The sequence below is a fragment of the Peromyscus californicus genome, unplaced genomic scaffold (assembly GCF_007827085.1).
Source record: "Peromyscus californicus insignis strain IS unplaced genomic scaffold, ASM782708v3 Scaffold_4__1_contigs__length_199733344, whole genome shotgun sequence".
Classification (NCBI taxonomy): domain Eukaryota; kingdom Metazoa; phylum Chordata; class Mammalia; order Rodentia; family Cricetidae; genus Peromyscus; species Peromyscus californicus.
Genome location: NW_026294562.1, coordinates 131355589 through 131499767, shown reverse-complemented (window position 1 = coordinate 131499767; position 144179 = coordinate 131355589). Strand labels below are relative to the sequence as shown.

Below are 144179 nucleotides of genomic sequence, written 5' to 3'. Positions count from 1 at the left end.
CTCTCCCAGAAACTAGATGTCACCCCCTATGGGGTGGGCTATCAGAGAACCAATGGAAACAACTTTAAAACCATAAAGGAGGTTGAATAAAAAGACGAAATGTTAACATTTTCATCATTCATATTCCACATTTTTACAAATTATAATCAGCGTGTGTTGTTTTCAAACTTGATTTTCTGTCAATAGACAATATATATTGTTATGTGTTTGGCATAGGATGAGAAATAGTTAGACTTGGGCCTCTGACCTCTCTCAGGCCTTCTAGAAGAAAGTGGGAAGCATCAGTCCCTCTTGAAGATGCTCATAATCTTTCCTGTGAGATGATATTTTCTATTCATATGTCGGCATGCTGCACATACGCCGAATTCTAGTAGGTATGAGTACTTCAGTGGCTCAAAGACGATAGGGAAAATTAAGATGACATAGAACTTTAGATAGTGTGTCTAAAGTCACGGCACCTGCGTAAATCAGAAGACAATTAATGGAAGTTGGTTCTTTTCTTCTACTATGTGGGTCCCAGGGATTGAACTCAGCTTGTCAAGCAAATGCCTTACCCACTGAGCCATCTCACCAGCCCACAGAAACTTAAGATCATTGGGGAACTTCCATAAAAATATACTTCCCAATGAATTTTAATTCTCCAATTTATTTAACTTTTAGTGGTCTGACTATATTTTGATCTGCTGAATTGTCTAGTGTATTCAAATTCTTCACCATTGTCCTTAGCCTTCTATAATGAATTCTGAAGCAGAAATTCCATCTGTCACTTTAGAGGATACAGTGTCTCATCTCCGAATTGAAATCAAGTTCAGCAGCAGAAGTACCACTTCATCATCAGCAACGTGGAAAGCCGCAAATCAGTTAAACTCCCCTTGCATGCAGAAGAACCTGGGGCTTGCACCTATGATGGTTTTACAGAAAGGGGTGCTGGTATGTGGTTCTCAGCAAGGGCTTGGGGGTCAGGTTCGCTGGGAGCCAGTGACACCGTCTGTTTTTGTCATCTCCGTGACGCGGGCCTGCTCTTCATCTGTCTCCCCTCACTGCCACTGCCACACCAACACTGCGATATTCCTTGTTACCCTATTTAAATCTAAGAAGAAAACCCCATGCAGGTTTCTGAAGAGCTGCATGTGGCTAAGGAAGCCTTGGGTTGGAATGTGGCCCTGTAATCCCCTCACAGGGTGGAGAGGAGGCCAATCCAGAGAGGGTTCCAAATGCCACCAATGCCCCTTCCAGCTAGATTTTGCATTTCGTTCTCTTGCTTTAAAAATCTCTACTGGCTACGCATCTGAGAAGGCTTAAGAACATAATGTATTCCATATAAGGTTCCCAGTAATTTATGCTCACTAAATTGGCAACATCGGAGGAATTTTTTTTCATTGACTACCACGGAAGATTATTAAAGGCGGTCTTGCGCAAGTCAAGACTGCTTGAACAGCCAAACTATTCACATAAGGAAATTGCCTTGCATCTTAGATTTTTTTAAATGAAAATCATTTTTAACTTTAGAATTTATAAATTGATAATGTCATTTCTTTTTAACAATTGTCCCTTCCTACACAACCCTCCTCTACATACACTAGCTCAGGGATGTACTTTATCTTTCCCAGAGTAAATACGAGAAAATCTTCTCTCTATAACTCACTCTATTTCTGTATTTTTTTTTCAATTTCAGATTTATACCAAGATAATAGCTCAGTGCCCTGCAATGCTTGCTTTCTGACAGGTAAATATTAACTATTTGTTCTCAGCTTTGCCTTTCTCAGCAAGAGATAGAATTAGTGCCAGCTACTTCGTTGTTTTGTCTTCGGATGAAAAACAGATTGGATCTATATGTGCAAGGTCAAACCTATGCTTGTGAAGTAGGAACTGGACTCCATTATTTAAACAGGAAATCCCAAACACTTAGGTATTTAGTGTTTATACTCAATGATTAATGCATTTTTTAAATTTCCTTCCTGATTTTTTTGCATCCAGTAAATATAGTCAAAGATTGAAGAATATTATTTGTAATTATTCAGTAACCAAGTTATGGATCTTTCTTCCCTGATGTTTATGAGGGCTCCTTGCATTGAGAATACCAAACAGACAAATTTGTGGGAAAAAAATTGTTTGGATTCCTAGTAGTAGGCATTTGTGTGAGAGCAGTTTTCTCCAAGCTGGTAGGAAAAAAAAATTGTACCAGCTACAGTGCTTACCAGCTTTGTGTGACTATAAAAAAAAATACCTGAGATAATCAACTTATAAACAGAAAAGGCTAATTGGGTTCACAATTTTGAAGGTTCTGGTCTATCAGTGGAAGGCAGTACACCAGAGTGGAAGTGTATTGGCAGAACATATCCCAAGGCTGGGAAGGAAGATACCTGGAAGAAGGATTGAGGCCAGCATTCCCCTTGGGGGTGGTCTGCTAAATCTCATCTCTTAAAGGTTCTGCTACTGAAACAGGATACGTTATATTGAGGGACTTCGGAGGACAGTTAAGATACAACAACAGGAAGTTCATAACAGAATCATAAAAGTAAAGCCAGCTTATGTTACATAGCCTGGGCAGAGCAGCCAGAACACAAGAGAGTTGAAACATGATTTGCTGGGTGGGTATCTGTGTCATCTACTTTCACCTGAATCCCTTGGAACAGGCTGTGTAGACCCACAGTGTAATGTTGACAGCCAAAGTTTGATTCTGTTGTAGGAGAGCTTGTAAGTCTCACACTTTTGCCTGTTGAGTCATGTGATAGTGGCTAGGTATTTGTATATTTTCTCAATTGTCCAAATACCCAGATACAGGCAAGAGAGATGATTATTAGGGCTAACACAGCCTTTTTGACTCAAAGCAAACAAAAGCCAGAAACTTCTTTATTGAAAATTTCAACTATTCCCTAGAGCTGTGAACACCAGAAGGCATACTATCCAAAAATGTGTTCTTTGCTCGCAAAGCTCTTTGCGATTTTAATTCTTAAAAGATAATGCATGTGAGAAACAGGGCGGTGTAATGAATTTTTAAAGGAAGAATGTGTCTAGAGAAGAATAAAAAGATGACTTGCCACTAAGCCAGTGGGAATTTGAAACTACTCCAAGCCAGCCAGTCAGTAGAGTAGCTAAAACATAAGGTAGAATTCAGAGGGAGCTGATCATGTTTTGCTTTAATTGAATGCTTTTCTCCATGCTTGTTTCTGAGCTCTAATTGATGCCTGTGTTGGAAAATGTTAACACAGCACAGTGTTATAAAAGGAAGGCATTAAAGCCTCCTAGGTGCATGAATGTTCTCCTGTATGGATCTTGCCCTCTGCCTAAGATACTGGCCGTTAAGATATTAGCTCTTAAGAGTCCAGGTTACTGCCATTTTCTAGGTCATTCAAAGTTATAAGGAAGCTATCTTGCAAAAAGAAAAAAGATGTCATCTTCACTCACTCTTTAGATCAGTTAAGAAAGTACCTTCAGAGTTGCCAGTGCTATACATGAAGTGAAAGATATGCACGCAAAGGTCAGGTTTTAGTTCTTTGAGATGTTTACAATGGCTCTGAGTTATAGAAAGACCAGTGTGGGGAACATGGCTGGGCACTAACATCAAGCAACAAATAAGAAAGCATTGATTGGAAGCCTCTTGAACAGTGTTTTTTACACTTGAGTTTCTTGAAAGTGAGTATCTAAGGTCAAGGTTGAGTGCATAGTTCAATATCTACACCCATACTCTTCCATTCCACCATGCTGGCCCTACCATAAATAATAAACCATTTGACAATGACTGTTTTATGCACTCATAATTAGACATCCCAAATGACAAGCACAAAAAGATATTCAGATGCTCCCACCATCATTACGTAAATTAAAAATCTATCTTCTTCAACATGCATCATTCATTCATTCAGAATATACTGAGCTTTAATTATGAGCCTGGCCCAGTGCCAAGGAGCCGGGAACATAAGTGAAATCAGCCAGACTCCCAGCCTCCAAGGAGCTTCCAGCCCTGAGGGAGAGACTCAACGAGAACTAACCAAAACAGTGTGCTTTTTTATCTGTTCTGGTGGAGGCCCAGGCTCTGAAGAGGAAGCCAAAGGTACCAACACGGTTGGCACCTGCACAAAGTTTGCAGTACATTCTGGCAGTGTTGTTTTTGGATACCGCTCCTCCCGTGCTACCCTCCTCTGCTGCTTCTCCAACTGTGTCGAGTTTGGTGTGTTCTTCTCCCTGCCTTAATCCCGCCTATCAACGTCCAGGACACAAAGAGCTGAACTGATCCTATCTAAATTTGACTCAACTAGAAACTTCAGCTCCTAGGCTACCATGTTAATTCTCCCTCCCCCCCCCCCCCCCCCCCGCCCCGCACATAAATGACAGAGAGAAGAGAAGACACACTGTGATTTAGAACTGTGTGGAAAGTTGTCCTTTCTTTACACACATTCCAGGGATCTAAGGAACAATGATTTTGATCATCCCCCCAGAGGAAACAGAAGATGGCTGGTTCCTGCCTTTGCTCTGTACTTCCCAGCAGCGGGACTCTCTCTGGCATCCTTGTCTTTGGTCTGCCCCTTCCACTCACAACTTCTGAGTCCCGACTCAAAACCACCTCTACCATGTAGCTTTCTTCCTACAGATAGTTGTCCCTGGCAAAAGGAACTTCTCTTCCAAGTTTCTAAAGTTCTTGACATTAGTTATCAGAGTGCATGTGTTCTTGTCTCTCTTGCGTCACGATGGACATCTCTTACCTATTCAATAAATACATGAATGTATAAGTGAGCGTGTTCTCGTGAAAAGCAGTAAGATAACCACTCTTTCTCTGCTACTAGACTCTCACCCTCTTGGCCTCAGTCACATTTCACATCCCTTCCCAGTGTCCAAACTCAGGGTAGACTTGAGGTACCAGTAGACTTGGCTTTAATATTTTCCTGAGGCATCCTGACCTTGACTCGCCGTTCAGTGAATGAGTAATACATACAGGGATGGCTCTTTCCTACAACTTGAAGCTTTGAATGCTGACTTGTTTTGTATAATAACTAGATACCCCGAGTTTTCTTTCACAATAGCTTTATAAACAAAATCTTAAGATGGATGGTGTACTAGTGTTGTTCAGGAACCAAATTTGATTCTGAATCACTCACCTTCTTCATCCAGGTTATCCCTCATGTTCGGTTGAACATGTCCGTTCAGTTTGCTTCCAGTGCCATCATTGATCAGCCAAACAGGTCAATTAGAGGAGGCTGGAGTTGTCCCAAATTGTTGAACTAAGGTTTAAAATTTTGGTTGGTACCTCAGAATGTAGAACCAGCTTGGGGCTGACTCTCCAGTGGACAAAGTATTGGCTGCCTAGCTTTTTTTTTTTTTTTTTTTTTTTTTTTTTTTTTTTTTTTTTTTTTTTTTTTTTTTGGCATCCATGTACATCCTGTTCCCCAAGAATCCTTTCTCAAGCAAAGACTATCTCTGCAATAGCATCCTACCCATGAAGAACAAGCAAAGATTCTTCTTGCAGAAAAAAAAAATGATCCCGACCAGATCGTAATACAAAAAGAAATAAAACCAAAAACCTCCTAAATGTTTATGAAGATCTGTGCAGGTGGGATTATACCTAAGGTGAAAAAGATATTTTCACTTCTTAAAAAAGTCAAGAAACTATGAAGATGGAATTATAGAACAGAAATAAAAACAAAAAAATGTTGTTGCAAGTAGGCATTCACTAACTTAATAAAAATGGCAAATTTTTGTAATACTTATTTTACCAACAGAAACTTCATAGTCACATGACTTTGGTACAACCCTTGCCTCTCCCATTGACTTTGAGAATGTCACTTTACCCTTCTGAATGTCTCTTTCTATATATACTATATGGAAATAACATAATTCATTGTGTCATATGCTTCTGAAAAAGATAAATTAAAAAGAGCACTGAATGAAATTACAACATATATTTTCCTCATACACCCAAAAGTTTCTTCAGAGAAAAGCCAACAAATGATGCTTACGGCCTTGATCATAAAGATTGTGAGATATAGCTAAAATCAACCTCAAACTGTCTACTTGCTTGCAATTTTGGTCCTCCTAAAACTACTATGAGCAGATAATGGAGGTAGATTAAGAGCAAGATGTGGGAAGAAGCACTCTACTACTTGTTCCTCCATCAGCAGACAGGAACTAGTAACGTAGATGGACAGTTCCATGGCCCACTCCAAGAGCACTCATGTGGTCCCATGCAGGATGTGACAGTTAGGACAATTATTATTCTCTTCGTATTTCCTTCAGCATCATGTCCATCATCACTGGGCACATGGTATGGTATACCACATGTTCTGGTATTGTGGATCACATTGCTTTAATGTCTTCCAGCCTGTATTAATTGGCCATGAGTAACGCACTGCATAGTTGCCCATATCACAGTTATTCTTTTTTCTTCCCCCACTCTCTTACAAATGTTAAAGTTCATCTGATGTGTTTTCACAAAGGAACTGTCATCCTAGACTTCTTGCAAAACATTACAACCCCTAGTTCATCTCTAAAATATGAAAAAGAATGGGGTCATAGTGGCCAAACCTTGGGAACAATAGGCTGTGCCATGGAAGGGTCTCCAATGCCCATCTGTCTATTTACTTTACAGTTGAGCAGTCAAGATACCAAAGACCTTGCTAGGCTCTTGGCAGCTTAGCATATATCTCTAGATATGGGTACGACTCTGTCCCCAAAGAGACACATCCCATAGCATCTAAGAGAACTGAATTCTCTCCTGAACCAGCCTGAGACTAAAGTTGGCTGCTGGCAGTACCTGGGATAAGCTTCATCCTAGCTGGTTTAGCTTGATAAAGGATTGTTTACCTTCCTGTGGTCATTTTCCTAACAACAATGATAATAGAAATCAGGAGAAAGAGAAAGAAGAGAGAGGGGCAACTTAGGACTTGTGGTTGTTGTGGGGCTTTGAATAAATAATGCATTTGGGCTGGAGATGCAGCTTAATGGTAGAGTGCTTGACTTGCATGCATGAAGACCTGAGTTCAATTCCTAGTACTGAGGGTTGGAGAAAAATCATTTGGGGTTGTGGTGGTAGCTCAGGTGACAGAGTACTTGCCTAGCAATTACAAAGTCTTGGGTTTGAGTCCTCTCTAAGCCAGTGCACCATGAAGAATCAGGTTTAGTGGTGCATGCATGTAATCCGAGGCCTCAAGAGGTAGAAGCAAAGGAGGTCAGAAATTCAAGGTTACCATCAGTTACATAGTAAGTTTGAAGTCAGCCTGGGCTACTTTCAACTCTATCTCACACAAAACGAAAAGGGACAGGGGGGAGAGAAAGAGAAGGCAGGAAAAGGAGAAAAGGAATGAGCCAACAGAGGGAAGGTGCTTAGTGGCACAGGGCTCAGAACTCTGTGCAGATCTCCTCCTTTCTGTTTTCTTGTATGTCTTCCCAATGGACTCTTTGCATTTTGGGGCAATGGTTTTTATCATGAAGGTTGCACTGTGAATAATACTGTGAAAACTGCTGCAGCCAAGTCTGGAGACGTGAATGTCAAAACTGCAAGGATATGGGTTCTATCAGGATCGGTGGCAGGGGCAGACACAGACCAGAGCAGTGAAATCAGAGCAGGTGGCAAAACCTCTCTAGCTTGGCTGCTGTTCCTTCAGCGGGTTTCTTGGAGCTGCCTGACTTACGGAGCCCTGCCGAGAGTGTTTTGCCTGGGTCCTTGAGGTGCTCTGGAGCCCTTTCTCCCTTGAGTGCCTTCCTGCACTTGCAAGGAAACCCAGAAAGGCACTTGCAGACCTGCCGGGTCTTGAGGATGCTGAGGAAGTGCAAATCAAATGTTCTTGGACTCCCTGCAGAAGGGAGGACCTGTGTTGTTTCCAGGTGGTTTCTCACCAAAATTCACCCTTCACCACAGCTCCCAGGTAAGCCCAACACCAGAGCCGGAGTCGCCCAGTCTTGCAGGCCTTCCAAACATTTCCAACTCTACCTTACCCAGTTCTTCTCCTCTGGAGTCTGGAGTGGTGGTGACAACCAGCTCACTCCACCTCCAGAACACACAGGAAGATACAAAGGTAGATACAAAGAAAGCTTGCCCCTATGTGGGCAGGAGGAGACATGGGGGGTTGCACAGCACATCGATGCTCTCTAAGAGGTACACCCTCACTCTGAGGGATGCCTTCAAGAGCAATGGACCTGTAGTTTCTGGAGAAGACAAATGAAGGGCCCCCAGCAAAGAGAGGTCAGATGGAGATCCACACACTGGCCTGTGGAAGGGGGCCCAAATCTGCCATGGCTCTCATACTCCCCCCCCCCCCCGTAGCAGTTCCAATCTTGCCCCCTGAATACTTCCAAGACAGAGGCCCTTCCCCCACACCTAACCAGGTACTTGAAGTCCAGTACCTGGGCTGGAAAGTTTGTGTGGGGGTAAGACTGAAGATGATTGAGCCGGTTTGCACCCTACCAACTCCTTTGATTGGCCCAACCGCACCTTGAACACTCTCGCAGGAGGAGTTCCCAGGGCCCACTTGTTTCCTTTTCCTTGGAGCCTACTAAAATTGGCTCCGAGAACCCTGCTGAGGCAATAAGGTGGACAGATGTACCTGCAACTCTGAGGCCAGTGAACCAAAGGCTACCCCAAAGCTGGGGTAGGACTCTGATTGTCAGTCAAGAGAAGGGGAAAAAATCTAAGATGTGCTTTGTACCCAGAAAACTCTACACTGCAAAGGGTAGGGGGAGTCGTGAAGGAAAGGAAGGATTGGTCCTTCCCATCAGAGGGCAGCCAGAGAAGACAAGTGTGAGGTAGACGGTGAAGGGTGAGGAAGGGCAGGGGTGGGAGGAGGGGCACGCTGAGGTTGAGAATCAAGATGGCCAGTCACTCCCGCAAGTGGAGTCTGGGAGGTGGACCCAGAGGGGAAAACGGGGGAGGGCACTGAATGAAGCAAACAATTCAACTCTCGGAGGTGGTGACGAGGGGTGTCTCTGGCCCCTAACCATGTGGCAGCCAACCTTATTTCCTGGGGCCACCAGACGACAGAAAGGGCAGGACGGTGTGGCGCTCTGAAGCAGATAGCTCCGGAGTTCAAATTGAACGGAGAAGCGAAGGCAAAAGCCTAGGCGATGTGGAACTCCTGCCAAAATAATAATTTACCTCTCTGTCTGTCGTTCCACATCTCGCGTCTGCCACTTCTGTAGTTCTGCTTTGGACCCTAGTTCAAGAGGGACTGCCACCCTCCCGAAGGTTCCTGGAGTATCAGCAAGAGCAGGGATACTCGTTGCTCAGCATGATTTCTCCTGGGACCAGCTTCTGGGTTTTCCATACTGGGTCTGCCCTGTGGGGCAGCTCTCCTGGAGTGTGGCCTGCGACTCAGGCAGGTGCACAGGCAGCCTCAGGCTGCAAACACAACTTTTTTTTTTTTTTTTTTTTGAAAGGCATTGCTGTCCCCTGAAAGGTGTTATAACAGCAATTCAATTACAGTAAATGGCGCGCATCGTCCGCACAGCTGGGAAGTCGGTAACTAACTGCGACTGAATCCAGCTAGACAGCCACCCACCCCCAAACCCTTCTCCTGATTCCCCCGGTTCTGCCCTTTATTCCCCACTCGATTGCAAACTCAGCTAGGCCATAGGTTAACTAACCCCAAAGCGCTTAGTCTATCTGGACAAAGCACGCTGAGAAATTAGCACGAAGTCCTCAAAACTGGACGTGGAATCAGAAAGATCTCCAAAATTTTCCCCCATTTTCTTCCTTGCCTCCGAGGGGCAAAAGAACATTTAGTCTCCTCTGTGGCAAAGTTGCCCAGGGCAAAGCTGCTCTGAACTCACTCACCTGACGATTTGTGTGAACTTAAATGATGGAGCCTCCTATCGGGAAATGGTGTCCTCTACCCAGCCAGCATGGTCTGCAGGGGGCTAAGGAAGGGCCCGGTTGGCTCCTGCTATGTTTCCAAATCTAGATTCACCGCAGATCACAGACACCCTGGACACTTGCAAGAGTCAAGGCTCTCTCATGGTAAATTTTAAGCAACTTCCATGAACCGAGTATCAACAAAAACCGAAGCAGGATGGGGGGGGTACTGGGTGGGGGGAGAGAAGACTGGAGGAGGAAGAGACCCGCTCCTGTCAGCCACAGCAAGCTTTTGAATAAAAGGTAAAATTAGCAATGTTTCCTTTGAAGTTGAAATGAAGATAGCTTGGAAGAAGATTTTCTTTAGTAGGTGCCAGATCCACCCACCCACCCACCAAAAAATTAAGTAAATGAATACATAAACAAATAAATAATAAATGAACAAGAAGAAAGGTGTTGCCTGGAGTTTTTGGCTTATTTACACTTTCTTGTTTTAAAACAACATTTTAGGAATGCCACGATGGTCACTCGGGGGTCCTAGCATGTTGTCCCCATTCAGCCGCGGGACAATCCACTGCCTGCGGTGGTGGCAGAGGCTTTCCTGAGCCAGGCGTGATGGAGCTTCAACTGGTTTGGAGATACCCTCTTTTCAACCAACAGCCCGCCAAGGATTTCAGTGTTTGCCTTTGGGGAGGGCACTGGTTTGGGTGAGGCCAGGCCGAGGCTGTCGTCTGTGGAGCCTCCGCCTCCGGCGCCCTTTACTTAGTTCTCGAGCAGTCTCGCGTCCTGCTGTGGGCTGTGCCTTTCTCTGGCCGCCAGCTTACTGAGTGAGAGGGTGAGCAGGACGCGCTTAGGGTCTCTTGATTCGGAGCCACAGGACAGAGCAAGGCCAAGGCCAAGCCTGAGAGTTTGAGTCCCCAGTAGTCCTGGAGTGCGGAGCTTTGCTCCGCCTTCGTTCTACCCACAAGGCAACCAGGGAGCCCAGGTCTGCGCACCAGGAGAGGCGTTTGGGTTCCTTTCGGCTTTGTTTGCTTTAAAATCTAGCTACAGTTTTGTTTCATCCTAAGCTCAGAGAAGCCTCTGACCTACGCTGTGTCCGATTCTTCTCTAAGTTCCTGTTTGTTGTTTGTCTATTCAATATTTTTTTAAAAGAGAGACTGAAACAGTGGGGACAGGGTTACCCTGAGCTGGTGATGGTTAAAAAAAAAAAAAAAAAAAAAAAAGATTTGTTAACTATCATGAGAGGTCGCCCGCTGCCTGTGATCCGGGGTTGCTGCCTTGGAGGGTCTTTGCCCCGGGAGAGCTTGGTTGTGAAGTTGCCGAAGGGACATCCCGCGCCAGTCCTTGACAAGGTCCAAGTTGCATGGGTCTCATTCCTAGCCGTGGGGAGAGCAGTCCTGTTTCGTGAACAAAGTGGGTAGCCTACCAGATCTCTGCATTAAGGTGTTTTGTTGTTATTAAGAAGAGTTTTGAAGGAGAGTCGGGCCAGCTCCAAACACTGCAGAAGTTGCCTCCGATACCTCCTCATAACTCATAGAATCTCTCCTGCCTGTTTCAGAAGACCTCTGGGGCTCTGGGCCGGCTTACGGCTGCAGAACCCTATGCAAATTCCCTCTGGAACTCGGTGTCTTCCCTAGCTGGGAGGCGACACAGACCGGGAGCGGTCAGAAAGCCCCCTTTCCTGCTCTCCGCATTTCTTCATTCTGCATGCTCATTTTCTCTCTCAAGCACTCACCCAGGACTCCAGAAGTCCCTTCAAATTCAGGGCCCCAAATCCTTCTTTCAAAGCCTAGTTGGATGCCTCCATCTTTCCCAGCGGGGGGAGAGGGGGCTGGGAGCCTTATGGGTGACCCTCCTCAGTACTACACACCTCCCCGATTTCTTAGGGTCTCTGTTCAAGTGTTTTACTGATGTTCGCGAGCTTCTCTCAATCCCTCTACTGAGGATTTGATGACCCGAGTACGGGGAGCAGCAGCTCCCACAGATATCCGACCTCTACCTTCAAATTTTGCAGAACAGGAAGTTCCGTGGCTCTAGTGGGCAACTTGAGTGCCGTTGGTGGGCACTGGATGTGGATTGAGGGCGAGGAACCGAGTTCCCTTCTGCTTAGCCCACAGGGCCTGATCAGCTTGTCAGTTACCCCGAATAGTTTAGCCTCTGCACCCCAACCCTAGGGTGTCTGCTTTGGCCAGGACAAAATTCAAATCTTAAAAGTGAATCTAGGAACCCGATCAGAGCAATCCTCCACTTTTCCTTTTTTTTTTTTTTTTTTTTTTTTTTTTTTTTTTTTTTTTGCCCACCTATGAAACATTTACATTATTAATGGCTTAAGTCTGTAGTTTAAAAAGCAAGAGACCTTTATTATCGGGGTATTCCCTTAAACACTTCTCAACACTTAATATATGCACTGTAGGGGCACACTCAGAAATCTCACTTCTGATAGTCTTGATTTGGGGGTTGAGAAGACAATTCTAATTCAAACCATTTCCAAAAAATAGCCGCTTGTCCCCCCCCCCAGAGAGCCAGACAAAGTTCAAACAGTCAAAGCAATGTTGAATCAGTTCCTTTTTCTGCCCCTAAAGTTTGTCCAATCATATATGATGCTTTTTCCCCCACTCTGGTTCTCATTTTTTGCTTCTTGGCTTTTGTTTTTGTTCCCAAGGCAATGTCTCTCTGCTCCCCAGACTGTCTCCCCAGCCCTTTTGCTTCTCGTTTCAGAGTTTCTTAGATTATTCTGTTCTCCCATAAGTCATCTCATCAGATTCTCTTATAGTTGTCCCTCTGGTGGACCACTCACAGGGACAATTGATTTATCTGAACCAGGAAGAACTGATAGCTTGGGGAGAAGGGGTAAAATTCAAGTGAGCATTTACTCCCTGAAAAAAAAAAAAAAAAAAAGAGACAGCCAGACGCATCTTTTAGGGATTGAAGGGGTGTGTGTGTGTGTGTGTGTGTGTGTGTGTGTGTGTGTGTGTGTGTGTGTGCCTGTGTTAAGGGGAGAAATCATCCCACTGTGGGGAAAGGAGAAGCAAGCCTGAGCATTTAGGAGCTAATCATTGATTATGAAAACCAAAGTTCCTGTGAGCTTCCTTTGCTTGCTAGAAATGAACCATCAGCTCTCTCTAGCGCTCTCTCTCTCTCTCTCTCTCTCTCTCTCTCTCTCTCTCTCTCTCTCTCTCTCTCTCTCTCATTGGAAATAAGAACCTAAATTCTTTTGACTAAAAGGAAGTTCTGAGGCCAGGATGCAGTCTTGTCCTTCTTTTCTGACGACTCTGTCATCCACAGGATCACAGTCATGTCAGGATATCTGTCTAGAAAAAGAGAGGGGGGTGGGGAAGGGAGGAGGAGAACGCTAGTGAGAGAAACCCTACAGCCATGGCCATCTTTGCATCAAAATTTTCCAGACCTCTATTTTTGATTGTGATCCCACTGATCTGAGTTTGAAATGCGAGCGCAGCGAAGCCCCTAAGCCTCCAATCCTGTGAAATTTTCAAAAGATCTCTAGAAGCAATCTCAGGCTGCCTGACCCCTGACAGGCACCGATCTCTTTATTCCTCCGGCTGCCAGCACTTCATTTGTTGGAATATCTTTCAGATTTGCACCTCCAGATGACAAACCTGAGTGTTTATTATGTGAACATGAATCGGAAATCTCCAAGCCCGCACAAAAGCACCATCTTAAACATAATATTTAATTTCTCAGCCTAAGTGCCAGCTTCTTTATTTGCTTTTCATTAGCTTAAATATTTTTCCAGGTCTCCCCATGTGTCACTTTGATATTTAGATGATTCTCTTTTTTTAATCATCATTTTCCCCTTAAAAAAAAAATCTTCTGTCTCCAGTGCCTGCCTTACTCATACCACATCATAGTGCTGCGGTCAGCCAGGACACACAGCCTGACTTCTAGCCCTGGGAAGGGAGCTACATCTCCAAGCACGGTGGGGGCCACCTCCACACCAGGAAAAAAAAAAAAAAAAGCAAGTTTGTTTTTTAACCAACAGTCAGTGCTGGTTGTGGACCTCCATTTCATTCCACTTTATTTTCCTCATGGCCTTTTTAGATTCCTTTTATTATTATTTAAAACAAAACCTCAGGTGGCTTGAGAAGTGCTGGGAAAACCTTCCTCGTTCCAAGCTTGCCCAGCTTGGTGCCAATGCCTCCCTGAGTGTGTTGAGTTTAAAATTTCTGTCCAAATCCATGACTCCTGCCCTGGGCATTCATTCCTGCCCTGCTATTCTTTGGGGCTAGAGGGCACTGGAGGGGAAAGAAGATGGGCATATTTCCTGAGATAGAACGGCTGTATTTAAATGCCCTCTGCCAAATAAATATTCCACCCACAAGGCATTGAGGTAGAGACACTGGCCACCTTTGTCCTAGTCTCAGCCTCTGACAGGAGTTTTAGAGACCAACAGGTCACCCTGGGGAATGAGTAGAGACGAGATGGAGGTGCAGCCGCACTGGTACAGACCCTAGGGATGAATCACGAATGTGAAGCTGCCCCAGGTCCAGAGAAGGTGGGCTGTCACCCCTTCTCCGTGTTTGGATGCGTGTTGCTATGATTAACTTATTAAACCCCCTCGTAATTATTTTAATTTGACTGGAAAAAAATACTTTGGGCAGAGACAGGACGTGTTTGTATTTATCTCCCCCCACACCACACTCACCCATAAAACCTGTGTTAAAACAAATGTTACTTTCCTCTCTCTGTACATAGGCCCTCCCTTTTTGAAATAGACCAGAGGAACTGCCATTAGATCGAATGGCAAGTCTTTATGGAAAGTGTTTTGCATAATTACATACCAAAGCCAGAACAGTCACCTCCACATTTTATGGGTCACAAACCATCAACAATTGCCACATTATTGTCCACGAAACCTTAGTCCCTTCATTGATGGAGCGGACGCCACTGCCTAATCTAGAACGGGAGAGGATGGGGATTTCTTCTAATAAGAACCCAAGAAGATTGTGTCCTCAGTGACGCCGTGTTTACATATAGTTATAAAGTTCAGAGAAGTGATGGGGGAGGAAAGGAAATCAAACTAGGCCTGATTGAGTACGTGCATCCGTCTAATATAGATAGTGCATCCAAAGAAGCGGCTGACTACCTCTTCCCTTTCAGTTTCGACCCTTTTTCTACCTTTGTGATGCTGTAATTAAGATATTCTTATTTAGACAGACGGCTTCTCTGGTAACTGAATAATATTAGCCCCTTTGATGTCAAACTTTTGACAGTTATCACACCAGCACTGGGCAATTTAGCACAAATGCCCTCCTTAAAAAAAGAAAGAAAGAAAAGAAAAGGATAGAAACCCCCAACGTCTTTGAAGAAATCTAATAAGTGTGATCCTTATCACCAAATTATTTAAATCGCCACCGACAGGCCGCGCAGCTATGAATTACATTCGGTTATACATAATAAAGCTGAATTTGGGTTTTAGTTCATTGATGGGGTACTGGGGTGGAAGACTCCTAACTACATCTCCCCTCGTCTGAATCCCTAAGTAGTTACTCAGAGCAGGAGAAAGCTCTCAAGATTTACCGAGTCAGGGTAGAGATGCGGCAGGGATCGAAGCTAGCCGGGCAGAGCCCAGTGCCCTTTCCCCAGCTCTGGGGAGTGGGGCAGGACCAGGCACCCAGTCTCGTGATGAAATGTCGTTGTTGCTTTCCTAGCTTGGTCGCCAAATTTGAGATTTGCCAGATGGCGGGATTATCTTCGCGTCTGTTATAGAGTGTGTGTGTGTGTGTGCGCGTGTGCGTGTGCGTGTGCGTGTGCGTGTGTGTGTGTGTGTGTGTGTGTGTGTACCCGGGTGCGGAGTAGAGAATAGAGAGTGAAGACAGGGAAGTCCAGAGACTGCTCTGGCTCCTTTAAAATGCTCGCTTGTTCTCCCTTAACCGGCTCTGGGGCTTGTTCTCCCTTAACCGGCTCTGGGCCCTGCCACTGGCTGGACCCTCACCCGAGCCTTTGGCAGCTCCGAACCGCCTTGCCGCCGCAGGAACAAACACCACCAACGCCACCCGGGTCCCTCGGACTCCCTGCCCGAGTCTTGGGACCTGAAGCCTAGAGCCCAGATGCAAAGAGCAAAGCATTAGGGGGTGGGGTATGAACGAGCCTGGGGGAAAGAAAAGTGGATGGTAGCGGAGCTGTTAGGACGGGTAGCAAAGAGGGCGGGTTGGGAGGGGTGGGACTGGGACGTTTGACACCTGGAAGGCATTGTCCTTGCCAGAGACACCTGTCAATCTCCGCTCAGGGGTCCTGGGGCCGGGGGCGGGGAGGCTGCCTTTCTCCTTGGTGATGTCATCTCGGAGTCTCTTCCCTGAGGAGGGTGGGAATGGCTCCGAGGGGCGCAGAGCCCAGAGGTCTGAGAGAAGCGTGGGGGAGGAAAAGAGAAAATAAACAGAAGTAGCTCTCGCGGCTGGCAATTTACATGGAAATCAATAATCCAACTTTAATGTTATTTTTAATCTTGCCTGACCGTCTCGCCTTTTCACTGGGGGAGGAGGGATAGGGTTACAGCAGCCCATCCTTCAACCCACACAATCGCTGGGGAAGTCTTGTTATCTGGAATCCCGACGTAACCGACCCTTCCCCCCAGATCCACCCCCCCCCTTCTTTTTCTGCCGGTTGTTCCAAACGCAGCCTTCAGGCTTGAGAAGGAAACACTTGGGGATGAGTTTTGAAAGTCTTCCGATACTGCACAGGGTGAAGGGGGAGTTAATTAACGCCAGGCTTGCTCAGCGAGTGGGAGAGGGGGCCTCGGCGTGGGTGGGCGGGCCAGGTCGAACGCAGAGGTGCGCGCCGTGCGGGAGGCGCGGGATCTGGAGGCCCGGGCTAGCAGGCCTTTGCTAGCAGGAGGTGATCGGAGATGGCTCGGGCAGGGGACGCTGAGATGCCCCCAAGGAGTCTCCCGGTTAATCCTGGGGAATTCTGATCTCCCACCTACTGAGCCCCCACTCCCAACCCACCGTGTGCTACAGAACTCTCATTCTTTTCGGCCGGAGCTAATTAGCAGCCTGCCAGCGGCCTGATTTATGGAAACGCTCGGGCGGGCGGAGACGCACCGCTAGCGGAGCTCTGGCTGCCTCCGGGCGGAGCGGAGGAGGAGTCTCCACCGACCTCCTCCGACGAATTTCCCTCCTCCCTGCCGGGGGAAAAAAATGGAAGTTGCAGCTTCGCTGCTTCGACCTGCCTGGTCCAGGATCCTCCCCTCGCACTGGCTACCTTAGGTTAGGGCACAGGGATGGCTAGGCTCCTGGGAGGAAGACGCGGACTGTGGCCCAGCAACAGCCCCTTGCAAGTGTTAGGGTCGCTAGGTTCCAGCTCCAACTGCCCGGAAGGGTGGACTAAAAGCAGATAGAGCCGGAGCCTTCCGAGCCTGGGTTGAACCTCCGTCCGATATCCCCAGTGAGGGGACATCAGATCTGAAGGCTCTGGAGTCTTGCAGGAAGATCAAATCAGATCTCCAGGCAGGAAAGGGATATTGGTGTCCGCAGAGGGACAGACCCAAAAGCTCGGGTGTCTGTCTGGATCCTCTGAAAGGTGTGATACTTTCCACTTTCTAGCTGTTTCTTTTAAGTGTCGTCCTCCAATGAGATCCTCTCTTCGGTCCAAGCGAGTGTCCAGAGAAAGACTATTACTAGAACCACTTAGGCAGGCGGTTACCCGAAGGCACAGCTCAGTCTTCCGGGGATGTTGCGGGCGACCCAGGAGAAAGGGGGCACGTAGTTCTCTCCTTTCTCCGTGGACCCCAGTAATGAGTGAGGGTAGAAAGGAAAGTGATGGCGAAGGACAGAGAGGAATCTAAGCATGGACCTGTTGCTGGCACTCAGGCAGCCCTTCTGCTCTTTCTCCAAGATGAACCCGAGGGACAAGATCGAGAGAATATGTGTGCCCCCGAAGCGTTTGGAGGGGAAAAAGACAAGCAGACCCAGAGGCCGGAAGCTGGGGCAGCCCCTCTGGCTCAGGGCGAAACTAGAACCCCGGGCAACACAGGTGGGAAGCATGGACAGGGGATAGGGTAGAAGTCGGTGGCGGGAAGACAGCCTCCATCCCTTAAGCTCCTTTCTCTCTCAGCCCAGCACCCCAGGCCTTGCTGTGGCTGATATGGAAGTTGTGGGGAACTGATGTCTCTAAGAGCTCACATAAACTTTAAGTTGAAACACCACATCGTTTTGCCTTTTTCAGAAGTCATAATCGGGAACCTTCACCGATCCCCTCAAACCTGCAGACACCTGTCATATCCTACCTGTATGCCCTTACCGCCCCCCTTTTTCTTGTGAAGATCAGCCAGTGTCATAGAGAACACTATGTGTCCCCCCCCCCCGAGGTCGAGAAAATTTAGTTACACACACACACTCACAGAGAGATAGAGATAATAAATGATAGATAGATAGATAGATAGATAGATAGATAGATAGATAGACAGATAGATAGGAAACAGACACAGAGAGAGATAGAGAAAGCAGGAAAAAAACAAATAAAAACAAAAACAAACAAACCAACAAAAACCCACAACCACCATTTCTAAAGGAAGTCTTCCAAACCCTGATGGACAGTGGAGCTGGATGGGAGCTCTCCCTTATAATGTGACATTCTGTCCCTTGAGTGTTGGCCTCTCTGAATTACCCACTGTCCTAAGGCCTGTCATCTGCCAGTCCTGGACACACTACAGTAGCCCAAATCCACGACTGGTATACACATACAAGTGGGGACACAAGCTGACCAAATGTCCCCCTTTGGATCTTTGTGGTGCTCGGAACCCCCCCCCCCCCCACACACACACACAAACACTCCATTGCCATTCTCCAGACCAAAGCCTCACTGATCCGGGTTGCTGACAGGCCAATTTGCGGCACAGCAAATGCTGGGGGTTAGGTACCCAAATAACATTCCCCATTTGTCTTTTTCAAAGTTGATTTATAGCAATCGACAGGTTAAAGGCTCATCTGACTTCATTATTTTTAAAAGCTGTCCATTTCACAACTGTCACCTTTCATCACTTAGCACAAATAAATACTTGAAGAAATGAATTGGAAGAGACTTTCAGATCATGTTTATAATTCTTGGTCGTCCGTTAACATTCCTAATGACCTGACCCTCTGAGTTTCTGTAGACTTCTAAACTCGGTTTAAAAATCCCACCATTTCCACTTTAAAACTTCAAGAAAATTGGGTGAGATGGGGGCTGGAAGAAGCTTGCAACCGGGTAAGGAGAAAGTTTCCTGGCAGCCCTAAAGGCTACCTACAGTATGGAAGGGCAAGGAAGAAGGGGTGCCTCATGAGTCAGGGGACCCAGCAGAACCAGAAGCTGAAAAGAGGGCCTCAGACCAAGAGGATAAATTCTGCTTGCATGTTGGTCCTCCAAGCCCTGCAGCAAAACCACGGTGACACTCCCTTAATATAGAAATGCTGCTCCGAGAGAATACCGCCATTATTATTTCTATCATAGTTTCCAAAGGGGTCTAGGTGAGTAAGGAACATTTTCTCTCCCTTTAACTTGGAGCTTATGAGCCTGAGCCCCGGGAAATGCAAGAGCGACATGGAAACAAAAAGGCGTGCATTGAAATCCATGCAATAAATCGAAATCGTTTCTTCAATTTTGCTGCCATTTATTCGGTGTTCAGACTCTCTCTCCCTCCCTTCCTCTCTCTCTCTCTCTCTCTCTCTCTCTCTCTCTCTCTCTCTCTCTCTCTCTCTCTCTCTCTCTCTCCCCTCACCAATGAGGCTGCAAAAAAAATGACGAAAGAAGAAGAGAGGGAAAGAAAATGTACAAAAACAAAAACAAAACAAAAAGAGAGAGAGAGAGAAGGGAAGAAAATGGCAATAAATAGAAAAAGGAAATCCGGAGCGGGGAGAGCTAGTTTGGGAGACAAAATGGGGTGCATCAGATACCCCCTTTCTTCTTCATATTCCTCTCCTCTACCTTCGTCTTTCTTCTTCTTTTGATGGGTGGGGTGGGGTGGGGTGGGTGGAGGAATGGGGGTGTGAGACTGAGGCCAAAGAAGTAAAGAAAGCAGGGTGGAAGCGGGTGAGTTTTAGGCGACCAGCAGCAATTGGGGAGGTCCCTCTGCAGCATCCCCGACCTGCTCGAGTCCCACCAAGAGTTGGAACTTTGCAGATTCCTGGAAAGACTCAACACAGAGCATGCTCCGGCCTTGGCGAGGTTGCCCACCCTGTTGCCACCACCTTGCCCCGAGTAGTGACCTCGGGTCTTCTCTTACCCTTGTAGGCCACTAGGCCTAGGAGGGTCTGAGCACCTTTGGACTCTGCATCAAAAGTTTAGGAACTCTGCGTTCACTTCGCTCGGGACTGCGGCTTTCCAGAGTGAACGCTCGGCTGCGGAAACCCGGGCGCTGTGCAGTGCCCTGGAGCGCCACCTCGCTTCGGAAACTGGAATCACGCGGCCAAGCCTTCCACTCTCCCGCAGCCTAACTTGATTTTCACCCGTTCTTTTTTTCCTTTATTAACATCTCTAAAGAAGCCGCAACGTTTAGGCCTCCTTCCCCACTGCCACCCCCCCCCCCAAAATCATCTGTGACCCACATAGCTCAAAGTAACTGCACAATGGAAGAAAAACACAGAAGCATAATTTCACTCAACAAGGGTAGTCACCTAAGCTGTAAAGCTGCTTTCAGAGAAAAGATAAAATGAATGAGACATGTTGTCAGGAGGCCACCAGTTCGGGCTGCGGTGTGTTTAGAGTCGTTCAGCTGTGGCCAATGCAAATGTCTCCCATGAAGCTGGTGCCTATGAAGTTATAACCTCCCAATTATGATTTCCCCAGAAATCCATTCATTCTGACCCCTGGGGTATCAGAGAGACTTTGCCAGGCCAGTGGCTGCCCCATTGGAGCCTGGTTCCTCTCCATTTTCAGTCTTACAAAAAAAAAAAAAGTCACCAAATGCAGTCCTCAGCATGCCCACCTTTCAACCAACGAAGTAGCAACTGCCAGAAATTATGAATTACACAACATTATTTTCTTCCAGTGTGCAACTGGCTGTTTGTCTCCTTTTCAACCAGTTGGTCAGTTAGGGTGTTTATCCACCCTTAAATATACCCACTGGATTAGACTATAAAATATATAGAAAGTTAACTCACTGATACGCTATGGTGAGTCTTTGTTTCATTTTCTTTCCATCCCAGAACCAAGTGTGATAAGAAACAATGTACTTTTACACTTTGAACATAGTTTTGAATGTGGAGCATCTTGCTTATGGCCCAGTGAAGAGCTGTGTGGTTCATTTGTTTTGAAAAGGACATGGTACTTCCACCTAACATAATGTTTACTTATTGGTTCAAGCCCTCTCTACGTTTCTCTCTCTCTCTCTCTCTCTCTCTCTCTCTCTCTCTCTCTCTCTCTCTCTCTCTCAGAATGTGTGTGTGTGTGTGTGTGTGTGTGTGTGTGTGTTTAGAGTGTTCAACAGATTAGATGGGTAAAATGATGTCTATCCTGGGGACAGTGGGTGGAGGAAGAGTATGAGGAAGGAGGAGGTGCTGGCACCTAAGCCCCTGTATTTTTTTTTTTTCTGCCTGAGCAAATCAAACTTAGAGAGCCTCTTATGAAACTTTGCACTTCTCGGAGTTGGTAGGGTGGTCCCTGGGCAGCCAAGCAGGAGATGGAGTGAGGGAGTGCTCTGCCTCCCTGCTCCACATGGCAGATTAGAAGGCTCTCAGGGCTCCTGCTCAGAAATTATAGGGCTGCGCCAGGAAAATAGCCAGTTTAGTTTTCTGGCCAGCTTGTCCCTTTTCCACGAGGTTAAAACAGGTTCCTGAGAGACCATACTAGAGAGAGGTCTCAGATTCCTAGCAAGACTTAAGGAGCGTCCCTCAAGGGGCCAGCTGCAGAGGGGTGGCCAGGTTCTTGGGAGTTCCTGGCTTTGAGGTGAGAATGCTAACTTGTGGAGAAGATGGCTGCTGACAGATTCTGGGAGCTAAGTGGCAACTCCAGAGAGGGCCCTAGCATCCACTGAGGGGTGGCAATGAAGAGCAAAGACACAACCAGAAGGGAGGGAGTCACAGAGAAGAAGGCACTTCAAGCCACAGGCCTCCAATTTGGAGGGGGTTCTAAATTGGAGACTTCCACTTTTGTCTCCTGTTCTCTCCATTTCTTTCTCTTCCATCCCCCCCTCATATTTTCTGAGACACCACACACACACACACACACACAGAGAGAGAGAGAGAGAGAGAGAGAGAGAGAGAGAGAGAGAGAGAGAGAGAGAGAGAGAGAGAGAGCGCATAAAGCCTGAGGATGAAAAAATTCTTTTCTTGCTATTACCCTTCTTACCGCAAGATGCGGTGCAAGAGTTAGTGTTACAACTATGCCACAATGTTTCACCAACGACCCAAAACATGCAGCCAGAGGGTGTTGCTAATGACTCCTGGATTAGAGTGAGCCTGCCACTGGGAGAAGGAGGTGGGGGGGGGGGGGAGAACTACACAGGAAAGGGACATTTTTCATTAAAGAACTGGGTGGGGGCGAATCAGGTCTAATAATCTCATCAGTATTGCAGATTTCAAGGTTCTCTCTGTTTAAACGTGTGAGCTAGAGAGAATCCAGTATCCTTTTAAGCACCACTTTTTTTTTGCCGTATTAATAACAGTTATGTTTACAGTTACGTGAAGAGCTCTCCTTTGGGAAGGATCAAACATTAGAAATCGCTTAATACTAGATTCAAGGCTACTCCAATACTCGGGCCTTTTGAAGGCTGTGGGGGCCTGGACATCGTTAACCCAGGGGTCTATGCAACGCAGGGCGGGTAAAGGAAACTCAAGGCTCGCTCCCCTATTAGGGCACACAAATGGACAAACGGTTGTGATGAAGTGGTGGGAACCAGGATGACCCATCCAGGCTATGGAGCAGCTCACAGGTGCAGCAGCCAACGGTTGCCTGCTTAGCCTGCGCTAGATCTTGGCGAAATGTCCCACCGGCCTCAGAAATCCCCTATGCCCTCCCTTGGGGCCATCTATTTAGGGGTGCATGAGATTTCGAGGTTCCTACCGTGGCCCAGGCTGGTCCCACCGCCCTGCAGTCTGCTTCTGCACCCCGAGACACACGAGGAGGGCATCCCCTGGGCTGCGGCCCTTTGAACCAGGGAGCCCTTGGCTCCCGGACGGACGCGCGGAGCTCGCCGGAGGCCCGGCCGCGGAGCGGAGTGTGGGTGGCGGGTGGGGGTTGAAGGGGAGTGGGGGAGGCGGGAGGGGACAGAGGGGCGGAGGCAGGAGCGGGGCGTTAAGCCTGGAAGCTTGGCTGTTTACCCAAATGATTTTCTTTTCAGGCCGGAGACGCCAATGAGACAAGATCAAACTGCCCTCCAAGCAGTGCGTGTGGGGCGGTGGGAGTGTGTGTGTGTCCCCTTTGCAAGAGGGGCTTTGTGAATGGGGGCTCCAGCACTCTGGCTTGGAGGAATGAGAGGCGACCCGGCCACCAGCGCCTCCTCCCGGGAGCTGGGAAAAGCCTGGTGTGTAGCGTGCCTCATGGCAGGGAAGGGCAGCCTAGGCGCGCGGTAGGTAGTCCAAAGAGACTGAGCAAAGAGAACTACAGCCCGCACGCTCTAGAGAGCTAAGGCCTAAGGCCGGAAGTTCTTAAAGATCTGGACAGGAGACTCGTGGTCATGTGAGAGTATAGGGGCATAATACAAATCCCATCCTTCTTCCAACCCGTTGATTTTCGATCCATCTAAAGCCTACATCCAGCTCCTTGGGCCACTGGTTTCTTCCTGACTGTCTCCAGATCTATTGCCTGAAAATTAGGGCAAGGTTTTAGCGATTAAGTTACAACGCAGACTGTGACGTGCATGACCAGCCCTAAGCCTGGGTTCTTTGCACCACAAAATGGTTAAAGATCAATAGGGCAAAGATTGACTGGACCAACAAAATTTGTGATTTTTAAAGGAACCTAGACCCAAGAATATCCATTAACTGGGCAAAAAGTAAGAAAGAGGGGAGAGGGGAGGAGCGTGTGAACTGGGTTAAGTTTGAGCCATAGCTCAGATGGTGACTGTCCTCCTGGATGTGGCTCCTGCAGCTGCCCCGGGAGCCACATGGGCTGAAATGTCGTTCGAAATAATAATGGCATTATATATGTGACAATAAAAAGAATGTTAAGACAGAGTTGTATTTGTTGAGGTCGAACTGTAATTAAAATCTGGTAACACAGACGTTGTGCCTATGTTTTCTATTTCCCATAGTTCATTCTCCAGTAGGGCCCACTGCAAGCTTACCGAAGGGACAGTCAAGAAAGCAAGATCGTTCCAGTGTTTCTAAGGTCTCAGTCTCTATTACTCCTTCTCTCTCACGGTCTTTGCTACTGGTCCTTTGGATGATGGAGGCTAGACTGGAAGCTAGGTTCTGGTTCTTCTTACGCAGGAACTCTACAAGAGTAGCATTTCCACCCCCACTCTCTTTTGAACAGACATTCCATTGCCCCATTCCCCAAAAGTTCTTATTTAACCAAAACTCTCCTTCCCTGGGGCTGACCCAAGGAGGGCACACTGAGGACCTGCTGAGCCTTGCTTCAGGCTCCTGGGCTCTCCACTGTGGTGGCCCAAGTCTGCACCCACATCCTGGGGAAGAGTCTGAATGTCTCCACCTTCCTTCCAGAATGTCTCAGTTGGAGTGTGGTGAGTCTAGGACTGAAGGACCAGGGCAGCTGATGGCCCCTCTTCCCCAAGACAGATTAAAGACAGGCCTGAAGACCTCCCTGAATGGTGGCTGGTCTGTAATGAATGCCCGTGAGTGGAGGTTGCTTACAAAGGAATGTAGATGTGCTTAATTTGGGAATGAGGGGCAGCTACCCTTATTGAGAGAGTATGTGGCCATCACTGCCCTTATCCAGGGTAGTTTTTAGATGTGACAACAAATGGTCCTGGGGAAAAAAAAAAAAAAAAAAAAAAAGGCCTTGAAGCAAGGACACATGACTAGGGGGTCAAGGTTCCTGTGCCTGACATACTGCCCAACACAGGGTAGCAGGGTGCTGTGAGGCTTCGAAGAAGATCCAGACCCAAGGGATGTCCACCTGCAATCCCAATTCCCTGCTGACAGTTGTGGCTCCTGTGGTTCCAAGCCTCTGTCCTGGAAGTCTGAAAGGCGGAGCTGTATCCTTGTTTCTTCTTCGTGCTGGAATCCTGAGAGGGAAGACTGGTGAGGGCCGCTCGGCGTCCATGTGTGGGCAGGTGGCAACTGCTAGTCACCCAAAGGCCAGGTCCACATCCCGGGTTGCTCCAAGCTAGGTGAGCTTACCTTGAGTGTTCAGGGGACCCTTGACTGAGTACCAGGGAGAGAGCGTGACCCTCCAGAGAGGGGCCTCCAGTGTTCACCTCTTGGTCCGTGCCCAAGCAAGGGCCCAGAGACAAGGGGCTAGGGCAAGACACAAGGCACTGTCCAGGCTGCCCCTTGCCACACACAGGTCTTTACAGGCCCCCACCCTGTTGGGCTTCTCTAGCCTCCAGCCACAGAAGCACACCAGAGAGAGTTTTATGCTACTCTCCCATCCCCCTAAAGCTGAAGGCCGAGACTAGCTGGTAACCCGGTGCTGGTGGCATGCCCCCTGAGTGTGAGTGTGGAAAACACCAGGCGCTGCGCTGTCTGGAGACAAAAGACCTGAGCTGGCTGGCTCCAGCAGGCCCAGACGCTGCGTCTTTCGCACCCGCCTCCACCTTTGCAGAGGCAGCAGGAGCAGGTGGAAGCAGGGGCGCTAAGGAGCACAGAACTTTTATTGATTCCCTAATTGAACACCTCCGAGACCGCGGGCAAAGGCAGGGCCAGGCATCTGTTTCAGAAAAATAAAGTCTGCCCCCGGCACCCAGCCATCCGTCCTCCTATAAAGGGCTGCTGGTTTTTCCCCCCTACATGTCTCATAGCAAATCACCTGGCAGCTAGGAAATGTTCGCCCCCGATATCGACCTGCAGGCGTTACTTCTTTCCCTAAAAACGGTTCTTGTCTTCTCTTCCTCTACTAGCCCCCAGGGAGAATTCACTGGCTTTAGCATTAAGGAGTGGGGAAAAAAATCTTTACAGTCTCTCTAGGTGTAAGATGCTGTAAGAATTGGGGAAGGCTGCTGGCGTTCCACACCTCTTTCTCTTCCTGCTGCACCTGGAAAGCCAGCTCTGAGAAGAAGAAATAGTCTTTTCCTGCAGTCTGTCATTCTGCTACCACAAATAACCCGGTGTGAGAAATACCCTAGGCTTGAGAATATTGATAGATGATAGTAGCGATATTCACAATCGATCCTTTAATAGGCAGACGTCATAAATCATGTTCAATGCCCTGACAGAACGCTACTTCACTTAATAATATAATTAAGATTAAAACTCCAGAGGTATTGAAGCAGCAGCTATTGATAGCTGCAAAAAAAAAAATGCATTCTGGATACTACAACGGGATGCAATAGGATTTGGGGGAAATATAGCCTCTTTCCAAAAGATGGAGTCTTACCAGTGTTCCATCCGTGAGTTTCTGTGGCCTTGATTACCAACCCCCACCCCCAACCTCTCTCTCTCTGCACCAGCCATAACGACTAAGGGTAGGTCTGAAAGAGTCAGTTTGCTTTCTAGCCTTCAATATGGAATTTAAAGAATTCTCATGAGACCTAAGAAACATTTTGTTGTTGTTGTTGTTTCTTTCAATACACTTAAATCCCTCAATAAAGTTTTCCAAATTGCACAGAGAGGACAGCGCATGCGTGTACACCAGGCAGCTCCAGCCTTGCACCAGAGCCTGTGCCCTTTGCAGACTGCTCCACAGTCAAAACCATGGGCCTCAGGATAGATAGCAAGGTCCTGAAAAGTGTCATGACGTGGCAGGCTCCTATCCCTTGGTGAGAGTCTGCCATCTGCATCATGGGTACAGTTGATTGATAAGTGCAGCTTGAAATGATTCTAAAGAGTGGAATATTAATCAGATCAATCAAAGCTGACAAATGAGAAATATCTGATAGTTAGTAGCAATTTACAACTTTGTTATTAGTTAAGAATCACCTGCCTTGTAAGAGTAATTAATAACACAGAGATGAGCCATTTGGAAATCCCCCTGCTATTATTCTCATTTCCCTCTGTCTCTTAAGGAAGGAAAGAGAAAGGAACAAAATGAGTGATCAGCAGAAACAGGAAAAAAACGCTGCCTTTGTGGGCAGAACAAAACTGGAAAATAAAAAAGAAAGAGGGGGGAGGAGATTAACCCCATGGGAAGCTATCAGGAAATAAAGAAAAATACCTAGGGAGGGCTAATAAACGGGAAAATAAATTCTGTAACCATACACCATGAGCTGGCTAAAGGTTGAGTTTCAAATGGCCCAGAAATGCCATCGAAATGGACAGTGCTGCTGAAGTGTAACTCCACAGCCTAACTCAGCCTCGAATTCCGGGCAGAGCTCAGTGCATTGTCTGTGTTGTTGTCCTTAACAATGTATTTCTTTACAGCCAGGAGCAGACATGTGCAGGCTCTTTCCCAAATTCCATCCCTGGAGACCCAAACAGGCTTTTTCATGTGTCTAGTATCAGCTCTTTTTAGGTCCTAGACAATCTTCCCGACCTCAACACACACACACACACACTCATTTTACATTGATTATTGGATGGTTTCAGCCCCACCAAAACCACATTCCAAAATAAAGACTTGTTGAAAAACTATAAATCTTTTCAGCGCTGTAGTTTGGGAAACCGTTTCAATCAACAGACTGGCTGTTAAAAAAAAAAAAAAAAATCTCAAGAAATTCCCAGCTTTCTGCACACAGAAGGAGGAACCTACTACTTTGTTGAATTTTTTTTATTTGTTAGATGAGGTAATTTTTCAGATTCAGGTTCTTTGTTTTGGTTTGTTTGTTTGTTTTGTTTGTTTAGAGGAGAGGAAAGAAAAATAACTTCAACTTTGGAAAACTTTGTCCCGTCATGATTATAAGCTCTGGTTTTGCCTCACTAAGTCCAGGCTGGGTCAACAAAAAGGGAGTTAGAAATTGAGATTTATTGGCCTCTAAATGAAAAGATTCATTTTGATATAAGAGGTTAACTCTGAGTTCCTTTCGCTGTGACTGGCTTCGGCAAATGGCTCTGTGGAGTCAGCTTCAAAGCAGTTCAGAGATGCTTTCTAAAGACACACACACACACACACACACCACACACACACACACCACACACACACACACACGGAGGAGACCCATAAGCATACTCATTCAGTTCAACCAGAGGCATCTATCTCTTCCTTTGTCATTTCCACTGTCCCTGTAAACCTCTAGCTTCTCTCCAGGTAGCTAGGTTCACCTCCACCCCCACTGCTTTGTATCTTCTGCTTTTCCTAGAAATTATTGAAAGAATAAGGGGAGGTGGGAAAAGTAGAAGAGGGGAAAATGAACTAATTCAGATAAACTGGAAGATGTTTATAAACAATGTGCATGGAGAAGAAAGACGGGACTGTGAAGGGGAGGCTCCGGGATAAAAATAGGTAAATTGGTTGGTAACCGATGAAATGGGTTTTCAGGAAATGCAGTTGATGGGGGGGGGGGGAGAAGGAGGAGAGAGAGAGAGAGAGAGAGAGAGAGAGAGGAGAGAGAGAGAGAGAATATGAATATGAATCTATCAGTAATACTAAGCTTAGAGAAAACAGCAAACAGCAGCCTGAATCCGAGCAGACTATGGAGATGCTAATGAGAGGAAATTAACCCTTCGGGTTGGGTCCCTGACATGGGCCCTCCACTGAATGTCTGACCCAGAGGCTGCCAGCAGCTTCTCTCTGCACCAGGGAAATGAGATAATCACTGAAACCCACCAGCCTTGGTACAAACTAGCTCCGAGCTACTGATATGGACAGCAGAGAGCAACTAGCAGCTCCTTGCAAAGAAAAGGAAAACAAATACGTGGCTACCAGTTCCGCAGTCAGGAGCAGACAGCAAACCTGGCTATCTTCTAGCTCAGAGCCTCTCTAGGACGGAAAGGGCTGAAAAGCCAAGGTAATGAGAGATCTCTTGGTCCTTTTTTGCTCTAGTTTACCACCAAAGAACCCAGAGACCTGGGCCTCAGTGAGGACATATAAAAGACAAGTGGATTTTATGTCTAGGAACACTGCCACTGGGCCAGAGAATTTCTTTCTGGCCAGAAGGGAATGCAATGGGTCCAGGGCCGTGTTGGTGAAGAGAGCCGGTGAAGAAAAAAGACACAGAACCAAACTGAAATTTAAGAGAGAAATTCTTAAAAGTGGTTCCCTGTTTCACACACACACACACACACACACAACACACACACACACACACACACACACACACATGGAGATGGGGTTATTAGACGAATAACTAAACACATTTCTACTTCTTTAATAGGCTAAGAGGGGTTGGAATCCTGGGCCTCTGACTATCTTCACCTCCCTGTTCATTCTCTCCCTCTCTCCCTCCTTCCCTCCCTCCCCCTTTTTCTACATCGTCACCATATCCCAGAAGTTCCTGATGGAGAAGAGTTGGCCGGCTAAGCCAGGGACAACTCCTGATTGGAGGCAAGGAGGTCGTGTTTCCAAGTAGAGACATCAGCAAACCGCGATCTTAGTGACAGTGACAGCGCAAAATTGTGTTTAATGTTGGAAGGGGGGAAAGGGGAAATATAAAATTAGCACAGAGAAAATGTTTCCCAGACCTTCTAGCAATTAGGGAGTCTACTGGAGGGGGGAGCTGTGGCCTGCCAGGCTAATGCCCTAGGTCTAAGCAAAGGCCCCACCTTCCATGGAGTCTTCCCTCCCTAGGAAAAAAAGGAACACTTCTGAAGGCCATTAAGGACACTCTACTCTGCCCAGTCATTTCACTTGGTTTTGAACCTTTTTGGAGAGAAAGGGATGTTCTAGACATCTCATCCTGGAGGAGGTAACAGTTCAGTCACTGGCTGGCTTGTCTTGAAGCCAAGGGGCTTTTTAATTAGTGGCGAGGCTGGTGAAGGGGGCAGGGGGTGTTTGAGCCTCGGGGAGCAATAGGGAGAAGAATGCTAAGAGGAAAGCAATTTAATATACATACATACATATATATGTATGTATACACACACACAACACACACACACACACACACACACACACACACACACCAGCACCTTTCTTTTCAGAACTTGCTATCCGCCTGCCTCTGCAGCCACCTATGGGGCCATGGAAACCCCATAACCTCCCCTCTTTGTCCTTTGGGCTGGACAGGCATACCTCTATCCTCATGATCAGGGCCAAGGGCAAAGAGACTACCAACAGCCTAAGGGGCTGCCCCCACCCCGAGGAGGCAGCTGGGGAGAAGGAAGTGGAGGCACTCTGACAGAAGCCGGAGTTTCTGCTCAGTGTAGGTGATTACTCATGAACTGTTTTGAGAAGAGAGAAAGGGAGAGAACAAGGAAGAACTAAGAGAGACCCTCCCTTTGCCTTGGTTGTCAAGAATAAATTCTGCCTGTGTCAGGAAACCAATGTTCTATGGTGGATCTTACAGAGTTTCCCTTCTTGGTGTCAGGCTGGGGGGGGGGGGAGAAAGTAATGAATGGAAAAATTCATTTGCAAATAGTACAAATTAACAAGTGAATTTATTAAGAAGAACCTAAAACAGGCAGGTGAAATCAGGAGACAAGAACCTGCTGTGCAGACAGGCACACGGGGGGTGGGGTGGGGTGGGGTGGGGTGGGGTGGGGTGGAGTGAGGTGGACTCCTGAGTGTTGCAGGAGAATTCAGAGGAAAAACTGGGGGACGGACAGAGCAACTGCCATTCCTTACGCAGTACTAGCTCCTTTTATATATAAAGGAGGGGGGCAGCTAGCCCGGGAGGTTGTAGTTTTATATTTGTATTTTAGCAACAAGTATCAAAAGATCTAAACTAATTGATTGCTGAGTTCCTTGGCCCTCCTCCAAACAGCAATATAGATTTAATTGTATGTTGCTTAAAACTCCATTTCTTGAACAGTGTAAAACATGTAATAAAAGCCACAAGCCGTATCGAAGATTCCCCCCCCCCCATCCGGAAAAGCATAAATACTCAACTGACACTTGAAAAAAAAACTTAGCTAATTCTCCTAATGGGTTAAAAAAAAAGGGGGGGGGCATCCGAATGGGGTAACTACATAATAAAATTTAAACTGTTAATCCAGTTTAACTCATTCAAAATAACCTGCGGTTGTGGGTGGTATTTTACTCCAGAGGGGTCATGGTGAGGAGACCCCACACCACACACCTGACTTGTGTAGATGAATTCCATCTAAACCGCATCCCACTTAAAGAAAGAAGTTCTGCCCTTTCCGAACAGGGCAGGCACAGATCTCAAAGTTGCATCCTAACCACCGGGCCAAGAGCCGCCCGAAGCCACTCAGCCGGCCTCCCTCTCCTCCGGCCTCAGTCAGTCTCGGAGCAGCGACTGGGCTGCAGACGCGGCCGGCCCGGAGCTCCTAAACGGTGCGCGGCGCGGCGACATCCTTCATCTGCCCTCCCGGGCTGGCCCTGTCCGCCCCATTGTCCTCTGTTATCCGCGACCCGGAGTGGCTGTTCCAGTCTAAAGTCAACCCAGGTGCCCCCTCGGGCAGCTACATCAGGAAGAAGGGAAAAGCCCCGGCGCCACGCCTGCGATTTGGTCCAGGATCAAGGGCTGCAGCCAAGTTCCCGGCCGCCATCAAGCAGCAGGCTCCGCGCGTCGCGGCCGTGCCCTGACGCGGCCACGAGGGCCGGCTGCAGGCGGAGAGCTGTAAAAATCCACGTGAGCGGCCCCTCCTCCTGCTGCCCGCAGCGGCCCCTGACACGGCAGCATTGAAGCCGGTCCGGAGGTCCCCAAGGTCTCCGAGTGTGACAGTACTCAGCATAGCGGGTAGATGGCACAATTTTCTAACATTTAGAGAGAGGAACCCACGCTGGGAGCAATAAGTCCATTTAAAAGCCCTTTATTTAAGAGGAACAAAGATAACTGACAAGCGAAGTACAGAGACATCTCAATGAAATTTCCAAAGAAGAAAGAGAAAGCAGAGGCCAAAGCGAATGCGAACTGGGCTGGATGGAACAGGCCAGCACTTTTCTCCGCCTCAGAAAGAAAGTAAAAAGAGAAAAAAGACCAGAGAGAGAGAGAGAGAGAGAGAGAGAGACAGACAGACAGACAGACAGACAGACAGACAGAGACAGAGAGACACAGAGAGAGCAGCAGCCCATGGGGCTATGGGTGTTAAGGATCACAACCCAAACCGAATTCTGAAAATTCATGGTCCAGAAAACTTTAAAATGACCAGGTGGGCAAGACAGGGTCAGGTGGGAGAGAAACAGGGTCTTTTGCGGGGAAGAACGCTGGAAGTTTTGCCCCACTCTTGAAGGCGGCCACTTGAAGGTCTTGGTGGGATCAGGGGGTCCGAGGTGAGGTGTACGGGGCCTGAAGATCAGAATCATCTGAGACTGTGGCTCTATCGAATGGTGCCCATAGTGTCCAGCCAGGATCCCAGGCCTTTAAAATCTGATCAAAGCCAGGACATTTAAGCTCCACAATTGCAGATTCAGGAACAATTGCGATGTCTACAAACCCCAAAAGGATGCTGGCCACCTACAGATGCCTCAGGGCAAAGCCAGGACACGTCATCCTGCCTGTGGAATCTCTCCCTCCCACTTCCCACCTGCGAATCTGTAAGCCAGGTACCCCCATAGTCTCTAAGAGAGAAAGATCGAAGGCCTTTGACAGAGGAGGAGGGGGGAGACACCAGAAGATGGATGAGACCCCCCCCCCCTTCTGGTCCTCCTGGTCGGTCGGGAGTTGGCCCGGACGACCCTGACCTGCCTGCCTAGCTTGTGAAGGGGCACAGCGGCTAACGCCTGCAGGGGGTCAAATGATTGTATTTGGGTGGGTGCTCGCCGACATATTTGCTGAGTAAACCTCCCTCGCTGTGCTGAAGGCGAATCCCCGTTGATAAATCCATCATTACCGTTTGGATTCAGGGAGGCAGCCGCGCCACTAAATTCATCTTACATTTGTAGCGCTTTAATAGACATTTATTAAATGCTTTTAGAGAGAGGCATGGGGCGCCTGATTACATCCTAGTTATAGACAGAACATAAAGACCCACGTTAACACCCATTTGCAGGAAGGAAGGAAGAGGTGGGGAGGGGGGGGTAGTAAGGCAGAGGGATGAAGCGTGGAGAGATGGGGAGGGCGGGGGCCATCGAGCCTGGGCGTTATTAAGAAGGCTTGCTTGCCTGGTGAGGCTAGGCGCAAGGCGAGAGCCACGGGAAGTCTCAGGCTGTGGAGAGAAACATCCACCTCCTCTACCAGCTCGGGGTTTCTCTTCCCTTGCCCCCATCAGTTCCTGCGTGGGGGTCTCCTATTCTCTCCACCAGAGCATAAGGGATGCTTGGGATATCTCCGCCCCTCTCTTCACTTTATTTCAGGTCTCTCCAGCTAAATTAGGAAGAAATAGAAGGGGTATTCTGAACTTCAGAGCCCCAAGAACCCCTTTAGGGCACCCTCTGCCTCACACCTCCTAACAAGATAACTACAGAGCTAGGCCAGGCCTTTAGCAATATAAGCAGATGTTTCTGCCACCTACCAGGGTATCCCCCGCTGGCTTAGAGAGCTCTTTGGCCTGTCAAGTTGTGCAGCAGGATTTCTCCTCAGGCCAGGACCAGAAAGGACTCCGATGCCCCCTTTGAGCATAGGACCATCTCTTAACTGGGAACTTGTCCTGAGCTAGCTCACACCACCCCGCCATACACACACACTGAGAGCTGAGCCTGAAGGGGTGCCTAGGCCATTAAAGGGCCTAACGCTATCCAGAGAGCCCCAAAGGCCTCGCCCTAATGGCTCAGTGCCTCTACTTGGACATCCTTGCGATGGCTCTCAGCTTGTCCTTACACCCTGGGGACACAGCTACCGACCCCATCCCGAATAGCAGCGAACCGATCTCTCGGCCCTCCCTGGCTCCTGGTAAGGAGCACTTCCGCTATCTTAAAGTTGCCATAAGAAAATAAATACAAGTGACATTGTACTGGGCCAAAGCTCATTAGTTCGTTGTCCAGGCCTAATAAAGGAACAGAGGCGCAAATTATAGAGTTCAGCTTCAACACACGCTCTGTCACCCGAGATCAGCGTACCGCGAGCCTGATTCCAATTGCTCCGAACTTGCTGTGCAGTTCGCCCCCCACCCCCTCCTCAGGAGCAGGAGGTTGGGTGGAAAAATATAGTTCCAAAGGGAGTAATGATCAAGCTTTTCCTCTCGGAAGCCTGCGCCACCTCATTTCCCATCAGTAATCCCAATAAAATTAACGTCGTGGCTGCAATTGAAAAGAGGAGAACCCGCGACACTCCTGAAATAACACATTCTTCCCAGCAAAAGGTAAAAAGCAAAACGGCCTTTGTTCGGCTAATTAAGGAAGGCCCAACTCCGAAAGCACATGTGTTTGCCTAACTAATCACAAGCATGTTTCTTTCAAGGAATGTCATTTTCAGGGGCTACTGGGGTGGGGGCGGGAGAGAGGGACACCACCCCCATAAGCCCTTTCTGCCTGGGGGTCTTTCACCCTGGCCTAAGATCTAGAGGTGGAATCCAAGCAGCCCATCTCTCACACCTTTCTTCTCATCTGCCCAACCCCAGAGGCCCAGTAGTAAAGGACCTCTGCTACCCCAAGGCCAGACCAGCAAGTCACCAAGCAAGGGGGAAAAAGTTTTAATGACACTTATGCCATATTAAATGAGGCAGTTTTACAATTCACATTGAATAGGACGCTAACTTATTACAAGTGTGTTATCAGAAGGACGATAAGATTTATAACTCCAAGAGTCAGCTTTGCGCATTAATGACAATGGATGCTGGGGAGGAAATCTGTTCTGGATTAGAGGAGCAGGGAGTCCCTTCCCGGTTTTCAAGTCTTTACGGATACATCCAAGAGGACCCATACCAGCCTGGCCCTTTGTGTCTCCAAAGGAAAGATTCTCCCTTTCCTGTTTCACCAGGAAACTGGGGCTGCTTGTGGGGTTAGCACCTCGCTCAGCTTTTTAGCCGGGGCATGAAAGAGAAAACAAGAGAAGAGACTGAATGGTAGGACTTGGGGATGAGGGTGGGAAGGCAGACAGTCCTGAGCCCTCCCCATCCCAGCAGGCAAACTCTTCCCCATCTTTCTTTACCATACAAAAGATAGCTTTCCCCTAAACCAATACAGTCAACAAACTTTAAAAAACCGGGGTCCTATTACAAACCAACGCCCAGCACTAACTGCTTTAAAATTACTGCATAATTAGATTTAGTTGAATTTCACCATTAATTAGGCAGCCGCACTGCAGGGAGCCTTTGAAATCTGAGAAAATGGGAAAAATCATCTGAAGCACGTTTTTTAAAACCCAACTTCAATAAATCTTGACGGGGCCTGGAATTCAGGGTACCTCACTTCCCTCCCAGGTGGTTGATAGGGTTCCCCAGGCCCATGCTAGGTTCGAAACTGGACAGAAAAAAAAAAATTTCCCCCATCGAACCAGAGCTGATGGGTCCCAATCTAGGGTCTCCCAAGAGGCCTGGGAAGAGACTTTCTGTGAGGCCCGTCTGTCCGCCTGCCACCCTGGCCTGCTCTCAAACCTACTGGAGGAAGGGATTCTTCCTCTGAAGATGCGCTTCAGTCAGTGGCGCAGTCCACTGAGGGTTCTCACATAACTGGGCCTCGCGACCACCCTCCTGGATGCGGCCCTAGGCCCCTTCTCAGTGCTACTCTCCAGTTAAATCTCTATCCGCTAAGCCACCTTTCCCTGAACTTTGATGGGCAAGCAGCAAGTTGTACCAAGCAGGCGAGGTTCACAGCTCCCCTCCATCCCCTGAGCAGGTCCCAGGCCCGCTGGAAGCCCAGAGCAGCCCCTGCTTTAATGAGCGCGGGGAACTGACCCAGGTCTGTAAATACTGGCTTCTCCCCCTCCCCCTATACCATTCAAACACTTAAGATCGTTTGTGGATACCGATTTTTTTATTCTTCTCATTTGGTTCTGGGAGGAGAGGGGCATGAAATCAGCTCTCCTGAATATCTGGGGGGGGGGTGTCAAAAAAGAGGGGCTATAGGTTCGTGGGTTACCAACATTTTCCCCCACCAACGCTATTGCTTTAATTACAGAATAATCGAGGACTGCTCTCACTTGCCAGCCAGAGTTTAAAAGAGGGATTTCTGCCTGCAGACCGAATGGCCCTTAGTCCTCCCCCCCCCACCCCTCCCACCACCCACCCCTTTTTTCTTCCTTCTTTTTGGTAACCAATGTGTTTTCTATTACCCGGCCGTGCGGTGCCTGGCAGCCTGCGCTGGCGGTGCAATGGGAGACGCCATGTTGGCTCAGCTCATAGGACCAAGTCAAAAGCGAGCTTGCAGGCAGAGTTTTCACACGCTCGAGCTCCCCCTGACCGCCCCCCGCCCCCGCCCCCCGCCCGTCGCTGCTCGGTGCACGTCCCGGGAGAGCAGCTGGGCGCTCTCGGCACCCCGGATTTTCCCGGGCTCGGGGCGGAACACTGCGGCCCTGGCGGCGGGGGCGGGGGGCGGGGGGCCAAGCACTTTCCCGCAGCCGCTGCCAACTCCCGACCCGGTCCCCGCCGCCTGCCGATGCTACCACCAGGCCGTCGCCGGGGGACCCAGCCCTGGACGCCGCCCGCTAACTTGGAGCCCCAGGCCCTCGCCACCACCACCACCACCCCCCTCCCCGCCACCTCCTCCCCCCCCCAGCCACCCCGTCCGCCCCGGCCAAGCTCTACGTGAAAGGCCGAGGCAGGGCGACCGCGAGCCCAGAGAACCGGCTAGAACCAACCCCCTCCCTCCCTCCCTCCTCCCCCGAAGCTCAATCTTCTCCCAGGTTTGTTTGAAAGTGGCAAGAAGGAGCGATCGCCCCTCTCTCTCCTCGGACCATTGTTGCGTTTCGCCTCTAACTGGGTTCTCTCACACCACCGAGCGCCGGGAGGAGGGGGAGTGGGGTTGGGAAAAGAAATAAAGCGAGCTCAGATCAGATGGAGGAGGGAAAAAAAAAAAAAAACAGCAAGGAAAAAGAGACACTTAAAGGGAAAGAGTCGCCATGTTTAGCAGCTTTTTTTTTTTCTTTTTTTCTTTTTTTTTTTAAGATCTCGTCAATTTCACACAGAACGCACTCGCTGGGTCCCAGCCCTCGTCTTTTGTCTAATTCAGACGCAGCAAAGATCTTTTGTTCTAACTCAGCGTGAAAAGAAAAACTTTCTTTAAATGCAATAAACTTAAACCGAACTCCAGACTCTAAACAGATCCTCCCCCGGCCACTCTAAACAGATACAAGGGCTTTTGTTTTAACCCGATGAAAATTTTTGAGTCCTGTTTTTTTTTCTGCCTCGAAGACCCCCAAGCTCATCGCTGAAACTTAGAGAGAGCCAGAGAGAGATTTTTCAACGCCTAGAACACATACTTAAAAGCATAATAAAACAGGGGACTGTCTTTTGCTTTGAAAATCATAAATTATAATTTAATGCCAATAATAATTTACAACAAATGGCTGTTTACAATAAGCTAACACAAACAAACAAGGAAAAGGGCCTATGTTTTACTTGGTGGAGAAACTTCACACACTCAACATGGATAGCACTTGCAAGAGGGGAAAATAAACAACCAACAAAACCTCCATCTAAAGGTCAGATGCTGCTGCAAAACATACTTTATGTATATATATATATCTACAGAGAGAAGGTGAGGGTCAGATGGGGAGCTCTGCCTAAATCAGGCAGAATTTTCAGGTCTGCATGGATGAACCAGAACTGAGCATCAAAGTTTAATGCACTTTGCAGAATGATCCCTTTTCTTTCACCTCTTTCATCAGCCCCTCCCTCATTTTAAGATTAAACCACAATATGGTAAAAGTATTGTCAGGGAGGGCAGCTTGGAAAGTCTAAATAGGAACAAATTGTAAGTTCTCAGCATTGAGCTTTTTCTAAACCAGGCAAAGAGAATAGAAGACTGGAACAAACATTAGGCTTCCCAGATCAGCACACCCTGTAAAGTTTTTATATTCTCATTCTCATTCTCATTCTCTCTCTCTCTCTCTCTCTCTCTCTCTCTCTCTCTCTCTCTCTCTCTCTCCCCCCCCCCCCTTAAAAATTGGCTTCTAAGAATGAAGGATCCCAAGAGCAGTGCAGACTGTAAATTACAATCTGAAATGTCCAAATGTCCATGGGTTTTTATGTACATAACTCCAATGGAAAAGATTCCCTTGACCTGTGGTCATGCTCTCACAGACTGAAGAGGGAGGGGGAGGGGAAAGGCAGGCCAACTGCAAGTTATCATATATACATGAAAAACCAGACCCTTCATCGCTAGCAGCTACATCACTGTATTCAAAATCCTCTCAACAGCCACGCTAGATGAGAACCACAATTTTCTTTTTTTAAAAAAATCACACTTACTTAAGGAAAAACTCATTGCCAACAACTGCCCTCTATTTACAGTGCTGTGATTAGCTTGCTCCAACGATCCTCTGCATAACTGTCAGAAATGTACAAAAGAGCATTTTTTCCTGATCATAAAATAGATACTGATCTCAAGATTTCTAATACTTTTCACAATACTTTCCCTAAGCAGGCACTTAAGTGTGACAAATATAAGAGCCTCTCTTTTTTTTTTCTCCTGGAAAATCCATTTTTAATTAAAAGGAGGATTAGGTGAATGGGGGTGGCTTACTATATCAGTGTGGCACTTCCTAAACCATAGATAAACCATTAACTTCGGCTCCCCCACCACACACCCAAATTAAACAGGCAAATACACTAGTCTACCTTTGAACAAACTGATTGAGGGGAGTAAACAAACGGGCCCCCGCTGGCTGAGCAAGGGCCCACAGGGTCTCAACTTGATGGAAAGACAGTGAGTGGGGACAGCCAAGCCGGTTTCAGATATCAAATAATATTTTAATTTCTGAATACTTTCAATTTTCCTTGGAATATAACACACAAAGACTCGACCAAACAGTTCAGTTATTATAACTTTTACAGTATACAGAAATGTTGCACTTAAAAAAAAAAACCTTCAGTTTTTTTTAAAAACACAAACTGTAAACTCTAAGATACTGAATCAATCACGTTACCTATAAGTGCCAACAGTGTTATTTTGTCATGCTGATTTCAATGGTATTTTTTAAAAAGGGGAAATATCAACAATTATAATACAAAGGGCTTGCAAATATACAAACAGATATAGGATTCATAACAATTCCAGAACTAAGGGGGGGGGGACCCAATTCAAATTACAAAAGTTCACTTTTTATTCAAAACCTCAGCTTGTGTCTTGGACACATTCCTTGGCTGCCAATAAATTCCACAGTTCCTTCTCTTTCTTAAAATATTTTTAAAAAGCTAGGTTTGTCATGGTATGGGGAGGGGTAGGGGAGGCTGTGTTGCATGTGATCCCTCCAGCTTGCTAATTAGAGTGCTCAACTTCACCTAAAAAAATTTGGCCACCACTGGTAAGTGCATTTCCACCATCTGAGTTGCCTTTTAAAGTTTTATGTCTTCCTATGATATTTTCATGGACTCAGTTTTAATTCTTGCAGAACATATATTTTAATGATACACAGTTTTTAAGAAGCCAAGATTATATCAAAACTTATTATAGAACCACAGAATAAACTGGTTTGGAACCAGAAAAGTACAAAAAAAAAAAACCAGCTAGAGGTACATAGACACAGGACAATTAATAATTTGGAAAAAAAAAAAGACTTACTTTGTCCATTCTGCTAATTTTCTCCCAATCTCCTTAAATGCACTTTTAGCAATATTTTTCAAAAATTTACCAAAAAGAAAAAAAGACTAATTTCCTTTTTATACAAAAATGATAAGTAGCAAGTTGCTGTTCTGCCCAACACAGTTGTTTTCTTTTTTTAATGCATTCTGTAAAAGTTCATTTGACAGTCTCTCTCTCTCTCTCTTTTTGAAATTCACAGTCCATTAAATTCTTCCCCCTCTTCTTTTTAGCAAACTTGTAACATCCTTTCTTAACAGAAGGAAATTAAGCAAACAAAACCAGTCTTTTGCCTTTTCTTTCTGTGTTTCACTCCCCCTTCTTATTTTGATTTATTTATTTATTGAATTGCCATATACGGCCAGTTAAAACTGCTGCCGGACAGTAACATATCCCGGATGAGGGTTTCGATGGGGGTTTTACCTACCAAACGGACGAAAAACAATTGCTCTATGACTGAGGAGGAGACCGTGCGGAGGGAAGGGAGGCGAAGCAAAAGCTTTCCGAACCGCGTTGGCTGGTTGGGGTACTGGCTCCTAACGTACTCTTCCAAAGCACACTGGGACTTTTCCTGCAAGCTTTCCACATGGGCTACATCAGACAGACCACAGGCATCTGGAAGAAAGTTAAAAAAAAAAAAAAGTACAGAAAGAGGGAGAGAGAGAATTCATCAGATTAAGAGGCTTGAAATGGGTCACCTGAGGTGTGCACACATTGCCCTGTCAAACTGCCCCATCCAGAGTTGGAGCAAATGCCTATACACTGGAAACTTCGAGGGGGAGGAGGGAGGAGGCAGGCGGCAAAGCTTGAGATGGTCCTGGAGTGTTTACTTTAAAATAAAACACGCTTGGGTGCTGCAAGCTTTCATTGCCCCAGTCCTCAGCCTGGGTCACTGGGAGGCCCAAGAAAAAGTACATTGGTGTATCTGGCCCAATTTAGTACTCAACAGACAAAACCAAAACCACCAAGGCTTCTTCCCCCATCCTCTGAATTTGGCTTATTATATAGTGTGTATAGGGAGGAGGGTGACAACCTGGCCCAGCTTTCAGTAATGGCGTCCAAGACCCAGCCTCAGATTCTCCCCAAAGAGAGCGACTCATTTTTCTCCAGTCTTTGAAACTGATTTAAGTGGCCCTTTAAAACTGATCTTGTCAGTTTAGCCCTATTGAAAGGCAGCCATGCAAACTGTGATCTCTCTGTTCATTTGAGCTGTTTCTTTCCCCTCCTTTTCTTCTCTCTCTCTTTTCTCCCACCCCCCTTTATTATATTTTTTTTTAAGCCCAGGTCTCTCCAAGAAGCATCCCCCCCCTCCCCGTTATCTTCAGGAAAACACTTTTCTTTTTTCTGATACGTGAAATTACAATAAGTGCCTTTGAAATGAGACGCTTCTCGGTGAAGGCGGTTCAGGTTGTGACCTGACCTTTCAGGGCTCCCCAGACAAGACTGGGGTTAACACATGCATATTGTGAATCATTAAAACAGATATTCGAAAACAGTCACCACCACCGCCTCCACCCCTACCAGCAGAACACACATGCAACCTCCTCCACTGTGTCCAGGACTCCATGTGTCTACAGATGCCTAGGTGTCTGTGGTCAGGAATGAAAAGATCTGTTTGTCTAGGACTCCTTCCCTCATTGGTACTGTGTGTCTCTCTCTGAATCAGATAACAGGAACCTTTATCTCTTTGTGAGGCCATCTGCATTCTCCATACAGGCCTCCACATCTTGCAAACAGCAATAAATTAAACTGTTTCGACAGTACCAGGCATTTCTTTCCTTGAAAGACCAGGGGTAAAGGCAAAGGACTAACAATGATATCAAGAAATTCACAGCCATCCCCATCATCTGAGGACATGGGCTGGGTATCGGGTTACGAGAAGGGGGTGAAGGTGGCTATGGGACAGGACTAGTGTTCTTCTGCATTTGTGTCAGGCAAACACTGTAGACATGCGGGGCTCATGAGAAGAATAAACCAGATTCAACCCTCTCTTTACAGCTCTGGCCTGACCAGAGTGCTGACCTCTGATTGATTATCTAAGGACTTTGGAAGGCAGGGTTTGGGGTGACTGGGGTGGGTGGGTGGGGTGTTCTATGTGAAAAACAGTAACTCATAGAAGACAGCAGATTGAGAATGAGCCTGCAATGGACTCAGCTAATGACTTGGTTCCCAGACTTCTTTAAACAACAAAGAAGAAACCGTGGTACTCCTGTCTGTGTGTCCCATAAACTCACACATCTCTTCTAGTTTTCTCACTGTAAGCTTAAGATCTGTAAGATCTGGAGTGGGTGACTAGGTTCCAGGCCCTGCCAATGCCCAGATGTTTGTTACTCTTAGTCAGGAACCCTGTTCCCTTCTCGGCCATGACAAAGGAATCAGCTGACAACTTAGTACAAGAATGTTGAAGGGTGGGGGTGATTTCCACCCACCTGGGCCGTGCCTGAACTGAGCCGGGAGGCAGCCAAAAGGCTCAGGTGTGGCCCCAAATGGAAAACCAGACACTTTCAAAAAATCATTTGGCCTCAAGAGTTAATGAATATCAGATCTATTACTCACACAGGTTAAACTACATGCAAACTAATTAGATTTCCTAATGCAGTCAATGATGGTTTTATATCTCCAGCAACATTCAGATCCAGCCCAAGTTGGCACACACTTTGGGTTGCTTGAAAACTGCCTCAAGTGTGCCTGAACAGGAGAAGCCAGAGGCCAGCCTTCAGCCCCCTGCAGACATTCTGGAATTAGGGCCGTCCTACAGCCCCTTCCTGCCCTTCTCTGGCAGGAGTCCCCCTTCTCCTGGCAGCCTGCATTATTTTCATGAGAACGTGATTTTGAAAACTGCTGCTCTCAGGTTAGGGTTGTCTGGAGCCTCAACTCCTACTGAGTTCACAAGCAAACTTTCCCCCTGCAGGGACAAACTTTCTCTTACAGAGATGATGCCAGGGCTGCAATGTGTCCAGGGGCATCTCCTTCAGGTCTCAGACAGGGTGCCCAAAAGAAAAGAAAAGAAAAGAAAAGAAGCCGAGAGCTTGAGGAGATTCCCTGGGGGCCACCTAGGCCCAGAGGGCCTGGGCTTAGTGAGGGAGTAGGAGAGTGCATTCCAGGTTGGATACTGCAGGAGAGGAAGGGGGCCGAGAGGGCCTCTCTGGGAGTCAGTGTGTGGAGCATCCTTCTGCACACAGCAGGACAAGCCAGCAGTCACATCAAGTTCCCACTTTAAAATACACTCTACAGCTTGGCCTTTTAAAGGGGAAATGGGGCTGGCCACTTTTCCAGGCCCTAACTCTGCCCTGGGAGCTCCTGGGTACCTGAGAACAAGTCTCCATCCTACCTGAGGTGAACAGGACTATGGCCTTGAGGCAGCTGTACTCGGCGGAATCGACGTGCAGTGCCTTGAGCTTCTCCACTTGCTCTTGGAAGATCCGTATGTGGTCCATAAAGGCGACCACCCGGTCGGCCGACATGGGTGAAGCGTGCAGGCCAGCAGCGGCCAGGAGCGGGGCGACGTGGAGGGGCATGGAGCACTGCGCTGCATTCAGCACGAACAGCTCGCTCCAGGTGAGGCGAAGAAGGGCCACCTGGTCCGTGATCTGCAGGTCAGGGAAGAAGGGGATGTTCCGGGCCCACTCCACGGCGCTGAAGAGCATCCGCGCCGCCAGTTCGCAAATGTTCTCGATGCCCATGATGTTGTTAGGCTGCATGCACTGGCTGCCGAAGCGAGACGTGGGGTAGGGCTCTGCGCGCAGCAGCAGGGAAATATATCCGGACAGGTACGAGTGGCAGTTGAGGGGGTCCCCGTTGGTCAGCGCGAACTGCCCGTGGGTAGGCTGGGTGGGCGGCATCCTGCCCCTCTGTACAGCTGCAGAGAGGAAAGGGGACACTCCACGGTTAATGATCAGCCTTGGTCCCGCATCCTTCTATATGACCCCAACCTGTCCCAGGCCCCAGAACAGCGCCAAGAACCAGGCAGGCCTGCTACAGCCGGGCTCCCGGCAACCACTCCTCACAAATCACCTCCCAGGCCGGTTCTGACCGCCAGAGCTCAACACTTGCCTGCGAGGCCCATCTGGGGCTGGTCTGCCGAGAACCCAGAATTGGTCACTTTGCCTGGGGGGTCCCCCGAGCTGTGAGAGGGATGTAGCATTCTGGGGCACCTTTCTTCTTTTTTTTTTCCTCTGCTAAACAGCTGATATTTCTTATTGATTGGAGAAGGAACGGGAGCGGAGCGTAGGGGGAGGGTGAGACGCTTTTGCACAAGACATCAAGGTTTACCCCAGATGGCCTATGGCCACCCCCGAATGACTGTCCCCAAACCATGTAACCTCAACCCCGGCCCAAGAGGGAAACCCCGGCGAGAGACAGAGTCTAGGTCCGGCGCCTCAGCCTGATCAGTGAGCTCGGAGGAGGGGAGACAAGGGAGAGGAGGGCGGAGAGAGAAAGAGAGGCCGGCAGAAACGAGATGAAGCCGGAGAGAGGCAGGGAGCCGGCGGCGGGCGCTGGCGGAGCCCGGGTAAGGCCCGTGACGGCCAGGGAAAGCTAGCAAGGCTCAGGCTCCTGCTGTTATCTGACTCTGCACCGAAAGAGTCGCTCTCGCAGAAACACAAAGAAACCCCGGCTTTGGCTCGCCCCAACCCGGAGCCCGCGCCGGGCGCGGAGCGCGCCATTGGTAGAGCACTGTTCCCGGCTCTGGGCGAATTTTATATCACAAAGACCCAACCGGTGCCGAGCGAAAGCAGCGGCCCAAGGCCCCTCGTCCACACTTTCTTACTCCCTACACAGCTCTCTTGGTTTCAAAAGTGAAAGGAAAAAAGAAAAAGAAAAACAAGAGATATTTTTTAAAGCAGAATGTTAATCCATGGAGAGGTCACATGAGCGCTGCCCAGGAGGCAGCGTTAATACGGCGAAGTGCATAAAATTGCCATTTGTAATTTGAACCTTCTGTACAAAAGTACAATCTCAGGTTGGTTTTTTTTTTTTTTTTGAGAAGGTGGGGGTTGGGGAGAGGGGTAAGGAGGAGGGACATATGTTGAACATGCAGGAAAAGCAAGGGGAGAGAGAGAGAGAGAGAAAGAGAGGACTTTAAAACAACAACAAACAACAATCCATCCCTTGCAGAAAGGTGAACTCGAATGAACTCTCAATCAATGCAAAGGAAAGGAAAAGCAGCCTGAAGAAAGATTGGAGAAGGAAAGTCTGCTAAAGCATGCGGACTGGAGGGTGGGGGTGGGGGTGGTCTGGGTTGCAATGCAGACCCTGCTCCTAGTACCAAACCCCCTTTGGCTGCAACACGGGGAGCTTGGGGCTGCTGTGTCCTTACCCAGAGCAGGCTAGCCAAACGCACCCAGGGCCCCGGGACCGCGGGCGAAGGGGGGAGAAATGAGAGGCCGATACCTTCCCGTCTCATGCCCACTTTGAGGCACTTTTTGAGGCGGCAGTACTGGCACTGGTTGCGGTGGTGCTGGTCGATGGGACAGTTCCGGTTGGCGCGGCACGTGTAGCTCAGGTTCCTCCGCACGCTGCGCTTGAAGAAGCTCTTGCAGCCCTCGCACGTGAATTGGCCGTAGTGCTTGCCGCTCGACTTGTCCCCGCACACCACACACTCGATGTGCTGCTGCTGCTGCTGCTTGTCGCTGCCGGGGCCGCCAGGGCCGCCCTGGCCGCCAGCCGCTGTCTGGGCCGGCGTGCTGGCCGGGCCCCCTTGGCCCGGCGTCTGTGGCGTGTGCGGGGCGCCAGGCGGCGGGCCCGGCACGGGCGGCGCCTGCGAGGCCTGGCTGCCCTGAGAGCCGGGCACCTCGTCCTGGGGGTCGCGCCACGTGCTGACTACCATTGCCATATCTATGGGGGCCGCGTCCGGACTTCTGCTCCCCTGGCTGCGGGCGGCGGCGGGGTGGCGGCGGCTCCCGGGTCTCGGGCTCCGGCGCGCCGCCTTTTGTGTGTGCGAGGGTGCGAGAGGGCGCGGGAGGGCGCCCCGGGTGGCTCAGGGCTAGTTGATTGAGGTTGGTTAGTTTTTCCTTTTTTGTTTTTGCTTTTGCAAAGTTTTGTCGATTGCTTGTCTGGCCCGGTGTGTTTGTTTTGTTTGTTTCCCTCGGCTCAGCTTTGTTGGTTTCGGGGGGCTTTCCGTCAAGAGGGGAGGGCAAGAGGACAGGGGAGAGCGAGTGGGAGCAGAACGTGGAGAGAGGGAGGGGAGAGAGAGAGCTGCAAGTCGATTGTCTGGCTTCAAGACAGAAGTAGGAGGCAAAAAAAAAAAAAAAATCTCTCCAAAGATCTCGCTCGCTCTCACTCTCCCTCCCTCTCTCCCTCTCTCGTTCACTCTCTCGCTCTCAGATCTAGTGTGCAGCGGAGGAGTTGGAGGAGAAGGAGGAGGAAGAGGAGGAGGAGGAAGAGGAGAAGGAAAGGCGACTGTCCGGGGGCCAAGTCCAGGGCAGCCCACAGTCAGCCATTCAGGAAAGCCATCGAAATCAGGAGGACTGGGAGAGCGGAGGCGCCGGGCGCGGGCGCGCCCTGGGAGCCAGGCAGGCCGGGGCGGAGGCCGGCGGCCCGCGGAGTGGCCGGAGCTCTGCCCGGGTCCGGGGGAATCAGCATGAAAGTGGTCCGCGTCCGGCGCTGCGCGGCGTCGTCCTGGCGCTGGGCCGCCGCCGCCGCCTCCTGCCCCGGGCGCCTGGCGCGCGCCGCGCTCGCTCCGGACGCCGCCGCCGCCGCCGCTCTTGGAGGCCGCTCGCTGCTCCCCGTGGGCCGCCCGGGCCGCCGCCGCCGCCGCTGCCGCCGAAGCCTCCGGGTCGGGCCCGGAGCCGCCGCGTCTAGCGCCGCCGCCGCCGGTGGAGTCGCTGCTGCCGCTGTTGCCGCCGCCGGAGCTGCTGCTGCTGCTGCTGCTGCTGCCGCCGCCGCCTCACACACATAGGGAAAGAGTCAACTCGCCAGCGGCGGGGGAGAGATGATAAGAGAGAAAGGAGGGCAGATCAGCACCTAGAAGCGCATCCTTCGTGCGCAGAGGGGGGAGAAACGGAGAGAAAGAATGAAAGAGGGAAGAGCAGCGCGGCACCCGGAGAAAGGAGGCAACTCCGGCAGAGGAGGAGGAGAAGAAAACACACACGCGCGCACGCACGCACACACCGCGGAGAGAAAAGAGCAGAATCAAAGTGATCAAATATGCTAAAAAGGGGGGCGCGGGAGGGAATGCGATTTATAGGCGCCGGGGCTGGCAGAAGTGGCTTCTCCGCGATCAGCTCACTGAGCTCTCTATATAGTGAACTTTGACACGACTGCTGCAACTTAGCGCACGTTACCATGGCGACGGCGCGCCTTATAAGGCAGCCGCCGGGGTTGGCCTGGCCCGGCGCGCGCGCGCCGCCCCCTCGCCGTCATTGGCCGGAGCGCGGCGGCCCCGCCATGGCGGCAGCAGGAGCAGCCCGGTCCTAGTGCGAGCGGCGTCGCGCGACTGCCGCGCGGGGCGCGCGGGGACGGAGGGGGGCGGGGACGGGTGGCCGCGCCGCCCAGGCCACCGAGCGGGGGATGGGCCCGGGCGGGTCCGGGAGCGCGGACCCCGCTCGCCCCGCACCCGGCACCCGAGGTTACCGCCCCGGCGGCGAGGCGAGCGCGCTGCGCACACACTACGCCTCTTAAAGGCTCCGCTAGAGGTTGAGGATGGAGCCGAAGACTTAGTCTTCTCGCAACTTGGCTTTGCCACTAAATGCGCGGCGGCTCGCGCTCCACCCGGGACTCCCGGCGCATTATGTAGAGCCCACGATGCTAAAGACGGATAACGCTTCCCTCTTCTTTGTAGAGGGGTACGCAGCGGAGGTGGCAAGGTGCCGGGATCTGAGCTTGCAAAAGAAAGATTTGACTACATCCGTGTGGTGGCAAATCCTTTGCTTAATGAACTCTCATCACTTGCTCCGTTTGGTAGCTCCTTTTTGTTTGTTTGTTTTATAGGAAAAGGAGCCGTTGAATATCTGCCTTTTTCTTTGGAGGGTTAATATTTTATAGATTTGTGGCCTGACATTTTAATTGCTCAAATGAAGCATCTCGGATGCTGAGAAGCACAAGTAGATTTCACCTCATTGTCATCACGCAATTAAAATAAATTCCCCTCAACTTTATCCTCTCTCATTGGTTTTAGCTAACTGGCCAGCCAGTGACCTGTCACACACCCGGTCATGAAAAGAGGGAGAAAGACCTTTCTGTCCGCTGATGGACAGGCGTAGGCAGTCGCTCATCCTCGCCTGTGCACACCCTCTGTACACACATGTAAACGCACATGTATCAGATGCACATTTGTCAATGTACACAGACAAAGACGTCCAACACGATGCTTCTAGGTCATAGAACAGTTGAATACGGACTTCATTGTTCAAATTCTCTTTAAACATCCATGTAGTCATTAAAACACACCCAGAGAGCCTGCTTCAAATTGGCAATAATACCAGCACAACTCACAAGAACCACAAACAAGCTATAGTCTTCCTCCAAAGAGTCGCCGCAGAAAAAAACAACCCCACAGCCCATGACATTCTGCTCACGATGCTCAAACCATGGACGTTGCTGTGTCTTTGAATGTGTGCCTGAGTTTTAAACATCAAATATATAGAACCACCCCCAGGACACATTATATTCCACTGGCTTGATTAGGACCAGGTAGTTGATTGTGAGGATTCCACATTTGTATGAGAAATTTGTGCTTAATAGGGAGTACTTTGCACCAAGCCAAAACTAAATCCATAGGTCAAACAGGTTTACCAACAATGAAACTATTTTTTACACAAAAGATGCTGAGCTACTGGGGGAAAAAAAGAGGACACTGCAAAGAGTAAACTGACAACTTCTGAAAAGCATCCTTGACAGCACAAAAATCTGGCAATATAAAGTTACTTTAATAAAATAAACCGGACGTGGAAGTGACATGGGTAGACTGCACTTTCGGGCAGTTTCTTGTCCACATACAGGCAGAGTGTGAGGTGAGGAGCGTGTGAAGATGTGGGGGAGACAGAAGCTGGCTTTTCGGCAAGGAAAAAAAATCATATATATATTTTTAAAAGTCCTCCTTACCTTCTCCTTCTGTACTGAAATCACACATTACACCAAAGTGGCAGGTACTGTGTTTGTTTGAATGTTTTAAGAAATAAGAAGGTAGAGCAGGTACTTGACTATCATAAACCTGGTGTGTTAAATAAGGTGGCCACAGGGTAAAGCCAGGCTGAGCACTTCTGGCTGATTAGAGATACCACATAACTTTTTCCTACAGAGAACAAGAAGGAAAGATGGAAAATAAATCATTTCAGAGAAGTCTGGGTTTTTTTTTTCTTTTAATTTCTCTGATTTGGGGAATTATTTGATGCTGCAAATATCAGATTATAGAGGCAAGCTCAGCATACAGTGAGACTGAGGTTGACACAGGAAATCTAATAGGTATTCCCATCTCGACTTAATAGATGAGCATAATTGATTATAGAGAAATGTTAATCTTGCCTCTCCAGTGCAGCCATTTTCATGGCAAGATTACTTTCTGCACACACACGAAGATGATGTTTGAGGAGGAGAAACTTTATATATATATATATATATATATATATATACATATATATATGTGTATGTATGTATATACATACACATACACATATACACACACACACACACACACACACACACACACATACACACATATGGGTGAAGGCTGTAATTTCTTTAGGCAGTAAAATGAAGAATTTCCCTCTTACAGAACTGCAGCCCGCTAGATACATGGCCACACAGCTACTATCAAGTCAGGGGTGCTTCACTTTGTATTTTAAGGTTGATTTAGCTACAGAAATGCTGTTTAGAAGGAGAAGAAAAAAATCACCATATGAATTGTAGTTAATTTAATGAGTGGACGAAGAGACAGGACAGCCAGACTGAGGGGTTAAAAAAAAAAGCAAAAATATTTTTTAAATGTCCTTTTCAAAGATGCTCAGCTGTCTTAACTCTAAGATTTAAATGTCCTGACTAAAAGATACATGTCTACATATTATTATTTTAAAAAACTCAACCGAGCCTTTTACTGCAAATGTAAATTTATTTTAATGAGAATTGTGACAAGCTTTATTTAACTGGTCAAAGTTAGGGAAAAACATTTGTCTTAATCTGAAAAAAAAAAGTCCCCAACTCCCAGGAATATGGTTTCCTTGCAGAAAGTGGTTGGCTGGTCTGTAATTCTTTACAGATTAAATCACAATGTGAATACAGACCCCAGCAATGCCGAATTTAACTCTGAGTTCAGTAGAATCCAGGATCCATTGAATTTCTCCTACCCCTCCATCTAGTCGTGTGTGTTTTTCTCTTCCACCACACTGGAGCTCGGTGAATAGGGAAGGGGCTTCCATTGTGTCCCACTGAACTTCCAAGTCAATGCAATTTTTAACCACTGGCTTGTGGTACTTTGAAAATCACCAGGGGCTGTCAGAGTTGGGTCCTCTGAAAAATTTACAGTGCTAAATCAGAGCATATGCTGGGAGGGGAAAAAAAATTGCTTAAGATTGGAGCAAGTACAGTATCCGTCTGCCCCCTAGTGTAAGAGTCCTCGCTGCCTAAAATCCAACTTTATAAGAAAAGGAGCCCTTAAAGGGAAACGACTTGGGGCTCACGTAGGCATAGGAGAATGAAACTTCTGTACATTTTAATCTGAATAATTCTTCAGGATTTAAAATTATTTGGCTGTGGCTTGGTTGGACTGCACTGGAATCTCGTCGCCTCTACGTTTCTCGAGTCACTGGTGAAGAGGTGATTTTTTTTTTTTTTTTTTGAACTGGGTTTATGTGCGTCCCCCTCACCCCTCCTCTCTTTTTCTTTCTGCCTCTGTCGTCTCTCTCGCTGGCTTTTTAAAAATGAGGAACCGTTCCATGAACATTTTGCACACAGCACAGAATTGCTTCTAAAGTCAGCCCGGCGCGGTTGCAATAGACAGCAAAAAGGTAAACCGTTTGCCTGAAATCCGCACGCCAGCTCCACCACCCCGCCCGATGGTGAGTACCCTTCTCCTTGCGATTCTCCTAGCTTAACAGAGCGCTCGCCTTCAGGAACCGCAGCCGAGGGCGCCGGGCAAGGGCTTTGGTCCCTGCTCGCCCGCCCGCCCTCCCGCCTGCCTGCCTGCCTGCCTGTCAGCTGCACAAGGTTGCAAAATGAAGCGCAGAGGCAAATCGAACAGGAAATTCTGATACCTAAAGCCAGCATAGCAGCCCCTTTGCTAACAAACCCAGTCATCTTACTGCTCGGACAACCAGGCTTCTATGGCTGGTTTTCGGTCAGTTCTATGGAAGGAAATGAGTTTGAGAAGACAGGATGAGGAGATGGGAGGCAACCGCGGTCTTTATGCTTCGGTTTAATCATATTTTGGCAGCTTTGCAATTGTATTTACCACCCCCTCTCCCACCTCTGCTACCACACACATGTAATAAAATATGGCAACGCACTGAATTGACTGCCCCCCCACCCCTTCAACCACAGTCCAAGGCAATGCATACACGTTAGCAAACCGATTTTCTGAAAATCCCCAAGTCATCCCCAAACCCACATAGCACAAGGAGAAAAGTGAGAAAGAAGAGAAAGAGAAAAATAAATACGGAAAGCAAACATACCAAAACCATATTTGCCTTGTTCAAGGTCCCAAACCGCTTGCATCTTCTTCCTAAACTGGAATAACTCTCCTTTAGTTTGGCGGGTGAAATAAACGCTTTGTTGGCCCCCTGAAAAGATGTGTCTTTGATAATTAAAGAGACTCTCCTCCTCGGTGTTTATCTAAGCGATTGTGCAAACTGATAAAAAAGTAGGCATTAGTCTGCAGGGAAAAAGAGGAAAGGTGAGGGAGAGATCTTCCACCTCAAGGAAGTGCTTCCCTGTGTACCAGGCGCTCTCAGCCTTTGGAAAAAGCCTGCACACTAACTTTAGAGAGAGACGCGGCTTCAGGGAGCTTTGTACATAGCTGCTGAGGAATGCAAGCCTCGCCTTTAAGAAAAAAAAACCCCAAACCGTAGGTAGGAGATGTCTGGAGTGATCCTTGTCTCTCATCTGATGCCTTAGAAGGAAGAGTGCGTTGTTACACCTTGTTTGGGGCTGGAAAGAGGAGACTTTAAAAACACCCTTCCAATTGAAAAAAAAAAAAATCCCCCAACTTAATGAGTTTAGTCGGAGGCTGGAGCAAACGGCTCAGCCTGAGCAGAAAACCGCAAACAACTATAGGCAATATTGCAAAGCAAGACACCCGGAGGCACAGCCAAATTCCACGGTTTGGGGTCGAGAGGGACGGAGGCTAATCCTAAAGCAAGTTGGGAAAAAAAACAGAGGTGGGAGAGGAGGGGGAAGCTGCAGCCTGGTAGACTGGCAGACAGGGTCCTCTCACCCTGGATCAAAGATAGAAGTTGAAACAGGAGGCCAACATTTTTTCCTAGGAATCAGTTGGAATCCTCATTTTCCACTTTTAACTCAAGTCGCCCCCACCCAAATGATTTTTCTCCCTCTCCCCTGTGGATTAGTGCTTCCCTCCCCCTTTCTACTGTCCATTCTAGAACTTTCCTGAAGAGGAAATCTATTTCTTTTGGGGGGAGGGGTTCCCCATTTCATGCCTGCAAATAATGAATACTTAATTCATCCCCTCCCATTATCTTTCCCCCCAAACGAATAAAGGAAGCAGAGAGACAATAACTAGCAAAAATTGAGACTAGACTGGACTGCGGCTTGCAGTTCAGTAGAGTTTTAACTAATGGATTTTTGTTGTTGTTGTTGTTGTTGTTTTGTTTTAAGAGAAGAATAATGGGGAAACATGGATCTTTTATTTTAGGAAACTGTTATGGTAAGATGAATGTCAGACTTGACAAATGGAACTAACGCTCTTCACTGGTTCTTGTCCTTGTCTTCAACAGGAATTAAGTTAAACACAGTGCTGAATGTTAATTACATGTTTACTGGCTAATGAAAATTACAAATGGTTTTGCCACCTCAAACAATGATGAAAACCCTGAAGACACTGTAATTATATACTTTGAGGGAAATAACTCAGAATATTGATCATAAGAAGTGTAAATCTTTTTTTAACTATTCATTAATACCATAAATATGGGCTACAGAAGTTTTTCCTTGCGGTTTGTCTCATCAGTTACACTGAGTGGATGGCTGGTGGGACTCCTCCCGAGAGGAGGTGAACTCTGTCTCTTAGAAGGAGGCCACGTGTGTGTGACTCCGGAGTGCCCCCTCCCTTCCGCCCCGCCCCCTTCACCCTAGCTGAAGGTCCAGGGATCTCCAATAGGGAGCCCCCCCCACCTCAGGGCAGGTGAAGGTGATCTTAGTCCGGCCTCTCTCCTCCCCTTCTCTTGCCCTCTTCTCTCCTTCTCTCCCTCCTCCCTTTTCTTTTCATGCCAGGTCTGATCGATGACCACCTTGCCCAGCCTGGGCGCCTGGGATAACCTAATGAAAGATCAATTAGGACCTGGCAACTCATCGCCACCCAGAGATGCAGTCCTGACCACCTCAGCTCCCTCCTTCAGAGGTGGCTTAGTGCTGTTCATTGCCAGAGAAGAAAGGGGGGAAAATTAGGGGTGGAGGTGGCTGTTGGGTAAGGTGGCTCAGGCGCTGAACCAGAATGGAGTACAGGAGTAATTATTTTGTGGTCATTTTCTTTCAACTTTAGCCAAATTTAGAACACTGGCTGCCACTCTAATCTTGAGGGTCAAAGGTGAGAGACGCACTAACCCTAAAAGGAAGGCCCGCCCTGCCCGAAAGGCCAATCGGACAGTGGCCTGGGGGCGGCGGTGGCAGAACTGCATGGCTCTTGATGGGGAGGGGGTCGTAAAACACACATGCGGGAGTCCAGCACCAAGGGCAGGTTTAAAGTGAAATATTGAAGATTTTAAAAGAGGTGTTCAAGGCTTGTGGGATTGGAGTCCTCCTTTTCCCTGAGAATTCCCAAGGCTCTGGTCTTTGTCTTAGAAGGAATGGAGTTTCTGAATGGTGTGAAAGGGACAGAGAGGGTCGCTTCCAATCGATTTTACTTGTCCTTTCTGCCTTTTCGGATCAACGCCCTTCAATGGACACAGAGGTGCTCTTTCAACCAAAAACTTGTGCTACATTTTCTGCCTGTATTGGTGCTAAATACAATAAGCATCGGGCAGATTTTCTTCTCTTTGCTCTCCAAAGCTAAAAAAAAAAGCACCCTAATTAAATTGTTTTATATGGACAGTCAAGACGGACCAATTAAGTATGCATTAGTATAAAGATAGCCTCTGCAGATATGGAGTTTTAGAAAGCCATGGTTATGACAAAGGCGGGGGCATTAGAGTGTAGGGAGGGGTGCGTGGACACAGCCGGGTTGCACTGTCTTCTCTGGGCCCCCAGGGGAATTGCAAAGGCCCAGGCCTCAGGTGAGAGGAAATCAGGCCGGTTAACAACAGGTGGGCGGGCAGCGGTCGAGGACTTGCAGATCCAAAACCCCAGGTCTAAGAGCAGAGGAGCCTCCCTGACGAGTGGCTGGATATTCCTCACGGACTACAGCCACCGCAGTTTAGCAGTCCCAGGTGGCAGGAATCGCAGGACAAGATGAGGCCGTGCAGTGCCCACTCTGCATCAGGACCCACTTCCCTGGGGTCCCCGGGTCAAGGTGAGGCTATGTAATCATGAAGTTGTGTGAGCACGCCCGTGGTAGGCGCTGACACCGCGGGGCCACCTGGACCACAGCCCTCTAGCTGCCAAGAGTAGCGCCCCCCCCCCCCCCCCACACTTCACAGCTAAGCGCCTTTTTGCTCCTACGGAAAGGGACGTCTGGTGGTGAAGAAAGTAAAGTTCCCACCAGACGACCTCCGCGGTCCGACTGGCGACAAGGACAAGATGTTGGAGGAGCGGAAAGGCCAGGGGTTGCAGAAAGGGTGGCAGGGAAGCAGGTCCCTAACTGCTGCCGCAGCTCTGAGCTCCTCCACCTCTTTTCCGCCCTAGGAGGGAGGCATGGGCGGGCGAAGAGCATCGTGTCCCGAAGGGGACGACCCTCAAAGCAAGGGCTGGGGCCTCCCTGCGTGGTTACGCAGGACTCTGATAGGTGGTCCTAGGCCACGGGGACGCTAGCGTGTCTCACGGTCTCCGGAAGGGCTCTGGGGGTGCACAGAGAGCCCTGGGGAGGGAGGAGGGAGTGGAGGAGACAGTGGCAGCCTGGGGGAAGTGGTTGAATGTCAAAAGTAAAAAGGTTGAAAAGGCAATTTTCCAGACGCGCTTTGCCCCCCACTTCTCTCTCCTCCTCGGGCCTCCCGCCCGGGCTGTAAATCTGCGGCCGATGGCCAGGACACCAGGAGTCCCCTCGGCGGCGGGCCCGACGCGGCCCCGCCCGCAGAGCGCACACCTCCCGGTGGGCCCCGCATCGATCTGAAGCCTAGCTGAGGATGTCACCGCACTAAATATTTACTGATCACACACGAATAGCCAGGGCTCGAACGATTTTCCTCTGTGAGGAGAGCGCAGAGAGCAGGGTAAATCATTTTATTAGTGTGGATAAAGCCCAGAGCACACTCCGGGCTGGAGTGTTTTAAGATGTGTCTTCAACGGGATGAAAAGAGTTAGGGGAATCGATACGGAGTGATTAGAAGCCCCCGGGGTGACGAAGGGGGACCTGACTTGCGGGGATTTGGCGGGGCGGAGTGGGAGGAAGCCAGCCCCGAAGGGGAGCGGCGGGACCACCACCTAGGATCTCCAGCGCAGGCCTCGGCCCTTCTGTCCTCGATGGGAAAGGTGACAGCGCAGCCAATGATAAGGGTCGGCTGCCCGGCTTCGCAGACAGGGCTGAGTGAGCCACCGCGGGGCCAAGGGCTTGGGAGCCACCGGCTCTACACCGGGAGTGGCAGTGGCCAGGTGGCCACCGGAGTTGATGGCTCGCGTGGAGCGGGGACCACGGACACGTTTCCCCACATGTAGTGTCTCCAGGCATCCTGGGTAGCCAAGGTGTGGCCCCAAAGGATTGTATGCTTCGCTTGGCATTTTGAAGACGCCTTTTAGGTGACACTTCAAGCTTCCCCAACTTTCTCCTTGATCAACCTCCATCTTTCATCTTATTTAGCATCCCTAAAGAGGACCCAGTAGCCAAGCCCCACCGACTGCTTTCCCTGCTACTCGCCCAATGGTCAGGACGGCCACCGGGTGGCGAGACTCCCCCCCCTCCCCCCACCGGAATCTGCAAGACCAGTGGATTCCAGGTTCGCGGCTCGGCTCCTGGGCAGGTGAGATGAAGTGAAGGGCCAGCGAGGATTAAGTTAGGCGCTCCAGGGGAAGACGCAGGACTGTGGGTTCTTCCTCTGGGTCACAGGAAATCAGCTTTTGCAGGATCGGGCCCCACCCCAGCCGTTGGGGACCTGTCTGGGGTCCCAAGATTGGATGCTGGGAGCAAAACTGGCCGAGATATAAAGTCTTGCGGTTCACGAGGCGTCGGATAAAATTTACTGGAAGGGAGTAGAAATCCTTATCCGCAAAGCCAAGCAGTAGTGTTCTGGCTCGAAAATGGATTTTCACTCCTTGAAGCGCGAGGCTCGCTTCTGTGAACAAACCTAGACCTTCGAGACAGCTGCAAACAACCTAGAAGGCGCTAGTTTTTGGAGGTAGAGGGTTTGCAGAAGGTGAGGAAAGAGATCATCTCTTTTCCTTTTACCTGCTTCTGATCTTTTCTTCAAAAGGAAAAAAAATATTTCAAAAGAAATGGATAGCTCCTACTGTATGTATGCGTGCACACGTTTTCATGTGCATATGTGTGTAGAAAGGTGTTCCTTCCCATTGCATGGTTTTCTTAGCAGCTTGGGGTATTCAGTTCAGACTACCCTGCGTTTGCTTCGGTGCAATAGGAAACAGCTGAAAACCCAATTCATCGTTTTCTAGAAGGGAGATTTTTTTTTTTTTAATATGAATCCCAGTGGATTAGAATAGTGTGTTCAGGTGTGAGGCAATCAGCCTCACTCCCTCCTTGGTAATCCTGATCCCTGCCTTAGAGGAAGCTAGTAGCCCCGCTGACCTAGGGAACAGTCAGCTTGGTCTCCATTAACCCTTATTGGTCCTGGCTACAGAATGAAGATTAGCTATCCAATCCACCCAAAGATTCCTTTTAAAAGGGATGTAAGGAAGGACATAAGGAAAGAAAAAAGGAAGGAAGGGAGGGAAGGAGGGAGGGAAAGAGAGAGGGAGCGAACATTTTGGGTACTTTAGCTGTAAAGGTTTAGAGTACTGTGCCCTTCACTTACACCACCCTATCTTCAACCCCCCCCCCCCAAGCAGGGTTTTCTATTCAGAGACAACAGTCTCATTCATCAAGACAGCATACTCCAGGAAGATGGACTTTAGGGAATAAAAAATAGGATGTAGTGAATTCCTCCTCCCCTGTTTAACTGACCACCAAATCACTTTAAAAAATATTTCTCTTCTCTCTCTCTCTCTCTCTCTCTCTCTCTCTCTCTCTCTCTCTCTCTCTCTCTTTCTCTCTCTCTCTCTCTCTCTCTCACACACACACACACACACACACACACACACACACACACACACACACACCACATGATTATCCCATAAGAGATTTTTAAAAACCAGTTCCAAGACATGGTTTACCTTCGCTCGTTGAAGCAAAAGCTAATTTAGAATCATGTCAGCAGCCGAATCATAGCCCTAAAATCTGGATGAGATTAGGAAAATATATTCAGCTGGCTTCAAATGTGGTGGCATTTATGTGAGTCCTGAGATGATGGGCTTGAGCAGGGAGGTGCAAGTACATGGTGGAGGTGCTCTCTCAGTTTTAGAAGTGCCTTGATGGATTAAAGGTTCATATACTCAAACACTAGACAGAGGCTGTCCCTCATGTGTACAGTCCTGGAGGCTGGCAGGAGGCAGTGCAGAAAGCCTTCTGAATGAGCTCCCTGGAGCCACCAGTTCTGGAAGGTAAGCTGAAGCAACTCAGCAAGGGTAGTGCCATTATGGCTTGCAAAATCCCAACAAGGCACTTCCAAGTACGAGCTTGAGACTTGCAGCTGGTAGCTTAGGCAGGGTGTTTAAGCACACAGTGAACATCTTTCCCCCAATAGAGTTATTCAAAAATTCAAGGCTGTGTGTGTGTGTGTGTGTGTGTGTGTGTGTGTGTGTGTGTGTGTACTTTATAGCACATTGATCACTTAAAGCTTAAGTACTGGACTATAGATGATGTCGTCAGGAAACTTTCTGCCCGTTTCACCAAGCCCGGTATGGGATATCCATGATTTCAATATTGACATGACATTTCAAGTTCCTTTCCTGCTGAGGAAGTTCCAAGCTCATCTGAAACCATACGAACAGCCTTTCTTATTTAGAAGTGGACAGAGTCAAGAATGATGGTTGGACTCTTATATGTATATATATTTTCATTATTAAGAGCCTGCAATGAACTCTTTAAAATGACAGTTAATTTTTACTATGGAAGAGAAAAAAAGGAAAAAAAATATTAACTGATGCTATCAAGTGCTACATGTGAAGGTGTTAGTAAGGAAAATATCCAGGAAAATTAATATTGTTAATTAGCTGCATGAGCGAACTTCAGGCAAATATCAGCAGCACAACAAATGAACGTTCATTTGACTTAAATTCCTTTAACTACACACTGAAAGCAAACTTTGGAAGGAGAAACGGAATTTAAGGATTCACTGTTTGTTTTTTTTTTTTTAGGACATTTACCCACCATTTCTATATAAAGATATGACTTGAGAATAAGTTGATGGCCACAATTGATATACCGCCATGTAGAGGAACATTATATGTTAATCTAGAGAACATTTGGGTATCTACATCACCAGCTTTACTTCTCTTCAAAGGCCACTATCTTGAAAATGTGTAGGTGCATGTGAAAACTAAAGAAATTCTGTACTGAATGTAAGAGGGATTTTTTTGTTTTTAAACATCACATTTAGTTTATTGGTTATAGAAAATATTATCTTGAAGGTTTTCAAGCTGTATGTTTGAAAACAAATTACATTAGCCTTGTTATTTTGCGTATAAGGTAGAGAACTGTAAATTCCCTATCCATCTATTAGAATTTATTATACATTAATTAATATTATCTAAGAGATTTTTATATACATGATTACGGCAAATTGATTGAGATGATGCCCTTTAAACATTCAAAGTAAAACTGAAACCATTAAAGGAAAGAAATATTGATTTCAGTGACAGATGTCACACTGGGTATTTCTTGATAGGACCACATCACATCATATGTCAAATGTCAAAGACAAGAAGTTAAAAATTAAGGAAGTCCATGTCTTTGCATATTGTATGTTAGCTTATTTATTCTCAAAGATGCTGCAATTTTCTGTTGCATATTTTCTTGTTGTTGTTGGTCATGTTTCCAAACACTCCAAAGAATTTAGTGCCATGAAATTCCAGAACTGAGGTGTCTTAAAAGTTATTTTTTTTCCTTGATAGACTTCTCTGAGTGATAAAGGCTCAGCTTATTTACCCATTGATTTTTTTCTCCCAAGTGATTTTGGCTAATTTAATGGCCTTCAAAAATCATGTATTATCTTGCAAAAATCTATATTTCCTATATGCATTGAAGTAAAATAAAAGATGTCTAATCTTTTTAAGGAGGTACAGTTCAGTGTTCCTCAGTTACTGAAGAACTACTGTATCAACTCCCAGGGTTTTATTTAACAAAGAACACCCAAATCTGCAATTTTTTTTTTGTATTTATGTGCACATGTGTGCAGGGACACGCTGGAACTAGAATTACAAGAGGTTGTGAGCAGCCCAACATGGGTGCTGGGAATCAAACTCTGGCCCTCTGCAAGAGCAGCAAGTGCTCTTAACAATGGAGCCGTCTCTCCACCCCTTACTTCTTTCTTAACAACTCTTAAAACCGACACTGATATGATGTGGACGAACACGCAGTAGGAAAGCCTTTGACTCCCCATATTTACTCTGGAAATGTCTCTTATGCTTATGTACTTGAAAGATCTTGGGTCAGAATTATCTTGCCCCTTAAAAATCAGCGAATAAAATTTCTAACTGATGGACAAGATGTTTACTTTGAAGTTTCAGCAACACAGAAAAGTTTTCCTAATAAATTAGAAGCAATTCTATCCTAGATAAATTAAAACAGGGCATCTCTTAGACCGTGGGTTAGGTTTATGTCCTTCTGCCCTACAGCCTCTGACTGTAAAGTGGACAGTCTCCATTTTCAGTTACTGTCTCACCGTTAACAGGGCAAATGTTTGCAATTAAAAATGTTTCCAACTGTCTTGCTTATAGAGCTAAAAAACATTATTAAATACTATTTAGATTTCTGTTCAGATTTGTATGTCCAGTCAGGAATGAACAGTTTATAGTTCCCCCATCTCCTTCCTTCAAACAAACAAACAACAAACAAACAAACAAACAAACAAACAAACAAAACAATACTACTTATGCTAGCTAAAGAAAACCCCTCCCCAAATAAACAAACAATAACCCTTAGCATTCAATGTCTTGGAAATACAGGTACATTGTTTTTACAGTTAAATTCTTAATAATAAGGTTTTGTTTAATCTCATCTACCGACTAATATGGAACACTCCTGGCTTATATAATCTGTGACTTTAAAATCAAATTTTAACAACACGCCATCATAGGCTTTTCTGAAATGAAGGGAGCTTTGAAAACTAAATCTCTTAAAAAAAAAAGTGACAAGTGGCAGGGCAGGATGGCGTGACTCTCTGTTTTAGTGATGTCAGAAACGTTTTCTTTTTCAAATTACTGTATCATCTTTTTCACCAATGTGAGACGGACACTACAGTGGGAGGGGGGCAAAAAAAAAGATTCTCTTCCATTCTTTACCTCTTCAAACCCCAAGCCACAGACAAAACCTGCTTCCCACCTACCTCCCAGAGTGGCCCCCAACACTGGTCACTTTCAGTACTGTCAGTTGCCTAGCTTTTCAAGGGGACCAGGCAAGGGTCAGCCTGAGTTAGGAACCCAACAGCCTGGTGGAGGAGGAGGAAACAGGGACCCGTCACCTAAAGGCAAACTTAGAGGGAAAGTAACTGCTGAAAGTTTCCAAAGGAGGCTTAAAGAGGCAGGACAGCAGAAGCTGATAGAACCAATTTATTTTTTTTTTTCTGAAGCATTGCTAACTTTTATGACTACCCCCCTCCCCTTTCTTTTACTATCTGTCTTTGTGCCTCCAGGGCCAGGGAAAGAACGGGGCAGACCCGAGATTGCTTTCAGAGTTTGGCTCCTCTGATGATGGATTACCATGTCAATTTAAACGGCATAGGATTAATTTGTTTCAATGATTTCTCTTTAGGCTGAATGCCAGGCGTTTTCTATCTCTCCCCCTTGCTCTTCAGAACAACAACGAGACAGAGAGAGAGAGAGAGAGAGAGAGAGAGAGAGAGAGAGAGAGAGAGAGAGAGAGAGAGTCTTTCCATATTTTAAGTTGAGAGACAGTAATGGAAATAGACAAGTCGGGTGTACTGTTGCAACACAGTTATAGGTTTGAGTCTTTTTATCTCTGAAACATACAGTCAGTCACATTAAAATGAAATTGGTCCCAACATTTACTCAATAAGTATGTGTCTTGTAGATAATCCAGTGCAGAGTGCTTTTGACATATAAGGATTTAATTTCTCTTGGACAAGTTATTAGTATAACACATTTAAACTCACCACCTACGATGAGGTGATTGAGATCTCTAGCAACCTTACATGCTCATTGCAGAAAAGAGTTTGTATGAAGGGAGTGGAGACTGTGTAGAATGTGTATTTCACATATGCACACATGCACACATGCAAGCAACCCAAGGCACCACGCATGTTTGCACCTGTATCCACACATCTCCTGAGTTCATATGACCACATTCTTCAGTGATGCTAAAAAAATTCCATCTATTATGCAGATGTATCTAACCTTTCCAAAAATGAAAATATATACAGTTTTCATTTTTTTTGAAGGATTTCTAAAGTGCACAAGAAAAAACAATGCCATTCAAATTCACTTACACTGTGAGACCAGACCTATTATGAAGTAGAAAGTGTCACTAGAAAGCACTTAGGGGCCATCCAAAATCAAGCACCGCCTCCCCCACACACACCTCTTCTCACCTACACTAAACTTACAGCTAACTGGAGGATGCTGCAGGAAGAATAAAGGCAATGCAAGGGAAACAGTGTACCCCAAAGTGATTTCTCAGCAGACTCCGAAAGATAGGAGAGGGGTTCCAGTCTAAGTACTGAACATCTTGGGTAAACACGACTGTTCCCACTCTCTTTTCCTAACGGTCTCTCCTCATTCCAGGACCACCCCCTCCATGAACATTTAGCATCATAGTTCAGAATAATAAATTGCATTTGAAATCTGAATACAAATAGATTGTATAGCCTTCCCCCTTTCTCCCAGCCCTCTCAATGCACAGCCCAGCCGCTCTCTATTTGTGTAGCTTCCACTTTGTAAGGACAGACACAATCAGAGGCCAATCGATGCCTGTCAGAACTGAATCTATGCCATTTTAATTCGTAAAAAAAAAAAAAAAAGTTGTTGGTTGCTAACCTCGGGGGAGAGACTGTGTATCTCTGAGAAAACAAAATCTTGGAGAGCTCTCCCTGGGAAATGGTGTTACACATGAGCAGAAAATCCAGGCAAGAAAAGCTAATTGAACGGAGAGAGAGAATTAGGTTAAAAAATAGAGTACAATCTAGTATCACATTTTCACTAGTGTAACTTGAAATGAAGGTGTCTTCGAGTCGCCAGTGATGCCGGAGCGTTTAGATGTCGGCCACAGATGGGAACACCTATTGAAATGTGTCTGAAGAAGATTAATAGGCCTTGTCACTGTTGGGAAAGCACTGCTTGGCTGTAACTTTCCACCAGCCCAAGATGAATTACCGATGAATGCTCACTTATCAACCCCATCACTATCGTTCGACACTAAATCAAATTGAGAAGTTATCTGCAATCAGAAAATTTCTTTTTAAAATAGACATATACCTTTAGGCCCCAACTCCTTAATAATCCCACTCACAAAACAATCCCCCGGCCAGAGATGCTTCTTCGGCTTATGCTGAATTATAGCTCAGTAATGAATATCTTTTTAAAGTTCACACACAAATGGACAGCTGGTCAGACTGTGAAGTTTGACAGTATTTTTAATGAGTATGAAGGCTTCTTGGAAGTCATCATTTAATATTTCAGCAAATGTGTTCATTTTCCCTTTTAGATTCTCCACTCCCTTAATAGAAAAGCAAAAAAGAGAGTGGATTTGCTATCTTAACTTTGTGACCTCACAGTTCTATAATGCTCTCTGGTAATATAAAGGTATGAGAATTTTGAGTTTAGGTAGATAACAGAAGAACAAAATTAAATGGATGGTGGAGAAAGGCAGCCACGTGCAGTTTTTAATGTCTTCATGATGCTGCATGTAGCTCATTCTGGGGATGTGTTGAGACCTCTGTTGGACCAGACACGTAGTCTATGATTGAGCTAAACTCAGTTCCCCCACCTCTGTCACTATGGAGTCCTGGACGGCCTGGAACTCAGAGAGCCTCCTGTCCCTCTCCCTCCAACGCTGTGATTAAAGGCCTGAACCACCACGCCCAGCCTTCATATCTCATTTTCAAGGTGATTTATTTGAGAAGCAAGACAAAGTCATTATCTCCTTTTATTATTTATTAACCAACTCTGAGCATCTAGTGTCTTTCCAACCTTGGATTCATTATGTTTTAATAACATCACCACCTGTTGTATTTTGTAGTGTCTTTGCTATTTACAGAGTGACTTCACGTGCAGGATTCCTTTGATTTCTACCGAAATTCTGTTCAGGCAGATTTTTTTGAATTTCCATTTTGCTGATGAGTAAACCGAGGCTGGGTTGTCTGAAGTCAGGGAGCCGATAGAAACATAGTTACAACTGGAAACCACGTTACTATGTCCTTTAGCTTTCTTTGGGGATTTTTTCTTTTACTCGGAGTTATTATGTAAATGCAGAATAAAAATGGTGACAATGTTAATTGCAACTAACATCTAATATATACCAGAACATAGCACTAACGTGCTATGTAAGCTCTGCACAACTCTCTTCAATAGCTCCTGGTATTGTTTCAATAACCAAAGAAAACAAAACAAGGTTTCTAGATTTTAGGGACTTGTCTAAACCTCACATTGGTGAGCAATTGGGGACACTAAGGAATTTTGAATGCAAAGCCAATGATGATGGTAGTTTACTCTAGGTCCCAGTTTTTAATTGCAAAAAAAAAATTTGAATTGCACTAGGTAGGTCCTAGACATCTCAGTTATTTTCTGAATATGAAAAAATTTCAGATTCTGAGGCAGTGCAGAATAGTTCATGGGTTGGTCTCTTTGCATTTCCTTATTATTTATTTATGCAATTTGCAATGCTTGTAGTCAAATCCTAGGGCCTCACATATGCAGAGAAAGCCATGTACCACTGAGCTTCACTGCCTAGCCATGAATCCTGGCTGTAAATCCTGGTTTTGCCAGTTACGAAGTATATGACCTCCATTCCACTGGCCTTTATTTTCCTCCTCTCAAAAATGGGATGATTAGATTCAATGTACCAAACTATGATGTTTGGGGATACTTTTCTCACTCCAGAGAATGAGGACCAGAACCAAGAAACAATGGCTACAAGACACATTCACGGCTAGGCAAGAGTGTTAACTTCCCCCTTCTAGAAACTGTCAATAAGATGGCTCAGCACTACAAGAAATTATTTTATTTTCTTTGCCTCTAGAGAGCATGGACTAGTCATCTCTCAGTACCTCATGGGGCTGAACCAAGATTCATGTAGGAAGGTTGTTTAGAACATATGCTCTGTAGATAGTTACACTATATATATATATATATATATATATAAACTATATGTAATATATATAATAATAATATATATGTAATATATATAATAATATATATATATATATATATATATATATATATTACATATAGTTTAGAAAATAAACAAAAAGAGCCTGTAGCCATTTGGTAAAGAAACAATGTCCTTCCTGCCTCCCTCCCTTCTTTCCTTCCTTCCTTCCTCCATTCCTCCCTTTTCTCCTTCCTTCCCTCCCTCCATCCCTCCCTCCCCTCTCATTCTCCTCTTCCTCTCTGTCTGTCTTGATTTTTTCATGTTCAGACTGATCTCAAATTCTTGATCCTCCACCCTGGGCCTCCTGAATGCACCAGGTTTAATATGTTAAAATGACAATTTGAATGTCAGTTGTTTGAACTCTCTGCTAGAGTAGGCTGACTGGACTCGAAGTAGGGAAGGTTGTTTAGAACATCGTATAATTTAAAATTGTGAGGAAAACTTTGCACCCCCAACCCCCGCTTTTTTTCCAGATTAGGATTAAGAAGACTCAAGTCTGTAGAGGCATGGGGGACTTACTCAGCTAACTGGCAACAACAGTGAGGTGGGATCCCTTTTCTCTTGGTCCCCAAACCATGAATCAAAACCACTTTGACAATGCCATCTCCCACCATGCTTCTTGTTCAACCAGTAATTTTGGTCCTCTGCTTATTTCTGCGTTACAATTGCTGTTTTTTGGTTTTGGTTTTGGTTTTTGGAGGGGCGAGGTTTGAGACAGGGTTTCACTGTGAAACAGTCCCGGCTGTCCTGAAACTCACTCTGTAGACCAGGCTGGCCTCCAACTCACAGAGATCCGCCTGCCTCTGCCTCTGGAGTGCTGGGACTAAAAGCGTGCGCCACCGCTGCCCGGCTGTTGTTTTGTTTTTTTGATGTGACACTTTGTGTGAGTTGATACCGATTGCAATGTGGAATTTTTTTCTAAGTCTCTATCACAATCATTTCTTGTGAAATTTACAAAGCTACCCAGCTAGATAGCTGGGACTTTGATAAAGAATCCCACAGTAAGAATGTTTTGTCAGCAAGGCATGTTACTACACACCTGCAATCTCAGGCCTCTGGAGGTAGAGGCAGACAGATCAGCAGTTCAAGGTCATCCTCAGCTGTATAGCAAACTCCAAGCCAGCCTGGGGTACGTGAGACCCTGTGTCCAAAAATAAATCTTTAATTTCTATTAGATTGCAAAAATACTCTGCCCAACCGCTATTTATTTCAGCTCTCCTTTGATAGTTTCCCAGAAAGAAAAGCCTGTCTTTTAAATCTTCCCTTCCCTGTCCCAAATTGTCTTTGCTTGGCCATTGCCTGCTTTGGGAACGCCCGTCTGGGTTTAATCAGAAGTTACAAGACAAAATGTGCATTATTAAGAAATATAAATATTTTCAGAAGCAATTAAAGGGATGAAAGATTGATTCATCGTGTAGATTAGACGTAATTTGAAGCGGCTTGTTCTAATGAGAGCTACTGGGATCGAAAGTCAGGAGCTGGCCTGGCCCCCAGTTAGAAACCCCAAGCATTCGAGTTACCTGTCAGCAATTCACATTCGAGATATGCCCAGACACTTTTTTTTTCTTGCCAGTCTCTGGGCTGAAACTCCTTCCTTACTCCCCCTAGGGACTTGTAATCGTCACCTTTGAAAAATCATGACTAATTCTTTCTTCTCTTGAGCAATCAGAAGGGACTACCTTCCTTTTCACAACTCCAGAAGTTGGCTTAGCATTAACTTTCATAAGAACATTTTGGCCTGGAGGCATCTGTATTACAATTTCTTTCTTGGCTTAATAAAAGGTATCATATTATCTACCTGGTCAATCTCTATTGGCTTTCAAAATTGAGACATGGAAAAACCTAATAAGCCTCATTAGGAGATCTGATTTAAAAAATCAAAACAAAACAACACACACACACACACACACACACACACACACACACACACACACACACACACACACACAAAGGCTGTCTCATTTAGCCCACTGCTTTGAAACATCCCAGCTCTGAGAGCTGGGTGGCCAGGACTTGAATACAGGTATCCTAATTTGAAATCTTTGTTAGTCTGGTAGTTCTGGAAAAAAGGGGAGGGGGGATTGTGTCTAATATATAGGTGGAATCTTAATACACAGGGGATCAAAACCTGATTGTTGTATTTTGTTTTTATTTTCTTTCTTTCTTCCCTTTAATCCCACCTTTTGTCCCCATGGCTGTGTGTGAGAGATGGCTTGATTTTCTAGAGATGCTTCACCCATCCACAGCTGGAAGTCCAAAGAGGACCGTAATGTCTTTAAAATCAACACAAGTCCGGGAGCCTGAGAGAACAAGTTTTCCTTTGTTGTAGGGGATAGTATTATTTGCTGTAGGTTTTTTGATATACATTCTAAATTAGGCCTGCAAAGGCATGCTTCATCTTTAATTCATCACTCTCAGCTGAAAGAGATTAGCAATGTCTAGCACGCACCCCTCGTATGGTGCTGACCTCATCAAGTATGGCCTGAAATTAATTAGCCTCATTCATTCCAAATGGAAAAGGATAATGGAGCAGCGTCTTAGCGATGACCATCACACATTGTATGCAGCATATTTAAAAGGCCTCGATTTTCAAACCATGTAGATTAAAATTCTTTCCAGAGCTCACAATATGCCTGAGTTATCGCGGACCTAGAGCAGAGCCCAGTCGGTTTTGTGCATGCGTGGTAGTGCATGTGGCGTAGTGCATGTGGCTTGGATGTTGCATGGGTCTTTTGCCTGTGTCTGTTAGCTATGTCTGCTTTCAGGGGGATTTGTTCTCCAGAATCACACCTTGAGTGCTTGACCAGTAAAAACCTGACATACAATGCCGTTCAATGATCTGGTCCCCTGGTCAGCATGCTAAGTGCATGCTTTTGATCGCCAGTGGGGAGAAAAGGATGGAAGAAACACTGTAGCCATTTTCCACCAAAATCCTTGTCCGCCTCTAATTTGGACACAGAAAAGTTCCTTAAAGAGAGACTCAACTTTTCTATTTTGAGTTATTTTTGAGACTTTCTATGTCTTTTCCCAGTCTTTACTGTTTTGATCATATTTTAAAACTTGACCAAGGATCTAGTTAGAAAACCAAATCCTTTCAATTTACCATCTTACTAAGATTAGCTGATGTTTTTCCCCTTCTGGGGATTGACTAAGAGAGGTCAAATTTTTGAATATCAAAACTGCTTTCTTTTTGAGCCAAAAAAAATCTTGACTCGAGTTCTTTGGGATCCTCAAAGACATTGTAAAGTTTATTTTTATGAACATTAGTTTGCGACTATAGATCAGAAGAAGAAGGAACCCGGGACTTGGTGTTTTCAGTTTTTAATTTTTAAATAGTATGAAATATAGTCAGTTTCTGAAAAGGCACCAGCAGTATTTTGGTGGCCAGGATCTTTATATAGTGTACATTTCTTAAGAAAAGAATTATCCCAGAATAACTTTGTCTGCTGAAATAAAGAAATAGCTATTCAGTGTAATATAACAGCAAAGCTTCCATTTAACTTTCTGAATCAAACTCGCAGTCTTAGGGGAATAATCTTTTCAGAGCTCTTTGATGTACTAAGCTTCACATATGTTATTTAAGATTATTTTGTCTTACGATACAACAAAAATTGAAAGTGTGCTTCTTCTCTGTCTATAGACTAAAGAGGTAGATTTTTTTTCCAAGCTCACTTTTGCTCATCATTTCAAGGCAGAAGTCCTTTTTAATCTAATGGTCAGTATCATCTATGTGCAGGAGCTCACCAATTGGGGACGGTGAACCTATCATTTGGATATAAAAGATTTACCTTTAAATCTTCCCAAACCTCTAGCATATAATTGGAGGAAATTAGCTAGCTTAAAGTCTGGGCTTCTGCTCTCTAAGGGAATAAGATGTGAAAGACGAAGAAAGATTAACTTATACAGATTTGATTTTAAAGTCACAGTTTAACAGAACCTGGATAAGCAGTGACATGCCACAGAATTTTAGAGGTTGAGAGAAATAGGTAAAATGCAAATTGTCATCTAGTCAACTTGAAGTGCCATGACAAATAAATGCAACTGTAAATAAAGAGAGGTATTCGGCAGCAGTAGTTACCCACTGAAACACATGCTATAAAACATATTTTCCAAATAGTAAAATTGATATTAGATTTACTATTGAGACAAAGGAATGCAAGCATTCTGTACACTGTAGTTTGTTTTCATAAAGCATCTCTCACATTTTACTTAAGTTATTGTATTTTTTAATCAACAGAGGTAGAAACAGCAGGCGTGCTCTAAACATAAGGATTTGCTTCATGAAACATGAGTTCATTCACATAATAAACTCAAAGTAAGATTCAGACTAACTTATCACATCTCAGTTGGTGCTCATGTGAAACCACAAATCTTTAGCCTTTCAGCATTTGAAAGTGGAAAAGAGTGCCATTAAAATTCAAACAAGTTTGGAAATAGCCATACCTGGACTCACTGAAATTGAGGTAAGCTGCAGTTCCTGTTTGGTTTCATGATGAAACTTTGAGGTTAAAGAGCTGATGATGAATAGAACTTAGCTTAGGCCAGATGGAACTGGAAGATGTTTTTGGAATGTATTTGCCTTATTTTTCATTTCTTGAAATTCATCTGGAGATGAAGAGAAGAATGGTAGATGAACAGAACTTCCAGTGATGTGTGTGGAAAAAGCTGAAGAGGAACAACAGGAGAGAAAGTCCTTGTCTTTGAGTTGGTAAACACACATGTCATTTTTTGTTTCTGAGATACTAGGGCTTGAACCCAGGACTTTGAACATACTAGGTGATCATTCTGCGGTAGAGGAAAACTTCTAGTTCACAGAAGAGTTTTCAGCAAAGAGAACATGGATGAGAAATTATCAGCTAACATCTCAAGGACACTTAATCAGCCAAGGCCCTGTGCTGAACTGTTCATTAAGGTAACTTGTCTTTTCACCCCAGATGCCAGGAAAACATTACTATTTCCACTCTTCATGGGAGGATGCTGAAGCTTTGGGGATGCTATGCAAGTTGCTCAAGGTTACACTCCTTATAGAGATGACCCGATCCAGCATGTTCCATTTTGTCTCCCAGTGCTTGTGTCCAACATGTCTAGTGCTAGACTGCTTGTCAAGAGAAAATGTAGTTATGTCTTTGGCGAAATGAAGTGCTATAGACTATGCATGGGACAGAACTTTCCATTTCTGGATAACTACAGAAAATAGGAAGCATTTTCTGGGGAAAACAAAACAAAACAAACAAACAAACAAAACAGAAGAAAGGTATGTGTGTCTTCTCTCTCATCTTCTGGTCCCTCAGGTCAGAAGGAAGGGGCTCCACAGTCCCTAATCTTCTCTAATCTTCCACCTGGCAAGTTGGACTAGATATATGATGACACACGTACACACACACACACAGAGAGAGAGAGAGAGAGCGGGGGGGGGGGGGGGGGGGGAGGGATTGAGAGACAGAATGGAATTTAAAGAACAAGTCTTGCCAAGATATTGTCTTGGAAGCAAAGATCAAAAAAAGAGAATGAGAAGTTGCTGTCTGAGCAATGGTTAACAGAGACTCTGGCTACACACTCTGGAGACAGTCAGCAGAAAAATGTGACTAGGGAAATTTTGAAGAAGCAAGAAGGCAGGCCTGAGGGGAAAAGAGAAAGAGAGAGAGAGAGAGAGAGAGAGAGAGAGAGAGAGAGAGAGAGAGAGAGAGAGAGAGAGAGAGAGAGAGGGAGGGAGGGAGGGAGGGAGGAGGGAGGGGGGGGGAGGGAGGGGGGGGGAGGGAGGGAGGGAGGGAAGGAAGGAAGGAAGGAAGGAAGGAAGGAAGGAAGGAAGGAAGGAAGGAAGGAAGGGAATTTGAAGGCACTCTGAGATTTTGGCACTGCCTTGAAAGACTCACAAAGAAAGCTGCACTTTTTTTTTTTTTGCTTTTTCCTATTGAATTCTAAGCTAAAGATTTCCCAGTGTAAAGAATTTTCATGCCTTGTGTTGCATAGATTGCAGCACAAAGCTGGTCTACCAAATCTGCTCTAGGAAATGCTTTGTACTGTACAGTAATACATGAAGTGTTCTTATATCTCTTATGGCCCATACCATTTATCTCTTTTAATGTTACATTGAATTTGCAAGGTGTATGCAATTATCTCTGCTTTGGAGAGGGCTCAGAGAGTTTACATGGCCTGTCCTCCAAGAAAGAGCCTAAATCACCGAAGAATCCTTCCCAGTCTTTCTCCTGAACACCGCACTGTTTTCCTCACACAACGTGAGAGGCACAACTTCAACCTGAAAATGATGCCACAGAACAACTGGTTTAGGTTAACGTCATGACCGTGCACGCTGTTAGCAAAATGCTGTGCTAGGCTGAAGTTTGGTCTCGATAGGAAATCTGCCTGCTGTCTTGCAGGTGGTGTTTGGTCTGCACAGCTCGGCCGAAACTGTTCACGTCGATTAAGCACACTTCCACCCACTGGGATGGGAGATGAAATGAGAGGGGATGAACATAAGAAAATAAAGTGGAACTATACAAAGAGGTTCGCACACCTCCTGTGTCTCTACCTGACTGTTTCTAGGGACCTTAGTGTTGATGAAAAGACTGAATTAACACTCCAAAACTGTTCTCTGCCAATTGAGAAAAGTTCAAGATTCCTTAAAAAGCAAGCAAAGCCTCTATCTGGAAAGGGGTAACAGCATTTGGGACCAATTACCTGGATTAGGAGGCCGCAGAGATCTGTTTACACTTTGTAGCCCAGGGCCCTTTGGCGCTGGTCCACAAGCTGGAGAGTGTAAAGGGCAGGAATTTCAGCCTAACGTTGACTTCCCTCTTGACCTGTGTGTCTGAACCAGAGAAAAGCAGGTAGAGGCCCTGATGTCACTTGCCTGAGATGTCCAGCAAGTCGGACACAGAACATTGTCTTCCAGCGAAAGGAGTTGACACGGAGGTCCCCTGTAGTGAAGACATGGGTTTTCATCACTTAGTCAAAGTCTGACTGCGAGTGTTGTGTCAGGGTGTGGCTTTTCAGCTTGATGCTCCTCAAAAATGATTTTTTGCAAAAGAAATTAGGAGTAATGGTACCCTGACATCTTTTGCTTAATTGCTACAACACTTTGATTTAACTTTGTTTTTGAATACCTTACAGGTTAGCCAGTGGCCAAGGGTAGATAGTGAGGTGATTACCAGTGCCATTGAGAGTGTGCTTAGAATAAGATGGTGGCAAACACAGAGATTTTAATTATTATCATCATTATTACTGTTATTATCAGAGACAAGGTCTCATTATGGGGCCCTGGCTGGCCTGGATCTTGCGATGTAGACCAGGTAGACTTTGAACTCACAGAGATCTGTCTGACTCTGCCTCCCAAGTGCTTAGACTGAAGGTGAGCACTACTGTGCTTAGCAAATACAGACATCTTGACCAAAATAGAATCGTCTAGAACATTGGGTCTCAATTCTGAAGTTGACAAAGGTTTAAACTACATGAGATTAAGATGCAGGTTCCTCCCTCTTCAGAGGACAAAATGTACTCATTTTTCAGAACTTTGGTAATTTCAAAATTGTTTGAAGGTACTTAGCTTTCCTTAATGTAATCCTGAGGCTAGTGGCTTGACCTTGCTTGTTGAAATGTTCACAGAAGTGAAGAAGCATGAAGAATGAAAAATATCCCTCCCAGAAGAGCTTGCTGCCAGCTGTAGTGGGGTTGAGGAGACAGGCCCAGTTTCTCCTGTGATGAGAATGTCTGTGTGCATGATTTTAAGCCAGATCACCCCAAATACCACTGGTAGACTGATAAATTGGAAATAACCACAGGTAGGAGCTGGGTTCTTCCTTATAAAGTTCTCACTCCATTTTTCTTAAGAACCCCCCCCCTTTTTTTTTAAAAGCAGTAGCTTTTCTGATATTTTAAAATTTTATTTTGTGTTCCAGGCATGGTGGTGCACACCTTCAATCCCAGCATTCAAGAGGCAGAGACAGGCGGATCTCTGTGAGTTCACAGCCTGTCTTGTCTACCCACCAAGTTCCAGGCTAGCCATTGCAACATAGTGTGACTCTGTCTGGAATATTATGTGTGTGTGAGAGAGAGAGGGGGAGGGAGGAGAGAGGAGAGAGGGAGAGAAAGAACCATAGGGCGCATGGGGAAGTTAGAGAAAAACTTGGGGTAGGTTCTCTCTTGGGGTAGGTTCTCACTTTCTACCTCATTGAATCAGGGTCTCTCTTGTTTCTGTACTGCATTTGTATACTACTGGCCTGATGTCTGAGTGAATGTCCTTCCTCTGTTGCCCATCTCCCTCTAAGAGTGCTTGGAGTACAGGTGGGTGCACACAGCTTTTTACACAGTAATTGAAATTTGTTAAGCTTGCTAGAAATTTTACCTGCTGAACCACCTCCCCAGTCCTCTAAAATCCTTTGGAAGGACTCAGATGAGGAACTGGAGAGATAGTTTAGCAATGAAGAGAGCTTCTTTTCTCTGTTAGGTAGCCCACGTTTAGTTCCCAGCACCCATGTGGAGGGGTAGCTCACAACTCCCTGTAACTCCAGCTCCAGGAGTGGTCTCCAACGCCTTTGATCTCCGCAGGCACTTGCACACATGTGCACACAGCCTCACACAGACACATGCATGTGCATAATTCATAAAAACAAACACTGAGATGAAGAACTTAGATTGAACCTGGGATGTGGACTCTTAGAGACATTTTGATCCCGTCCTTCAGTGACACTGAAGGAAACGATACTGCTCCAGCCCTTCATACTTTAACATCCATCTGGTTACAAAACCCCAACTTCTTCCACGGTGGGTTTTTCTGATCCTGGCTTATCTCAACATTTTACCATTCTCTACAATGTCAGAACCCCTGACATTCACAATTAGCTTCCAAATTAACTTAGAAATGATAGTAAGCTCTCAGCTAAATGATAGGGTGGCCACTGGGGACCAGACCAATTTCCTAGAATAAGGTTAGGACCAAGTTGCTGTGTGGTGATGCTAAGGTGGATCCTGTCGAAGTGCCTACTCTGATGTGAGCAGGAATTCTGTGTGACACTAGAGATAACATCTACAGTTCTACACGGTTACTTGGCATGCTGATATTCCTTTACCTGTGAAACAGACAGTCTTTAAATAATGTTTTTGTTTGAATTTAAGGTTCTATAACAGAATCAAGAAGGTGTGGACACCTACCTGTGGGCTGAGGCTTGGGAGACATTGTTTCAGGTTCCTGCTGAAGCCAGAGTTCTGGAGACAGACAGCCATTCAAGGAAATGAAGGTAGATTTGGTGAATTGCAGATTCCAAGCAGGTAACATACATGTGTGAAGGCCTGGACCGCAGCCACTAGAGAGACAGAGGGGAAGGGTCACTCCTACAGCCACCAGTGTTAGAAACGTTTGTTCTTTGATGGCTTTGGTTGTGTATGGGAGCAGAAATCACACTGGGCTGGAGTCTGTCCTCAGAGGCATCAGAGCTGTTTTTCCCTAGGAGAAAATTGTCAATACTTAAAAATAACAGGCACACTTCTGAACCCACGGTTTTTGTTTTACTGGCTCCGTTTCCTAGCTCCCCACAGGACCAGGCCTATGGCTTTCTGGAATTGGCTTGGGTTGCCAGAGTATCTTAAGAGGTCTCTTGAAACAAACAAAATACTCAGAACTTCTGTGACCGTCACAGACAGCGTCTGTCCTGTTACTGGCTTTAAACAGAGCCCCTCATGGGAAAGAACCCCTACATCCTGGAGTCAGATGCCAATCATCTTGGGCATGTACAGGGGATTTAATGCTTTTAAGAGTGTTTCATGTTTATCCCCATTAAATTTCAGTTTGCTTTGGATTTTTGGGAGCTTCTAGAATCTATCACTCTCATCTTTTGTTGCTTTACAGACCGACTAACACTAATCCCCCTGCCCCCATAGTTTTGCTCAATTCCTAAACTAAATTTTGGGCATATCAGGGTTTCTGGAGTTTGCAGGGTTTTTATGGTAAAAATGAGTGCATGTTGACTCTGTCAGCTCTTAAGGAGTGGTTAACAGAATAGTCTCCAAAGTGAGATTTGCTTGGATTTAAATCCTGGGCCTGCCAATACGCCATGCCTGCTGGCATCTTAATTTATGTGTGACTCAGTTTCTCCATTTGTAAAATGGAGATACTGGTAGAACTACTTTATGCACTTATTTTAATAATTAAATAAATTAACATATACAAAGCACTTACGTTAGTGCCTGGGACATGATGTGCATTATTTACTATAAAGATAAGATAAATTGAGACTGAATCCTAAGAATGAGGGCAATGTCTTGTTTATAACTATCTTCTGAAAGATAAAGAAATGTATTTGTTGTCAATATTCTGAGTTTTTGAATGAATAATTTCCATAGTGGTAGCAGCAGGTTATGGTGATACTTTATTGAGACCTGGAGGTTTGGGTTTAGAACCAATGAGAAGACAGAACAGAAAGGCAATAAAAAGACAGGACACAGGAAGAAGGTCTCTTGCTCAGGGGAAGGACAGCAGCGAGTGGTAAGATAAGGTGGTCTTAGCTCTTGGCTACTGCTTGATCTCTGGGCTTTTAACTCTTTATTTGGCTCCATTTTTCTTATTTAATAAGACCGTTTAGAATTACATCTACAGCAGGTAATCTAATCAGCTTTGTAGTTTCTAATGCTAACAGATATTCAATATGTTATTCAATCAATCAATCAATCAATCAATCAATTTTGGGCTAGAGAGAAGACTCAGCAGTTAATGGTGTATACTCCCAGGCCTGATGATCTCAGTTTGCTCCCTGGGACCAACATGGTGGAAGGAGGAAACAGACTTCCATGGGTTGTTTTTGGAGCACCACACATGTACTGTGGCTCATGCGCATGGATACACTCACACATAAAAGAAAAAAAGAAAAAAAACCCTAATAATAAAGAGGTGATCTTGAGCCGGCCATGGTGGTGCATGCCTTTAATCCTAGCACTCGGGAGGCAGAGGCAGGAGGATCTCTGTGAGTTTGAGGCTAGCCTAGTCTACAAAGGAAGTTCCAGGACAGGACTCTGTTACACAGAGAAACCCTGTTTTTTTTTTAAAAAAAAAAAAAAAAAAACGAAAACAAAACAAAACAAAAAAAGAGGTAATCTTGGCCATGGAAAGAGAAGCATGTATGTTGAATATTGGGCCCCTCCATGGTGATTTTTTTTTTTTTTTTTTTTTTTTTTGCTATGGGAGAACACCAGTAGGGTCTTGTACATGCTAGACAAGTATTTTGCCATTGAGCTACATTCCCAGCCCCAAACCAAGTATCTTTACCAAGGCCAAACTATTGTGTCTCTACTCGGCTGAGGAAACCAGAGAAGTCCTGCATGCAAGTCCAGTCTGAATTCAGAGAATGTATTCTGCTCAGGCTGTGCCTTTAGTAGGCTGCGCAAAAAAAATGTGAGGTATTTTTAACATGAAAAGGACCTGAACAAGAATGCTAGAATTTCTGAACAAGAAAAAGTCTTTTGTAGATCTTTATTTTGCTTAAATTTTGTACATTTCTAGGCCATAGGAAGACGCACTTAAAAATACGTGCTTGGAAGAAAACTGTCGAAAGTGTCATCTTCCGCGTGGGCGTCTCTGCGCCGTCCTTCCCTTCTGTAAACACCAACTGAAGCTGCGACCTGGGAGTTCCTGAGTAAGTCCACGGCAGCACAATTCTCTCATCCCTTTCACAGCTGTGTGTTAAATCAACTTCTCATCATGCTAGGAGTGTCAGTCTTTTAGAGACATCTTTTCACAGGCAGCTCTCTTTGAATTCCCTTCCTTGCGAATTTAGACAGGTTGGGTATTTCTATGTTACTACAGTGGAGCTCAAAGAGTGAAACTCCTTTGTTTTGTACGTGTTCAATAGGTACCCTCCGACGAACTCACCTGCTGCCCGGTATGGGAGGAGCTTTTCTGTGGAAGCAGAGGCCACAGGTAACATGATACGCAGTTGTTGTGTGTGTAACGTGCTAATACTTTTGACAGCAACCATCTGAAAGGGGTGTAGCAAGTCACTTGGAATTTGTACACAGACGGCCCTATCCATTACACTCACCCGTATCATACCCATAATCTCCAAGGGCAGAGATGCGATTACAGTGGGCAGGCCAAGATCTTCTGCGCTTCCATACCCACAGCTCCCACTGACTGTGCTGGGGAGGGACATCAATGGGAGTTTTCAGCGGCATAAATTTCGTCCGGTTCGGTCGTGACCACAGCAGGCCCAGCTAAACAGAGGGACCTGGCTGTGTGTTAGAAAGGCTGAAGAAGAACAAAAAGGCTGCCAGTTTTCAGAAGAAATTTTATCCCCGGAGCATTAAGAACTGTAGCTGGAGACTCACCACCCTCTATTCTTGTCCCACCACCTGTGGACCCCAGGCTGGGTCCGGAAGCAGCTGAAACTGAGTCATATTTTTAAAAAATGATGTGTTCTTGACTCTGAAAAAAGTACAATGGGTTAATTTGAAAAAAAAAAATGAATAATTCAACATAGAATCTTGGGATTTTTTGCATAGTTTCCTGTATGAAAGCATTGCTTTATTGTTGTTAAGGGAAACTGGTACATGTAATTCCCTGCGAGCTCTCTGCATAGATGCAGCCATGTATCTCTTTCTTTTTTTTCTTTTTCTTTTTTCTTTTTTTTTGAGACAGGGTTTCTCTGTGTAGCTTTAGAGCCTATCCTGGATCTCACTCTGTAGACCAGGCTGGCCTCGAACTCGCAGAGATCTGCCTGCCTCTGCCTCCCGAGTGCTGGGATTAAAGGCGTGCGCCACCACTGCCCAGCGCCATGTATTTCTTTTAAAGAAGAAAGCAACAGCTCAAATTAGCATGTTTGCAGAAGGCACTTTCAGTGTGTGTGAGTGTGTATGTGTGTGTGTGTGTGTGTGTGTGTGTGTGTGTGTGTGTGTGTGTGGAGAGAGAGAGAGAGAGAGAGAGAGAGAGAGAGAGAGAGAGAGAGAGAGAAAGATTGATGATTGTAATGTGGCAATTTCTATTTGTATAATAACGTCAGCAGAAATAGAACAACATGGACCAGTATGATGGTTCAGCAAGTTAAGCCACCACACCTAATGACAGGGGTTCTGTCCCCAGGACCCACATGGTGGAAGGAGAGACTCCTCCTGCCCATTGCCCTCTGACCTTCCCCTGCATGTGTTTGGAAAGAGTGCTCCTCACATCCCACACTCACAAAATAAATAAATAAGATGTGCCTAAATTTTTTTTTTAAAGAAAAAGCAGGCTTACTATGACCATAAATTCAGGATATCAATCAATCTCTAAATGGGAGATAAAGTTGATGTCCGTATATCCAAATCTAAGACTCCCCATGTAATGCTAACAAATGCCAAGGTCACAGCCTACACACGTGACACTAGGTTTGTTATTTACATGTTATCAACCGTGTAGAACAATATTAAGGCAGAAATCTGTATTCTACCTCTCACCTCACGTCTCTCCATGTTTACTTAGACTCTCAAGTTCTGCCCGATTTTGTGTACATCCAGCCTAAGAGAAATCCTTGAGAAAAACAAGGTACCCCCTCCCTTTTTTGTTCACATTTTGCCCCCAGTTTTTGGTGTCCCTTCCTTCTCCCCTGCATGTGATATCACAGGAGTGCATGAGCTGCATCAAATTGATTTAGGACACCAAGCATTTTCTTAAAAATTAAATTCTCCGTGAAAAAACGTAACAGGACCAGCCTCATCCAAAAAGCATTATGGGAAAAATGCCAAAGGTTGAGCTCGAATGAAGGCCGAAAGCTTTGTGTCAGGGAGGAGGGGAAAAGGATCAGACAAGAGAAACGAAAGGAAAAGCAGGGCAGCAGGGGAGGCATGGTGGAGAGGAGGGACCAAAATTAGAACAAGAGGCGCTGTTTATTAATAACCTTACTGACCCACAGGCCCCTGACACAAAATACATTAAGGATTCTTGGGACACTCTGACCTGTCACTCACAGGACGAGCCAATGAAATGGTGCTAGAGACAGCAAACGTTCTGACAACAGATGAAGAAGGAAAGATAAATCAGAATAAGGAGAGACATAGAGTCAGAGCAATACAAAAACCCTTGTGGTGGTCCATGGTCCCCTTTCATCCTTTCCAGCACCCACTCCAGGCTGTTTCCTTCTGCTGAAACTCCAGACAAGTCAGGAAGAGCAAGTTACTGTTCTCTGGGTAGCCAGAAGAATATGCATCCAGGGGGAGAATATTTAGAAATGATAGAAACCATGATGAAGTAACCCCAAGTACCTCTGCTCCTGCCTCTGTGATGTAGTTATTGCTAACATGTTGGTATATACATCCTGACCTTTTCCATCTGATTTTTTTCTGTCTTCTTAAGACAAGGTCTCATGTAAGCCAGGTTGGCCTTGAACTCACTCCATGACTGGGAGTGACCTTGAACTTCCTGATCCTCCTGCCTCCACTTCCCAAACACTAGGATTACCAGTATGTATCAACCACATCTAGTTTCCTTTTTATAAAAGTAAATTTGCATGTTTTTAAAAATTGACATTTAGGCTGTTCTATATAGTCCATTGATCTATAAATGCTTTTCCTTTTTGTAAGCTGTAATAAATATTTGCACATAGTGATAATACTATTTTAAGCATGTTTTATATCATCATTATATCTTTACATGTAGGTCCTGGAATTCTTTGGTCTAGGTAGTTATGCCATTTGGTTGTGATGCTGGGACTAGATCCAGGGATTTATGGATGCTAGGAAAGCGTCCTGTCACTGGGCTACATCCCAGCCCTATCATGGCATTTGTAATTGCTGCTTTTGTAAAACCTTGTATCTCTATTTTTCTGGATACATTGCTATAGGTGAGACTCTTGGGTGGAAGCCTGTTTGCCTGGCTGCTTGCCTTCCTTCCTTCCTTCCTTCCTTCCTTCCTTCCTTCCTTCCTTCCTTCCTTCCTTCCTTCCTTCCTTCCCTCCTATTTGCAGAGATGCCCTCGAATGTTCATATGCCTTCTTACTGTTTCACACTTAATGGGATTGCAGATCTTTTTAAAGACAGTCTCAAAGTGTAGCCCAGGTTGGCTTGGAATCAGTAGATAGCCCAGGCTGGCCTTGAACTTTCAGCAACCCTCTTCCATCAGTCTCATGTTACCAGAGTTACAGCCGTGTACTGCCACACCCAGCTTCCTTTGCCTTTCTTAGTGATCCTGCCTTGTTTTTATGAACAGAGTGTGATTATGTGCTCTGAAGCTTTTACTTAACTTGTGCCTGCCAGTTCTATGGTGATTTTAAATTACACATTTAAAATAAATTAAAGGAAAAAAATGTTAAAAAAAAATAAAAAAATGCAATATTGGGTTTATTATTAATATGTAACATTAATATGTAATCCCAGGGCTCAGGAAGCTGAGTTAGGAAGATTGCTCAGGGTTCAAGGCCAGCCTGGCAGACAGTCAGTTCCAGGTCTCAAAAAATCAATAAATCAATCATTTCAATCACTCAATCTTAAATTTATTAGCCCTGTCGTAGAATATTATTTTAAGATGTGTTACATTTGTTTATGCTGTGGAATATTTGTTTCAGTGATGCAAACTTGTGTTGCATTCTTTTATGTTGCATTTGTTTAACTCTGTGAAGCTGTGTTACTGTGCCTGTCTAAAACACCTGATTGGTCTAATAAAGAACTGAATGGCCAATAGCGAGGTAGGAGAAAGGATAGGCAGGGCTGGCAGGCAGAGAGAATAAATAGAAGGAGAAATCTGGGAGAGAGATCAAGGAGCGAGAGAAGAAGGAGGACTCCAGGGGTCAGCCACCCAGTCACCCAGCCACCCAGCTACACAGCCAGCCATGGAGTAAGAAGTAAAAAGTATACAGAAATAGAGAAAGGTAAAAGCCCAGAGGCAAAAGATAGATGAGATACTTTTAGTTAAGAAGAGCTGGCTAGAAATAAGCCAAGCTAAGACCTGGCACTTCTAAGTAATAATAAGCCTCCACCTCCGTGTGGGTATTTATTTTGTAGGTTGGTGGCAGGGCCCCCAAAAGAACAAAGAGCCAAAAAGTAAAAAACAACCAACAACATACCCCTCACTATCTGATATTGGGGACACTGTTCTGTCTAAGCTTTTAGCTGTTGATACGTCTACGCACATCTGTGAATGCAGATGTCACCTGCTCCCTGCTCTTCTCTCTCCTCTGCTTCTGGGATTGACTAGGCCTGTGTGTGTCTCAGGGTGAGGTCTTGTGAACCTGCTTTTTCTTCTAGTGCTTTTATAATGGCACTTAAAAAAAAACACCTTGGAGACCATTTAAGTCTCTCAGTCTGTTTTGGTCCTTGTGGTAAGAATTCATTTGATAAAACTACTTCTCTATACTGATCTAGGAGCTGTCTGCTAATAGCCCTCTTCCTATGTCTCCATATTTTATTTCGTTATCTTTTCATCTTCCCTTTCCCCCATCCTTTCCCCTTTTGTCATTTTAAGTGTCCTTCCCTATCTGGTAAGCTCTCCCTCACTGAGGAGTTCCCTGAGAATCATGCCCTCACTGAACTCTCCAGGTGGTGGTGGCACACCCTTTTAATCCCAGCACTCGGGAGGCAGAGGCAGGTGGATCTCTGAGTTGGAGGCCAGCCTGGGCTACAGAGTGAGTTCCAGGACAGCCAGGGCTGTTACACAGAGAAACCCTATCTCGAAAAACAAAACAAAACAACAACAACAAAAAGACATCTTTAAATTCGAACTGTGAGAGGATGCGTTTGTACATTAATGGTTTGGAATCTAAGGTTTCTAATTCTGAGTTATCTCATGCATTCTCATTTATCTTTTCATGTGTCCTTCTTTACATTTGGACTTTCTTCTTCTTCAACGTTCTCACGCTCATTGCTTTTCTGCATGTAAATTTTCTATGATATTTTATTACTGTTTTCTGGGGAAAGTTATTGTTTGTACGTTTTCTGTTGTGTTTGAAACTTGACTGGTTTCTTCATTTTGGTTCTTTTTGAGTTCTACAGACAGATAATATTATCGCCCATAGACAATGAGTTTTCTGTGCCCCATACTCCCTAAAAAGTGCAATTTCTATATATTTTTTTTCTGTTTTACTTCAAGGCAAGAACCTCTATGTTATTCCAAGTATTCCTCATTGGTAGTGTCTCTAACATTTTGCTAGCAAGAGTGTAGACCCCAACACATTATGCTTTTGGTAAGCTCTTGTGTTTGGATCCCCCCACCCTATTTAACTTTAAATCTCCCTTCCTGAGCCTTCTGTTCGTTGGCTGTCACATTGGATGCCTCCCGGGCCATTTTTTTCCAAATATTGAATAAGTGTGACCCTTTTTATACCGGAGTGTTGTCTCTGTATGCAGACACCTCCTGCATATATCACTGATTCTTCTTTTCGTGCCTAAATACCCATTGTTCCCTGGTAGTAGAGCCTCGCCTTTAATTCTCAGGCCGTGAAGATCTGAGCTGCCCTTGTTTTATTTCATGTGAAACCACCAGGCTATTTTCTGCCAACTGAAAAGTTAGTGTCTTGCATAAGATTTTATATTTTCACATTTTAAGGAAATGCTAAACTATTTTCTCACATGGAAATTATCATTTCATTTGAATTTGCTGACTTTTTGCCAGTGGGAAGTAAAAATAACCCAGAGTTCTGCATATGCCATGCAAAAAGAATTGGTTCCACGAAACAATAAGCGAGAAGAGACGCAGGAGGAAAAGAGAAGACTCCTACACCAACAGTTGCTAATGAAGCTTGGGGTACCTGGGTTGAGGCAGGCTGGCAGACGCCTCTGGAGCCGGCGAGGACTAATGATGGTGGGGCCTTGAGCATGTCACCGTGTCACCCTCCGCCTGCATGTCTTCACCTACAAATTGTGAGATAATGCAAGAATTAGCGACAACTCCCATTAAGCGTTTAGTTTGACACATGTCACCCAGCACGCACTCACTATGGTTACTATTAGGACTATTAGATTCGAAGGCAGGTAGGTACGTGGATGCTGTGTCAGAAAATGGAACATAAAGACCCTTCTCTTCCTAGAGCCGATCCCACTTACGCTGAAGGATTTTAGGATTTAGGTAACAGGAAGAGACGTAGTGGGGTTGGACTTAAACTTCGGCCCACCACAGGAGGAACTTAGTTTTGCTTCCCCTCTTCCGCCTGTCAGTTTTCCCTGAGCCTGACTTGCTGTCCTACGCTGCTGGAGCAAGTCCTTTGCACGTGGAGACCGTGTTTTTTTTCCTGATAAAGTGGTATATTAAATCACTGTGCCCAGGTGCCTGTCCTTTAAGAAACTTGTCAGCACTTCTTAATTTCTCCAATTTGTTAGCCTCGGGAAGCATCCCTGTTAGGGTGAAACTTAAATATTAGGGAGGAAGGATACGAACAACTTTCTTCTATCTTTCCTCGCGTGTTGAAATCTATTTTTTTTAATGTGGTGGGAGGTAACTGCATTATTATTGTTTAAAATCAATTATCCTTTACTCTACAGTTTACCTTGTTTATTTTATCTGTCCTCCTTTCCCAGAGGGGTAGACTCGAGGCCCCCATTTGGTTTTTATTAGTGTAATCAGTTAATAGCTGTTCTATAATGCTTTACTTATTGTGTTAATTTTCTGTAGTTATGTCCAGAGGCAGCTTCCTGGAAGACCACATTAAAAAAACAACAATAACAATAACCCCCCCCCCAAAAAAACACCCCTAACTTCTTTAATGGGTTTGGTTACCACTTATAGCTCCAGCTCAAGTTATTGAGCACCATTGGTCTACAAGGGTATTGAAAATACATATAGACTGTAGCTAGTATTTTCAATGTGTATCTGTGATCAACTTAAATGTTCTAGGAGCATGACAGAGCTAATGTCTGCGGTGACATCAGTGCATCACATCAGCTCCTTGGACTCATTCAGCTATATGCATATGGGTCTCATTTCTGGGGCCCAGGACACCACTGTCCACTGCTGTTAGAAGTTTTCGTGGGAATGGCCCCTGTGTGAGTGTTGATATTTACAGGACTAGTCCTCAAGTGTAAATGGAGCTTCAAAGCAGACCACAGTGACAAATGAACTCACCTGAAGCATAACTCAGGAAATATTTGTCCTGGATGCAATTGATCAGCACCCCTTCCCCTGTTACTTGCATCCTGAATTAGATAAAATCATCTCTGAAGTTAACACCATGGGATCTAGGTCTACCTGAAGTGAGAACTAGCCAGACTGACTCTCTGGATGGCAAGGAGCTCAGATGAGCATATTTGCCGTCTCTGGCTATGGTTGCTCTGTGTAGTGGTCCACGGGGAGGAACCCTTGGCAGGTGATGGTATCTATATCAGATGCTACTTGTTCACACTGTTCAGTCCCTGGAGATGGTTAGGGATTCACACAGAACAAGTCTTCATTAAGTCTTCAAAGTGGTGGTTGGGCAGGCTTTGTGTGACATGCTGGGTACTAAAACTATCCCAGGCTTTATTTTTATTTTGGAACATTTGTGGACACGTAATGAGCTGTTTGGGGGATGGGACTCAAGTCTAAAGGGAGCTTTGTTTTCTGTATACTTTGGATCAAATGTTTACTGCAGCTGCATTTTGTTTGTGACTTGTCACATAATAAAAAATTAAGCACAGGATTTTCCACGTGTGACCTCATGTCACTGCTCAAAAAGTGTTGGGCTTTGGAGCAGTCCAGACTTTGGGTTACAGAGGTCTTTTCTGTTGAAGATAAGGTTGAAGTAAAATTCTTGTTTAAAAATTGTACTGATTAGATATTTGTTAACCTGTCACAAGCTAGTGTCATCGTGGAAGAAGGAACTTCATTTGGAAAAAAAATGCTTCCATCATATTGGCCTGTAGTCAAGTCTGTAGGGCATTTTCTTGATTAATGATTGATGTGGGAGGGCCCAGTTCATTGCGGGCGGGGCCACCTCTAGGCATAGGGTCCTGGGCTGTATAAAACTGAAAGATGAAGGGCTGGAGAGGTGGCTCATCAGTTCAGTGAACTTGCTGCTCTTGCAGAGAACCCAGGTTCAACTTCTATCACTCACATGGTGGCTCAGTCATTTGTAACTCTAGTTCCAGGGCATCCAGTGCCCTCTGCTATCCTCCATAGATACCAGGGACGTACATGGTGTACATAAATACATGCAGGTAAAGCAGCAAGCTAGTAAGCAGCACTCCTCCATGGCCTTTGCTTCAGTTCCTGCCTCTGGGTTCCTGCCTTGAGTTCCTGTTTGGATTTCTCTCAGTGATGGGTTGTCACTGGGACATGTAAACCAAATAAACCTTTTCCTCCCCGAGTTGCTTTTGGTCATGTTGTTTTATCACAGCAATAGAAATCTAACCAAGATAAGAACTATTGTAGGTAATGACTGCAAGAGCAAAAGAGGGGAACATGGGACCACAAATTACAGGGAAGAGCCATAGACCTGGGCAAGTCACTCCTTTCTCAATCTTTTTTTTTCTTCTTTTTTCACATGAAGGCTCTGGAGAAGATTTGCCAAAGAGACTTACTTCTAAGGAAGCCAGCGATCTCATAAGAATGATCAACAGTGTAAATCAAGTAAAAAACCAGCGATCTCATAAGAATGATCAGCAGGGTAAATCATGTCAAAAGATGTAGATGCTCCACACTCTCCAGCATCCAGATCAGGTACAGTATGTAACTGATGCCTGAATGAATTTCTCTGGGGAGAAGTTCTCATGGTTGCTATGGGGATGGGTAGCAGGAAGAGTAAGGATAAGGGAGATACATGCCAAGGTGTGGTTGGCAATGTTATGTGAAGAGGGAAATAAGATCGATCTCTTGCCCTCAAGAGAAGGTAGAAGATGAATGAAATTTTGTGTTCTAATCTACCCAGCACAGCATACCACCTTCAATGGCTCTTTCTGAGTTCTACACACAGTGCTGATGTTTGAGAGCTTTGCATTTAGGTATTGCCCTCAGAGGAAGTAAAGAATAGTGTTGTAAGGGAGAAAAGGGAGCCCATGTGAAATTCAGGAGAAGTACTTTGAGGTATTTCAAGGAAGAGTCTGAGAAACAATCATAAAGTTTAACGAGAAGGAATCTTAACTGTGATACGATTTTCTTCCAAGAAGCAATTTTGGGCACAATATTTCAAGCACTAAGCTACAAACTCAGTGACTAGACCTTGAATGCTTTTATTTGTGTCTTGGGGCTTCTCTTCCTTCAATTGAAAAAAATTATTAAGATGATTCTCCAGAAAGATGAATGGGTACAGCATTGGCTGGCCAGCTCTCATAAAAACTATAGCAGAATAGAATCACTGAGATTAAGAACTAGGTTTAAAACATGGGAAAGTTTAGTAATACCAGTGTTTAAATAAGAAATTTGTAGCATTGATTTGATGAAGAAAAACTTTATCATGGTGTGACTAGAATTTTACTTCCCAGTTGGTGTTGGAGACATTCATGGAAGTGTGTCCTACACAGATGTTGGTAGTCACAGGACCAGTTCTCAAATTAAAACGGAGTTTCAAATCAGAGCATAGGAACAAACTAATTTACTTGAAGGGTAACAAAGGAGGTTCTCACCTAAAAATAAATATGATAAATTGGGCTTTGATGTTAGGTGGCATTTTCTTTTAATTTTTTTTTTTTTTGGTTTTTCGAGACAGGGTTTCTCTGTGTAGCTTTGCGCCTTTCCTGGAACTCACTTGGTAGCCCAGACTGGCCTCAAACTCACAGAGATCCGCCTGGCTCTGCCTCCCGAGTGCTGGGATTAAAGGCGTGCGCCACCACCGCCCGGCTTCTTTTAATGTTTTTAAACCTGAAATCCTTCATAATTCTTGTAAATATGAATGCCAGGCTCTTGATGGTAAAAAATGGGTTTTGTATTTTATTTTACATCCTTAATGTCTAACACCTGTTTCTTGGTATGTAGCAGACCAAGACTACTTTCTTAATATGTGTGTGTGTGTGTGTGTGTGTGTGTGTGTGTGTGTGTGTGTGTGGTGTATGTGCACACGTGTGTGCAGGTGCAGAGGCCAAAGGAGGACACTAGGTCCATGTTCTATCCCTTGAGACAGGTTCTCTCACTGAACGTGGGGCTAGGCTGATGGTCATCAAATCCCATCCATTCTGTCTCTGTCCCCCACAGCACTGGGGCTATAGGTCTTCATGCTTGTGAAGCATGTACTCGTACTCACTGAATTCTATCTCTGGCTTCAAAGTTGTCAATTTTTGATAGAGTTATAACAGAGTATGATGTCTTGCTATGTACACCCTTCTGATAACTGCATGGAATGGCCATTTATGCATAAATAAGGAAGCACTCCAGAGGCAGGCTACATTTGGCCAGTGTGAGGCTAATGCTAAAAATGGGAAACCTTTAACTTGACATAACACTATGAATTTCTTGTTCTCTTTGAACTGTCTGAAGGTATGGCCCTGTGGGTCACAGACACCTGTGACAACAGTTGCCTGGGACACAGGAGTAGCAGCTCTTATCAGATAGCACATCTTCACTGGATGACACCTTTAATAGGTATGAATGGTGAGCCAGGAATACTGGTGCATGCCTGAAATCTAAGCACTAGGAAGGCTGAGGCAAGAGGATTGGGAGATTGAGGTCAGCCTAGGTTACATAGTTTGAGGCTAGTCTGGGCTATACAGTGAGACTCTGTCTTAAAAAATGTGACTGCCTTTATTCTTGGAGTTAGGGTCGGATCCCAGGTCCTAGAAGCCCTAAGAAACCAAGTCTAACTATTCATCCTCAATAGGCCAGTTGAAGAGACAATTTAATAGTGAAATGCACTTATAGGAGATTTGTTCAATGTCACACACTGAACAGATGTGTGGAGAAGAACAAAGCGGCGATATCCCCAGCTCCATCTTTGAGGTCTTGCCATGACATTTAGGCTTAAATAGAAGGCAGGAGGTGTGCATGACAGGTCCTGGTCAAGATGTGGTCCTGCCCATGATCATTATTTTGGCTCTAGTTTCTCCTCTAAGGTGGTCTGCAAAGTAGTTTGAACTATGTGAAGTCTTTTCAGGGAAGACATGCTCCTTGTCTGGTTGATGCCAGGCTATTAGCCTTTTTCTTCTCCCAGCATAGGATTCCTGGAGAATTTTCAGTTACTTGGGATGCGTTGTCTCAAGAGTTTGACAGCCAAAGAAGTGACAAGGCTGTGCTTATAATGTCTTCATTGTACCCCCATCATTAGGTCACACGCTGCACTGATGCACAGGGGCATGCCCTCGTTTGTGGCTCTGGCCTGGCATCAGTGTCCTACTTACCCGTCTTGTCTATGGGACAATGCTGTGTTATTGTTTGAATCTGAAGTGTCCTCCAAAAGCCCACGTTGTAGAGGGCTTGTCCTCCAGCTAATGCGGTTATTGCAAAGTTGTGGGACACTTAAGGGGTGGGGTCTACTGTCAGGAAGCTAGGTCATTTGGAGTTTTGCCGTGGAAGGGGATACTCAGACCCTGCATCTCTCTTTGCTTTTAGATGCTGTATGTGTTTTTCCTCTGCCTCATCTTCCCACCAGGATGTTCTCTGTCGTCGAAAGCCCAAAGCAACAAGATCACATCATGATGGACAGATGCTACTGTCAGTGTAAGCCAGAATAAACATTCTTTCTTCAAAGTTAATTTTCTCAATATCTAAAAAATTTACTTATTTAATTAATTTTTTAGAGTAGTGAAACACTGAGTAACGGGGGCCCTTGCTATCAGAAGACAGTGTCAAGTATGCCCCATTGATTTTAACAAGCTAAAAATCTACACACAAGCTTAATCATTTCTTCCAGCCCAGCATAAAGAGAAAGCATGACCCTAGACGTGGAGTGAATGGAGTGTGCACATTCCTACGAGTTCACTGTGGCTCCAGTGGGGATTGAGCAGGCTCCAAGCACTAAATAACCCTAATGATATCAGGTAGGGGCTCACCGGGGAGCTGTTGGAGAGTTTGTCAGAGCATATTAAAATACAATACATCCCCATAATCCAAAATGGAACATCAGTCCATCTGTCCATACATTCTTTTCTGATATTAAATTAGTCCAGGGGCTTTTCAAAATTACATCATCTACTCAGGCCCCCTTCTTTAGTGAATCAAAATGTGGTGAGAATGGAGGGAAAATCAGAATAATGCACACTGGTGGAAGTTCCATAATTGAAATCATTATTGCTTCAGACACCATTGCTTTAATCAGCGAAATCATAAATCAATGCTTCTCACATGTGAAGGTTGAAAAATAAAGTGATGTTAAACAAATTGGTCCTCTTAAGAGGCATGATGCAATTGGAAACCACTGGAAATGGATAAAAAAGTGCTTTCTGAAGGGATATATCGCTTTAGCATTTTATCTTCCACTTAATTAAAAAAAATATATTACCTGGTCCTTTCTTAGAAATTACATATTGGAGGTCTATAATGGCTGAGCCTTTAACCCATTAAAAAAATTTACTCCCAGGAACAGTTAATATTTGACGTTTAATTGCTTTTACTTGTTGGAGAAGAAAATATGTATCTTTCCTTCCTCTCTTGATTGACTTTTTCAAAAATCACCTTGTGAGCTACGAAGATGGAGAGGAGAAATTGATCTTAAGAAATACTCAGTACAGATACATGTAAATGCATACCCATATAGATAGATACAGCTTCTCCTGGGAGAGGACCTTGTATTTCTCTCTATACAACTGTGTTAGGTAGGTGTTACTATCTCTAGTTAACGGATCTGGTGCAAAGGTCTAGAGAGTCTGTGTGCTTGCACAGGGTTACCCGGGTAGTAAATCATGGGAGTCCTTATTTCTTCCACCATGACCAAGTTGCATGCTTCTAGACATACTTTTTGGTAGGTGTAGAGAGATCAGTGGAACCATTAGCCAGCGCCTGATTCTGGGACTTTTCACCACACCATCTGCAGAAACCTAATTAGGACTTGGGCCATTTCTGCAAGTCCTTCATGGTGATGGACCTAAAGGAGCCACCCAAAGAACTGTGTCACCCATATCAACTTGGAAGAGCTTCCGATCAGAATTTTGGTGTCGATGAGCAGGAAGGCTGGGCTTCTTCTAGAACAATGCCTGTGTAGACTTTGTGTGAATGACCAGGCCTCACATTAGCAGGGTAATGATGTTCAAAGGAGGAAAGAAGCCGTTTGCTTGATTCCCACAAGTCAGAAGGTTTCCATTTCTGCATGGTCTAGCTTTCCTCCTTTTCCAGACAATAAATCCGGCACTGAAGACCAAAGTGCTTTTGCTTTCTCCTCTTTCTCCGTCATCTTCCCACAAAGCCAGGTATTAGTGAAGGCTCTTGAAATGCTGCACAAAGCAACTGCTTCTCCAGATTATTCCTTCGGAGCTCAGGTGAGAGGCCTCATCGGGTTTCACCCTCTGCGGCTTGTGGTCACGTAATCGCAATGCCTCTTCCACCTCTCAGGGAAATGTTTGATTGTTGGTCTCGCCAGGCTCCGTTTCTCCTAGGACTGGTCCTGCTTCCTCGACCTTCTCGTTGTTGACTAACAGTGGGCTTAACTGACTTTCGCGGGGATGATTGCACAGGAGGCCAGGAGGCTCTTCCCTTCTCTGACTTCATTCTGTTCATTCTGCCAGAATTGATAAAGTCAGCAACTGTAGGACAAGGGTGGGGGGTGGGGGAGATGGAGAGAGAGGGAAGGAGGGAGAGAGAGAGCAAGGGAGAGGGAAAGAAGCAGATGGGGATAGGGAGGGGGGAGGAAGGGAAGGAGAGGGAGAAGGGGGAGTACCCTTCAGGCAGAGGCCTGAGAAAGTGGTTGTCAGGATTCTTCTTCCCATCTAAAGCTGCCGTGATCTTCCTGACCCTCCCGCTCCCAGCCCTGGGCTGGAAGTCCAGGCTGGAAAGGCCTCACCTGGGGTTTTGCATGTGGACCTGGGGTGGGAACTGAAGTCCTCACACTTGCTCAGCCACCATTCTTACCCCCTGAGCCACCTCCCCACCCCTGAGCTGTTTCTGAGAGGGGTAGTGCAGTGTTGAGAGAAAGGCCCAGGAAGGGCCCTGGCTTCGGGCCTGAGAATGGGACTCTGTATGATTTACATGCTCATCCCCACAGACAGGAAACACACAAAGGCCAGCACGCACTTTAGAAAAAAGTAGATTTTTTTCCCTTTTTTCTTCCTTGTCATTTTCTATTTTTCTCTCCCCCTGCCTTATTAATACTAACTCTCACTGCTTAATGAAGAGTAGTGACATGGATGTGCCCATATTGCTGTTGTAGGGACCATTGGCAAGACCCAAGAACTGTGCTAACAAACAAATAGATCCCCCGCCTCCTCTCTGTGTCTGTCTCTCACTGTCTCTCTCTTTCTGTCTCTCTGTCTCTCCCCAGGGTTTCTTTGGTCTTAGGCTGGCCTCAAACTGTATGTAGCCAAGGATTATCCTAAACTTTGGATTCTCACGCCTCCACCACTGAGTGCTAGGACTGCGTGAGTGTACTGCCGAGCCCCGTTTGTGCAAGCATAGGGAATGAACCCAAGAGTTCCTGCGTGCTAGACAAGCAGTTTGCAAACTTGAGCTACACCCTGAGCCCTTAAATCTTTAAAAAATGGTTTTGAGACTACCTCTAATCTTATGATAATAAGATTATATACTAATCACGTGAAAAAGCACACAGGAAAGCTTCTGTCCAGGGAAAACAGGCAAACTTGTAAGGGCTTATCTGTAACTAATTAACAAAATGTCCAGTAGCTATGAGCAGCAAGGCTTCAGCATTTAAAGCCTTTCCTCTGGGTGAGATGTAGGCACTGTGTGAATGATCTTCAGTTAAGAGAATCTAATTGATAATCTGCCGGTTAAAGGGAGCCCCAAGAAACAACTCTTAGATTGCAGGTCCAAAGGTCTCTGTGAAGAGAGCGTTGAGACCCACTGGAGACTTTGCTTTTGGACTGGGTCCTAGCACAGTGGTTTTTAAAACTTACTTTGTGTGAGAATATATCTGAAAATATTAATGGAATTTGTGGCCCTTTCCCCCAGAGAAACACATACATCAACAACCTCTTTGGTGAATGTATTTGCTTTAAGATTCATTGATGGTTGGTGGGGGGGGGGGGGTTCAGTTAAAATTCCCTTTTGATTTTGCCAGCAGCGAGGTGTTTTGTTTTGTTTTGGTTTTTTTTGGGGTGTGTGTGTGTGTGTGTGTGTGTGTGTGTGTGTGTGAGAGAGAGAGAGAGAGAGAGAGAGAGAGAGAGAGAGAGAGCAGGGGGAGGGGAGTGTGAGTTTAGTGGGGCCCTTTTCCTAATGCCTCAACCATAGACAGTTTCTTCAGAATGCATTTGACTCTTCCATGGCTGAAGGTTGTAGAGATACTAAATGATGCAGTTTCAGTATTTTTAAATATAGCATGCTTCTGAATTATAATCCCTATTTGTTTATTTGTGTGTCACACACACACAAATGTATGTGCCACTGTGTTCATGTGGTAGTCCGAGGACAACTTTCAGGAGTCAGTTCTCTCCTGTGGGTTCAGACTCAAGGGGTCAAACTCAGATTCTCAAGCTTTGTGGCAAGCACCTGCCCCTGATGGACGATCTCTCTGGCCCATCAGTATTTTGTTGAATAGGATACTGTGTTGACATGGACACTCAGATTTTGATGCATAGTTCAAACCTGCCATCAGGTTTTCAGTAGGAGAGTGACAGAACACCTAGCACACCGTACCGACAATCAGAGGCTGTGCCTGGCAGTAGGATGGACTGACTGGCAGACAAACGCTTATCAGGGTGAGTGGACAGTATTAAGACTCGCTTTTCTTGGCACACCTACAGAAAGGCAGCTTTGTTCAATGCCTGTGCGTAAGAGCATGTGTGTAAGACATAATTAATAGTTTTAGATGACACAAAAAGGGGGCAGATGCCCATGCGTGAGGCTCCAAGAAGGTTCTGAGGCACAGGGCTTTGGAAGCCTGCTGCCAGCCTCTTGGCTCACTTCTCTGGGCCTTTAATGAGATTATTGGCCATCCCACGACTCCATCTCATGAAATAGTTTCATCATCTGGAAGACGGAAATTATTTTTACTATTCTCAGTTTCTGAAATTGGAAAAAAAAAAAACTCAGGTGCAAATCCCTAGAGGCTTTGAGTGCTCTTTCTGTGTCATGTGTAGAGGTCACTGGGCGGTTGTCGTCTGCCCCAGAAATGCCCCCCCCCAGCAGTGCTCTCTGCCTATATTATAGAAGATGGCAAAAATATGAGCATTCATGCATCTGGTCAATTCCACAATGCTCCCCCAACAGGGGAAATTCCTTCCCCATTCAGCTGCTGCACAGTTATGCCCCGGAGCCCAGGACGGACATGCCTTGTAACTTTTTAACCTAGTTAGTGTAACTGCCAATATTATTCCCGTTCATATAAATGTCTAATCCTTTCTTGAATCTTGCTAGACTATTTCCCTCAATAATATCCTGCAGCAGTGAATTCCAAAGGTGCATTATACGCTGCTTTAAAAATATTTCCTTTATTCGTTTTAAATTTGTTGCCTTTTAGCAGCCCAACATGGCTGGAGCTCTTGCCTTAAGTGGCACAGGTTAAAGACAAAGCTTTACTTCTCCCAGCACCTTCTTAATAGTTATGAAAACCCCGTCTTCCCTCACCATTTTCTGTTTTGTCATTTATAATAGTTTTAAGTGAGGTGATTTGACTAAGTGGTTTTATGCTACTCAGGACACATAGGAGGCATTGGCCCCAAAGCTTTCCTTGATACTCAGTGTGATTTATTAGATAAATATTTACCCAGTACCTACTTGTGTAGGAACTGTTTCAATTTTGGAGACACAGCTTTGAATAAGACTAGGCCATTGTTCAGAGGGACCTGATTTTTTTCTCAAAAGGGAGTGGACAGTAAAATGGTAAGTTTATAAGACGCAGTTTCAGGGTAAAAGAACTATCCACCCTCCACATCCCTTCAACCAGATCCAATTTCTTACAGTATTTTTCTCTAAAATCTGTAGCACTACAATTATTTACATAGCATTTGCATTGTATTAAGTATTACAAGTGATCTACAAATGATTAATGTGCATGCAAGCATATGCATAAATTATATCAGGTTCCATACCATGCAGGAGAAGGGACTTGAACATCGTGAGATTGCATGGTACTTGGGGGAGGGAATGTTTTTCTGAAAAAGGGGGTAGTTGGGCGCAGCCATCCATGAGTCATTTGTGTGGCATCACATGAACATGAGTTAGTGCCCAGAGGTAGCTGTGGCTCTGTCTTTATTATTTGTTGAGTATGAGAATGAATCAAGGTTAAGAAAGGTCATCTTAGTTACAAAGATCACCTAGTGAGTGACTCATTAGACCTGGGAAGAGCAATTCTTCAAGTCAAGTGTTGGAATAGATTTGGCCAGTGAGAGTCCAGTTGCAAGACCTGATTGTGCTCTGTCTAGGCAGCTAGATGACCTTGGGCAGGTCACCTGATTGCTCCCACCCAAAGCATCTTCATCAAAAAAGGAAGCAAGTTTTCTTCTTTCTTGGGAATTCGAATATTTAGGTGCTGTTATCTGAAAGTTCTTTATATACTGCCAAATGGTGCAAATATTTTAGAACTTTGGTTTTTATTTTATTTTAAATTTTGTTTCTTGATACAGTCTTGTGTGGTCCATGCTGGACTAAATTCACTAAACAGCAAGGGATGACCTTGAACTTCTGGTCCCCATGAATCTGCCTCTCAAGCACTGGAATTATCGGTGTGTGCCACCAGGTTCATGTATGTGGTGCTGGGGCTTGAACCCAGGATTTGGCGCATTCTGGGCGCATACTTTTCTAACTTTTCCCAACTAAGCTATATCCTGCAACTCTGAGATCTGGTTATTGTGGCAACTGGTGTTCTTACACAGGATTTACCTCAGGCATGTACCATAAACCACATCCACAGCTGCAGTGACTATGTGGTCTTTCATTCTTCCTTTTCTCTCTTCCTAGTTTTCTTAGTTCCCTCTTTTATTCCTGCCTCTACTGAAAGCCCACCATCCTGACAGTGCCCTTTCTCAGAGCCAGCTTCAGGCAAGGTGGACTCATCGTCCCGAGGTCCTTGTCGACTTCTTAAGAGTTTCTCACTTGTTGATACAGTGGACTGGAGGTAGATTTCAAATAGTGATTGTTTACTGCTAAATCTTCTGGGGTCAGGTTATCCAAACTTCTACATATAAAGGCAGAATCCTCGCCTGAAGTTCTGAGTGAACACTTCCCTGGAAACCAGACTTTGACCTGATTACCTGTCTTTGGCTTCCCCTCCACTGCATTCCAGTACGGTGGCACATACCATTTCCTTGTGTAGCCGCTTGGATTATTTTTAATCGATCCTTAATATACACGTTCCCCCTCCCCCCACTACTGAGGCAATCTGAAGCAGAGTCATGCTCAGCCTGGCATAATCATGTATTTAAAAGGCATCTCAATAAATTACTAGGATTGTTTACATGCATGGTTCGAATTTACTGGCAAATTGCTTGGGCCTTGGTTTTAGGATGTAGCTGCCGGCCAGGCTCCTTCTGGGTGAAAATCTGAAATCGGAGAAGTTGCCCTTTGCTGTCCCTCGCTGGCACTTCCTCTGCCTGGTTCCTGGCCTTTCAACACTTCCCTCCTTTCCCCCACCCTGAATAACTCTGAGGGGCTGTCAAGCCCTTTGCACCTCCATGTGAAGACGTTTCATGGGTCCCTTCCCAATTCTGCCCCCAACCAAGGTGAGGCGTGCAAAGAAATAAATCTTCAATGGTATAATTTTAGATGCTCTGGCAGCCAGAGAGGGCAGCTATTTTGGGTTGTAGGGCTTTCTCCTTGACCTGAGGTGACCCAGTTTTGCCTGTTGCTCGAGTAGCCAGCCAACCCTGCATAGTGTCCTTTTAGCAGCGTGTCTGTAGTTCCTAGGGTGGCTTCTTCATTCCTCTACTGAGGTCTGTGTTCATCCGGAATCTTGTATTCTTGTACAGGGGCGCGACTCCATTGACAGGTGCCGCACAGGCTTGTGGGAGCGTAACGCTCCAGCACACCCTTTGGAGATGGTGCAGAAGGAACAGACTCCCCTCCACGTAGAAGACGGAGGAAAATTGATGGTCCAGTTTCTGTGTGTCCTTCAGTCTCCATTCTTTATCAGCTGCTTGGCCGCCATTGTGTGAGTCACTCCCACTTGGAACCAGGCAGGTCTCCAGACCACAGGGTCTGTGCCTCGCCACCTACACTGCCTGGCTGGAAGCTGTGTTTTCTTGATGGCTCTTCTGACCACCCTGCTTGCTGTCTTCCCCAGGCTCCTGATGCAGCTGCTATCTGCAGACCTCCTGGACAGCCCAAGGAAGGGAGTGGGAGCTCCTGCTGCAGATGGGTGGAACAGCGACCAGAAGGATTGAAGGTGGCCAAAAATAACAGTGCCTTCCAGATGAGGTGACCTCAGAGCCAAGAGCATCATGGGGTAGAGTATCTTGTTCCTAGTTTTATGACCTAAAAAGTACACAGAAGACTCAAAGATACTACAGAATGAAGGAATAAAGTCTGCAGAGAACAAGGAAATGTGGTTAGTTACTATTTTTTAAAAATTGAGTTTCTTTGTGCACACACATACACAAGAAAACATAGGCCTTTTATATATGTATGAAGAAAGACCCAGATAGATAGACAGACAGCCAAATAGATAGAACAAAATACAATAGAAGACCAAAAAGGAGAAAAAGATACAGATAACATTGCCTTCCTTTGTTTGCTATTGAAATAAATTTAATAAATCTTCATTGAGAACCAAATATGTCTGGTCCCATTACCTTTCTGCACGGCACATCACCCTAAAACTTGCTAATATAAAAACACGGCCATCACTGTATCACGAGCGGTCATGGTTCTGAGTGTCAACTGGGATGAGCTGGGTATTCTCAGAGGCTTTCAGGAGATTGTGGCTGGCAGGTAGCTGAGATTGGCTCTCCTAAGGCTCACTGCCACACTTCTGGGGCCCGATGCTGGGCAGCCATTGTTGCACCCTCAGATGGGGCTGTCCGGTGGGATGCCTGAGCAGGAGCATCCTCTGCAGCCTGAGCGGGAGCATCCTCTGCCGCCTCGTTGTCACGCTTCTTACAGCTGCTCAGTGCTCCAAACATGAATGTCACAAGACAAGGTAGAAACTTAATCATGCCTTTGGTGCAGCTGAGTCACATGTTCTGTTGGTTCGCCAGTCACAAGGTCAGCTCAGGGTCAAGAGGCGGACACAGAGATGTTTCTCTGAAGTTTCAGCGTGTTATGGCACTTGTAAACATCTCAATACCTTTAAGATATCTAACCATGATGTTAAATGCTTCCAACTCTAAACCTCTAAGAGTACGTAGCTAGTTGGAGCTATAAAAGTCCAATAAAAGACTGGAAACGTAGCTCAATAGTACAACACTTGCCCAACATACAGGAGGCCCTAGTACCGCAAAGAAAAAAAAAAGTAATCAAGTGTGTGTTCAGTGGCAAGGAAAAAAATTTCTCCTGGCCAGGGCTGTGAGGCAACAGAGGAGTGTATACAAGGTACAAGATGATTCCTGGAAAGGGCTGTGTGTTTTGATGCACTCCTACAATCCCAGCATGGTGTGTGTGTGTGTGTGTGTGTGTGTGTGTGTGTGTGTGTGTGTCTGAGGCAGGTGAATCTTTGAGTCTGAGGCCAGCCTGGGCCATTTACAGGAAGACTCTGACTCAAAATATAAAAGCAACAAACGACCCCACGAACTTTGCATCCATGGAGATCACAGGCTGAGATCCAAAAGGGAAGCCTGTGACTACTTTACTACCACTGGGGAGACCTGAAGGCCAGTTGAAGGACACAGGGACAGAGTGGCTAGCGTCTTTAAGGTCTAGAGTGCTGTTCTTGCTCAGGCCTGCTGCTTGCTTGCAGTAACATTCCCCATTGTTACTGGCCTTCTCCTGCCCTGCCTCACCCGGGTTCCACCAGCTGTTCTTGGTTTTAACTACATTATTGTGCTCTGGCTATAAAACTCTTCCCCATCCCTGAGTGTCCTGAAGTGGAGACTCTGTCCCTTATGTGTAAGAAGGACTAACCTTCTGTCACTCTCCATACTTCCTGAAGACCAGTAAGCATCCCCCTGCCCTTTCGAGGCTCATTCCTGAAGCTCATTGCTTGCAGTACCTATTTTTATTTTGCTTTTTCCCCCTTAATGGCCCCTGTCTCTTGTCCTCTAGTATCCTGTCTTGTTTTCCACATGTCTCATGCTTTTCCTCTCTGCTCTGGTCTGTCTTAACCTAGCAGCTAGTGGTCTGCCAATCACAAGACATCAGGCCCCGTCCGGCATGCACAGTGCCCAGCATCTCCTCCAGGTTCAGCTTTGACATCTTCCTGCGGAGGGCTTACTCCAATCTCTGGACTTTCAGGTGAGGTTCGCTGTTCTATCTTTGGTAAGCATATCCTCCATTCCGTCATCACTAAAAGCACTTTTTATCTGGACCTTTAGTCTCTAAATACCAGCCAGGGGGGAATTCACCTTTCATCCTCTTGGAGGATGCTTTTCTTTTCTCTTAGTACAAAGCCACATATATCTACTGTGGAAAATTTAGGACACACAGAAAAGCAAATATTGTATTTATATTCACTGTTACTACCCTTTGATGTGGGGCCCTTTCAACATTCCCCTCTCCATATGATGATGATTTTTATAGACAAAACCCGGCACCACTTCGAGGGGAAATACTTTCTTCTCTGCCACTTGCTGGCTTGTAGAACCAGTTCTATGGAACGTCAGTGCCAGGCCCCAGCTGATTGGAATAGGGCTGGCTATCTGGGCCTGGCTGGGTGTGTGTCTGTTCTTTCCTTGAGATTAAATCAGCTAGTATCGGAGACTGGACCGGTAATATCTCACAGAGGTAGGATTAGTCACTGTACCTGGAAACTCAAAGCTTTGCTGGAGAAGGTGGTTTGCAGGAGAGAATGGAGGAGACAGTGAGACTCCGAGGAAAAGTTAAAGGAGCAATGGCAAATCACAAGGCTAAATTATACAGGGAGTCTTAAAGTTCCTAGACTTAAACTCGAAATATAGCAGAGGATGACTGCAAATTCCAGATTCTCCTGCTTCCATTGCCCACGTGTGGGTGATCTGGTTCCTGGCCCATTATTACTAACCATGAACCAGGTGTCTAGCAACAGTCCTCCTATTTCCAACATGATAAACACAACTGTAAGAATACCTTCAGAGCTGAACATTAATGCATTATTGCTCCTTGGACTAAGTGCCCCCAAGTTGAAATACTGGACCAGAGATCATGAGCATGAAAAGTGCATAACCATGGGCCCCAGTGGTGGTTTGAATAGGAATGGCCCCCATAGAGTCATGGATTTGAATGCTTGGCCCATAAGGAGTGACACTTTTAGGAAGTGTAGCCTTGTTGGAGTAGGTGTGGCTTTGTTGGAGGAAGTGTGTCATTAGGGGGTGGGCTTTGAGGTCTTAAATGCTCAAACCAGGTCTAGTGTGACATTCACTTCCTGCTGTCTGTCAATCTGAGTGTATAACACTCGCTCCTCCTCCATGCTTCCTGCCATGATGATAATGGACTAAACCTCTACAGCTGTAAGCCAGCCCCAATTAAATGTTTTCCTTTATGAGTTGCCACAGTCATGGTGTTTCTTTATAATAATGAAACCCTAACTAAGACAGCCACCGTCACACTGCTGCCTGTGACCTCCTTGAAATGCCTACTGCCCTAGTCTTTGCCATCCTTATATTTACCTTTCTTGTGGCTTTAGAGACAGTGCATTTCCTTCCATGTCTGTGGTGTGATCTATATTCAACTTCCAACAAAATGAAAATACTGTCACATCTGACCCTTGGGTCTCTTTCAGGTGAAATGTAAAACTATTCAGCCATTCACTTCTATGTCAGGTGTAGATTAGATTTAGAGATAAACAGGGCCTATGGATTAGATTTCCATCTGGAGGTGACTCCCAGGTGGCTAACCACAGAGGGGGCTTTGCAGCCATTGTGCAAAAAATTCCAGATGGTTCTAAGGAAGTCAGATATTGGCTGGTTTTGATGATATCAATAAACTTTTTAGATTTTATAAAACGTTCTGAGAAATAGGACCATTCGGAACACAGACATTATTGTTCTTTGTTGTGTCTGGAGTCACGTGCAGACTTTGGGAGAACATGGATATGGGACTGAGCGAGCTGCTTTTATTTGCTTACGCTTGCTTTTAAAAGACAGCATTTCACCATGTACCCTGGAACTTGTTGTACACTCCAGGCTGGCCTCAAACTCTCAGAGATCTGCCTGGCTCTGCCTATCAGTGTGCACCACCATTCCTGATTTACTGGCTGATTCTCGAGACCCACACTGCATTGGGCACTCAGGGGAAGGAAAAGACGCCCTGCGTGGCCCTGGTCCTCAAGGAGCAGAGTTTATTGGGGAAATAGAGATACAAACAACTATAAGGCACAGGAATCCCAGGAGGATGGGGCCATGCATCTTTGAGGAAGCCTGGCATCAAGTATTTCAAGAGCCAAGGCCTACACATTTAGTCATTCAGTCCCGGAGTTTTGTATTTGTTTCAAAGTGATAGAGCTCAGGTTTTTCTGTTTGTTTAATTTGCTTTCCAACAATGGCCAACAGGGAATTTTTAGGTGAAAAATGGAAGAATTGGCAATATTGAGAACTGGGTAGCAGTCAGAGGTAGTATCAGTAGTGAAGAGGGGTTGACTTTTTAGTCAATAGAGGAGTTTTTCTTTGTGATTTTAAACCATTGCCCCTACTACCCTCTGTTGTCTTACCCCATACTGCCTTACCCATTTCTGCTAGCTGTATGTGAGCTGCAGCCAGAGCTCAGGGGAGAAGACCCTGTTCTTTGACAAGGTGTCGGGAAGGCTCAGTAGGTTTTGCCAGAAAGGAGTCATGGAGGGTGAGCAGGAATTTGATAGGTATGGGTTAGACACAGAAGGGCCCTTGAACAACAGTAAGGAGACTAAGACAGCGTGGGCATTTACTGGATGACTGATAGGGTAACAGCTACGAATCTTTTCCAAGACTCGGATTCTGCACAACATACGTGTGTGTGCAGGACCTTGCTAAAGCCAGACCCACAGCACAGGTGACATGGATGAGATGGTTCAGGTGGGAGACATAGGTTCAGAGACTGCCCACAACCATCAAACGAGACAGCTGGAAGGGAATGCCAGGCTTTGCTCACTACAGACTTCACAACCTCGCCATGGAGATCCCGTGCCTAAAGGGCGCATTTGGAGCAACCCTGGGGGCCACTGGAGGGACTTTGGAAGAGCAGAGTGCTTAGGGGCAACCGTCGTGGCCAGGCAAGAGAGCAAGTGGTTCTCCCGCAAGGGAGCCTCAGCTCCTCTGGAGGAGGGTCTTAAAGTGGGAATCGCAGCATCGTGGACCAGTAAGAGCCTTTCCATGGAGCCGTCTAGTCACATGGTTTTCACCTCCTTCCTTGAATTCCTGGATACTTTGTGCTTCTTTCCCAGGGCCTGATTGTGCTATGCCCCCAAGAGCTGCATCCATGGTCTTGTCCCTAGTGTATTTTAAGTTCCTTCGGGCAAGAGGAATTATACTTTATTTACCCATGTGTATGTGTATATACATGCATGTGATATATATATATATGTGTTTATATGTATATGTGTATGTTTATGTATGTGTATGTCTATATGTTATAAATAGCATTTTTGAGTCAAGTGCTTTGGTAAATGAATAAGTTTCAAGATTATTTTTTCCAGCTCATTCCTCCATTATGCATGGAGTTTAGGAGTTAGTGGCAAGTTGGATACCTCTTCTTTCAAAATCTGAAAATAATTTCCTTAAACAATCTACTTGAAACTACTTTGAAATGTAAGGAAAAGGAAGACTGGGAAGTTGTTTCGAAACAGCAAAGCTTTTAAGAGTCAATGTCACATTTATTGCTATAAAATATTTTTCTCTCTCTGTTAGACATCTGGATCCCATTACGTACAGTATTGGGTACTTGAGTTCACCAGCCCTTTTGCATACTAAGCAGGGTGCACACAAAGTCCCCACAGACATCCACCAGTACACATTTGCACCGTGTAATTCTTACTTTACATTTACAGATGACTCTTCTATCACCGACTCGATGTTTCCTGTTACAGTTTTGAAGTTCTTTTTTTCCTCGCTTACCTTTAGGACCAAATTACGTCCATAGGAAGGATAAAGGGCTTCCAAAACGCAATGCCTTTTGCTTTCTGCCTTGTATGGTCCAACTATCTATAATCTAGTACTGAAGTCAAGGAAACAGCAAAATCTTAAGTCTATATTTACTAGTAACATTGACCCAGAAATGAGAAACACAATATGGAATGTTTGCTAATGAGTCATGAATTTCCTTATAATTGCTTCCACATTCGGGATAGTTCCCTTAAACCGTGTAATCTGGACATATCCTGAAACAATCCCATGTGTTGTAAATGATTTTGTTTTATTTCTTGGGTTACTGTTAAGGGCTTATTTTCTGGTTCATTTCATTTTCTTAAAGAAAACCACACACTCATGTGCTTACGTACGTACAACAAGGGAAACATACATGCCGCTGTGACTTTTTTTTTTGCCCCAGTCTCCATATTTTCAAACTAAAATAATTATGAGACAAGGAGGAGAGCCTTCATCATTTGGTTTGGAAATCAAAATAATCACACCAGGGAGGACTATTTTAGGGTCCCAATTCATTCTATGAGAATTAAAGCCGGGGTTAAGCAATGTATCAACCAGCAGCCGTCTGTCCTCTTGCTAGGCTTCAGAATCCGTAATGGGAGAGACAGATACAACTAGCATTCAGTACAGTAATAATGGAAAATTAAATACGACTTTTAAAAACTGCTCACATTATAAAGTGATCTATTAGCATTATGTGACTGGAGCACTTAACGTGACTGATTCTAATTGCAAGACTTGGCCCATAGCAAGCGTTAAAGAGCTGCGAGAGCGCGAAGGCATTTTATCTCTTTGGAGATATTTTAAAGTGGGTTTCCTTTGGAACACGGCTTTATGCCTGCCACACAAAAGGTTGTGTGGATGGAAGCTCTCCGTTCAGATAGAACCAGAGGTAATTATAGTTTCTCCTTTGATTCGGTCAATCAATAAGCCAAGAAGCAGAAGTGTCTTTGCATGCGCCCTCCCTTTCGTTTACAGCTCCTGGATGTTGTGCAGAGGACGCAAGGCCTGGTGCCTGCCCCTGATGTGCATTTCCAGGGAGCAGAGAGGTTCTGCTGTCACTCCATATCCTTCAGAGTGTCTTTGAGCCACACTGGTGGGTCTGTAAGATGAAGGTACCCTAGTTCACCTTGAGCTGAGACTAATTTGCGTATGTTATACCAACAGTGGGGATTCTGAGCACACACACATACCATAGATGTACCTACTAAAGAGTTTACAGGATTCAGAAAAGGTGCAGAAATGAAGGAATGCCATTCAGCTTCAAATGTGACTGTGTTTATGATGGCTGAGGTATTTAATTAATTAATTATCTATCTATTTATTTATTTATCTTTCCCAGTGTTAGCTTCCATCCTGCTGAAGACAGAAGACTTGTTAAGTGAGTGCCGTTGGAAATTGTAGACTTTATGCCTTTACACCAAGGGCATCCTTGTTGAATGTCCACGTTTAAGTAGGTTAAGCTATGCTGAAATGTTTCCTCCATCTGCACGCATAGAGATTTCTGGTTGGTGGTTTTCAGATATTCCAGACAACAGAAAAAAAAAATTGCCAAACTAGAGTTCTCAATTTTAAAGTGATGACCCAGATAGCTATCCAAGTAGCCAACAGCAAGCTTTTGCATAATTGATTAAAAACCTGAGTAAAACTGCTGGGCTATGAACATCAACTTTATTTTAAATTTATTATTCTTACTGCTGTCCTGAGCTACAAACCGAAGGCCTTAGACATCCTAGGCAGGTGCTCAACCACTGAGCTACAGCCCCAACCGTCAATCTTGTTTATTTAAAGGGTCTATTTTTAAAAGTTAACATTCATTTTGAAAGGACAACACTTGGTAGAAAGAAATTTAAAGGCAGTCTGACTTACTATAAAGTATTTTTTTGTTTTTGTCTTTTTTCTACAAAATTTTTGTTAACTGATCCCTATACCTTATAATTGCTTCTTGTCTTCCAAAGTCCCCAATCTACAGAAGGGAGCAGACATACTTATTGTTGACCTGGATTAGGAGAGCAGGCAACAAGAAGCTTGTGACCGTTGGCACTTCGTTAATAGAAGCATCATTTTAAGGATATACCTGAATCAGCGCATCTTAAATTCCAACTTGGCTGAACACAAAGATTGGTGGCCAGAACCTGGTCATTGCCTTTCTCACATAGAAACTAGAACATGAATATGTAAGTCTAAATACTGCTTGCTTGAGGATGGCAAAACGGCTCACAGTAAAATTCTTGATGAAGAAATGTGAGGACTGAAGCATTTATCTAATTATTCTTTCAATAAAATGTAGAGAGTCAGATATTGGGCTAAAAACCTGATCAGAGACGTGGTGGAGAAGTGACCCAGTGACCTCTTCTCTCTCTCATTCCTTGATCCAAAAGGGCTTAGTCTCCTTCTAAGACCCTCCCTACTACTTCCTGTACCTCTCTATATGTCCTGGGTCCTCCAAAACCTCTATGGCTAATTTTAGTCAGCTAATAGCTAGCTCTGTCCTCTGATTAAAGGTGAACTTTATTGACAGTCTCAGGAGTGTCAGAGTGGCGATCAAAATATCCCACAATAGAGGGTTCCAGGTTAGATCTCTGGAACCAGATAAATCTGGTCACAGTATCTCATCTGTAATCCTAGTGCTCTGATGATGAGATGTGGGGGTGGAGAATTCTTGGAAGCTCACGGGTGAGCTAGCCTGGTGTACTCAGAGGTGAAAAAAAGAGACTGTCTTAAATAACGTGGGAGGTAAGGACCAACACCTATGATTGCTGTCTGACTTCCACACATGTGCCTTGGCCCATGCACACTTGTGTCATACATATGAACATACACACACACACACACACACACACACACACACACACACATTTTATTTTTTGATAGTGATGGTGTGGATTGATTTCAGGGCCTTGTGCATGCGGCTCCTTAGACTCAGTGTGCCACCATGAAGAGCATCTCTCACCAGTGGACACTGGCAGTGTGCAGGACTTTCTAATGATGTGGTTTTACACATCTTGTGGTTGGCTAATGAGGTAGAGTTTTTCACACTAATGAAGATCTTTTATGTGCTGTTGCTTCAATAAACTGACCATACTTATATCAAAGGCCAACTCTGAAACAACCCTTTTGATAGATGGGAGATACAAGGATGAAAATGTGGATGTTTCCCTCCAGGAACTCACAAGAAGGGATAGGAAGAAGCCACAATTAAAACAGGATGTGAAATATCGGAGCATAAAGAACAAATCAAGCCCTCAAGCACCTATGAGAGCTTGGCACCACATCAGACATTCAGGATAGAGCAGTGAGTGTAAGATGAGGCATGCTTTCTTTCTTCTCCTCTTCCCTCTTCCCTGTGGATTCACTGCCACATGCAAGGGTCAAGACCACGAACAAGAAATGTCAACCACACACTCTAATAGCAAGCCATGGTTCTGAGTGGGTAGCTCCTAGTCAGATCAAAGGCTACGGGAAAGTGACTGAGGGGGCATGACATGTACTCAAGGTGAATGTGTAAAGATCTTGAGAATGAGTACTTAGGAGATCTTAGGCTCCATCTAGTCCAGTGGTTCTCAATCTTTGCGTTGCGACTTTGGCAAACTTCTATTTCCAAAAAAATTTTTACGTTAAAATTCATAATTGTAACAAAATTACAGTTATGAAGTAGCAACAAAAATAATTTCATTGTTGGGGGTCACCACAACATGAGAAACTGTATTAAAGGGTGGCAGCATTAGGAAGGTTGAGAACCACTGTTCTAGTCCATTCCCAAAGACCGTCTATAGCGTAAGTGAGCATCTGCATTTCCTCAGATGGCTTTCTGTCACAAGGGTAGTTGTTGTTCCCTAGAAGTGACTCAAGTGGATTTCCTACCTCATATCATGCGCTGTGCTGACAGGCCTGGCCCTGGGCTCACACAGGCCATGGCAGGAGACAGGACTGCTTTATAGTAATCTTTGCCTCAGCCTCCTCATAGTCCTCTCTACTCCCAGGTCCTGGAGGTCTAGTCATGCTGACCTGCTATAACACTCCTTTAATCTTCCAGGCTGTTACCTACCCCTGGACCTTCCCACATTCTGTTCTCAGAAATGCTTTTCCCTTCAGAACCCCTCCATCTCTCATCCTGCTCTTCAGACTTCTCTTTCATAGTTTTCTGAATGGAAGCACTTATTTAAATTAACTTTCCACCGTGAGTCCCACTATATTCTTATTATATCTCACACACAAATTATCGCGAGCTATTTCACACTCACTGGTCTGAATATAGAATGGTTGTATCCACCACTCAACTGAAAGTTCCATGGAGTGGGGTATGATGTCCACCTTTTGATTATTTGTTAAGATCGATGTATTAGTCAGGGTTCTCTAGAGAAATGGAACTGATAGAACATACATATGACGGGGATTTATTTGGATGGTTTATGGGCTGTGGTCCAGCTAGTCAAACAATGGTGTCTACTATTAGAAAATCCAAGAATCCAGGAGTTGTACATTCCACAAGACTTGGATGTCTCAGGTGGTCTTCAGTATATGCTGGAATCCTGAAGAAGTATGCTCTAATGCCAGTGAAGGAATGAACTTTTCAGCAAGAGTAAAGGCAAGCAGGCAAAGAGAGAAAGAGCTTTCTTCTTCCACATCCTTTACATAGGCTGTCATTGGAAAGTGTGGCCCAGACTTACGGTAGATCTTCACACCTCAAAATATTCAGATTTATGGTGGGTCCTCCCACCTTAAATGATTCAATCAGGAAAAGTCTCTCCTAGGGGTACCCAGCCACGTGGGTTTTTAGTTTATTCCATATGTAATCAAGTAGGCAAGCAACAGTCACCATCACGGTAGATAACCTACAACACACCATTAAATGCATGAATGAAAATCTAAAGAAGCAAGCCTTATTATTACGGTAAGAGGCAGTAGGGTTCCAGATGAGCTCAGAAAGTGTTTTGTTTTTTGAGACAAATTTTCGCTTTGTGTAGCCCTGACTGCTCTGGAACTTGCTTTGTAGACCAGGTTGGCCTCGAACTCACAGAGATCCCCCTGCCTCTGCCTTCCAAGTGCTGGGATTAAAGGTGTGCGCCACTGCCTGGGTCAGGAAGTATTTATATACTTTCCTGGGCCCGTTCATTTCATGATCATCTCTGAGTTTTTTTTTTTTGCTTGTTCAGGCAGCTGTAGTTTCTCTTAGGGAATCATGGTAGTGTTGATTTTGTTTACTCCAGTGGCTTCTGCTTTGGACGTAGTATTTAGTACCATTATCATCTCAAGACCCTTTCAAAATGAAACTAACCATTTACTGAGTGTCCAACTCTGGTTGAAGCTGTGACCATTCATTTGCTAGGGCAACCCTATGCTTTGCTAAGAGCTCTATGCATGGTTATCTGGCACGTTGGCAGCCCTGAACACGGGAGGGCCACTGAAGCAGGAAGGTCCAGCATATCTCTGAAAACATATATGTATTTCGGATTTCAGATCTAAATCATGTCTTCACGACTTCACAAAGGGAAAGGCCATTGCTGAAATGAAGGAGGCTTATATATGGAGATTAAAATCAAAGAGGTCTTTGGGACAAGGATAAGGAGACAGCTCTGAAAACAAGTGATCTTTGAGCTGACTTCATTGGTGACCAGGATTGAGTCACTTAGAGGGGAGTATGGGACATAGGGTGAGGCTAAGGAAACATATGCCAAGTCTGGCAGAGATGTTTGGTGACAAGACTCCGTCAGGTTTCTGCCCATATAGATTCACATCACTTGGGACATCCAGTTCTTGAACTGTGAGGAGTGATCATTCCCATGAGTCTCAAATACAAATTGTCTGTATAAAGGCTTCAGTTCTGTGGCTGAGGTACAACCCTTCTAAACGTCTGTTTAGAATGTACCATAGATTATCCACCTGAAATATAAGTAGGTAGGTAATAGTGCAGTGTGATTTGTGACTTCTTAGTTTTTATTGACATATCTGTGTGTGCATGTGAGTGTTTGCGTTTGTGTTTGCATGTACACTAGGTACATCTTTATCTCATTTGTTAATCTTGGCCACATATAAATTAGGATCACTGGGTTTATTAAGCATTGAGAGCTGTATAGTCCTGCAGCTGAGGAGGAGCTAGTTATGGAGGAGGCAGCAGAGCACACCAGTGAGTGCTAAGATTTGGGACTCGATACCCTGAGAACAAGGCTTGCATTTCTGTTAACTAGTGTGTGGGTTTGGGCAAGTCACATCCCCTTTCTGCATGCAGTTCATTTCGCTACTCTTACCTTTGGAGTAATAACACAATTATTAGTCAGGCTTGCTAATGCAGACCTACAATCCCAGCTACACAGGATGCTGAAGCAGGGAGATCAGAAGTTGCATAGTAACACTCTGTCTAAAAAAAAAAAAAAAAAAAAACTAGGCTGGTTTAGGAAGACTACAGTAAACCCGAGGCTAGCCTGAGCTAAATAGGATGTACCTGAACATCTAGGCTCTGTACGTAGCCAGGCTCTTTATATAGTCAGACACTGTCTGAAAAATGCGTATAAAAAGTAAAAATAAAACCCAAACATTTGCTCTCAGAAGATAGCAAATTTAATAATGTGCATCAATTTCAGCATTAAAATTATTGAGGTCATTTTGCTGTGAAAATAATTTCCTAGAAGTTCAAATAAGTTTCATATGGTGAAGACAAGGATTAGATTTTATTTTCCCTATATAACATCAGGCCAGTAAGTAACCTAAACTGGGTCACTGCTGACTGACAGGGAAGTGAAATCTATGTTTGAAATACAGACTCACCATAAATCTAAATTACTGAAACCTAGACAGATTTTTTTTTGAGACAGAGCTTCTCTGTGTAGCCCTGGCTGTCCTGGAACTCCCGCTGTAGACTAGGCTGGCCTCGAACTCACAGAGAACTGCCTGCCTCCGCCTCCCAAGGGCTGGGATTAAAGGAACGTGCACCACCACCTTCCAGCACAATCTTTTCTCCATTTATTCATATTTTTTCCCTCCTTTTTGCTATCTTGCTCTTTGGATGCTCTATGCATGGCTATCTGGCACGTTGGTAGCCCTGAACTTGGGAGGGCCACTGAAGCAGGAAGGTCCAGCACATCTCTGAAAACATATATGTATATGTATATATTTATTTATTTAATTATCATGTTTTTAGACATTACCCCTGGAATGGAAGTGGCTATGCCGACCAGGCTGGCCTTGAACTCATAGAAATCTACCTGCTTCGGAAGCCACGGCGCTAGGACCAAAGGTGTGTGGCATCGCACACAGCAAAGGGCTGTTCTTTTTTCCTCTTTAATCTCTCTAATCTCCTCAAAAGTAAAAAAGAAACAGGAAAGATTGCATACAGAGAAGACTCCAAACAGTCTTGGGCATGCTTTCCTCTAAGGGACTGGTGGGTTGGCTATCTCCTTGAAAAGTCTACCTGCTGCTGCATGTAGGAAATGGAACAACACCTTCTTGCTATGAGAAGCTCGCAGAATAGTTTTGGATTTTGAAAGAGACAAGACTTCTTTTGAGGCCGGGAGGTATAACCCACAAAAACAAAACAAAACCAAAAAACCCAACTATTGTATGGGAAGTGTTCTGCCTATCTAAGATTAGGGACTAAGGAGGTGTCCCACGGCTAAGTGGGGAGATGAAGGTCACAACACTGTGCACTGGTGTCTTGCTTGACAGTCACTCCTTGATGCCTGGCGCCTTCATTAATCTGAGTGCTGGCAGGTCTGTTCCGGTCTGCATTCACTCATAGTACCCCTAGTGACTGGGTGCCTTGTCCACGTCAGAATCCTGCCCTCCACACCACCTGGGGAGTTTATTTGAATGGTACGATGGACGGTTGGTTACTTTTAAAAGTCAACTTGCCACAATTTGGAGTCACCTGAATGGAGAGCTAAGTTGAGTTGAGGAATTATCTAAATTAAATTAGCCTGTGGGCATGTCTTTGAGGAACTATCTTGATTGTTAATTAACATAAGAAGACTTGCTCCATTGTGGGTGGCACCATTCCCTAGGTGGAAGGGTCCTGAACGACACAGGACAGGAAAAAGCTAGATGCCAGCCAACAAGCCAGCAGGCAGCATGGGTGCCTTTACTTTACTCTTGAAGGTAGATGTTATGTGACTGACTAGCGGCTTTGCATGCTTGCCTTGACATCCTCTCAGTGACGGACTGCAACCTGGAATTGTAAGCCCCGATGACCCTTTCCACCTTTAAGTTCCTTTTTGTCGATGTATTTATGAATGCGACAGAAATGAAACTAGAGCAAGTCCTTTGCATGGAGGTTAACCCACAGGGGTTGCTTAACTCAGGCTCGGAAAGCACACACTGTATCTTTAAGAAATAGTTTACTTGTGAATCAGTAAATGTACTAGACAAAGCAGCCATTACTTATGCATTCTTGCATACCCGGCAAGGTGAAAATAATAGAATAAACATCATATACTTCATTATGATATCGGTTTACACTTCCAGGGTATACAAAAAGAGGCCATTTCATCAAGCTAATTGCCTGAAAGTAAAAGAGAGAGAACTTTGGCTATTAGTCTATTATGGAGCTTTTTTCTTAATCACAAATAGGGGCCGTGTGTCCCTGGGGGGATGTGTATTCTAATTTACAATTGAACTACAGATCAGAGCAATCAATCTTGGGCAGCACTTTCACTGTGTAATTGCTGCAACATAACAAATAAAAAAAAAAAGCCAAAGAAAGAAAAGAAGAAGAAGAAGGCCGAAGCTCAGCTTCTGCTTGAGGTAGGGATATTTCCCGGCACTAGTTCAGGGAGGGAGGGGGGGGGAACTGCCACGTCCATGAATATGCAATGAGGGCTCATTAGCGGCCTAGTGTTGCCATGACGAATGGCATTATCCCCGGCCTGGTGCTGCCTAAACATGAATTTTATAAGGACCCATTTATCATGACTTGTCATGGGCTCCTGTACAGTTCTTTCTCCAGCTCACACACCTTTCCCTATTATGGCGCTAGAAATCTTCCCTTACTATTATTGTTTCCTTTTGTATTGATTCCTGGTGCTTTGAAGCAAGTGTTCAAATATAGTAACATCCTAATGAGAGATTTGTGACTTCGAAGTTGGAGAGCTAAAACTTGATTATATCGTCTCCATTACAGTTGTCGCGTAGAGAAAAAAAAAAGTTGGGCTAAACTTGGAGAGGCGTTTCCCAACGTGTGAGCTTTTTCTGTAAAAACAAAGCAAAACAAAACGAAACCCTAAAACTTTTTTTGTTTACTGCAACAGTTTCACACAACAGACTTTTAAAATTTAAAATGTACTAGGCCGCATTACCTTTATTTATTTCTTTTTCTGCAGCTCACAGACTTTTCGTGTCTGAAAGGTACGACTGGAGAGTTTTGATGACTTTTCCGAGAATTTTGAAGCTATAAGCTATGACATCAAAGTTTGAGGTTAAAATGTATGACCGAGTCTAGAGCTCTCAGCCTTTTGCAAGTGTCTAGACTTAGTTCTCACACACAGAGACTTTTTTTTTTTATAGTGGAGAGAAAGACTGGCCAAAAGCTTGGTCATTGATGACAACTTATTAATAGCAAAATCAAAACACAAATGCAGTCTCCCAGGGCAAACACCAAGAGGTTGGTTGGGCTGCCCTGCAGCCACACAACAGCTGCATACAGTGGCTTGAGTTTTTGCCTAAGGAGGAAGGCTGCGAGGGAGGAGAGCATGTGAGGCCGTCATATTTAAGGCCACTGGCTGGCCGAGAACACGGTCCCAGGCTGGCAGAATGCCCTGGTGTAATCAGAGACACAGTGGGCGTTATGATTAGCCTACTCAGTCTCCACAGAAGAGAGAGGTGCAAGAATTAGCTCTTGGGGTCAGCAAGCATGGAGAGACTCAGGTGAGCTCCCGTCTGGCTCTGTTCTGCCCAGCCAGTGCTTGTAGTCATGGTTGTATCCAATTTATGCGTGCTAAACACTTGTGCAGGTCTTTTCAGTGTGACTTCCTCTCCTGGGCTGCCTTAGTTCTGTAGTATTAGCAAATAACCCTTTATGCGATGATCGTCTTTATGCAATTATGCAAGACAGACAATAAGCCATTTTATCAATGGTCATTTTATATCGATAAAGTACCTTGGCCATTTAAAGTTCCCTCATAAGATTCTTGAGTCAGCTTGAAGCAGGCTTACTATTACCTTCTCATTTGGGGTGGGGTGCTGAGAATGAAACCTGATGTTTCAGGCATGTTAGGCAACTGCAGCTCCATTTCAGAGATGAGAAACATCCAGACTTAGAAGTCAAGCGAATGAGTCAAGGTCACACAGGAAATAGAAATGCTGGGTCCATCACCAAATCTGTAGATTCTCGGGTGGGTACTTTATCGTACCCAAAGTTACAGAGCGGAAATCATTCTTTATGTGTCAAGAGCAGCTGTCCTTCATGATCTGTACCTACAGGGGCTGCTTCCTGCCACTTCACCACCCCTCCCAGACATAAAAAATCTGTGAATTCCTGTTTTTTGTATAAAAGTCTGGTGTTTGTATATAAGTGAACAGCACCTTCTGTGTACAGTATACAATTACTTATCATATTCACTACAATGTGAATACTAGATAAGTCGTTGTTATACTCCATTGTTTAGGGACAAATGACAAGAAGAAACATTCATTACACATTCAATACAGACACATTTTTTTTCCCCAGGTACTTTTCTATCCATAGTTTGAAGAATCTGCAGATACAGAATGCAGAGATATGAAGGGCCAAGGGAATGTATGTTGGCATCTAATAATTAGTAAGTTGGGAAAGGAACCCATTGAAAAGATGGCCATCATTGACATTTGAGATCCTTTTGGTTCCCCAAAGCTACTTATTAGAGTACAAATTGGCTCAGGAATCTCAATTAAAATTAAGTTACCATTCCAATCATGTAAACAACTATCTTTTTAAAAGGCAGATATAGGGGTTGGAGAGCTGGCTCAGCAGTTAAGAGTGTTTTCTGTTCTTGCAGAGGACCTGTTTGTTTCTCAGCACCATGTGGTCATTCACAACCATCTCCAGCTCCATTTCCGGGGGATCTGACGCCCTCTTCTGACCTCCGGGGGCACTAGGCATGCATGCAGTACACACACCTACAGGCAGGTAAAGTGCTCATGCACATACACACAATAAAGTACATAAAATACAGATATGCAATGTTTTCAAGATAAAGATGGTACCTTCTGGTTGGTTCCTTTATGCTGTAAGTCTACTGGATATTGCATTTTTGTTTCTAAAGAAGATGGCCTTGTCCCATTGGCTGGTGGCTTAGTGGATAAAATGCTTGCCACGTAAGGGTGAGAACTTGAATTTGGATCCCCAAAGCTAGACATGGTACTGTATGTCTGTAATTACAGTGCTTCTGCTGTGAGACAGGAGACTTGAGATATGGCATCCACAGAAGCTCAAAGGTCAGCCAGCTTGGCACCCAGGGAGATGAACAAGAGACTCTATTTTCAGTGAGGTGGTTCTCTGACTTCTATACACATGTCATGGCACACACATAACCACATTTACACACATGAGCATACACACCCATGACAAAGATTGAAAAAAATTAGCCTTGGATTTTCTCCAAGAGTTAATTTTAGAAAATTTTTGAAGATAATTTTGTGGAGAAGCAATTCAAATATTAACAAATGATAATTTAAAAAAATTGGTTGTGACAGAACAGATTAAGACTATGCCTAACTGACACCAAAAAAGTCTGGATAAAAAAGAAAAAAATAGTTTAAAACAACCTTGCGGTTTTGTTTACTTGACATTTTACATCTGAATTTGACACACATCTGGATTTTAACTCTTTTTTCCCCACTCTGCATGTGCAGTACTGTGAACTGAAAGATGAAAGAGCAGACTTACTGTCAGTATTAGTGAATTTAGTGATGAAATTATCAAATTCAATTAATCTCCTAATACTACTTATTCTACTTAACATATCATGCAATGAATAAAATCCTCTCCCAGGCAAATAAGTACAGAAATTTGTAGTCACTCAATTTAAGATTAAAATTTGGTCAGGTGTGGTGGCACACGCCTTTAATCCCCGCATTCAAGGGGCAGAGGCAGGCAGATCTCTGTGAGTTCAAAGCCAGCCTGTTATACAGAGTGAGTTCTGGGACAGCCAGAGCTACACATTGAGACCTTGTCTTAAAATAATAATAATAACAAAGAATAAAATTTGACTTAAAACGAATTTAAATCTTGATCATAGCTTACTGACTTCAGTTTCTATGGGCAAAAATCTTTGAAGTTCCAGGGACTGCTTCTCTGTGTATTATGAGGTTCCATGAACCCACAATATGTTTTGACAAAAGTGAAATTTAGTAAACACTTTAGTAACATATGAAACACATCTAGTAATAGATGTCTCTGTTGCCAGATGAATGATCTGAGCTGATAAAATCAGTGTAAACCCCACTCTCTGAGCTGCCTTCTGACATGCCCGAAGCTGAACCCGGAAGAGGAATCAACTCAAATTGAACTTTAAAGATTCTGAGTCAGTGAACAGCATTGTACGTAACTGTCCGTAGTTTTCTGTGTGTGTGAGTGTGCACTGGAACAAGCCCATGTGAAAAAGTCATCAGAATCATCGGACATTTCCTCTCTTGCTTGTTCTCAAGCCAATCAGTTATAATGAAAATAGGCTGCCTGCTTTCTATAGTCTCAACTTCTCAAAATGATTAGTGCTTCCTTGAGATAGTCCACTAATTGGCCACACAATCCAAATTGAAAAGGCTGAAGCTCAAGAGTGTATGAAAAAGCATAAGGTTGTTGCAATTTAAGTGCCTTCCGAAGATCTCATTTGATTTTTAAAAGTGATCCGGCAGATGTGAAAATTAAAGGCATGCAGGAACAAGAGCTGGTTAAATGACAGTGTAGGTTAAGAAGCATTTAAAGGTTTTGGGAGCCTTGTGCTGAATTCTCTTTTTATTTAGCTGTTAGTTTGATACGATTGGGCCCACAACTGGAGAGAATCGCATGCTGAATTTTATGGGCAGTTATTTCCTTGATCAAATTGCCGCATTCTTCCCCAACATATTTCTGAAGCAAGTTGCTATTTCTGTCTGTAGATTTTCAATCCCAGCAATCATTAGTGAGATCTCAGATGTTAATAAGTCTTTCCACTTGGTTTGTCTTAACCATTTCATTATTGAGCTGATTCATGATTTCCCAGCAAATGGTACATTTATTCTCCCAGAGAAAAGGAAAGAAAAACTTCCCATTGATTCTAATGACATCTTCAGTCATTGATGAGTTAATAAAAAAAAAATCTCAAAATCATCTGGGCTAGATAAGGGGGAGAAAAGAAAGTATTGTTCAGCGTCGGGCTTTTGGGGCTGCCCTTCCAGATGTCATGGGTCAGTCATGTTAAGAATGTGTGCGTCCAATCATCTGCTGATCTTTATCAGCAGCCCCTCTAGCAGGAGCTGACAAGGGCCAGTTTGGAAGGCCCGATGAATAAACAATGACATTTTGGATTGTTGAGGGCTGTGTAATAGAGCGAGGGGTTTATGCATACTGCAACATGATGACACTAGCCATCAATATGCCAATTTCCAGACAAGTTATTGGAGGAGGCACTCACATGTCTTCAGCCTCTCCATGCTTTGAAGGGGGCCCTAGAAGGCAGAGTCCCTATGTGCAGGGACAGGCAGGGGTCCAAGCCTTTGAGTTCAGACCTGGATGATCTGAGTCATTCCAGGCGTTGATTGAAAAGCCACATGATTGCATGATCTTCTTAGAGATTCCATCTGGGTGTGTGTGGGTTCTGGAGGTTGGATTAGGTGTTTATTTTGTTTAGTGTGTGTGTGTGTGTGTGTGTGTGTGTGTGTGTGTGTGTGTGTGTGTGTAGTGTAGTGTATATATTTGTGCATACACTTGTGCTTGTGTGTGGCAGCCAGTGGTTGATGTTACATGTCTTTCTCTATGTCTTCCCACCTTGTTTTCTGAGACAGAGCTCTGATGGAATCTGGAATCATGGATCGATCTTTACAGCTGGACTGGTTAGCTAGCACTCTCTGGGGCTCCACCTCCTCCTGCCTTCCGCTCCTGCCTCCAAGTGCTAGACTTATAGATGTGTAATGCCACAACAGGATTTTATGGGGTGCTTGACATCGAAACTCAGGTCCTTACGTGTTTGAAGCAAGACATTTATCAACTGAGCTCTTCTCCCAGTCCTAGGATTAGGTATGATAATACTGATCTGGCAAGTAATGAACTGTTCTACAGCTCATCTTCCCAGGGCTGTCCCTTGACCAAGAATGAGAGTGTCACTTGAGAACGTATTAGAAATGCAGGTTCTCAGACCCTTCTCTAAGGACATTTCAGTATACTTGATATCTCGAGATCCAAGGTTGTAGAATACGTGTCTGCATCCTATATATACACAGCCCAGTCATCATCAGTCATCTCTGAGGTCCCCCAAAAGATGGGCAGTTTGTTGCTTGTACTAATTAGTATGTTGAAATTTGCAAATGATTTACTTAAAAAATTAGAGTAGATCCAAGATTATCTTCAAAAGCACCAATGACACTCACTAATGGCTAGAAGTTTTTGTTTGTTAAGAGGGGAGCTCAGATATCCCAAGTGAACCTTGACCTCCCTGCTATATTCTTAATGATGACCTTGATCTTCTGGCCCTTCTACCTTCACCTTTCAGCTATTGGGGCTTACAGATGTGTACTACCACAGGCAATTTATGGTGGGCTAGGGATGAGCTAGCTTCCCTGTGAGGTAGGCATTCTAACCTAGCTATGTCCCCAGCAGCTAGGTGTTCCTCAGTGAGCTTGATGTTTGAATGACCTCAATTGCAGAAAGGGAAGAATAGATTTTTGTTAATTATTTGAAGTAGAGTAAGCGAATGGATTTGTAAATCGTTTTTAAAAAACATCTGTTTTGTGTGCGTGTGTGTGTGCATGTGTGTATGTTTATGTGTGTGTGTGAGTGTGTGTGTGAGTGTGTGTGTGAGTGTGTGTGTGAGTGTGTGTGTGTGGTTTGCATGCTGTGTGTCGTGGTGTGCTTGTGGAGGTCAGAGAATAGCCTTTGGGGGTCACCTCTCTTCTTCAGCCTTGTGGGTCCTAGGGATTGAACTCATGCTGTCAATCGTGGTGGCAAATGCCTTTACCTGCCGAACCACTTCACTGGCCTCACTAATAACCTTAATGAAAAGGAAGTAGTAAGAAAAATCAACAGATAGGGAGTATTTATTTGATGTCTCTCTAATGTTCATTTGGGCACCCAGTGCTGTGTTTGAAGGGCACAGGCTTTTGTGTAGTGGAGTGAGTGCGGTCTGCTGTTTTCTTAGGAGCTACAGAACACACAGAATGCCTTAGTAAGGAGAGGGAGCACTGTGACTCGAGGTCAGCCTGTCCTCAGGAGAAGAGGGTGACAATCACCTACTTACTGACTCTTTTTATTTTGATCAAGAACTTTTCTGAAAAGGCAGCTTAGACTGTGCTAAACTTTCACAAGAGGTGGACTAGTGTATCTCATGTGCTGTAGGCATTAATGTCCCGCAGAGGACATTTCAAAGCACAGTTGCCTTGGTCACAAGCATTGTTCCAAAAATTTACAAGATTCTGGGGCAAATTGAGTTAAATAAGACTGTTATCATGCATCAGGCTTTTCCAAGCCACGAACACATCGCTATGTGCCCTCTACTGGGGAGGTGGCAGCCACTGGTTTCGGTCATCAAAACCCCTTTAAAAAAGGAGGAGCCTGTAAAATTAATATGCCAGGATCAACTTTCCGGTGTCATGGGTTCAAATCCCACCATGGCAAATATCTGTGGGCAGAAGCTTGGCCTATGTGTTGTGCAGAAAGGAACACCAGTGTGATAATTCATTAAACTCTCCGCTTATGACATCAGGATTACTAAAGTGATGGCTCCATGCCAACAAGTAGGGTCATGTAACCATCACCAAAGAGTGAAATAATCTGTCCAGCTGTTGATGGTCTGCCTAAATCATCCTTGAATTGTTGGCGTATTTCCCAGAATAGGTACTTGTTTAAAAAAAGGAAAACAAAAAGAGAAAGAAAAAGTGCAGTGTGTTTTCTCCCATTTGTGGATCCTAGATTTTATATAGATTCGTAAAATCATATATGCATATATGACATGAAAATAAAGTGAGGGGCCTAAGGAAGCCGCTCAGTTGGTAATGTGCTTGCTTTGACTGCAGGAGGACATGAGTTCGACCCCCAGAAGTCACATAAAAAAAAAAAAGCTGGGTGTGGTGGCACATGCTTGTACTCCCAGACCTGGGAAGGTGGAGACAGAAAGATCCCTGGACTTGCTGACCAGCCAGCCTAGCCTACCGGACAAATTCCAGGTAAGTGAGATACTGTCTCAGATACAAACAACAAACACACAAAAACTCCTTAGGAAGGAGCCTGAGCAATGACATCTGAGGTTGTTCTACAATCAACCCCCCTAAGCACATGCTTACATGCGTGTTGTTCTCCATCTCAGAAACATGTGCAAGTACACATCATATGAACGAGAACTGAAATTGTCTATGGCAATAAAGGGGACTGATGGGAAGAGGAGAGGAAGGGGGACGGTATGGGGAGAATATACTCAAAGTACTATATACTTGAAAATATCCTTTAATGTAGTACCACGTACAATGCACAGATGCCAGATTAAAAAAAAAAAGAAAGAAACGAATGGGTGTTACTAGTGAGGTGACTGGTTGAGGGTCATTGGAAGTGCCTAGATACAGCAGGGGAAGCAGGCTTGGCGCAGGCGGGGCCTGGTGTTGAAAAGCTTCTCCCTGTTTGTTCTACTGACAATTCCCGCATCACTGGGCTCTGACCTGCCCTAGCTATGGCGGCCATTTTTGCCCTTGTCCTGACTGTTTCTGAATGTGGTAGAAGCTGGACTTACCCCCCTCCCCACCACCAGACCAGTAGGGGTTTTACCCACATCCCTGGTTGTAAACCTTCTTGTCTTGAAATTACTGCAAGAACCATGCATTAATGCCAAATGTTAATTCTTGCTTAGGACATGATGTCCTATAAATGTTATGAAAGAATATCATTTTTCCCGTAGAAGTGAAGGTATTTTTCAGGCCATGTTACAAAAGGTTAGTTTCCCCAGTAACATCTGCGGGTCACCTGCTTGCCTGTAAATTGCTTCTAGGCTAACCCCCTGCCCCCAACGTTATATAATCCTTAGAAGGAATTCTCACGTGGAAGAAAAAAGAAGGGAACATAATTGACATTTGAAAGATGTGTAAAGATTAAAACCAAAACAAAACCCCCAAATAAAACAATCCCACCCACCCCTGCTAATACTTGTCATCTTCTCTACGTGGTCCTACAAGTGTGTTCAGGACGCCTACGCCCTAGGATGCGCCCGTCTGAACTAAAAATAATAGAACAGACTCAGCTTTTGGGAGGTCTCCACGGCTTTGTTTCATCTCCTTTGTAAATATATCCCTGGTGACACCACATGTGCGTCCCAGCTTTCGAAGCCCAGGCATTTGGACAGGGAGTATTGCTCTACCCTAAGCAAAAACCAAGAAGTTGAGCAGCCCGAGCCGAAGTCTACCCAGCTAGGCTGGTTTGTTATGTTGTTGAATATTTCTCCCCTTTAGAGTCTTTGAAATGTTTTGAATTAAAATAGCTTACTCAAGGTCACTGAAGGCATATGGTCCTGCTCAAAACTTTAAACAAAACATTAGTTTTTACAACCTTTTGTAATTTGGTATTGTATACAACATGGTCATATGCGGAGTTTCTGTAATCTTTTCAGTGGGTGATAGAAATATGAGAAGCAAATTTATAAGCCATTTAGTGAAGCATTTAATCAATTTCATGCATAGGAAACAAGTCTGATGCCTTGGCTTTATCAATCTTTCTCTCCAGCAGAACAGCTAGCCCCCTCCATCTCCAAACACAGCCTGGACGGTCGGGGGGGGGGATGGGTGGAGACCAAGGAGGAACCTTTTCCTGTGGCAGAATGGAAATGTCAGGGCTTCTGAAGCTGGCCTGACGCACTTAGCAGCGTCTCCAAACCTTCTGGAGGCTGTTAATGTATTTTAGACAGGGAGCCGGGATCTAGTGTTCTGAGGGAGTTTTCAAGGCCTTTTACTGCAAAGTTATTCATTAAACACCCTTTCCCAGAGTGACTCTCACATGCTCAGCCACACAAATTGGACTCAGCTTTGGGCTCCGAGAAATATTTTTTGCAAACCCATTTTGGTAGCTATTGCTTTCAGATGCATGGAAAAAAAAAACAACCCACCCTGACTTACAAGGTAACTTCTGAATGGGAGTCAAAACTACAGTCCAGAGTAACCAAAACCCACACAGGAACTCACTCCTCCTGCAAGGCTACCTCAGTGCTTTGCAGAACTTTCTATCATTTAGGGTTCATGTTCTGGAGGCTCCTCTGACTTGCTTAAAGAATGAATTCTGCTTTTGGACAACATAGTGGGTTGGTATTTTCCTTGATGTCCTGTGCTAGAATCCCCCTGATGATGCTTTACCCCAAACACCATCATGTTCTTCAGTGAAGATGTCCTCAGGGAGCAGAAGGTGATTTTGCTGTTAATCGTTATTGGCTGAACTCAATTAAAATTGCCATGGATCCACCTTTTACTCTAAAACTGGAACTGATACAAAGTACATTTCCCTTCCTTCCTTCCTTCCTTCCTTCCTTCCTTCCTTCCTTCCTTCCTTCTTTCTTTCCTTCCTTCCTTCCTTCTTCCTTCCCTCCCTCCTTCCCTCCATCCCTCTCTCTCTCCTCCCTCCCCTTCGCCCTCCCTCCCTTTGTCTCTGTCTCTGCCTCTGTCTCTCTTTCTTTCTGAGACAGGGTCTCTACCTAATCCTGGCTGTTCTATGACTCTCTGTGAAGAATAGAATGGCTTCAAACTCACAGAGATCCACCTGCCTCCTAAGTGCTGGGATTAAAGGTGTTCATCACCATTTCTAATTTAGAAAATGATTTTCTGCTACTGGTTCTGGAGTCATGAAAAATAATTCTGTGAATAATTTCAATTGAGATGATTTTGCTCTAGTTTTAAGTGACCCATCCTTGGGTCTCCTGCAGACTGATAATGTCTCATACTCCTGGAAACTGACATATTCAAGGATCTCCCAGCCTTGGCAACTCAGTGGCATGCAGGCACAGACACACACACACACACACACACACACACACACACACACACACACACACATCTCCACACCATTTGAGCTGCAGATGTCCTATGACTATAATAACTGAGTTGTCTTGGCAATCCTTTGTAAAGATGGTGTCTTTCATGGAGATTGTAGGTCTCTGGTCAGGAGATTAGAGTACGCTTTGGCCAATCTATCTTCTGTCTGTCTATCTATCTATCTATCTATCTATCTATCTATCTATCTACCTACTTATCTATCATCTACTATCTATAAAACTATTTGTCTATCATGTATCTATTATCTATCGGTCATTTACCTATTAATCAATTATGTACTATCATTGTTATTCAACCTTTAACTTCTGGTCTAAACCAGCACCTTTTTGACATTTTTTTTTCTAATCAATCATTTTAGAGGAAACTTTTCTGTAGTATAAAATCTTAGAAGTAAAGAGATAATAATAGACATTTTAGAACCAAGGAATTTAAAATTCCCAAATAAAATTTGAAGGGCAAGACAATTGTCTTAACTTTATTCACCTTACTAACATAAAGGTGGTAGAGGATAGAGCTGAGGTCTTTAGTATTACTTCCAATTCCAGTTGCCTTTCCAACCCAGAGATGTGACCCATCAATATTGTGTGTCTTGACAGTCCTCCATCCCCGCAGAAGAGTTTAGAGAGCAAGTGTTTCATCGTATCACCATGCAGTTGATACTTCCTTCGTTGATGTCTTGGTGCTCTCACCTTGTTAGGAGAAGGAGATGTACACCTCTCTACCTACTTCATGTTAGGCTGGGTCAGTTGTTGTCATACTGTGTGCACGCCCAGGTTTCTCAGATCTTTAGGCTATCACAACAGCACTTTCATGAGCATCTATATAGGCCCATCCTTTGAGTTTGCTCATATGTGTGTCACACATACTGGCTCATTGTACTCCAAGTGAAGTTGCTGAGTCATAAGAATATACATGTGTTATGTTACTGCTTATTCAATTACTCAGAAGTTGTCTTTTTAAATGCAAGCCTTTCCATAACCTCACACACATCTTTCAGCTCCATGTAACTCATGAGTTAGTTTAGCCCCTCATCCTCTGTTGAGAGCCTCTCCTAAAAAGGTAGAGACCATAGCCTGAGCCTTCTGCATTGGGTTTTACATCTTCTAGAACAAGCTGGGGTCAGGAACCTGACTTATCACAGGGAAGCAGCCAGGTGCTCAAAAATTGGGTTATCCTGGACCATATTCTGAGATGAGGGGAAAGATCTGTAAAAACAAACAAACAAACAAACAAACAAACAAACAAAGTATATTCATCTTTTTAGCATGTACTGTTGACATCATTGACTCAGGTCTCATTCAATCATGCCGTACGTGCCAGAATTAAACAAACAAACAAACAAACAAAAAAACCAAAAAACTCTTGTTCCATCTAGTTTACACCTAGACCTATGTATTTATATTTACTCCTCCTCTATTTTAGACAGGAGTCACTTTATAGATCGTGCTGGCCTCAAACTCATATTGATCCTCCTGCCTCAATCTGACAAATGCTAGAAACGTATTTACTCCTCCCGTCCCCTCCCCTCTCCTGCCCTCCTCCCCTCCCCTCCTCTGTCCCCTCCTCCCCTCCCCTCCTCCCGTCCCCTCCTCCCGTCCCCTCCCCTCTCCTCCCCTCCTCTCTTCCCCTTCTGCCCTCCCCCCTCCTCCCCTCCTCTCTTCCCCTTCTCCCCTCCCCCCCTCCTCCCCTCCTCTCTTCCCCTTCTCCCCTCCCCCTCTCCTCCCCTCCTCTCTTCCCCTTCTCCCCTTCTCCCTCTCCTTCCCTCCTCTCTCCCCCTTCTCCCCTCACCTCTCCTCCCCTCCCCTCTCCTCTCCTTTCCCCTTTCCTATCCTCTATGTCTATCTCTTTTCCTTTTTGTGCTAAGAATTGAAATCAGGCTCTCATGCATCCTAGCATTTAGCTATGCTCTAGTGTCTTTACTGTTGTGATGATAGAGAGTCTGGTGATAAAGTATGATTTGGTGAGGATTTAGGGCCCAGGAAGAGGATTGTCCTGGGAACTACTGGCAAAGCACAACTTTTTGTCTTAATCACCCCTGTGCACAAGTTCTGTCACCCTCCTCACTCTTCCTTCTGAACCATCACAGCTGGAAGGTCTGTATTTACCTTGCTTTTCCGGGCTCTCTCTTCCGTCATCTTACCCTGCCAAGCCTTCATGGGGCCCAACACTCATTCTGATTTGCTGCTGTTTAAGATATCTGCTCCTTATCCTGCCTGTTTGAACTGCCATTCAAGATCCTCTAGGATTTCATCCCAAACTTCATCTTTTGCAATTTATTTCCTCCCTTTCCTCTGTTTTTATTTTCCCTCAGCAAAATTAAATGGCCCTACCCCTTTAACATTTTTATCTCTCTGCCATGTTCTATATCAATCCAGAACAGACCTTCCCTTCTAAGTCTGGCTGCCCCACGAGGCTCCTATTGTCCTTCTCATGCTCTTCAAAATCAGTGAGACCTTTACTAGGCTGGTAATCACGAGACAGAATAGGGTTTAAGACACAGAAGTTGGCTGTTTCGAAGATTATAATCAAAATGGTTGGTGTAAGTATAGTCTAGATAAAGGTTAAACAGATTCTAACTACTGGGCGTGTTTTCACATCTACAGGCTGGAACGGAATGTGAGAGTGGAATCTACCAGTCGTTGTATTAACGTGTTAGGCACGGCAGTTACGTCCTGTTCTGCTCGAGTGAGGTCACTTGGTCAGGAAGTGGCCTAATGTGTGAGCCAGGCTTTGTGACTCATCACCTGTAAGAGCAGTGGAAGTTAACCATGAACACATCCATGACCTCTGTAGACTATGATGTGGTCTTAGTGCAGAGCTGAAGGTGATATTTCCAGCATATTATGAGAGCATGCACTGTCAGTGGATGTTTAAGATAAGAACAATTGGTTTTCCCTAATTTCCTTTGCACATTTTTGTCTGTTCCCCCTTGTGACTCACAGGATACTTTTTACAAGCACCTTAGGGGAAGTTAACCATGTAATCCTGCCATGACCAGGATTGCTTTGTTGAAGGTAACTGTCACGTACTGGAAACAAATCCCTAGGCGCTCTCAAACTCAGCTTTTAGAATTTATTTCTAGCGATGAAAATCAGAAGCCAACTATATGTCAAGGAGTAGGGGATTGATTGCACATAGTTAGCCAGGTAGTATTGAAACATTATATGTATGTTAACATGCTATGAAGCCCATGATCATATTGAGAAACATTTTTAAAAATTATTTCTTTAATATTATACCTATTAATACATATTAACTGTAGAGATTAATGGGTTTGGCTGTGATAATTCCACATATGTATATATCATTAAGACTCCCCTTCCTTCTCCTCTTCACCTTTCCCCTCTTTCCAGATCCTAATTAACTTAAAAAGGGGAGGGGAAAGACTGAAAAAAATCTGATGTCATCTTAAGGAAAGTTAAGAAGCAAACTGGTATGTGAACGTTGCTTCTATGTGCACAGACATGAGTTTGTGAGTTATTTATTTTTTGAGGTTTCTTTTAATCTTCTATTGAATGGATAGCAGAATCTAAGCACTAACTGCCCGGATTGCTCCTGGTTGTTCAATGAGAACTGATCAGAAGAAGATTTACTTTGTTCATCCAGAGAAGTTGGAAAGGCTTCCACTAACTAAGGAAGAACACACACGAAGTCCAGGATGAGAAAACTTAGAGGTGACCCCCATCCCACTTAAGAAGATAGGGTTGAGCAAGCGTGAGAATGCTTGAGTCTTCCACAGTAGAGAAGAGCTCTTCACAGGGTTCCTCGTTGCTGGACACGTCTCTGTGTCCTGACCTTGACAAACTGACCTTGTAACGAGAGAGTGAAGACAACTAGCAGATGAGATGACCAAAGTATCTTCCTGGTCCCCATAAGAGAACTGTGACCTAGCGAAATTACTGGAAACTAAGGGGTATGTGTAAACACTGTTTTACTCACAAACATGTTTTAAAGGTCAACTTGGGAAATATTTCATTGCCCACTTAGATTGTGAGCCTCAGCAAAATTTAGGAGCTGTTCAGAACAGGGTATTTTGCCATTCTTTAGGAGGAGGATGGAGATACCAGGTCACAGATTGAGGAGGAAGCAGTGGACAGGAATAAAACACTCAGATTGTTCATGGTTGTTAAGGGTGCCTTGTGAACTCACTTACTTTTAGGGTGACTGGGTAGTGCAGAAAAGATGATGTAAGTGAGGCTTTTAAGGCTGCAGATGCAAAGGGAATCAGGGTTCTAGTTAGAGTTCTGATTCAGTGTCTGGGCTTGGTCCTGAGGCTGCGTTTCTAAGAGGCTGTCTGATGCTGCTCTTGGCCCTCACACCACAAGTGGACTTCAGACAATGACTTGTTATAAACCAGCTTTATAAGTTTCTGAATCAGTAAACATAGGTTTTTTTTAAATTTTTATTTTAAGAATTCAAGGTAATAGTGTTGCGTTGACCCACCAGAAACCACAGAACTAGAAATTACATCACTGGGGCCAGGGAGATGAGTCAGTAAAATGCCCACTACGCAAATGTGACAATCTGAGTTCAGATCTCCTGAACCCGCACAAAAAAGCCAAGCATGGCTTGGGGTGTGTGTGCATGGGAGCAGACAGCTCACTGGCTAGCCCATCTAGCGAAAGCAATGAGCTTCAGGTACAACAAGAGTCACTGTCTCAAACAGAAGATGGAGAGGGATCAAGGAAGACACTCAGTATTAACCTTGGACTTACACTTGCACACATCATAACACACACACACACACACACACACACACACACACACACACACACACACACACTAAAAGAAATTGCATAATTGACCACAATATCATTTTCACTTAGTTTTACAGTCAGTTTTATATGTAAGCAGTTAGACGTTTTCTCCATCCAACATAAAATTAATTACTTCTGCCTCTAAGCAATTACTTTTCCTTGCACGCCGTTACAGATTTCACTTTCTGCTCTGACAAGCTCACCCTCACTCCTGGTACCCTCTCCTCATCTCCTCATAGGTGCACCCACCGAAAGATCTCTGATCCTGTTATGACAGTGTTTCTTTCTTTATGAAATGTAGATCTTCCTTCCTGCCTGCCTTTCTTTTTTTTTCTTTATTTAGTTATTTTGTGTGTATGAGTGTTTTGCCTGCATATATGTCTGTGTACCCTATGCCTGCCTGGTGCCTGAGGAGGTGGTGAGCCTCCCTGCAGGTGCCGGGAGTTGATTTTGGGTCCTTTGCAAGAACAACAAATGCTCTTAACTGCTGAGCAAACTCTCCAGCCCCAAGAGTGTGTTTCTTCTTCCTTTTATGAATGGACTTGAGTCCTGCCTTGTTCTGCATTCCTGAGCTTGAGAGTCTCATCTTGTCTATGGATGTGGGAACACCTCTGTCTGCTTGGATTGGGGATCTAGTAGAATAGGAGACAGTTTGAAAGAGTGTTAGAAATCGGCCTTATCATGACGTCACCCTGGAATTTAGCTGTTCTTTGCCAAATTTGACCTGACTTCAGATGAGCCATTCAAAGGCTCTGACTCTCATATTATAGCCAAAGAGTTTCTAAAGATTAAAAACAAACAATAACAACTGTGTGTGTGTGTGTGTGTGTGTGTGTGTGTGTGTGTGTGTGTGTGTGCTTGTGTATATGTGCCATGGTGTACATGTTGGGGTCAAAGGATACCTTTTAGGAGTCTGTTCTCTCTTTCAATCATGGGTCCTGGGGATCAAATTTAGGTGTTGAGACTTGGTGGCAAGCAGCTTTACCTCTTGGGCTGTTTCAGGGGTCCCTAAAAACACCTCTAAAAGTGTAAGGTGCTAAACATAAGACAAACATTTTGTTATTATGGAATGGCTCTATAAACAACTTTTAAAAAGTTTTTTAATTCAGTAAAACTAATATCATAAATTACTTGTGTTAATTCAATTAATTAATATGTCATAAATTCAACCATGGACTTTCCCTATTAGTAGAGTGTCTTTTAAATGCCTGCTGGAGGGTGTGGTACATAAGCCTTTTCTGGCAGGTCACTTGCTCTTGAAGTACAGACTGTGTTTTCACTCTCTTGCATGGTTCCGGTTAGATAGTGATCACATTTCTCCAGCTCTAATTGCCACTGAGGTCTACGGGATTTTTTTCCCTTCTGGGTTGTGCAAGCCCATTGTGAAGTATAGCACTTGCAGTGTGTGCCTTGTTGGGACTGTACCTTCCCATACCTGTTTCAGTTTGGCCAGAGAAACAAGCCTGGGATTGCATGTGGACGTTGCCCACTCCTTGCAGACCACTTCAATCCTTTGGGCTGGGAAGGCGGTGTTCCTGTGACTGCTTGTCTCATTCAAGCCTTGCTTTACTTGAATATTCTTTCCTATCGTAAATTACAGGGAGGAGAAGCAGAACTAGTCTTTTGTTTATTTATTGTTTAAAAGTTGACCTATCTAGCTGGAAGGTGGTGGAGCACTCCTTTAATCCCAGCAGAGCCAGGCAGATCTCTGTGAGTTTGAGGCTAGCCTGGTCTACAGAGTGAGATCTAGGACAGGCACCAAAACTACATAGAGAAATCCTGTCTCGAAAAAACAAAAAAACAAACAAAAAAAAGTTGACCTATCTAGATGAGGACCTCTACAGAAAAGTAGTCCAGCTGCTTGGACATGGTAGAATACCACTGTGCTGCTGGCACTCTGGAGGAATTGGAGACCAACTTGGGCTATTCATGGGACCAAGAGATCTTGGTCTCTAAACAAACGAATAAGCAAAGGGAAAGTTCAGTGGTCTATGTTTACATGTAAACTCCTTTTATTTATGTTTATGAATATATTGCCTGCATGCAGGTATGTGCCCCACATATGTGCCATACCTGTTGCCTACAGAGCCTAGAAGAGGGTCTTAAATACCCTGGAACTGGAGTTATAGATGGTTGTGGACTACCATGTGGGCTCTAAGAACCAAAACTTGGTCCCCTGCATTAGAGAGCACCTAGTGCTCTTAATGCCTGAACCATACAGCCAATTCAGTATAAATTCTTGAGGACCCAGATGAATAGACATATGAGTCAGAAGAAAGTGAGTTAGAAATGGTGAACCAATTGAAATACAGTGACTTAAGACTGTGGAATTCGGAGCAAGAGGGCTGGAGTTTGTATCTGGCTTTCTTCCCTTCTCTGGGAAATCACCAGCCAATTGCCTCACCATTGAGTCCTGGTCTCCTCCGCCTTGCCAAGGGGATTAATGGAGTCAGTCTGCTAGAATCTATACTTGGCAGGAATAGAGACCTTTGTTTTTACACCTAAAGTACTACAGAAGCCTAAAACAGCTCCTGGCACTTAGTAGGTACTAATTTTTGTATTTGCTAAGTGAAGAGCTCCCCTCCAGAATGACTGAAATGTTCGAGCCTTCTTCTCAGGCCTTTACACTGTTTCTCTGGGCATTTATTGGAAGGTATAGTTTCATTGGGATGTTCCCATTGTTCTTTCACATTAATAGTTAATGGACCCTGCCAGGAAAGCAACCCCAACCATTACCAACAACAAAAACCCAGTGGCATGCTTAAACATCTCAATTCTGCGGACTGTCATTCATATGATACTTAAAGGCTTGAACTGAAGCAGAATGCAACTATTTGAAACTTCAGCCAAGTCTAGTCTTTTTTTTCAATTGTTTGCAAAACAAGATAGTTTATGGATATCCCTTACCTATTGAACAGAAGAAGACTATTACTGATATTACCTGCACCTTCCTTCCATAAGAAGCAAATAATGCCAATAATCCAAGTTTATTGTGATTATTTTCATTTGTGTACGTATGTGTGTATGTGCGTGTGTGTGAGAGAGTGTGTGTATGTGTGTAAGAGAGAGAGAGTGTGTGTGTGCACATGCGTGTGCACCTGTGCATGTGTGCACTCAAATCACAGAGAGGTTATAGAGGTTGGAGGACAGCTTGCAGTTTTCTCCTTCAACCACGTGAGTCCTGGGGATTGAACTCAGGTCTCCAGGCTTGCTGGCCAACGTGTTTACCACCTGAGTCATCTCTGTCACCCTATATTAGGTTTTGACAGAGTTTATGCATTGGATGCCACGCTAATGTAGTACTGACTTCCAAGGATAGAGGCCAAGATCTGTGCAGTTTGCTTTGTTAAGTAGAAAAGAAAAATATACCATTGGATTTGTAGTTTTTATTACATTCAAGAAATGAATTCTCACAAACAAAATTGCTTAGAACAGCTTCTAATCAGAAAGTTGAAATTATCTGTGGCAACATAACCACTAAAACCTTGTATACTATGAAAGCATTTCAATAATTAATGCATGCTTCATCTACAGTAATTGACAGTGAGGTCATAAATGTAGCGGGCCATCTGTATTTGATGTGTACATGAGACTGCTTAAAGGGACAGGCAGGTAACTTTTGCTTTTTGGGCAAGCAAGATTTCTTCCAACTTTTCCAAGTAGCAGAGTCTTTTGTTAGATTTCTTTTTTTTCCCCCTTGGAGATCTTTCCAGGTTTCTATGCAGTCTCCATTCTTCTCACTGCCTCTCATTCTTATGCCACAATGTCCTTTGGAGTATATATATATTACAATATACACATATATGTAATATATGTATATGTGTGTATGTGTTATAAATGTTATATATATGGTGTGTTACATATATATGTGTTATATATAATATATATGAGTGTGTGTATGCATATAGAGATATTGTTTGCAGTTTTCCCCAAAATGATGAGCTCCAACATCCGAAGCATTTCAAAGCCCCGTGTCTAATGACGGTATGGTAGACGTTCCCTCCAGTGTTGTGAATTTACTCGTCCTACTCATCCCACCCCTTTGAACATTAATTCTATCAGTTTTTGCTCTTTTCTGAGTCAATCTACCTTGCTTGTATTTGCTAACAAACAAGAATAATAGCATTAGGATCTTAATGGGATTTTTGTAGTCACACCTATTTTGGTGTGAAATAGAATATTCATATTTCTGGAAATAACGTGGTCACGAGAAAGACTGAAGGCTATCCAAGACTTTCTGGGCACTAAATCCTAGAGGGCATTGCATAGAGGTCTAGAACACAGTCCTCAGTTCAGATGCATAAACTCATATAAAAACACCTTCATCCAGAATCCTTTGGGTTTATAGTTGGCTAGGAGACAAAAAACCAACAAGGCCCCTATCTCTCTGGCTCTTGCATTCTAATAAGTAAAACTTCCTCCTAAGCTTCTTACACAGAGCACAAACCTTACAAATATAAAACTGAATAGTTGTACAGGGGTCGCACAGAACCTCCTCCCCCACCTCTATCTCCTGTACTTCCTGTTTTAGGAAATAGTGCCACAATCTGTCCAGTCGTTAAGGCAAGGACCTAAAGCCAGCCAAGCTGATGCGTGTCCCCTTTCCTCCTCATCACAGCCATCCCTACGCTGTGCAGGGCTAAGTGCTTGCTACTGACCGGCTCTGCTTTCCCTTCCCCATCCCATGATGCCAGCCTATTTCCTAGTCATTTGAGGGAGGAAAGCTGGAACATGGAGACAACACCTACCATCATTTCTTTACTAGATGCATTCTCGACCGCTGTTGCCGGAACGATGGTTTAACCTTTAAAATGCTACTAAGATGGTGCCGCTTCTCTGTAAACATTCTTCCTGTGACGTTTCAATAATTGCCTTGCAGGCAAAACTTCCAACAGGGTGCACAAGGAAGACCTTTGCTAGCATAGGCTGAGCCTAGCATTGCAATGACAATTCTTGCCTCTAGTTACAGGAACATAAGAATGACGTCCTATTCTCTACATTCCCCAGTAACCAGCATTTTCCACTTTAGATATCATTAAGTATATCTTTATCACCAGATCTATTTAGATTTATATGCTTGAGTACAAAACTCAAGTACTGTTTCTCAAGAAGGCGTGTTGGATGCTAAAAGTAAGTTCACACACTATATTTTTATTTTAAATCCAGTTCTGTTTATAACTGAGAATAACATATTAATACATAAGCTATATAAACATTTTAAATGTTAGGTGATAGGCCTTTGCAAACAAGTCAGTTCAGTGTTGAGGAGACATAGATAAAAGATTTTTGGATGGTGAGGTGCATAATTTAAAAAGTTTGGTTTAATAAGAATAAATGTTGGCTTTGGAGATGAGTGGACAGATATTTTAAGATCAATCAACCTTTTGGTTGGGACTGGTCCTAATCTCCTAGGCCTGAGGTGATGTGAAAGTGGGAGTGTCTGGCAATGTCCTTGGAACATTGTGTGCCTGAGGAGAGTTGGTACCCATTAAACTGGCTGCAAGATACCGTGACAGAGAAGAGGAGGGTAAACAGAGGCACTGGGAGAGGCAAGCGTATTAGACATGTCAAGATGACTGTGTCTGAGAAATGGAAGAATGTTACTTGATGGAACACACAGAGAAAAAGTGCCACAGAATGCCACAATACAAGAGAACACATGAAGATGAAGAGGATGACGGGGAGGGTGGTGGTAGCAGCATCCAGCATACAACATTTGCAAGAATAATGCTAAACATCAGGTCACAGATGCATAGCATGAGCTACAGGGCAAATAGGAGCTTCTAAGCACATTCCTGTATTAACCATTTAGTCTTTACTATGCTCCATCTGACCTACCTCTTGTGGCTCTATTCAAAACTGTGTTACATAAATGTTTGCTGGCAAATATCTTCTTTCATTAATAATAAAATAACAATTAATAATAAAAAACCCAAAAACCCCAATTAATACTAAAAGCTCCAGAGAACTCCACAGCTTGCCTGAGACCTCACAGCTTGTCAGTGGCACAATTGTGTAGCTAGCAATCCAAGGGAGTCTGCTTAAGGAGTGTTAGGGAGTTTATTAGAATGTAAACTGGGGGGAACAACTTACTATACAGGATAAGGCAGAATCGTTACAGAGTCCTAGAAGGCTCATGTCCAGTCCCAAGCTTCTCCTGCCTCCTGAATCAGTCTGCGTCATCCAAGCCCACAAGGGACAGAAGAGATGGAGGCCTATGTGTCCCTCAAATCTTAACGTAGCCCCGAGGCCACGCCCTAGGGGCTGGTACCTCAAGGTCATAGGTGGAATGGGTGCCCACTTCAGAAATGGGGTTGGAGCCTGGTTATCTGGGGCTCATGCTCCCTCTGAGGGATCTGTTGTCAAGAGGGAAAGGGATGGAGCTGTGGTTCCTCCTGTCAGGACTGGACCTGCAACGGCATGTCCCAGAGTGGACAAATGCCCCTCAGAACAGAAGAGTTCCAATCAAGGACACTAGAATGCCAGCTAGGGGCTGTGTCACTACTTGATCCTGACTGCCCCTACACATGCATGTCACCTCTTTAGCTCTCTCTGCTCAGACTGGATGGGAATTTACTTTGTCTCTCAGTGAAAAGGCACCAGACCGAGATACTTCACCGATGATGCTGGAGTCTTTTAAACTTCCAGTGTCCTAGAAACTCTTCTTTATCAGAAAATAAAAGGCATCGACACTGCTTGTGAATGCAGCCTCTAAGTGCAGTGCAAGACTTGATGACTAATTCAGAAAGAGCTCTACAGAGAGGACAGTCACATATCCCACAAGGATGTCACACCAGGTAGATGACTGTGGTCCTTTAAGGTTAAAATGGAGCTGAAAAATTCCAACCATCTATTGACATCCTAGCTGTCCTTGAATTGTAGTACAAAGCACTGCGTATGTGTTTGCTGGAATGTTCTTGTAAGTGAACCTGTGCTGCCAGGCGTGCAAAGTATAACAATACAGTTAGGAACTGGGCATAGTACTTGGACATGGACACTAAACAGCTCTGTTGCTAGTTAAGACATTTACTAGATTATACATCTTGTCATATGTTTAAGTTTATTCCTTAACACCCCCCCCCCAAAATGGGTTACTGTAAAATTACACTGATTTCTAAGAGCAGATATCATCTAACAATCTACTTTTAATTGAAAAAAATTCATACAATATATTTTGATCATGTTTTTTCATTCCCCTAGTCCTTTCAGATCTTCCCTACCTCCTACTTATGCAGCTTAATTTTCTTACTTTCTCTTAAAAAATAAAAGACACCCAGACAAAACCAAAACAAAACTCAAGGAACACACCCCATCCCGACCCCCCCCAAAAAAAATCAAAATAAACAAGCAAAGACTAATAAGACAAAAAATGCCCAAAGAAATGAAAATTGGAAAATAGCTGCCCCGCGACAACAACAAAAACAACAATAACCCAGGGTAGACTTTGTGTTAAATAACTACTCTTAGAAAAGGTGCCTCCCCTAAGGTGTGGTTAATGTACCCAGTGAGACTCCACTGGAGAAAATGGATTTTTTCCTTGAGCAGAGGCTATCAGTTGCAGATAGTTCCTTAGTGGGAGCCCGTGTCCACCTTCCCTGTCAGTGCTGAACCTCATCTAGCTTGAACCTAAGCAGGCCTTATGCATGCTGCCATGATATCTGAGTCCATATGTGCATCAGTCCTGTTGTATGGGGAAGGAACACTGTTGCCTTGGAGTCATCTACCCCCTGTGGCTCTCACAATCTCTCTGCTGCCTTTTCTCCATAGTTCTCTGAGCCTTTAAGGGAGGGGCTTCAATGGAGACATCCCATATAGGACGGAGTACTCCAAAGTCTCTCACTCTTTGCATATTGTCCAGTTGTGAGTCTCTGTGTTAGCTTCTGCAAGAAGAAGCTTCTCTGACGTGGGCTGAGAAAGTCATTGATCTATAGGTATAGCAACATGTCATTAGGAGCCATTTAATTGCTATGTTCTTTAGCAGAATAATAGTATTGGGTTTTCCTCTAGGCCCATCATCGATGTAGTCTCAGGTTCTTGGCCACCCACGCAGTGTCAGGCATGGGCTCCATATCATGGGGTTGGGCCTTAAATCTGGTCAGAAAGTGGTTGGTTGCTTCCATAACATTTGCACCACTACTACACCAGTTTCTCTTGCTGGCAGGTCGCTGTTGTAGGTAGCAGAGTTTGTAACTGGGGCATATTAAAGCTGATCTTTCTCCTTTGGTAGCATGCAGAGTACCTTCTAGTATGGTAAATGTTAGTCAGTAGGGGTGAACCTTCTAGTTAGGCACCAGTATAGCTTCTCTGCTAACAACACACTTTTAAGGACATCTTTTGTTATTAAGCAATAAGTGACCGTATTAGCAAACTAAACAAAGCAATATATGTAATATGTAAGCATGTAACAGAAATAGTAGATAAGGTGTATTACTGGCATGAATGCATATATTCTAATCACGATAGTTGTAATAACAGCTAATCATTAAATGTATAAGCAATGGGCACGTCTTCTGATCGGTTGTAACATGGGTGTTGGTGGTTAGTGGGTGCTAAAACTGAAGTTTCTGGTAGCTTGGAGACGGTGGTAAGTGGAAAGAGTCAAAGATTAGATATGGTGTGGGGGGAGGGGGATGGAATAATCTAGCATTAGGCCAGGACAGTAGTTCCTTGTGCTTATGGATTGATAGATTGTTTTTTCTGGTTTTTAGAACGTTTCTGTTAAAAAATGTTTTCAGAATTTCATACACTATATTTTGAATATGTTTGCCTTTCAGTTCCTCTAAGATCCACTCCTGCTTCCTTACCCACAATGAAAAACACACAAACCACCACCAACAGAAAACCCCCCAACACTCAGTTCCATTTCTGCTGTCTATGTGTTCTTCCAGGTATGTCCACCCACTGGAGCAGCATCGGTGACCTGCCGGGGACCGCACCCTTCAAGAAATCCTACTCTTCCTCTCCCAGTAGCTATCAGTTGCCAACAGCGCCTCAGTTAGAGGTGAGAGGGTGCACTCACCTTCCCTCTTCATTCTGGGCTTTTGTCTGGCTTGAGATTTCACAGGCCTTGCGCACGCTGACAAATGGAGAGAAATATTCTTTAAAAATGTTTACCGTTATATTTCTTCACTTTGTAGGTGCAACCAAAGGGAGGAGAGATACATGAGAAGCAAGTGACAGGACCTTCATAGGTGCGGTGAGTACAGTGTGACTTAGTGTTTTAATCGGGGGGGGGGGGTTAATATAGGGACAGACATTTGTACCTTCATCAATAGACTGTCTTCTAGTCTATCATCGATCAAAGAGTAGAAAACAACATATTTAAAGGGAATTATGTAAGCTCACTTAGAGAATATTATTCTTTAAATTGCCTACAAATAGCCACTTCAGATGCTGACAGATTTCACCCATGGGACAAGACATCCTGGCATTTTTAAGTCATCTCATGAGCTTACAGCTGCAGACATTGCTTTGCAAGTCTTTGGAACAGTTTTGCTAGTGGTAATCGCAGAGGCTCACATACAATTTCTGGGAAGATATCTGTGACCCCTGATTTTCTCAGCTGTCTTAGCTGGACACTTGTCTGTGGGTGTACCATCTCTGAGTGAAGAATCTTCTAACCTTACCAAGGGCAGACATTTCCTTCCCAAGTCAGCACAGCTCTGTTTGCATCCCTGGGAATCCCATGGGACACCAACGGTGTCCAAACAGGGAGTTGCCCTTTGGTTAGGTTTTGTTCCAAGCAGCCTTCAATCCTTTCCCGAGGATGCTTCCTGCTTCATCTGTGTCTGGCATTGCCCGAGACTTACTTTCAAGGATTTCTCTTTGGTTTACCTTGAGAAAGCTCTAGTCCACTTCTGGAGCTTTGAAAACCGGACACCTATCTCTAATCTGGAGAGTCATCTTTGGCTACCAGAGAGCAACAGTGCAGGGTTCTGTCTAAAAGATTCTGCTAAGGAAATTTAAACAAAGCAAAGCATGGCCACCTCGGACGCAGGACTCTGTTACTTAACAAGTTAGAATGATCGCTATTAGGTCAGTGACTGTAAGTCTATCCTATAAACACAGATTACAAGATTTAGACAGGAGCTTTGCCTCACACAACAATGACGTCAGCAGGCAACGGTGGGAGCTGCCCCGCCATTTCTGTTTCATCATTTAAAGAGACAGTATCCAGCCTTCTAGTCTACATCTATCACATGGACATATTGATTTCCTTTCTAGGGAAACACATATTTCTTCCCTCCTGCTGAAAAGATAAATCTGACAGCTTTTAATCAAACGTCGTTGCTCACAACTGGAGAAATGTGTATAGTACCACACACGAGACAAAACACAGCAACTTCCAAAGGGGGAGTTTTGTGGAATGGAATATTTGTAGACAACAACTGTATCAGCACACATGTCTGCAAACGCGTGTATACACACACAGAGGCAGTAATAAAACCTGTGTAACACGAATAACCTTATAGTGCGATCAACAAATGTGGGTTTAATAAACCTTTCTATCGAAACTGGGCTCTTGGGCTGGGGGTATGGCTCAGTTGTCAGAGTGCTTGCCGAGTACGCTTGAATCCCTGGTTCAATCCCCAGCACCACATAAAACTGATGTGTTTGTACATGCCAATAATTCCAGTACTCATGAAGTGGGAGCAGGAGATTAGAAGATCAAGGTCATCCTCAACTACTCATTACGCTGCAGGCCTGGGATATAGGAGACCCTCTCTAAATCAAAGCAAAACACTCACCCTCAAATACTAAAAAAAGAAAAAAAAATTACAAGTCACAACCCCAAACTGCCTCCAGCTTCTTTGTCAGCCTGAGAGTCAGTAACCCTGTTTGGTGGCCTTTAAGATGAAGTCTCTCCCAGGATGCAACCTGGCTTTCAGAGGAACAGTGTGGAAATGTGACGTTTGGATCTGAAGCGTCACCACGCCTCTCATTCAGCCGGCTCCTCTCCACACTGTGTTCAGTCCTCGGCTGTGACTTGACCAAGCATGCTTCAGAGCATTTGCATTGTTTCCCTCAGCAGCTCTGAGTGGCTCTTACTGCTGCTTTCCACACAGCTGAGGAGAGCTGAGATCATTTTCCTCTGAATGGAGATGGCCATTTAAACTGATGTTTCTGAGAGGACATTACATTCAAGAGCTGGTGGGAGAGAGCCTCAAAACGAACAAGGCTTGATGCTTTTATCTCCTTCATTGATTAGTTTGGTTCCCGTCATTATTGGTGGCTTGTGAGTTGGTTTTAATGGTAGCTTTAGATCTATCTGAGTCCTTTTTCCTCTGAAGTATCAAACTGATTGCATTTTCAATGATGGAATTCAAATGATAGAAATTCCCATTCTGGATGCCTCCTGCTCGCATCTACTAGCAATCTCCTGCCTTAGGATTTTGGCATATATTTTATGCCCACTAATTTTTTGAAGTAAAATTACTAAAGAAACCAAACAGAACAGAATCTATATCAGGAATAGAAGTGTAGAAAATCTATCTAAGCCTTCCTTAAGCATTTCATCATTTAGTAAGTTTGTTTATCTGCATTTTATTCTCCTAATTTTGAGATTATATTAAGATACGTGATTAAGGAGAACCACGTATTGGAAAGAAACATGTTAAGGAAAAGGTAATGCATAGATAGTGAGGTACTGTGCAGGAGCACATAGAATTGGCTTCACTGGGCAAAACCAGCAAGCAATCTCCCTTTTAGGACGTGAGCTTTGGAAGTCTATCCACAGTATGCTGACATCGTAATTTCTGAGTCTCTAGAACTCACAAATGTGTGTGTGAGTATGCATGTGTGACTCTGTGTGTGTGTGTGAGTGAGAATGAGTGTGAGTGTGAGTATGTGATTATATTCTGTCAGTCAATTCTCTTGCAAGGAATTATTGAGGTTCTACTAACCCCTAGCTGGATAATGAGCTTACAAACTCAGTGTTTGTCCCCATGCTCCATCTTGAGGGTCCTTCTGAGAAATGCAGGGTGGGAGTCAAAGTGTGGAGACAGCATGGCTGAGCAGTGGGTGACTTGCCAGAATAGGGTTTTTTTTTTATTTAAAAAATATTTATTTGTTTGTTTATTTATTTTAGGAGAGGTTGACATTTCAATTGTAATAGAAATAGATGGAGGGCTCAAAGTAAAAGGGTAAGAGAAGAAGTACACAAAATGGGTAGACTCATTCGTTTAGATGATACGTTGTCTTCTTTAACGCCCAGCCATGATCTCAGTGACCAAACATTTGTCCTGATTTCAGTCCGGCTGGTAGTGTTGGAAAATTTTGTCCCAAAAGGAAGGCTGTTCTGACCAGGAAATGTGTGATTCTTTCCTGAGAGAATGTTTGTGATTCTCTAAGCCATGGCTGCAAGAAGAGGAGGCATCAAGTATGACCGGGAGAGTGATTGAAACAAACTGCCCAGACAGTAAACTTGCCACGTGGTCACCCTGCGCCAAGTGCTCCCAGACAGCTGTGACCCAGAGCAGAGCTTTGAAGCAGTAGTTTGCAAACTTACCAAGGTTCTTTTTTTTCCTTTTTCCTCTCTCTTCTTCCTTCCTCCCTTCCTCCCTCCCTCCCTCCCACCCTCCCTCCCTTCCTTCTTTCCTTACTTAAAAAACAAGCAATTCATTTTGTAGGGCATTTCAAACTGGCAAATGGCCAATAACAATTGATACCAAAGCTGGGCACAAAAATGCATAGCAAAATGTAAAATGCAAGAATATTCTGGAAAGAGGAAAACAAAACGGAAGGCTATTCATCTTTCCATACAGCTTCTAAAAGCTGCATAATGATTTTCTGTCCTTTATAGACACCCGGTGAGAAGGCAAAAGACTGCGAGATTCATGGAAACGTCACAGAAGGGAAGGAAGGGATCCAGAAGGACAGTGGATTTAGCGATTGTTTGCAAGTCTTGCGATGATAATATACGGCTAACTAGGAGAATGGAAGAATGGGATCTCATCAGCTGATCCAGAAAGGGGTTTTAAGACCCTTACTGACAAAGCTGCCATTGGTGTGAGCTGAAAACAGCCCAGTGACGCAGCTAATTGGAGCAGGTAGAGACCTCATGGCGGAAGTCCCAATACCACATTTGCTCACTTGTCTCATAGGCGGAAATGTACTTCAAGAGAAAGCAGGGTGTGTGGGCGCCCTCACCAAGTGCTTAGATTAGGGGGTCTCAACCTTCTTAGTGCTGTGACCTTTTAATACAGTTCCTTATTTGTGGTGACCTCAACTATAAAATTAATTTTGTTGCTACTTCACAACTGTAATTTTGTTACTGTTATGAATTGTAATATAAATATCTGATATGCAGGATGTCTGTTATGCAACCCTGTGAAATGATCATTTGACTTCCAAAGGTGTCATGACCCACAGGTTGAGAACTGTTGACATATATATCTATATCTATATCTATATATATATATCACTCTGCTTCTTTTCTTTTCTTTTCTTTTCTTTTCTTTTCTTTTCTTTTCTTTTCTTTTCTTTTCTTTTTAACCATGTGTGCACGCTACCAAATCCTTGGCCTCATGTGATTAAATTATATAAGGCAGCCAGAGATTCAGGTGCTAAATGTGGCTCCAGTGTTTCCCTGCTCCATTCCACAGTTGCCAAGTAAAGTCTGTCCTACACAGCTCCAACTATACTACAAACATTTTACCCACCAAATAATTAATAATTACAGACACTCACTAACAACCCTAACTCCAGCACTATTATCATTTGACAAATCCCATTTTCTATCTGAAAGAAAAGGAAATTGTCAAAATTTTCCTTTTGGGGGCTGGTTTTCCATTTAGGAGCTAATCCTTGGAATTTTCCCAAACATCTTTGTAGCTGCCTTCAACCTAATTCAAAAACATGGCATTTCCTTAAGCCCTCATTGACATTGGAAAATGGGAAGACCTGGAGTTGGTCCTTAGCTTGGCCTCTACTGGATGTTTGACCTCAGAGAACTTACTAGCACACTTAAGCCTGAACTTTCTTTAAATTATATATATATATATATATATATATATATATATATATATATATATATATATATATATATATAGTGTGTGTGTGTGTGTGTGTGTGTGTGTGTGTGTGTGTGTGTGTGTGTATGCATGTATACCACACTGAGGTCGGGGGCAACTTTCAGGAGACATTGTCTCCTTCTGCCATGTGGGTCCTTAGTCTTCAGGCTCCACTGCAAGAGTCTTTCTTTTTTTTTTTTTTTTAATTTATTTTAATTTATTTTGCAATACAATTCAGTTCTACATATCAGTCACGGATTCCCTTGTTCTCCCCCCTCCCGTCCCCCTCACCTTCCCCCCAACGCCCCCCCCCCCCCATTCCCATCTCCTCCAGGGTAAAGCCTTCCCCACAGACTGAGGTCAACCTGGTAGACTCAGTCCAGGTAGGTCTAGTACCCTCCTCCCAGGCCAAGCCAAACAATCCTGCATAGGCCCCAGGTTTCAAACAGCCAACTCATGCAATGAGTACAAGATCTGGTCCCACTGCCTGGATGCCTCCCAAACAGATCAAGCCAATCAACTGTCTCACCCATTCGGAGGGCCTGATCCAGTGTGGACCCCTCAGCCATTGGTTCATAGTTCATGTGTTTCCATTCATTTGGCTATTTGTCCCTGTGCTTTATCCAACCTTGGTCTCAACAATTCTCGCTCATATAAACCCTCCTCATTCTCGTTGATTGGACTCCCAGAGATCCACCCAGGGCCTAGTCATGGATCTCTGCATCCAGATCCCTCAGTAGTTGGATGAGGTTTCTAGCACAACAATTAGGGTGTTTGGCCATCCCATCACCAGAGTAGGTCAGTTCGGGCTGTCTCTCGACCATTGCCAGCAGTCTGTTGTGTGGGTATCTTTGTGGATTTCTGTGGGCCTCTCTAGCACTTTGCTTCTTCCTGTTCTCATGTGGTCTTCATTTACCATGGTCTCCTATTCCTTGTTCTCCCTCTCTGTTGTTGATCCAGCTGGGATCTCCCGCTCCCCCAAGCTCTGCAAGAGTCTTTCTTTACCTGCTGAGCTGTGTTGCTAGCCCATGCCTGAACTTGCTCAGGACAGTGGCAATACTGTTTACAAAATGGTATACACTGATGTATTAAAGCCCAAGCCTTAGTTTGGGGATGAGGGGGATGGCTGAGTGGGTAAAAGTATTCTCACACAGTCCTGTTGACCTGTGCTGGGATTCCCACAGCCCTGCTAACAGCTTGACACAATAGTACTCTGCACGAGCATCATCTCTACAGTGAGATGGGATGCACAGAATCCACAGACATTCCCATGAGGTGGAAAGTTGAGGGATGATCAAGCTCTGGAGTTTGATTTCTGAACTCTGTATACACACTTGTACCCTCCCACACAAATGCACAGGCACACGACAAATACTAAGCACACACCTATACATGCCTGTTAAGTAGTAGTGCACTGAATAGTGGCGTAACTATAGACTTTAGATTTTTGCTCTTGTGTCTCTCATCCTTTGCTTTCTGCTGATTTTTGTCAAGAGTCCTCAGATAAAAACAGTTGCCAGAGTCTTGTGTCTATTCCTCATCACCCCCCCCCCACCCCACACACTCTCTCTTCACATTATTTTGGATTATTTTGAATTTTGAACCCGAGAACTAGAAGAAATTAAATCTGTGAAGCTGAGTGACTTCTAGGACCGAGGAAGTCACTCCTGGGTGTTCAATTCAGTAAAATTCGACTCTGAGAGAGCAAACACCATCCATTGCTATCCAAAGCACCCAGCCTTCCCCAGGATTAGTTACTTGGCTGGTTCACTATGCAGCTAGTAATTCGGAGATAATCATGTTACCAAGATGCCATTTAATCTCTGTTTGGCGTATCTTGAGTTTTCATCTTCATTAATAGAGCCATCAAACTTTCATTGGATCTGGCTGGTGCAGGACAGACTAGTGATTCCTGGGGTGGGGGCTGCAGCTTGCATGGGGAGCCTCTGGTTGCCAGATGGCAGGTGCTAATCTGCTTGCTGCAAGGATGGGGGGGCTAAGCTTGCCTGGCCCCCAGCCAATGGGGCTCGCTCTCCCCTCTGATTAATACAACGGCCTTGGGCCTGGTATCTGCTCTCCACTGCCTGCATAAAGACTCTGAAGGAATGGATGCCTAGGGAAAGGAAGGAATTACTCTCTGGTCTCCCTATGAAAAGGATCCTTAATGATGTCCTTGCTGTCTCTGCTCCAGGCCATTGAAGAATAAGATCACTGAATGGTAGCATGATACAGGGCAAAGTTGCAAGCCTGGGAATCAGGGAAACATGGCTCTGAACTCTGACTCCACCAGTCAATTACTGGGGTCATTTGTTGTCTCTTCCTATAATGAAATTCCCGAGGCTGGGTATTTATCAAGAAAAGAATTTTCTTTAAGCCAGTCTTAGAGGAATGCAGACAGCTTAGCATCAGTTCTAGTGAGGGCTCCTGGCTGCATCACCCATGGTACCAGGCATCAGAGTAATGGAGTGCTTTTGAGAAGGAGAGATCACCCGACAGGCAAGAAGCCAGAATGAGGAGAAGAGACCATCTTGAGGTCTCTCTAAGCTCCACTTCTTTGAGCCCACCACAGCTCAGCATCACTCCGTTGAAGACCAGGCTTCAAGCACATATGCAGCCTCCCAGCACATTCATACCAGTCAACAGTAACTAGGTGGATGGATGGATGCTGTCACTTCACCTCTTTGAGCTTTGTATTCCCCATTTGCATCATGCTGTAACCTTGGTTATAACAGTACGGTTATAACCGTGCCACAGATTGGTCAAGAAGAGAGTCAGATAAAGACCAATCCCTGGTGCAGCTGGACCACTAAGAGAGCCAAGAGAAGCTCTTCCTCAGGTCCCCCAGGATTCTGAAGACATCTGTCCCAGGGCTGTATGTGGTCATGAGGATAGAGACTCATGATTGTCTCATGTCATTGTGAGATGTCACAGAGGATGACCACCAAATGCCATGCATTAGTTTGAAGGAGTGTGCATAAAACCCAAACCCTATTGTGAGGATTGGTGTTAACTGTCAACTTGACAGGATCTAGAGTCACCTGGGAGATGGCCTCTTGGTATGCCCATGGTGTGTTATCTTGATTGCATGAGTTGAGATAATAGGGCACACCTGAATGGGTGGCACTATTCCCTGGGCTAGGGTCCTAGACTGTGTGAAATGGAGACAGGGAGCCAAGTATGCGTTCCTCTGTTGTCCTCTGCTTCTTTGTTCTTCATTGTGTGACTAAACTACCTGAGGCTCCTGACGCTGTGACTTCTGACAATGAGGGACCGCACCTGTCATCTCAGAGCAGAGATAAACCTTTTCCTCCCTTAATTTGCTTTCGTCAGAGGATTGTATCGCGGTGACAGGGAAAGAAATCAAGGCACTTGTGTTAAGTGGGAGGAAAATGAAAGGAAACAGGAGGAAGTCGGTGCCGCATGTCCACACAGGATGAGGAAATCCTGTTTGTCAAGAATGCATATGGACTGACGGTTTATCACTCTTCAGTAGCTCCTAGCTCTAGTGCTCATAGGCTGAGAGAGAAAGGGGAAAGGAGGGGAGGGGGTGGGCCAATAAACGAAAGGCTGTCTGATGATGGTGTGCTAGGAAAGGAATCATTGAGTACCCAGTCCTTACTGTGCTGTCCCTGGGTCAAGAAGTAAAACAGAAATGCTAGTGAGAAGGGGGAATCCAAAGAGGAGACTCTATAGTAGTGCAGTGCGGGCTTCCGGCTCAGGACACCACAGCTGGCACCATCGTCTGTGGTACAGTTCCCAGTCTTCTCTGTCTCTCTGTCTCTCTCTGTAAGCCTCTCTGTCTCTGTGTCTGTCTGTCTGTCTGTCTGTCTCTCTCCCTCCCTCCCTCTCCCCTTTGGGTAGGAAGGAGTCTTCGGACCAACACAAGACTGAATGATGCAGAATGCTCTGAACGCAATCTTTCAGACTCTAGTTCTCCGAAGACATTTCTTGAGTTTTTCTCATTTCTCATAGCAGATCCTCTTTAAATTTTTTTATTTACATCTTTGTTCATTTGAGCCTTGATCCCCATGGAGCCCTCAGAAGTTGTGATGCTCATTCTTGTTCAACCAGTTGAGAAGTTTCTGGAGTCCTAGATGTTTGACCTTGTAATGAAGTATAGCCATGCTTGTAGTCAATGGAAACTTTATTTGCAGGAGGGCAGGGATATACTACAGTGTAAGAAAGGGCCACAGAGGACTCCCATCACTTCTGAGTCTCTGAGAAATTATCAGTGTGCAGTGGGAGACACTCCATTGTATCCACTGGCTAATTTATGGTTTTAAGTATGGATGTAGGTTTATTGGAATGATGTCTTTGTCACATGGTGATGATAATTATCACCAAATACAGTGAAGAGGAAAGTTTCTGCCAAATGACATCATCTACAAAGGCCTTATCCTGTTGAAAAAGGAAAAAACAATAAAATAAGAAGGCAAAAATAAAGAGCATAACTTCAGGAGGAGGACAGAGATCTACTCACTTCTTATTTTGGAAGCTAAGTCTTGGAATAGCATTGAAGATGAAAATCTTTTGGAACCTTCTGGGCTAAGGGAGACTAAACTTATTCATTCTTTTATTTACACACGTACCTCCTTCTGTGCATGTATTTTTCTTTTTTTCTCCCTCCTTCCCTTTCCTCCTTCTTGGTTGATCTACAGGATGCCTCATTTGGTGAAGGCAGTGATTGGTGCAAGGATGAAGGGAGGATGCAGGGTCAGAGCAATCGAGAGCTTCCTTGAGATGCTGGTTAATGTTATAAGGAAAGAAGAATTCTCGTTTCTAGACTATCCACATGTAGTCAATAACTGATGATGAAGTGATCCTGACCTGGAAGGAGGTTAATTAATAGAGCAAACAGAAGGGCCCAGAGC

General features: G+C 44.8%; 1 protein-coding gene and 3 long non-coding RNA genes across 10 annotated transcripts; 3 read left to right on the top strand and 1 right to left on the bottom strand.

The window, feature by feature from the left end:
• Positions 1–38587: 38587 nt before the first annotated feature.
• Nr2f2 (nuclear receptor subfamily 2 group F member 2) lies at positions 38588–52234 on the bottom strand. 4 transcript variants are annotated; one of them, XM_052711866.1, is made up of 3 exons: positions 51046–52234; positions 42774–43301; positions 38588–40057 (listed from the first exon to the last, which is right to left on the bottom strand). In XM_052711866.1, exons 1-3 carry the CDS (start codon positions 51086–51088, stop codon positions 39783–39785), a joined length of 846 nt encoding a protein of 281 aa, XP_052567826.1. In that variant the 5' UTR covers positions 51089–52234; the 3' UTR covers positions 38588–39782. The 4 variants fall into 4 exon arrangements, with proteins under 4 accessions (XP_052567826.1, XP_052567824.1, XP_052567827.1 ...); XM_052711864.1 differs by lacking the exon at positions 51046–52234 and adding an exon at positions 44834–46075; XM_052711867.1 differs by lacking the exon at positions 51046–52234 and adding an exon at positions 44760–44874.
• On the top strand, positions 49125–97633 carry LOC128093947 (uncharacterized). 4 transcript variants are annotated; one of them, XR_008212806.1, is made up of 12 exons: positions 49125–50433; positions 69039–69204; positions 71895–72070; positions 72188–72245; positions 73404–73525; positions 75781–75913; positions 76130–76197; positions 84701–84870; positions 86620–86724; positions 87688–87795; positions 95145–95326; positions 95459–95918. It is a non-coding gene; the product is annotated as an uncharacterized LOC128093947 (long non-coding RNA). The 4 variants fall into 4 exon arrangements; XR_008212804.1 differs by lacking the exon at positions 86620–86724 and adding an exon at positions 97442–97633 and having other exon boundaries at positions 49128–50433; positions 95459–95620; XR_008212803.1 differs by lacking the exon at positions 86620–86724 and having other exon boundaries at positions 49128–50433.
• A 10140-nt stretch (positions 97634–107773) lies between these two features.
• Positions 107774–113860, top strand: LOC128094778 (uncharacterized). Its single transcript, XR_008213067.1, has 3 exons — positions 107774–108594; positions 112325–112455; positions 113735–113860. It is a non-coding gene; the product is annotated as an uncharacterized LOC128094778 (long non-coding RNA).
• Positions 113861–115316: 1456 nt separating this feature from the next.
• On the top strand, positions 115317–139233 carry LOC128094454 (uncharacterized). The gene is made up of 5 exons (XR_008212968.1): positions 115317–115542; positions 117534–117683; positions 134185–134297; positions 134434–134492; positions 138099–139233. It is a non-coding gene; the product is annotated as an uncharacterized LOC128094454 (long non-coding RNA).
• Positions 139234–144179: the final 4946 nt, after the last annotated feature.

Coding starts and splice junctions, on each gene's coding strand:
- Nr2f2 (XM_052711864.1), bottom strand. CDS start 45,275: ATGGCAATGGTAGTCAGCACGTGGCGCGACCCCCAGGACGAGGTGCCC. Junction 43,302..44,833: donor AGTGGGCATGAGACGGGAAG/GTATCGGCCTCT, acceptor TCCTCTCTGCAG/CTGTACAGAGGGGCAGGATG. Junction 40,058..42,773: donor CATAGTCCTGTTCACCTCAG/GTAGGATGGAGA, acceptor ACTTTCTTCCAG/ATGCCTGTGGTCTGTCTGAT.